This window comes from Melanotaenia boesemani, chromosome 5 (assembly GCF_017639745.1).
Source record: "Melanotaenia boesemani isolate fMelBoe1 chromosome 5, fMelBoe1.pri, whole genome shotgun sequence".
Taxonomy (NCBI): Eukaryota; Metazoa; Chordata; class Actinopteri; order Atheriniformes; family Melanotaeniidae; genus Melanotaenia; species Melanotaenia boesemani.
In genome coordinates, this window is record NC_055686.1 from 22,556,497 (window position 1) to 22,700,675 (window position 144,179).

The following is a 144,179-nucleotide window of genomic DNA, read 5'->3' on the forward strand; positions in this document are numbered from 1 at the left end:
TTAATTATACAGTAAGAAATGTACATAGTAAAAGGTGAAGTGTAAAATGAGTCTGTTTGGGTATTTACATGCCTAACAGGTGCTTTCATAATGATGCCATTAGTTTAATTCAACACTAGTACCTCACTTATATTCATTAAAAATCAATGGGGGAAAAAAGATGCAGGTTTTAGTTGTGACATTGATTCATTTCAAGGACCTGTTTACAGCTAGCTGTGGAGCAGTAGATTTGAAGGACAGTTGTTTGTCAGATCAGCCTTCATGTTTAGCAGTTAAGTTCTGCTGATGCTGTCAGTGTAACAGGAGCAAAAGAATCCACTGACCCACTGTGTGTTTTAATGCATTTTGCTTACTGTGTTGAGTGTGGTATTGATAACTGATATGAATTCAATTACATTTTTATTCAGATTATAAATACATATGATTAGCACAGACAGCTGAAATCATCTAGATTGAATCATTTAACGTTTTAATGTTTAACCAAATTAGTTGATTCAAGTTTCAGAGTATTCCTTCTTTTTTGATAATATTTTACAGCTTTGTTTTACCATTAGCATCACTGATAATGGTTTCAACAACATATAACTTACAGGTGTGTTCTCAAATATCTAAATCTGATATTCCAAGACAAGGGAATGCAGAAGAAACAATCATTTGTAATATTAATCCAGACGCTGATTTGCAGACTGAAATCCAAGCTAAGTCTGATCTTCTACCAGAGCTTCCAGACTGCATCTGCTTCTATTGGCTCCGTCCAGGCACGAAGCCACTGCAGACCGATATATTAAGCTGATGGCTCACAAAGAGTTACAGACCGATTTCTAGGAGATTAGCGGTGACTACAAATGCAAATCACAGATCAAAACAACCTTGACATGGCCCGTTTAAGGCGGTAGCAAAAACCTCTGATTGAGATTTAAATTTAGATGATGACCGACATTCATAATTGATCAAAAACAGAGTATGCTGTGAGAAAAACACTGAATCCAAGTTGTCTTTCTTTTTTTTTTTGCCTCCTTCTCAAATGCAGCCAAGCAAAAAGAGAAGTGGGTGTTTTCTCCTGCAGACAGGCCCCTCAGAGGCTCATGTCCCCGAGGGTTATTCTAAGTAGCGTTTTGAGACGAGATGCATTTGGATTTATCCCCTGGGAAAAAGTAGCTGGCAGCCTAGAGGACCAACCATGTAGCACACTCCCTGGAGCTAAGGGAGAAAATGCAAGAGCTGTGTAAAAGATAGAAATTGATAAACTTAGAATCCACGTGGAGCATATTTACCAGAGCTGCTAAAAATAAGAAAAGACAAGTTGTCATCTTTCACTTGGAAGTGGCACAATTTATGGGGGGAAGATGTGAATGTTGGTCCTGTTAAATTTAATAGGCTTCGGTTTAGAACCTGTTTATTTGTAAGTGTGTTTAAATAACATCTTAAGGCCTACTTTTGTCAGTAGGACCAGGAGAGTCTCATCTTGTCATTAGAGAATCAATCAAATTCACTCTGCAGTTATGACTGACCTACACTACTGGGCATACGTTTTGAGAAACTTTCCCATTTAATCCACTGGGAAATTTTCCCAAAAATATATGACCAGTAGTTGTAACCCTTCCACTCTTGCAGCTACCATGGCTTAAACTTTTCCAGGCATCTGCATTGCACAGATCAGAGGATCCGTTTTTATATATCTGTTGATTTTTGCTGATTAATTGTAAAAAATTAAAAACATTTATGAGTACCTTTAATTATATGAATACTCATGTGAACTTAAAATAAGTAAAATCAAAGTTAAGTTCACAAGCCCTCACTCTGCAGCTCTCACCATTGTTTTTAGCTCTTTTAGACAGTTTTAGCCTTTAAGCTCCAGGGTAAATACTAATTAAAAATATGTTATTATCATATTAAAGACCAGGAGTTACTTTCATGTCGGGGCTCTGTACTCTTTGACCTTATCAGGAGCAACAATAAAGTAAAAGGTCTATGAAGGGCTGCTTTTCATCTCCAAAGCCACCTTTTTAAATTGATAGCTATACTCCTGTATAAGGTGGTACAGAAGCTTCAAATTAACTCTTTATGAGATGAAAAGTGTCCGTTTGGTCCACTGATTCACTTCTAAATGTGCCAACTGTGAATACAGAGTGCAATTTTAGGATTTTCCTTTTAATTTCAGCATTTCTCCACCACCTCATAAATCCAGCGGAGACGTTTCTTTACTTTTAATGACAGTTACATGATTGTCAGTCCCAGTGAGTTTTCCTCGCTGGCATACAGATTTCCTGATGGTCCATCATGAGTGATGAGCTGCTTATTCTCTGTGCTTGACAGCATAACGCCCGGAGCCATTCGGTATGCAAACAAACAGTTGACATGGCCGCTCGACAAGGTGCCACTGGGAATTTCCCTTCAGCAAGCGCAGCAGGAACAGGTATGTCAGCCTTGAATGTGCCTTTAAAAATACAACCAGGCAGATAGACACTACATCTTCCTCCTAAAGATAAAAAAAAATAATGATTTCCCTGCAGGCCTGTCAGAGGGCAACAACACAGAATTTGAAAAATAAAAAAGCAGGCCAAATAGAAGGGAGAAAGAAACTGAGAGACCTGTTGTTTGGTGACAGAGTTAGCGAAGGAGCGCATAATACCAAATGATGCTTGCTTGACGTAACGTTGTCTGTCTGTCATTGATAAAAGTTGGTAGCACAGATATTTAAATATGAAGCTGGGATGTTTTTCTCCTATCAGGATAACTGTCTGATCGGGATTTGCAGGTTGGAATCACATGAAAACAAATCTGAGGGCTTCAGTTGCTCAGCAGCACATTTTTTGCTTTGCCTTTTTTCCTGAGACATAACAGATCATACCCTAATCCCTCTGTGCTGTCTATGCAAATCACATGTCGCCTGGTTGATATCCATTATCCTGCTAGGCTCTGGATGGACATGAAGCTCTCTTGTTGTTTACATCAACTCTGACTCAGAGGACTATCGGGTTTATGCAGCAATGTTGTGTGGGAGTAAAGGAGGCAGTAACAAAGCCTTCTGAGTAAACTGGCCTCAATCAAATATACTGTATCTTTGTCCTCCACTTCTCAGTGATGCTGACATTTCTATTACGCCATACTTTTGGTGTCTACTTGGTTGAACTCCAGCCTCAATCAAAGCTACGAAATTACTTGAGCTATCGTCTGCAAGATGCATAAATACTAACTCTCAACAAGTGGCACTGATGTCTGCATTTTTACAGTCTTTTTGTTTGCAAATCCTCATACTGTCGCCAATTTAGATAGCTCCATCTGAAGGTTCAGCATGTGCATACAAGTTTAGTAGGTTTATAGGATGAAACATGAGACTATATCAACAAATAATATTTGACAAGTTTTGTTCTTAGTCTGGAGGGATATGAAAAGGACCTTTAAAGAGAAATGAAATGGATCAAATACAGATGTTCATTTCCTCTGAGGCACTGAAGCTCAGAACGTTCTTCTCTCAAGTCAAATACAATTTACATCCACTTTGATGTAATTCACTCTAAGGAATGCAAGCTGACTGGCGAAAATGTGCTATTTCAGCCTGTTTTTTTTTTGTTTTTTTTATTATACATGCTATGTCATAATTATGATAGTGTTACATGTACAGTGGAACTTCAAAGTGTCTAAATTCAGGCTGCACGAACCAAAGGACTTGGCTGCTGCATCCAGAAGCACATTTTCACTATGACTGACAGAGAAACGTGGTGTCAGTGGCACAGCAGATGTTTGAGCTACAGTTACTGTAAATATAATTTGCACATTTTAAAAGCAGTAATAAATACTATTAGTGTTATTTGTTTGCTGTAATATGATCTCTATCACCCTGAAACAGATTTTTTTTCTTTTTTTTTTGACTCTTATTGCCAGGCTCCAGCTTTGCAATAACACTGCCACAAACAATCCCTGTGAAAGAAATTATATAAGAAATTATTATTTTTTTCTATCATGGTGATGCAACAAGGAGTGTTTTGCTGTTGTTGTTCTGTTATAAGTTGATGTTGTGCATAGCCATGTGAGAAATAAATAAAGAAATTAAATGAATGAATAAATGAAATATAACCTGATGTTGGCCCGTCAAAGAAATAAAGAGCCTAAATGTGTATGCAGAAATACAAATATTCTATTCTATTCTACAGTCATTTAGCAGACGCTTTTATCCAAAGCGACTTACATTTGAGAGTAAGAACAACACAAGCATGAATTCAAACAAGATGGGACGTCATAATTAAGTGATAGTCAGACCGCTTTGAGTCCAGTTGGACCCAGGTGCTGTCATGTAGTGCTAGTGCAGTGCATATAATTTTTTTTTTTTTTTTTTTAAGTCATTTTATTTAAATACAAGATCACGATTTCATCACACAATATCAACTTGGGCATAAGTGCACACAGCTTCTTCAGTACTTGGTTGAGCCAAAAAGCTGGACAAATCTTTCTAACTCATTTAGTTAAGCTAAAGGTGAAAATGCTCCTTAAACAACTGAGTCTTTAGCTTGCTTTTAAAAGTGGATAAGGACTCTGTGGATCGGACGGAGTTTGGTAGATCGTTCCACCACCGGGGAACAACAGAGGAGAAGAGTCTAGCTATTGATTTTGCTCCATGTTGTGGTGGGAGCACTAGGCGTCTTTCACTGGTAGAGCGTAACTGTTGAGAAGGAGTGTAGCTCTGGATTAAGGAGTGAAGGTAGACCGGAGCCGTTTGGGTTATTGTTTTGTAAGCCAGAAGCAGAGCTTTGAATTTGATGCGTGCTGCAACTGGAAGCCAGTGAAGAGCAATTAGCAGCGGAGTGACATGAGCTCTTTTGGGCTGGTTGAAGACCAGGCGTGCTGCTGCATTCTGGATCATCTGCAGAGGTTTAACTGAGTGTAGTGGGGGCGTGAGGGTGTGGTATAATAGACTCAAACACAGGGTGGATAAGTAACTGAATTTATTTAAGAGTTTGTAGATGGAAGGTTCGACAACGCCACCTGGGGCTTAGGGCCCCGGGAGATAACTGTAGATTCGTTCCTGCTAAGAAGAGACAGAGACGTGAGTTGAAAAGTAACCAATTTATTCTAATACAAGGTGGCTAATGGTATTTAAAATCTATATGAAACAGTCATATACAAATTTGTAAAGGACTAAACCACAAATAAGAGGTCAGCTGGGAGGATTGGTAGAGGGGCAGCCTACAAGGGAAAGTGCCCAGGGGTGCCACCACTTACCTTGTGAGCACACACACACACGACACACTTCACTACAAATCAAGACGTGGAGACCTGTGTACCCAGTGAGTCAAACCAAACACAAAAAGTGAGGGTTCCCAACCACGAGTGCCTAGCCCATCCACTCAATGGCTCCCAGCTGTAAAAAAAAAGAAAGGAAACAAGGTTCAGACAAAAAAACAAAAAGTAACTAGGTCAAACTACAACTTACACTACCAAAAAAAGAAAAAGAAAGAATCAAAACAGGCAGAACAGCAGCAGGTGGACCTACAAAAAAACAGAGCAAGGATTAAATAAAAATCCACCTTTTGCTTTCATAAAAGATTCCTAGCACCCTACTCACCACCCAAGGAGACCTGCAGACAGCCAGGAAAGAGAGAGAGGCAGAAAGGAGGCCACCAGGTGCCTTTTATACATGCCCTTGATTAGAGGGGAGGGGCCAACTTGAGCACACATACCCAAAGTATTGAGTGCTCACTACAATCTACCCCGCCGATTTTAAAATCGACGTCCCGATGATTATTGCCCTGGTCTAAAAAATGAACACAGACATCTTAGAATTAGTAGCCCCCATTGCCCTACTCCCTGCTGTCTATGGCAGGTGATGGAGATTTGGATGTTTTCCGGCCGTTATACGAGTGGTCCTCCTTAGGGAATGCTCTGCATCTGTTGGAGTTTGGACTACCTCCACAAGATCAGCAGAGGGACAGACTGGCCTGGCTTGAGTGGATGTGGGGGGTTGTGGTGGTGTAGAGTGAGGGTCTGTGGTGGTTGAACTGGAACAAGGGACCAACCTAAACCACTCACCCTCAGTCACCGGCTCCTCTAGGGAATGGAGTTCTGTCTGCAGTTCATCACTCCAAGGCTCCTTTTGGAAAGGGAGTTCTGCCTGCACTTCACTCATAGGACGGTCGTTAACCATTTTAGCCTTCAGCAAGGAGCGATGAACATGTTTTACCTTGCTGGGGTCATCCTTAGGTGCAATGGTATACACAGGTCCTCCTGTCGGGGTTCTCAACACCTCATACACCACGGAGCTCCAGACATCTTTGATCTTATGACGACCTCTGACCCCGGTCTCCTTAAGGTAAACCAGCTGGCCTTCCTGAAAAGGGGAATCCCGTACCTTTTTATCATGAAGCTCCTTGCGCAGCTGGGCTTTAGCCACCAGGTGTTGGTTCACACCCTCATATGCATGACGTAGCCGAGTCTGATGCTCCACCATCCAGTCATTAATGGTGCCAGGGGTTGGGTCTGGCACTCTTCCCAAGAGAAAATCCACTGGCAATTGTGGCTCTATGCCAAACATGAGGAAATATGGGGACTCTCCTGTGGACTGATGTGCAGTAGTATTATATGAGAAGGTAAGTGATGCAAGATAACATGACCAGTCCCTCTTTTTGGTGACCGGTAGTGTGCGAAGAAGGTTATGCAGAGTCCTGTTAAACCTTTCACATTGTCCATTACCAGCGGGATGGTAAGGGGTAGTCCGACTCTTTTGTATTCCATACATCTGGCACAGTTGTTGAATAAGGTGACTCTCAAAATTCCGGCCCTGATCCGAATGGACCCGGCCCGGTACACCAAACTTACAAAACCACTCATTTACCAGAACCTTGGCAACAGTAACAGCAGTTTGGTCAGAAGTTGGAACTGCCTGCGTGAATTTGGAAAAAACATCAGTCATTATCAAAACATTTTCCATCCCATTTCTTGCTGGCTCCAAGGTGGTAAAATCAATAGCCAGAATTTGATTTGGCCGGGATGCAAGTAGATGGCCCATGTAGGTACGTGTAGCAGGGTGAATATCTTTAGCCACCTGGCAACGTTCACAGTTCTGGCACCACTGCTTTATGTCATGATGCATTCCAGGCCAGTAGCAGCGCTGACGGACTAAGCCAGTTGTTCGTTCTACACCCTGATGTCCATGTTCATCATGCAACTGCTGCAGTACCTGCTTCTGAAGGGACGCAGGAAGAACCAGCTGCAGATTCTCTTCTCCATCAGGGTTGCACACACGACGATAAAGCACCCCGCCTTTCTCCACAATTCGATCCCACTGTCGAATTAAGATCAAAACCTCCTTGGTTATATGGCGACGTTCTGTTGCATCAGGGCCTTGCTTTCTGGACCAGAATGTCAGGAACTTGTTGATAGAAGGATCAGCTTCCTGCAATGCACACAAATCTGACAGAGTATGACATGGAAATGCAGATATACCAATTTGAGTAGCTTCACTTTTCTGCACCTCAACTGCTTGATGCAAAGCTTCTGGAACTTGCAGACCAGAGCTAACAAGGTCTGATGTACTTGCCGGGGCTGGATGTTGTCGGGAGAGGGCGTCAGCATTTCTGTTATTTCTGCCAGGCCTGTATTTGATGGCAAAGTCAAATGTAGCCAGCTGTGCAGCCCACCGCTGTTCAGTCGCACCAAGCTTTGCTGTTAAAAGGTGACTGAGGGGATTATTGTCAGTAAAAACCACACACTTCTGTCCCAACAAATAATCCCTAAATTTCTCGGTCATGGCCCATTTAAGGGCAAGAAACTCCAGCTTCATTGCACTATAGTTGTTCATATTGCGCTCTGTAGGTCTAAGGCCACGACTTGCATAGGCTACAGGTCGGATCTTACCATCCTGTTCTTGAGAAAGTACCGCACCAAGTCCATCATAGCTGGCATCTACTTCCAGAATAAAAGGCAGAGCAAAGTTAGCATAGGCCAAGACAGGAGCTGACGCCAATTTCGTTTTCAGATCTTCAAAACTGTGTTCACACTCATCTGTCCATACTGCAGCAAGGGGCATCTTTGTGGGCTTGCGAGACTTGCCAACAGTCTGTTCAGCTACCAGGCGGTGCAGCGGAGCTGCAATCTTGGCAAATCCTTTAATGAATCGCCGGTAATAACTGGCAAACCCTAGGAAGGAACGCAGCTCTGGCACAGAGGTTGGCCTTTCCCACTTAGACACCGCCTCAATCTTGCCTGGGTCTGTTGACACACCATCCTGCGAAATGACATGACCCAGGTAGCTCACCTCTGTTTTGAAAAAGGAGCATTTCTCCAACTTGGCCTTGAGACCCTCTTTCTGCAGACGACCCAGAACAGCATCCAACCGGTTCATATGTTCCTCTACAGTAGAAGAGAAAACAACAACATCATCCAGGTACAATAATAGAGACTGGCCATGTTGGTCTCCAAAGATTCTCTCCATCAATCTTTGAAAAGTACTTGGAGCATTGCACAGCCCAAAGGGCATCCTGTTCCATTCAAAAAGTCCAAATGGTGTGCAAAAAGCAGTCTTCGCTTTGTCTTTCTCAGTGACAGGTACTTGATTATACCCAGCAGCTAAATCCAAAGTAGAGAACCACTTGGCTCCAGACAACGCATCAAGTGACTCTTCGATGCGTGGTAAGGGAAATGCATCCTTCCGCGTTTTGCTGTTCAAGAGGCGATAATCCACACATAAGCGGAGGCTGCCATCTTTCTTTTTGACTAACACTATGGGAGAGGCGTAGGGGCTACTACTCTCCCTGATTACCTGTGTTTCAAGAAGCTGGCGAATATGGGCCTTTGCTGCTTCATATTCTGAAGGGGGAATCCGTCTAAACCGCTGGCGTACTGGCACTTCATCCACTAAAGGGATATCATGGGATATAAGGTTAGTACAGCCTATGTCGCCTTCATGTGTTGAAAACACACTCTGGAATTTTTGCAACAAAGATCTAACCTGCTTTTGCTCCTGCCCTCCAAGGGCTGTTAAATCCACTGCATCAATTTGGTCCCTCACAGAGGTATGGGCTGCATGAGAAGCGACAGTGGCAGGAGCATCCCTCTCTACAAGACCATCACCCTCTACAAGGCCAGCTGGGGAGCTCACCAGATAGGCAGTGCTAATGGTACCAAGTACAGTACGAGGGTATAGCACAACATCTTGCGTCCCTACATTAACAATGGGGATATAAGCTGTACCTCGGCTAACCCGTACCAGCGCTGGGGACGCTAAGAGCCCAAGAGGCAAACCTGTGGTCAGGGGTTCAAACAAGACCTCATCCACTGTATAGTGCTTGTGACAGGAAGCACTTACAATTTTTAAAGTGCCTCCAGGTATTCTGCAAACCCTCCCCCCTTTAACCTTTACTCTGCCTGAATAATCTGGTTGGGCATTAACTTTAGCCTGGTGACACTGCTGGAGAGCTTGCCGAATGGGGACTGGAGCCTGTGACACATTAGTTGCCTCAAAAAGAGCTGAGCCATGTTCAACAAAAAGCTCATGGTAACATTTTTTGATGATGTTCATCCCCAATACCCCTGGGACAGCAGGGGCACCATTTTTAGAATCTTTGACCACCAACACCCCTCGCTTGGCTACCGCTTTACCACAGAGCAGCACATCTAGTTCAAAGTAGCCAATATAGGGTATTGCAAGCCCATTAGCAGCAGTCAACCTCAACCAGTTACAGGTACGGAGCTTATCTGAGCCCCAGGGTGCAAAGTTCTTTTCAAAAAAACTTTCAGTTATTGTAGACACCATTGACCCTGTGTCCACCAAACAAGGAACCTGAACCCCACCCATAAGTACGGTCAACCAGGGACATGCTGACACTAACCCGTCAGGAACAGCAGGGAATTCTGAGCCTGGAAAGACCCCACCTGAACTTTGGCTCAGCAGTTCAGGGGGTGACAGTTTTCCTGCTCCTGTGCATCGTGATTCATGCTAGAGGATACAGCTCTTGGCCCTGGCTGCGGTCCTGAAGTCACAGGTCTTTTCCTGCAATCCCTTGCAAAATGGCCTGGTTGCCTACATCTCTTACAGACGATTTTATCAGGGGATTGAAACCGATTGTTGGGGGTAAGATTAAGATTAGCAATGGTATGGCTTAATTGATTCAACTGTTCCTGTTGCTTTTTAAGCATCTCCTTTAACTCATCCAACTCAAGGTTACCATAAGGATTACCTGATGGTTGGTACAGGTGGCTAGGACTAGTCTGATACTTCTGAACCGTGTGCTGGAAGCCTAAAGCAGCAGGAACAGAATTACTTCTACCTCTCCCCCCTCCCGGCATGCCTTCCTGCTCCCACCTTATAGCCTCCGTGCGAACATCTATTAGGGTGGCGTCAGGGTGTGCACGGACATACTGCTTCAATTCTCTGCGGAGAAAGCAATCAAACACATACTCGACAAATTGATCTCTAAGCATCACATCTTTGTTTAAGAGACCAATTGGGGCCTTTTGGGCAACCCTCTCCATTAAACACATTAGAGCATGTGAAAACTCTTGTAGTGTTTCACCATCTAATTGTTTCCTGGAAAAGAAGTCCTCCTGCAGAGACACATAAGACCTGGTACACCCATATAGTTCCTGCAAAATAGAGAGAACCTTTTCAGGGTCCTCTCGCTCCTCACGGGGTCGGTAACGGATCTCATCTCGAGCCTCTCCTTCCAAGTGGTCATACAGGAAGAATGCTTTCTCAATGGAAGACAGATGCCTAGAACGAAAGCATGCTTGGACCTCTTCGACCCACTCGGCCAGCCCAAGACCAGTTCTGCCCCTGAATACAGGGCACCTTCTCTCTCTGGGAAGGTAAATCAGTCTCTCTATCGGTGGAGTTGTGACTGTGGATGGTCCGTACCCTGAAGAACCTGCAGCAGTCGAATCACTCGGCCCCGCCTGGCTTCCATCTTGACCTTGTCGCAGCCGTTGGTTCTCAGCTTGCAGTTGGTCAATGAGCGCCTTTAGCTGGCCAATCTCCTCCGCCATTTAGTGATGCCAGTAGACGAGGCCCTGGGATCCAATGAACCTACTGCTGCTCTGCCCAGAAAAATATACTTGAGAAAATAACAACTCAACCGAATCTGCCACTAAGAAAAAAAGAAACCACAAACACACGTCTCTGCTCTAACAGGAAATCCTGCCGACAACGCCAATTTGTAGTGGGGGCGTGAGGGTGTGGTATAATAGACTCAAACACAGGGTGGATAAGTAACTGAATTTATTTAAGAGTTTGTAGATGGAAGGTTCGACAACGCCACCTGGGGCTTAGGGCCCCGGGAGATAACTGTAGATTCGTTCCTGCTAAGAAGAGACAGAGACGTGAGTTGAAAAGTAACCAATTTATTCTAATACAAGGTGGCTAATGGTATTTAAAATCTATATGAAACAGTCATATACAAATTTGTAAAGGACTAAACCACAAATAAGAGGTCAGCTGGGAGGATTGGTAGAGGGGCAGCCTACAAGGGAAAGTGCCCAGGGGTGCCACCACTTACCTTGTGAGCACACACACACACGACACACTTCACTACAAATCAAGACGTGGAGACCTGTGTACCCAGTGAGTCAAACCAAACACAAAAAGTGAGGGTTCCCAACCACGAGTGCCTAGCCCATCCACTCAATGGCTCCCAGCTGTAAAAAAAAAGAAAGGAAACAAGGTTCAGACAAAAAAACAAAAAGTAACTAGGTCAAACTACAACTTACACTACCAAAAAAAGAAAAAGAAAGAATCAAAACAGGCAGAACAGCAGCAGGTGGACCTACAAAAAAACAGAGCAAGGATTAAATAAAAATCCACCTTTTGCTTTCATAAAAGATTCCTAGCACCCTACTCACCACCCAAGGAGACCTGCAGACAGCCAGGAAAGAGAGAGAGGCAGAAAGGAGGCCACCAGGTGCCTTTTATACATGCCCTTGATTAGAGGGGAGGGGCCAACTTGAGCACACATACCCAAAGTATTGAGTGCTCACTACATGAGCATGCAGGCAGGCCAGCCAGTAAGTAGTTGCAGTAGTCAATGTGTGAAATGACCAGAGCCTGGACCAGGAGCTGGGTCGTGTGTTCAGTCAGGTAGGGTCTGATCCTCTTGATGTTGTAGAGAGCAAATCGGCAAGACCGGGAAACCGAGGCAACATGGTCCTTAAAGGTCAGCTGGTTGTCTACCATGACACCAAGATTCCTGGTAGAAGATGTAGGCACTAGTGTGATTGAGTCAAGCTAGAATAGAAATCGGATGATATTAAAGGCAGTCAAATGTTGTAGTATCGTATATTTATGGACTTTATTTTTCTGAATTTAAGTTCTGAATACAAAATAATTGTGTCTTCAGTTTTTTTTCACTACAGTTTAATAAACTACTATTTATCATTTCCCATGGGATGGACATCACCTCCGTGAAGAATGGAAGTGTTTTAACACACACTGTTGTCCCGTGGGAGGGTTCCACACCCAAACTTGTCCTGCATTATTTTTTTAAACTTGCAACAGCCCAGCTGCGTTTTGCACTAATGTGTCTTCTCTAGTGGATCTCTGATTGTCCCCATTTGTGACAGCTGATCGGTTTTCATTGTGTTTGTTTATGGTTCAGCTGAGAAGGAGGAAACTATGTCATGGTTTACACCATCACATATTTATCCCTAAGTATTGTTTTTGGCAGGACCTTCTCTAACACAGTAGTTGGCTGATGGTAGACAGGATGTATAGTTCAGCTATGCAGGGGTGGATCTAGAAAAGTTCTGATGGGGGTCCAGACAGGGGCACTGATCAGGAAAAGTGGGGCACAGATGAGAGTTTTTCTTTTAGGTTTAGATTTTATGAAATATTAAACTGATTATTACTACTAAAACGATATATATATATATATATATATATGAACTTCTCTCATCATAAGTACCAATACTGTGCTGTGTCTGATCAAAGTATATCTCATTATTGTACTTTTTTATACAAATGTGGTACACCAAAAATAAATTACCAAGGGCAAGGTTGGGTTTCAGGGTGATGCCTGGAGCACAAACCAGCACCAGGGGTCTACGCTGACCAATTTGTTGGTACTCTAATTACACTATCAGCTAGATTCTGCATTATCAAACAGCAATGTGTCTGTTGTATCCTGCTTTATTAGCTTTATTATGTAACTGTTCATCTAAAGTTCACCGCATGTTAATGTTCTATGCTGATTCAAATCATGAAAAATTAACAAAAATCTGAGGAGAGAAATATCAGAGGTTTGTCTCAAACTAATATTATGTTATTGCAGATTAAAATATAATTTGCTAATATATTACTAATTCAAATAAATTAAATTCCATTCAGCTTTATTTATATAGTGCCAGCAGCTATCTACCTCGACTAGTTAGGAGTTGGAAAGGACAGGACAGAGGTGTCAACAGCACCATAACTCTGGGCCTGGTATCCCTGTTGACAAAGAAAAGAAGAGGCATGAGTTAATGACAGTAATAATATTGTATATTTATACAAGGAGAGAAGTACTCAGTGTATCATGGAACATCCCCCAGCAGCCTAAGCTTACAGCAGCAAACTAAAGTCACCCAAGCCAGCCCTGATGAAAAGCTTTAGCAAAAAGGAAGATTTTAAGCCTAATCTGAAAAGTAGACAGGGTGTCTGCTTCCTAAACCCAAACAGGGAACTGGTTCCATAAGAGAGGGGCCCCGATACTAAATCCTCTGTCTCACATTCTTCTATTGGAAACTCTAGGAACCACAAGTAAACCAGCAGTCTGAGAGTGAAGTGATCTGCTGTGAAAATATGGATCTATGAGATCTTGAAGGTGTGGAATTTGCCGATGGAAAGCTTTATTTGTAAGAGGAACAATTTTAAATTACATCCTGGATTTTATAGGGAGCCAATGCAGAGAAGCAAAAATGAGCTATTTATTGAGCTAAACGAACCAGAGTTAAGAAAGACTAAACAGCAATCTACCCCCTCAACAAGCAAATATGGCTGCTGGGAAATGCTAGAATCTTACAGAGTTAAAAGTTTTAAAAACTTTTAACTTTAAACTTTTATTTATGGTTTATAAAGCAAGACAAAAAAACAATCAAACCAAATAAAAGGCATAAGCTGAAGTTTCTCAGAACATAAAAATAAAAAAAGTAATAATAAAAACTGTCATTTTATTACTCAGAAAGGTTTGTTTGAATGGCAGAGGTTCGTAGATCATGTCTAGCTACTGGTATGATTCTATTATCCTATGTTGCAGTATATGCCATGACTCTACCCAAGCATAAACAAAACTGTTGTTGCGTGAGAAAAGGTTTCTCAAAGCCACACAGTAGCCTCTGATACTGGGCCGACACTGAACTGCTTCACTGCACACCAACTAAGATTCTAAGATTGCTGCAAGAGAAACAACCTCAAAATCAGTGAGATCAGCAGAAAGAAAAAGAGGGAAAATCAAGAACAGGAAAAAGTAGGGATCATTTTCCAGAGTTCTTTTCTGATATGATCATGTTCTTATATATATATATATATATATGTGTGTGTGTGTGTGTGTGTGTGTGTGTGTGTGTGTGTGTGTGTGTGTGTTATGGAAATTGAAAAAAAGAATATATTTTTTTATGTGAATATTTAGCATAGTTGGTTTAGCTTAGCATGAAGACTAAAAAACGGAGCAATCTATTTCAGACAAATATTAGTACCGGCACATCTTAAGTTCATAATCTGGAGAAAATAATGACACAATGTTGATGCTAAGCTAACTGGCTATTAACTACAGTGTAACATGCAGTGGACAGACTAAAGTGGTAAACTGAACTACAAGCTTCTTGTAACTTGGAAACTACAACTTGCACAAAGAGCAAATTTGGTCAAACTGGAAGCATTTTTTTGTGAGAAAATAATTTTACATTAGGAGGTGGCTCTATGTTTTTGTGCCACAACAGCAATCTCTGTGTAAGAGTGTATCTCCATCTCACATTTAAGGTCATTCTCAAATTTTTCAACAGACATTCACAAGCATATGTACCACGATTTTTTCCTCTGAGGTCCGATTAGCCTCTGCAACTGTTAACTGTAGCACCCAGAATCTTTAGTAAGATAACCAAAGACCAGTACTTCAGAGATGGCCATCAATCCAAGCATCACCCTCTTACATTTTGACCTCACCAACACAATAATTGCTCACCAAATTTGTCTCTCTGGAACATAAAACTCAAGGTGCATGCTGCTGCTAGAAGAAGACATCCAGTGCGATCTGACCACTGCCAGGAGGATTGCACCTGACATTTAAAATAATCTAAAAATCACAATCAAATATTTGACCTTAACTTATCTATTTTTGTACATCAGACTAATTTTTTTTTTATAGTGCATTTAATACAAAACAGCAATTCAATCTGCTTTACATAATAGAAAAAAGCAAAATACAAACAGTAAAACTGTTAACATAATTTCAAGACCTAATTAAAAGGGTGTACAAAAATAGAATCACATAAAAAAAAAAAAAAAAAAAAAAATAGCAGGATACCAAGCAGGCAGTAGCTAAAAAGCTATGCACACTACTAAGAACATCAATGTACCATTATGTCCGATCGCACCTCATATAAAAGAATTTTATTTTTTTTACTGCTTCTTTAATGGTATGGCAGGCTCATCTATTTAAATATAGTTTTCATGCAGCTTCTGTGGCTCTCCATTGATGTCTTAAAGCTTAAACAAAAAATTATAACTCTAGCAGAAGAGTCTTGCATGAAAAATAAACAGGTATTACAAACCCCATATGCTATTATATTGTCACTTTCTGAAGCTGACAAGTCTGTCACTTTTGTGCATGCAACCCATTATTAATGTTTAACGAATCACCTGTTATACAGTATTCATATGCTCCTACTGAATGACATCCGTACAAAAGAGAAAGAGCAATCAAACTGCCACCCCTTTTTATGTTTCTGATGCAACTGAGCACAGACCATTATGCTAGAAATGCTAGAGAGAAAAAAAAAGTGATTTCATGACTTGATTGTCTTGTGCAGTGTAGGAATTGTCAAGCATTTGTAGATAAAAATGAACATGTTTTTCTGTGCTGTGAACTTCTGGTTTGCTGTGAATGCAACCGATGTTTATTTCTTTGGAGACAAATTATTGGCATATTCTCAAATCCAAGCTTTCCCAATCCCCCTTCCACAGCTCAGCTCTACAGCTCAGCGATCAATCACTGGCAGCTCTCCTCTTTCCTCTCCTGCTCTATCCCCTATAGTGTGTGTGAGTCAGCCCAGATTTTCAAGAAATAGAAACTTATTCTCATCCCCAGCGCTATGGACACAAAAATGTTTACTTTGCTTTTGCTCTTGAAGATGATAGTCGACTCAATTAGTAATTCCTGTGTTTGCACTTTAAGTTTCTGTCTTTAAAAAAAAGTTATGCAGAGAAGCCCACATGCTGGTAGAATAATTATAATTCATGCATTTATTATCTCATATGCATGGCTACAACAATAACAGTGGATGGTTGCTCTAAAGAGTGAAAAGTGATGAAAAATGACGAAAGGATTGAGATGATTTTCCAACTGACCATTTGGGATTTCTCTTCAAAGGCTGATCAGAAGCTCAGTTGAAATCTAATAGAAAAGACTTCAATCTAATACCCTTTTGGTCCAAAATTGCTGAATTGGAGTTGAAATAATTTGTAAAACTGCATCTCCCTCAGCCACTTCTATTCCTTCGGAATGGTCAGCAATTTCCTTCAAGCATATCAAATCTGAATGAAGACATTATTCATTTTTCTAGGCCCTTACATTCATTCCAACAGTAGCTTAAATGCCTCGTTAGGCATCTAAAGTATTCCTCAAAGGATAACAATCACGTCTGCCTATTTGTATCAGAGAATTACTAAGATGTCCAGATACTGATAATGAAGTCAGTGGTGGCACCCAAGGAAAAAAAAAAGGGTAATGCAGCAGCTTATCAAGGAAATAAGAATAAAACATTTCAGCAAGACCGGGCGACCATTTTTCAAGATAATAGTTCTAATTATTTTCATTTTACCAAGTATCCAAGGTTAGATTGTTTGAATAAGAAAAATGCTGTTTTAATATAATCACAGATATCTAATAGCATTTGCAAATGGTAACTTTACAGTTTAGGAAAATGTAAAAAATGTATGAAGCCTTGGTATAACACTAGAGCCACTAATTAGGGGCTGATGTACTTTTTAAAAAACAGAAAAAAAAATATTAAGCCTTAAGAGTATTTTCATTAAGTTTAGAAAATAACTGAATCATGATCACTGTTAATTAATGCCTATATATTTTTCCTTTTTTCCTTTTTTAAAGATATTCAGTGGGGCCACTGTTAGCTTGGATTAAGTTATCTGGCAGCACACAGCAATCAATGTGAAAAAGGTTATAATTTTTTGCTCATGACTTCCATATTTGGCACTGTTTTATTTAAAAGTCACCTATGAGAGAAATAAGCTTATTATGGGTACAAAAAAAGTTAATTAAATCCTAAAACAATTATATTCTGACTGAGGGCTGTGGCCATGTGATGTGACACAGCCACAAACCTCAGATCAAACCATCATCACAGGGCAAGAGTACAGAGTAAATATGTGTTTTCCATTCCTATAGTACCACATGGTACGGTACAGCACAACTCGGTACAGCTTTCCCCTGCTTCATTTTCCATTACAGCCAGAACCATCTAGCTGTGGGTGAGAGCAGCTGTTTATCAGTGCAGCATGCAGGAAGATGCAGAGACAGAGATGTATAACTTTACTGTGTTTTTCTTTATTACATTACAACGGTTCAGTGGTCATCACACTGGATGTGGCTGGGTTTTAGTTCAGGCTGTGATCATAAGGACTGAGTCATTCTTAAGTGACACACCACTCCATAAATACTATGTTTTTATTTATTTATTTTTTTTTAAGTTTGATATTTAAAGGATAATTTAATCAGAAATATGAACTTTATTGAGGAAAAAAAAAATATTTGACTGTTTTCAAAGTCACATTCAACTTACTGCTATATAATTATTTAGGTTGATTTATTTATTTTTTTTTACTTCTTTAAAACATACAATTGATTTTCACTCTCTTTATTTGCTCTGTTGCATTTTAGGAAATGAAAAGGTCACTATTATTAATTTTGGTTTTGCGTGCCATGAAAAATCTCATAACATTTTACATATATCAGTTGCTGGCTATTAATTGCACAGACTTTACTCTAAAGTTTACATTTTCATTAAGAAAAACCTATTTATCATCATTTATAGTAAATAACACTATATGACCTTGGTGTTGCAACAATTAAATATTATATGCAACACACTACAGCAAGTAATTATATTTCTTTCTTCTGACTGCTGACATCTGGGCCTCAGGCACCCCAATGTCATTTTTACTTATGTTACAATGTGATGCCACTTACTGAAAGTTAAACAAAAATACATTCCTACTGATATTAATCTGAATTAGTGGTTAGAGGCTTTTCTTTAAAAAGGAATCCTGAGTGAAAATCTGCCAGTGCATCTTTGAAGGACATGGCAAGGACGGAGAGGCAGGCGCCAGCAGTGAAGGCGATCCTCAAACAAACGCCTTCACCAATGAGGGGATTAAGCCTTGGGCTTTGAGAGTAAGAGTGGGATTGAACTGTGCAGCTCTGCTGAAAATACGGCAGAAACACCTTGTTTTTTTTTTTCCCCCTGAATGTTCCCGATTCCCTCAGATTGGACAGAATGTATGAGGGATGAAAAAATTCTATCCGTTTTTTTGCAAGGAACCTTTTCTACTTCCACTGAAATGCAATATTTCTGTCAGGAGAGAATCTCAATTCTCTGCCACAGCATTGTTTGGAAGATCACTTAACCCTATTATGCTGGATGTATCATATTTGATACATAAAGAAATGTGGGTGTGGATCCGTCTTAACACAAAAAGTGTGGGTGTTAAAACACCATCATCTTCCACAGGGGCAATGTGTTGTTCCATCAATGTTCTTTTTATTCTCAAATTCATCCATAGAGTCAGAAGTCTGATCGTTAGACACATCAATGTCCTGCCATCGTAACGGAGAAACGCCGGATGTATTGAGCTTGTTTTGCCGTGCATGCGCTAATTGCATTAAAAATATTAATGCAATTAATTGCATGAATTAGTTACCGCTATTTTTAATTATTTTTGGCGGCCCTACTCATTATATTACTCCAGTTAAACTCAATAAATTTAACAGTAATATAAACTCAATAAATTTAACAGTAATATACCAGATTTTTGTGTTAAATGTGAAAAGGAAAATGGTACTATGTTTTATTGTCTGTGGCAGTCTTCACAAATAAAAACTTCTGGAAAGAAGTGAAACTGTGTATGGAGGTTATATTAAAAATAAAAATACATTTAGAACCAAAAGCTAATTACAATATGCAAAGAACAGATGGCTAAAAGAGTTAGCAGACCACGGATCGGTAAAACGCCATCAGAACTGACAACAACTTTGTCTTTGGAAAAGATCACATATACGATCAGCGGTAAGCAGCAAACCTTTAATAACATCTGGGGTCCTCTTAGAGACTTTCTAGCCAATAAAGACCTGTCCCTTTATAATAGAGGCAACCAGGGATGATTCATAACTGACCCTCTGCAGTTCGCTTGGACATGATGTTTGTGGTTCAGCATTTGGTGGTATAACTCCAGTTTGACTTAATTTGGTCTATTTAGCTAATAAGTAAAATTAAGTGCAAGAGCACTGTGTCACTGTGTTCCAATGTTTATGTATGTACCTCAAATTTATTAAAAAAAAGAATTTTATCCCCCTTTTTTCTTGGGTCAGGCTTTAAAGGGTTAAGGATTTCCACTTCCATTTCCATATAACTGAAAGCAAGAGCATTAGATCAACAGTACACTGTAAGATCATCAGGTATGAGGCTAAGAGCATGCAGGAAAGCCATTCTGATGCTTTTAAACATGTCATCTGTAAAGATGGTGGATACTGAATCACCTTGTTTTCAAGAAACACTTCAACACAGAGACCAGATTAACACAAACCCCTATTTCTCTTTTCAGCTTCACACCAAAGGACCTTGCTACAGTGTAATGTTGTGGAGAAAATTGAATGAACAACCTTCCCTAGGAGACTAATAATATCACGGATCTTGAGTGCTTGCTCTCTGAGATGAGCCCTAACAGAAGGCTTGACAGGAGAAAATGATGTGTTGTTCTCTGCTGGGATAACGGTCCAGGTTCCCCCTCAGACGATTGCTGCCGAGATATGAAGTGTACATAAACCACAGGTTTTTTAGCTCCTCGAGGGCCCATGAGGGAAGAGAAACTCGTAGAGCAAAGGAAATGAGTGACAGCGAGGAGTGAATGCTACTGTTGAGAGATTCTCAAGTACCACATGTGCATGTGTGTGCTCTGTCACTTTCTCAAAACATGCAAACAGAAAAAAAAACTCACTTCAAAGCATCTACAAATTCAAGACATACTTGAAATGAAGTACAGCAAATTACTTTCCAAGTTGAATCCCTAACATTTCTATGAATATTTCATTTCTGAGATAAGTTTCTCTTGCAGGAAAAAGTGGAGGTGGGCAAAGCTGTGGGCTAAAAAAGTGTGAACCACTTGCTTATTACTGCTATGTATCTGCAATAAATCTAAGCTTTCCTTTTTCCCCCGGTTACCATATTTCTAAAGGGTGAACACCTGAACAAAAAGTACTTGAGGCTCATAAATTAGGTTAAAATTGTGATTTTTTCCCCTTTGTTGGTGCTACCCAAAGTAATGGAACATTATTGATTAGCAGCATAGTCTGCTATCATATTTGGTAATGATGTGGGGCTGACTCCATACAGGACCAGTCAAAAATTTTAAAAACTTAAGACTTACAATGGAGACAAACACTAATTTAATATTAAAAAGTTAGACAATATGGAAGTTGTCTAATAAATCTGGCCTGGTAGGATTTAATAATTTAGAGTGAATAAAGATTAATGCAATTAAAATCAGCTCAGAGTGAATAAAGCTAAAATGTTCCTTACAAGATCAAACCACATAAATTCTAATTCATGATCTTCAAAAAAATGTCAACTACAATTGGTCTTGACAGTCATTGTAAGATGATTTGTCATGAAAGAAACGCTGCAAGACCCTTAGATGTGCAGAAATGATGATATGTCCACCAGGAAGCAATTGATAAAATAAACACTTGAAAACACTTTTGAGAAGAGACATGCTAACATGTTGGATGGGCGTAAACATTGTAGCTGGTCTGTAACACATAAATGTAATGTAGTGTAAGTGTATTACATGTATTATAGATTAAGACCAGTGGTCAGAATGTGGTTTTGCATGTGCACAAATCCTCTCTGCAGGTCTTAGTTTTCAATTTCTATTTATTTTTTTGCTGAGATTTGGGTCACATTTGGATGAAAAAGTGAACATAGCCTTTGACAGGGTACATGAGCTTGATTGGATGTTACAGGGAAATCTGTTTGAGCTGTGTTTTCTACACCTGATTTTAACACTGTCTGGGTAATATATCTTGAATTTTCAAGGTGTGTGAAACCATCTCATCGTCATAAAAACAAATCAGCATAAAAAAAAACAAAGCAGTTCACTTTTTCACAGAGTATTTTTATGAAAATAAAAGAGTTATCACTTCTAATATGCCAACAATGGCCATGTTAAACACTAGGCTAGATTCATTACTGCTAAGTGAAGTAAAAAAAAAAAGATTATAACAGTAATATAGAACGTGCAAAGTACTACTAAATACATCAAAGCACAAAAGAGTCACATATTATTAGTAATGTTTAAAAAGGAAGTCAAATCACAAAGTAGAAAGCTACAAGGGAGACACATCAAATTTAAAGTAAGTGTAAAATTAAGACACTTTACCAAAGAAGAGGCAAACCAAAGGAATCTTTATATTATTGTTGGTAAATGTGTGTCTAGCTAATTACAAGTTTTTCTCCATATCTACTGAGCCATCAGGTGTCAGTGAACTCTAATCTTGATAAATGACATATTAAAGTGTGATAATGTGAGTTTGTACTGGTTTGTCAAAAACCACCTTAAACTTCTAAAGTTCATTTTTGATGGTATCTTGTTTTGCGAAAACCACACCACGAAAAACTTAAGCGATTTAAACTAAAACAGGTGTTTGAATGATGCATTCTAAGATATTTTCTCTAAGCAATTTATTGCATGGTTAAAGGAACTTTATGTTTTACCCGTCTAAAAACAGAAAGTGACACCTGAGCAGGTGATATCTGGTTTACTGAATGTAGGAAAAGTTTGGATCCTCTTAGTTAACCAACTGCAGTTCAAGAACATAGTTTCTACATTTTGCCAAATGGTACAAAATGTAAAGAGCACATTACTTTAAGCTGTATTTTCCATGGAAAACATTGAGTATTCATTTCAGTATATCACCTTTAAAAAAAAATCTAATAATTCCCCCTTAAGCAGTCGCTTGATGACAGATTTGAACTCCCGCAGACGCAGGTTCCATGTGGGCGGCTGCCTGCCTTCACTGAGAGGAGAGCGAGTAGAGAAAAGAAATTGGTGGGTTTCAAAGCAGGGCTTCAGATTTTTACTGTAAATACAGTAAATATGCAAGCAAATAAACAAATAATTAATCTACAGCAAATTAACTAAAATCTGCCCCACAGAAAAATGAAACATGATTAGAAACAGTCTTTGCTTGTAATTTTGTATTTTAAGCACATTTCATCCTGAACAAAGGCAAGAAAATCTAAAGTTGGAGCTTTGCGTCATTGGTGTATACAAATCTCCTAACTTGCAAATTGGGCGACATGGGAAAACCCTTGGCAATACATTAGAAGAATGTTCAAAAGCCAAAGCATCCCATCGATTTGACCTGTGTGGGCCTTGCAAGCATGAGCCATTAGTATATTTTCAGATGCTGTTTTCGGATTTGTTTGTGTAAACGAGCTCCCATGATGATTGTGTGGTAAACAGATATAGGAACTTCCCACTATCAATCTGCTAGACAGCATGAACACAATAACCTGTCTTTGGGCATTAAGACTAGTCTTTATCCTTTTTTTTTTTTACATAGTGCTACTAATGCCCATCATTTTCATTTCTATTCTCTGGATAATATGACCAAACATGCATTGTGCTAGCGCTTAACAATTAAATGAACAGAATTGTTAGAGAGCGTTATAAAAGGCTTCTTGTTCCTTACACAAGAGCTGCTTTACCATCTCAGATCATTATGTTGGAGAGTTTCATGTTTGTTTCACAATAGGACAGTGATGAGTGAAAAAAAGATGGCATTTCTTGAGTTTCTGTTATATTTGATATGCTTGTGTTTCATGTGGGGCTTTAAAGTCTACCTGAACAAAACACTAAATAAGTATTCATTAAAAAATTTTGCAGCATCTAAAGATTTTCAGACAAATTTCCTTTTGACAGCTAAATACTGGGAACAGGTCTAAAGTGGCTTTCACTGTGAAACATCAGAATTTACAGCCACATAGTCAATCATGGATTTGTCAAGATCTTTCAAAGCTTTTATAAAAGCCAGTGACAGAGATATATTCTTGGTAAAATATATTCGGATTGTCAGGGTTTACTTGCAGCTCTGCAGATCCTGTCAAAGAAAATAAGTTTCTTGTTTTTTTTCATGTGGAAGTTCTGAAGTATTTTTAAACTTTCATTGGTGGAATTGCTATCAATATTGCAATTCTACTCCACAGCATTTATTAAAGCTTAGCGTCTTCACCATTCACAACAGTAAAAAGCACAAGTGATACCAGTCTGTTATGGCATGATGTGTGATTGCTACTCCAATGTGCAAACAATTAGGTGCAACTGGCAGAAAATTGGCATGGGCTGTACTAGTTGAAAATTTCTTTATTTGATGGATATTCAGTTTGAAAAATGTGGGGTTTGGTTCAAATTCTTTTTATTTCATTTTGTGTGTGTGTGTGTATGTGTGTGTGTGTGTGTGTGTGTTAATGAAATTGGAAATCCTATCCACAGCATCTCATCCTGGCATCCCTTTCTTTCACAGCAGGGAGTCACGACTCGTTTAACAAATCCACTGCCAATGCAGAAGTTTAGCAACTTTTCAAATCCCTTCAGAGAAAAAAAAAAAAAGAAAAAAAAGAAGAAAGAAAATGCACCAAGTTTAGAAATCTAGTGACTTTTTGGTTGCTTTTCACTTCTGTAGCAGGAGCATCTTGCTCTTTTACGTCTGTGCTCAGTCAGTGGCAGAATGAAGCGAGCACCTGTGAATAAACTGTGTGCGTACGCAGTGTTGTTTTTATGGTTTGTTACTCATACTCAGTGAAGTTTTCCTTCTCGTCCATGGCTGGATGCTCATATGATGCAGTGGAGACTTTGAAGAAATTAAAAAGGATGACACCAAAGATTTGAGTCATCTTTTCAGAATAAGATCATGTTTGAATTACGGTGGCAATCTGCTCTTTTGTTCCTAAGATGTGACATTAATGAATAGTCAGAAAAGTGGTGTTGCAGGGTTTGATGAGTGAAAAGGAAATTTATAAATTTTTGGATATAAAATTTACTTATTTTACATTTTTTTCTTAAATTGCTCTATGGATTTTGATATGATGGCCCAAAACCTTTTTTTCAAATCATGATCATAAAAAATTAGGCGTTTTATATATTTCTTTCATGAGGATGTGCCTCACATGAAGTCCCAGTCAGGCCACATATACTTTTGGGTAAAAAGCAGGTGAGTTAGTTTGTCCCATGGCAACGGTTACTTCCAGTGCTTAGGCAGAATTTAACCAGGTATCGCTCTGTGCTTACAGCCAGGTCTTTTGGCCTGACAAATATCGACAGGGCTACTCTGATGTTAGGTGGTGTCGAAGGCAGGGTTTACCTGTGGGTGGAGACAGGCAACAGTTGCTTAAAGAAAGCTGAGAAGCTCACCAACTAGAAACTGCTTATGGTTGCAAGACATTATACTGTACAGATGTAGATCTACATCTGTAGGTCTTTTTTTTTTTTGGTGTTTTTTTTTCTTTATTTCTTTTTTTTTTTTTACATAAAAACAATAGTAATTAATTAACAGTTATTTTCAGAACTGTCTCTACAAGATTATGTAATAAATAATATTGCATGCAGAGGCCTTTTGCATATGCTGAATGGATATTTTGTGTACCTAATGAAATGATAAAAGAATAATCTTGTTTTTTTCTGATTAAAATATCAGCTAACATTATCTCTATAAAGCAAATGATTACATATTTAGAAGAACATGTAAACAAAAGATATAAAGGAAATGGAAATACTCTGACTACATGCATCAATCATTAAAATTTCATAATTCAATTTAGATTTTTCATAAGTTTTTAATTTAAAGCCATTTAATTTGACAAGTTTTCTGCCATTTCATGTAATATGATACATAAAACTTTCTCAAAGTTGCCTATAAAACTATATGTATAAGGATGTGGTTTCTGAGAAAAGGTTTGCAGTGTTTTCCCACATGCTCCAAATACCGCAAAGCAAGATGAGCATTTGCTTTTACAAGCTCATTTAAATTTTACATCCATTTGCTGTGAAAGAAGAAAAGACTGTTATCAGAACGCTGACAACTACAGCAACACTAAAGACTAAGGACAGATGGAGTTTACTCAGCAAGGCAAAAGGATTTTGGTGAGAGATGTAAAATAAGGCAATCTGGAAATAACCTTCAGACTTCCCCCTATAAGTAGTAACTATTAATGTAAAAACTGTAGAACTAACCCAAGCTGATTGGTTTGTGTTTCAGCAGTTTTATTAAGAAGGTGTATTTTTTTTAAATGTGTCATGAGAGAGTTCAGGAAAACAAACAGAACACCTTTGAGACGTATGTGTCTGAAAACACAAACCTCTCTAGACTCTGCTAGGCTCTGAAACGGAAGGTTGGATAACAAGGTAAAGCAATACAAACTGAATTGTAGGAGTATGCCACAACAAACCTGTGTAAATACAAGTTGTGAGATTACATTTTAAATTTTAATTTCATTCTAATTATACTCAGATGGTGTGTCATAGATATACAAACAGACCTGTTAAAGAAACCATTTCAGATGTTTGCCTTTGCCATTTCCAAGCTAATCTCTAAAGCTGCTGGATTCCATCAACAGTCTAACAATGTTTGTTGGCACCAAAAAGTGCAACTAGAAGAAAAATTCTTTTCTAAAACTGAACTCCTAGAAATCCCTTTAGAGAAGATTAAAAAAATAAATAAGGCTGAAGGTTTCGGTTTCAGAGCCCCCTTATGTTCCATATCCCCCTTTTTTTGCCACTCTGTTTATGACAATTACGCTTTGTGACACACTAATTACAAGCTCTTTTTTTCTACTTCAGTGCAGAATATATTCCAAGAACTCTCTTTCCCAGTTAAAGCTGAGAAATAAGTTTGCCATTCAGTTGTAAATGCATAGGCTTGCAGCATCCTTTTATACCACCTACAAGCAATACTAATTTGACCCCAAGTGATGTCTAAGTGAAAGGTATCAGCTTGAATTATACACCTGTGCTAACATCCACCCACCTGATCCTCAGCAAATTTCTACAAAGGGAGCAGTTATGCAGAAATTTACCCCCTTGAGAGTGGTTGCTAACACAGCGACACCCCTCTGAAACCTGCATGCCTTGATCTTTCAGCAGGATAATCAGTGAGAAGATTGCAATGAAAAGTCAGCAAACTTCATAGCAGAGTTTCTGTAAAGTATAGATCCTTGTTACCACAAAGTTCTACATGAATTAAAGGAAAAAAGAAGAGTCTGCATGGGAAATATGTGCAGAGTTTAATAAAAACAGATGCAAATTCTTGAAAGACAAGGTGCTGATTGCCGTGAGTTGCACCAAAGCTCACGTAACGTGTTAAAATTGGCTTCCCACATTAATCTCTGGAGAGATAACAAAAAAAAAAAAGACATTTCCACTTTTTAATTCTCAACATTACAATTGCTTTTTTTTCTCACTCTGAGTCCCCACTTATCCCTGAAATCCAATCGCAGGGTTGCTCGAGAAAATGGATATAATTTCAAAGTAAGAACATAATACTCCTGCTCAGAACGTAAAATGATGGTTAAGGAAACATCTTGGGAGAGTTCAACATGTTGTGTCTCTCTAACTGTGCTATGCTACATTTCATTGAAAGGAAAGTAGTAATTAGGAACTAGACCTGGACTGACCCAAGGGAGGAGTGTGTGTGTGTGTGTGTGTGTGTGTAGGGGGGTATTTATGAATATGATCAAGTCTGTGTTTTTAAAATTGTTAGGTAAACTTTATATAAAGCCCTTTGTGCTACATTTTGTATGAAAAGTGCTTTTAAAATACAATTTGAATTGATTATATTGGTGCAGCAGGTTGGCCTGCATGGCACTGCCACTGCCCACAGTCTAAACCATGTGTGCTTGTTAGTTGTCATTAAATATGGTGACTGGTCTAAATGACTAAGTTTCTATTTTTTGAATAATCAACATAAGCAACGCTCATTAGAGGCAGAGGAACATGGTGGTGCAAATGGAACAAAACATAAAAGAAAATTGGGAGCCGAGAAAGACCTTTTTTGTTAGGCTGTTTGGCTATACTAGCTTGTCCAGATTAAAGATGGAGAAGCAGCATTTAGCTGATATACTGCAAACAAGTGGATTAATCATCCGGCAGAGATTAAACTTTTTTTGATTAAAATATTGAATCAACTTTAAAAACATTTTTTTCTCATGCAGCTGTGCATGAATGACAAAACCGATCTAGACTGTTGCATGCTTTTTGTTTTATTTAAGTTATTTTATATTATTTTATTATGATTTTTGCACACCATCTTAATTGTCAAAATATGATTTTGTTTCTCTTTATGTTCTTTTATGTACTTTTTTTGCACCTTGCTGTCATGCTTTTATTGTTTTAAGTAAAGCACATAAAAAGTGGTATACAGATTAACCTGCCTTACCGTGCACATAATACTGTGCACATCTGTCCAACTCAGAAGTAGCCCTTAAACTATGTCAATGAGGAACACTGTATTAGTTTAGGTTAAATGCTGATGAGCTTCTGCAATTTATTTAATTTATGAAAAAAAGCAAAAGCAAATAATCAACTTTTAAAAATCATTCCAGAAAATGAACGAAAAGCCAGTGAAGGGATAACAAGAGTAAACTTAGTGTTCACGCTTCTTTTAGGCCAAAATCATTTTGTCCAAAATAAATGTAAGGAGCCTGTAAATGTCTGGACCCTCAAGATCTTTCAATTTTTGTGTGTGTGTGTGTGTGTAATGATAATAAATACAAAACACAAGCACATTAAAAAGAGTTTTTGTTTGACTGCTTGCAAAAGAGCTTTGACTTGAGGCATTTTGTTACACTTGAATGGTCTGTGTTGGTAGTCGTGTCACCAGGGGGACATTATCCCCTTCATTCAAATTACAATTTCAGGCCCATAGCGGTCACATTTTAGACAGCAGTGAAACACTTCTTTGCACAAAGACACATCAGTGTAGCCATGTAATCAATGAAAAGCAGACAAAAACATAAGCGACAGGAGCTGATTTCTCGACTAAGAATTTAATCTTGCAAACTTGAATGGCATTTGGAAAATACATTCTCCACTAGGAACAATGTTCTATTTAAATGTTTTTAAAGAAACAGGACCTATCAGACTCTGTTTTTTTTCCTTTAGGTGTGCTTTACATCTCCACTGAGTTTCTATAGATTTGGCTTGTTACCGCTTAACTAATTTTGAATGCAAAGGCAAGCAGCTACAAATGGCAAGAGTTGAATAAATGTTTTTCCAGGTGGGATTGATGTGCCAAACTATTAGGTGTAATGCAGTATTTTTACATTGCTGTATTAGTAATTTACATATGGAAAGGATCCAAGGAGCTTTTATCTCACGACAGAGACCTATATGTGCCAATATAAATTCAGGATTTAGCTTCTCACACTGGGGAAGTCAAAATCCCTTTGAGCCTTTAACCATTTCTCCAAACATTTCGACCTTATGAATAAGTCACATCCATAGATATATGTATGGAAATGGGTGAACAGAGGGTGACTATGGCTCACTGCCAAGTGAAATAGGCTGTACAGTCCTTAAGCATGATGGATTGGTAGCACTAGCCTGGCATAATGTCTGGTCCCTGAAGTGGACCAGACCCCTGTGCACAGAGCAAGCTTATACATCACAATACTGCAGACAACCACCATACACTCAGCCTCGTCCATGCTACATAGGTACTGGTTTCTGCATCCACAAACTTGATGGATTAAGACAAACAGGTTATTTATGAACCTAGCCAAGCTTCAGGAGCTTTTTTGTGCTTTGCCCACACATCTGTTTGCTGGAGGGGAAAGCGGATGGACAGTGAGCACCTCTGAATCCAACATTACCCAGAAAGCGGCTGGCATGAAACAAATCCAAATCAAACAGCATGCCAGAGTTATGTAAAGTGAGTTGATATGGAACAATAGTTGCTCTGTTCTTTTTTGTAAACTTGAAAAGATCTCTTTCTTTAGAGAGAGTGTGTGGGCTGGATGAGAGCAGTTCTAAGTGAACTTGTTTCAGCTTGAAAAGCTAAAGGGGAAAGACATATTTTTACTCTCCCTTTGCACAAAATGGCTATAACATGTTAAAACTATGAACTATACACCAAATCACTGAACTCCTCCTTTGAGGATGAGACAGTGTCTTTTGTTCTGGCTGTAGCATGATGTGCACTACTAGTACAGGAGCTATTGTTCTCAGCTGTCTTAATTTTTATTCAAATACCCACAGAAGATTCTAGTCATTATGTTCGATTTACACATCGTACCTTGTGTGTATAGATTTGACAATGTTTGTAAAATGATCATTTTATGATGTTTGCTTGATTGAGGAAATTGGTTAACCATCTGTCAAGTTAGAAGCTACACATTGGGCACAATATCCTTCACAGAAATCCAATAATTACTTTTTTATGCTGCTGTCTGTCAGGATTTCTAACACATGAGCCATGTTGAGTCAGGATGGAATTTCAGGCTGAAAGAATATTGTTAGCAACACATATGAAAGGTTTGAAGGTAACAAGGGAGGTTTCTGACTACCATTTAATTGAAAGTCCATTCTTTAATCAATGCAGTAGCTATAAAGAAATGGCAGAATTGGGCTGTTATTAATTTAAATGCAACATGCTTCATAAGTTAGGAATTCCTTTTTAAATCTTTTAAAACTTGCTTCTCTCAGCACTCTGAAAGTAAATCCTACCCAGTTCCAGAACTGCCCAACTAAAAGTTTTTCAGTGTGATTTTAAAGTGTTTCACAGAACAGATATTGCACTTTTAAAGGTTTTTAATGATCTTTTATTTGTTACAGATTATGGGGAGTAATCCATTTTAGTTCTTTTAGATTTCAGTGCTGGAATATTTGATTGAGTTAAAACAAAAGGAACTGTCCTAGAATGGGTTAAATCCTACTCAAAAGACAGAAACTCTTCTTTTGTTGTTGTTGTTGTTAAGATATGATGAGAGAACTCTCCTCTTCAGCTCCTCTCATTCACAAAGGTCCAGTCCAGTCTTTTTGTTATGTATAACAAATCCTCCAAGATTTCTTATATATATTGGTACCCTTCGGTTAATGAAAGAAAAACTCACAATGGTCACAGAAATAATTTGAATCTGACAAAAATCAGACATTTCTTTTCAACCATGCTTCAACAGAATTACAAAAATGATGGTACCCCTAGAAAAGACTGAAAATAATGTGGCCAAAAGGACATGTTAATCCAAGGTGGGTCCACTAATTAGGATCACAGGTGACTACAATCTTTTAATCAGTCAGTGGGCGTATATATAGGGCTACAGGTCACTGTGCTGTTTGGTGACATGGTGTGTACAACACTCACCATGGACCAGAGGAAGCAAAGGAAAGAGTTGTCTCAGAAGATTAGAAAGACAATTATAGACAAGCATGTTAAAAGTAAAGGCTATAAGACCATCTCCAATCAGCTTGATGTTCCTCTTACTACATTTGCACATATTATTCTAGAAATTTAAGATCCACGGGACTGTAACCAACCTCTGTGGATGTGGCTGCAGGAGGAAAATTGATGACAAATGAAATGGACAGATAATACGAATGGTAACAAAAGAGCCCAGAAAAACTTCAAAAGAGATTAAAGGTGAACTTCAAGCTCAAGGAACATCAGTGTCAGATGGCACCATCTGTCATTGTTTGAGCCAAAGTGGACTTAATGGGAGACGACCAAGGAGGACACCACTGTTGAAAACAAATCATAAAAAGCCAAACTACATGTTGACAAGCCACAAAGCTTCTGGGAGAATGTCCTATGGACAGATGAGAAAAAAATTGAACTTTTTGCCAAGGCTCATCAGCTCTATGTTTACAGACGGAAAAATGAAGCATATCAAGAAAAGAACATTGTCCCTACTGTGAAACACGGAGGAGGCTCTGTTATGTTCTGGGGCTGCTTTACTGCATCTGGCACATGTTGTCTTAAATCTGTGCAGGGTTCAATGAAATCTCAAGACTATCAAGGGATTCTAGAGAGAAATGTGCTGGCCAGTGTCAGAAAGCTTGGTCTCAGTCGCAGATCATGGGTCTTGCAACAGGACAGGACAGGAAAACACTGGACTATTCTAAAGTGGCCTTCTATGAACCCTGGCCTAAATCTTATTGAGCATATTTGGAAGGAGCTGAAACATGCCTTCTGGAAAAGGCTCCCTTCAAACCTGAGACAACTGGAGCAGTTTTCTTATGAGGAGTGGGCCAAAGTACCTGCTGAGAGGTGCAAAAGTCTCATTGACAGTTACAGGGATCGTTTGATTGCAGTGATTGCCTCAAAAGGTTGTGCAACAAAATATTAAGTTAATGGTACCATCATTTTTGTCCAGGCCTGTTTCATGAGTTTATTTTTTTTTAAATAATTCTGTTGAAGCATGGTTGAAAAGCAATGTCTGACCTTCACTGGGTAAATTTAATAGAATTTTTATTTATTATTACTTTTGTCAGATTCAAGTTATTTCTGTGACCATTTTGAGCTTTTCCTTCATTAACCGAAGGGTACCAATAATTTTGTCCACATTTGTATATATGTACTATTAAATATATGACACTTGAGATCCGGGAGACTTGATCTGGGAGGGGCTCAGAGTAGAGCCACTGCTCCTCCACATCGAGAGGAGCCAGATGAGGTGGCTCGGGCATCTGGTCAGGATGCCTCCTGGAGGCCTCCCTGGTGAGGTGTTCTGGGTATGTCCCACTAGGATGACATCCCTGGGAAGACCGGGACACACTGAAGGGACTACATCTCTCAGCTGGCCTAGGAACGCCTCGGGATCCCCCCAAACTAGCTGGTGAATGTAGTGGAACTGTTAAGGAAGTCTGGGTTTCCCTGTTTAGGCAGCTGCCTCTGCGACCCAATTCCTTATAAGCGGTAGAAAATGGATGGATGGACGGATGGATGGACATGTGAGATTAGTGCAGAATTGTCAGAATCATGATAGGTGTTACGGGGATGATTAAATTAATCTGGAACACAAAGTAAATTAAGATGGTAATATCCTAAAATGACAACCGCATTACTTTCAATCAAAACCAGAGGATAGCAGCCCAATACATTTAGGAGTTAGTAAAATAATTTCTGAAGAGGAAGTATCCAGAAATAGAAACCAAAAAAGTGAAACTGAGAAGTTTTACATAATGCTTTAATAGAGCTGTTACAAAAGTAAATACCTCAGGAAGCCATTAGCCAATGCTGATGAGATTAAGGGTCAGAGTCAGGAGAATCTAAGGATAGCACCAAAATGCACTTTAGAAACACCATGAAACACCATGAGGATAGATGTTATCCCAGAGATGGTAAATAGGAAGAGTGAATACTTGAATATAAAAACATCTTAATGGAAACAACTAGGACCTTTATGATTTATTTCAAACAAAGGCTTAGTCATAGGAAAACACATTAGCAGAGTTTTTGTGAAAAAGTGATGATACAGAAATCTTTGTAATCAGCAGGGTCTCTGTTTTCACATGACATTCATTTGTTTTGCTTATGATGAGAAATAAGCTGAAGCTTGTTTAGAAGTGGTTAACTTTTACACCATGACCCCTTGTTATTTACATGACAAGTTTGTTGGCCGAAATAAAACGCCTCCATTCATTAAAATGAGATTGCTATGAATACTGGTAAAATATTCAGAAAGGATCCAAATGCAGGGCTATGAAGCAGGAGGCAAGCAGATGTATGAACTGGGATTTATTAACAAAAGAGCAACTTAGGATGATTTTCCAAACCCAACACTAAAACCAAAATGAAGCAAAACCCAGGCAAAGAGAAAGGATGACAGATGGACTGACTAACTGCAATTTACTGACTGGAAGTCAAGACAGAAACAACAAACAATGGTGGCAAACAATGTTCTGGCAAAGAACAAAGGAAACCAGGCAGAAGATATACTGAGGGCCAAATTACATATAAGGAGTAGGTGCAGTAATCAGCAGTTAAGAACCAGTTGTTACAAGGGAGCAGGAAGTACACAGCAGAATATATTAGGGGATAAACATTTTTACAAAAAACAGTAAACAAAATAACACAGACAACTCCACATGAACTCAAAGACACCCTAAACCAAAACCCAAAAGAACAATATTTGAAACAGAAATCTAACAAAAACTACACTCCACAAAACCAAAACCCCATAAAACATGGCCCAGCGAGTATAATTGGATTTCTTGATGAATTAAAGCTATCTAAGATAGAGGACAAAGTTAAATAGCTGTTTGTAGGATCCTTAAGCTCTGATGACAGATGTACCATCTACCAAGACATCTATGACAAAACAAGGCAGAACTGATAATATTGCAGCACAGAGAAAAGTATGTATCTGTTACTGGTTGTGCAATTGTTTTTGCTTTACTACGGACAAATTTAATGTTAACTAGCTTTAGCTGCCTCAGCCAATTAGCTCATCCATATCTTTATGGACCTTGCTGTTTGCACTGGTACACAGTCATGTGGGAACAGGGCCATTCCCAACCTGTTCCCACAAAGTTGGGAGCATGGAATTGTCCAAAATCTCTTGGTATGCTGAAGCATTCAGAGTTCCTTTCACTCGAACTAAGTGGCAAGCCCAGCTCCTGAAAAACAACCCCAAACCATAATCCCCACCTGCGAAACTTTACACTTGGCACAATGCAGTCAGACAAGTACTGTTACCCAAACTCTTCCATCAGATGGCGAGATGGTGAAGCGCGATTCATAACTCCAGAGAACATGTCTCCACTGATCCAGAGTCCAGTGGTGGCGCTCTCTATGCCTCTGCATAAGACGCTTTGCATTGCTTTTGGTGATGTATAGCTTGGATGTAGCTGCTTGGCCGTGGAAACCCAATCCATGAAGCTCTCTTCGCACTCTTCTTGATTTAATCTGAACCTTTACAAATGTTTGTAGAAACAGTCTGTATGCATCAGTGCTTAATTTTTATACACCTGTGGTCATGGAAGTGATTGGAGCACCTGATTTCAATTATTTGGATGGGTGAGTGAATACTTTTGGTAATATAATGCATGTATGTTGTGTACTGACACAAATTAAGATACAGATGTTCACACTCCCGAGGATGAACTCAAATGATTGGCGCTGTTTTCACACTTGACAAAACCCTACTAACATCTTGTTTTGTCCTCAATGAGAAAGGTTGCACTCAGGGTTCCTTAAATTGTGAAGCATCTGATGTCCAGCTGCCAGCTATTTAGCAGCCTGCCTGCCATAAGCTCGTAAAAAAGCCACCACATGCCATCACAGATAAAGTTGCATAGAGGCATAGAGAGACATCCTTGTCGTATTGTTTTGGTATACTGACTTGTGCCTTAAATTAACATCTTTGAGCCTAGTATAACTCTTTGTAGTGCTATTCATAAGGATAACAGCTTTGTATGTGTGCAGTGAGCCAATATTCAGTGCTCATTTTATACATTTGGGTATTAAGTAAGTAATGTATAACTCTTAAAACACACTTTTAATATGTCTGAAAGAAAAGGCTCCTAAGATAGAGATCTGCTTTCTAAAGCACAGCAACCATAATGACATATTGACACATCCAAGAATGTGTTAATATGTCATTAGAAACCAGATTAATAACATTGATCAGTTATGGTTTTAAATCAGGGTTTCAGCTTTGTGAACTGTACACGAGTTAAGATTGTTTATGTAGGTGCAACACTGGGTCATATATCCTGGAGCATTTGTGTCACATTTAGAGCACGTTACATTCCAGTGCTTTATTTGCATGTTAGAGTTAGCAGTAAATATCTTAAACACCCTTTTTATATTATCATTATTGATTGTGTCGAATTATGCCAGGCTCAAAATCGCATACAACCATAACACTAAATGTCTATTTCGAACTAAACAGGAAAATAAACGTGGAATATTTTTGGAAATGCATTCTTATTCCCAGACTCCTACAAATGATTAGAAGTGAGAGTGCGTTACTAATTTGCAGCGCACACATTGAAATGAAATTTCGTTTGAAGTGAGCAGGAAAATCTACGGTTCAGTTTAAATCTCCTCGCATGATAAACCCTTTGTTTTCTAATATTTTCCACACTGGAGAAGGTGGGTTGAATACTTTAATCTCATAAGCAGCTTAATTCAGGTAGTGTGACTTCATTACATTCTCTGCTGTTTGTAAACGATTCTGCTGAAAACTGGAAGTTGCTAGGGTTGACTGGAGGGTAGTGTATGTCAAAACTTGTGAGAAAGCTTTGTGTTTTTCATGTTTTTTTTGTTTTTTTTTTACAAGACATTGTGTAAGAGAGTGTGTGGAGCTCTACAGGCTTGAGGTATATTAAAAGTTTGACCTACGGGATTTAAAAAAATAGAATAAAATAAAATAAAAACCCTTGGGCTTCCAATGTGCAATTAGGCAGAAGCTAAAACTATTGATTTGATCTTTTGTTTTATCCATACACCCACCTGCAACATTACTCACAGGGGAACCTTCACCAACCACAAATACAGATGCCCAGACAGAAAAAGTGGTGCTATGGAATTATTTTTTTCTATATTTTACATAATTTTAACCAGACTCAAGTGACCACTAGTATTCCGTTTTATTTAAAGAACAAAAAAAAAAGGAAACAGGGGCACCTTGTCTCAGCAAAACACAAGTTTATGGGCCAAGTGAATATATAAGGACCAGTCCAAACTCGGTGTTGATAATTAAGACATATACAAAACCAAAAATTAAGCAATATTTAGTTCAGAAGTTATAATAATTTCAGACTAAAACAAAATCAAACGGTCAACGACCGAAAAATTAGAAAAAAAAAAAAACTTATGTTTTTAATAAGATGAGCCATTTACATCTACTTGCTTGAGCTGCCATGTTTGTGCCACCATTTTTACTACGGTGTCTCTGAATGGACAAACAGTGAAGTGAGAAACATTCGACCTTTAAAACTGCAGTATTGGCTTTGTTTGATAGATGCTAGAGCACAGATTGGGATCTATTATGCCTTAAAAAGCACATAGAAGAAGAGAGTACACACTTTTTGACTGTTACTGTACATAATTTTGAAGTAGTTACTTATAGTGCAAGCGTTGCTGCACTTGAGGCCAACGGGTTCACACAGTTAAAAGCATGTTGATGTCTGGAAAAATTTTGGCCACTGACGACCTTGTCAATTCACAGCTGTGCTTGACATTTGAAGTCATAGACTGTCTTGTATTAACAAGAGGTGGTACCTATCATGGTTGTGTGTAGAAAGGATTTAAATACAGACTCAGGCTGAGAAGACAGACAGATAAGGAAAATAAATAATCAATATTTAATAAAAATTAAAAAGGTGCTGCTTGGGCAGGTGTCCAATCCAAAACTCTGAGGTAGAGAAGCCGGAATAAAGCTTGGCACAAATATCGTAAACCCAACGGCAAATAAAAAGGTTGATCTGGCACTGCACAGAAAAAACCTATAACTATACATACCTTGGGAGATAATGAAAAACAAGATGCAGGTTAGATAATTAACAAACTAAAACCTAGTGTGGAACAAGAATGGAAAATAAAATCAGTAAATGCACAAGAGGGGAAGCTCTCTAAACTAAAACAGGAAGTAAACTAAGACGCAGAAGATAGACTGAAAACTTCACCCAAAACAACACCAATAGGTATTTGTACGTATTGTGATCTAGTGATGGTATCTTTACAAGCCTCTGGGGAGGAGAACCGCTGCGACTGTCAAATACCAGGCAGACAAATAACACAAATAACATATCAGCCAGTCAAATTAGAAGGTGAATGCAGAGATTTGTTTTTTGTAGATTAAACAAGCTGACAGCTGAAAGTTGACAAAAAAACTTATTTTTTTCTTCTTCTTTTTCTGTTGTTGTCACACCATGAAAGTCATAAGAATCCAAATACTTTCAACAACTGTTTTCACTGGGCAACTTTGCTTGCTAGTTTTGTGTATTTTTGTTGAAATGTAGCACGCAAGAGCTTATTTTATGGAGACATTACCAGCTCATGTATAAGGTATGTGCCAGCTTGTCCTCTACTCACTGGTAAACTACAGTACTAACAGTCCCATGCATATGACTGTGTAGCTGATAGTCCAAATTACTTAAAGACGACAATAAATTGATTTGAATAGGTTCTTTAAACAAATGTTACACCTTGAAGAATAACTAACAGACCTAATGTATTCTCAGCTTGAAACTGCAATGGTGTTCTGTCAACATTGCCAAGCAGTGAAATCCAGTATTGGATTATTTATTTGTTAAGTCACCTGGGAGCCACCGGAGCATGTCTGTGTTTAAATTCATTCTATAGACACAGATATGAGTAATATCCTCAATGTAATATTTTCTTATATTTGTGGAAGTCAAGAAATATAAGAAACCATCAACATTAAAACCATTTCAAACCCAATGAACTGTGAGTTACAGAGTTCAAGGGGATTAGTATATTGCTATTTATCAGGACATGATAAAGAACTCACTAACAACCATAGTGATTATAACTCTCTAAGCTTTATACCACAAAATGCACCTCTCTGTCTTAAGCTGCTCAATAACATTTTTGATAAGTACATTAAGCAGAATTTCCAAAAACATTTTTGTATTGGAAAAAAACCGAGTGGTCAGACGGTTAAAACAACTTTTGGTAGTTTTGTTGAAAGTTTAAGCTTTTGTAAATAAGAACTTGGAGGTTCATCTTTACAAGGAGCTCAATAATTTTAACTTCCACCTGGTGAAATATAATTTCTTTGTTTATCAAAGCCCACCAGCTCTATCTCACGGAAATTATATCAGCTAAAGAGTTGGCTGTACAGCCAAAAGCATACTCCAGTATAAAATATGAAAGTGTTACAAGTGTCTGCAAAAGCAACCAAACAATCATACGGTAGCAGAGAGCAGCTGTGCCTGATGAGGACAGATGTCTGCGTCAGGTTGTAATCGGCTTCTTTAGTGTTTACAGCATGAGCCTGCTGCCTTCTTGCCTGCCCCAGTCATGCATTTTGATTAACTCAGAATGTGAAGTGAGCCTTGCCAGGACCGCTGTGACAAAACTACTAGCCACCTCATGAAGAAACCACACTGACAGTACTCCGCCAATCACTCCACTTTAATTCCTCTCAATGGCAAAGGTCATCACTAATACACAAATACAGCTCATACCAGAGAGACTCGTCTCTGGCTTGATCTCCCACACACACTGGCCCCACTGAGCCAGCAAAGCTACTAAAACATGATATAAGAAGATTCCAAGATGCATAATTGAACAGTTTGCACCCAGCTTGATAGCTGGAAATCTGCTTCATTAATCAACTCCCACAGAGTTATGAAGACATGAGGAGGAGAGGTTTATGCTGGCGCAGAGCAAACATAATGGGATTGCACTGGGTGTGCTTAAGCCCTCGTGCTATATCCAAAAGGTTAAAAGCACCTTATACATGTTTTATGTATGTGTGGCTAAGTAGGAAATAGCATGCATGACCAAATGTCTTGCAACCTCTGTTTAGATAAGTTTTTGATGGGATTAAAAGAAATAATAATAATAATAATCATGACTTTTACAATATATTTTCTATACTTCATATATTGTTAATTTACATCTTATATTGCTGTTTGATTCATTTACACGTTCACTACAGCAGTGGGAATAGCAAATTTTAACAGTTTTCCTGTTTAATTATATGTGGTATTGAGCAAATGAAAGGAAGTTAATAAAATTAAATGGTAGAAGTAAATAGTAGGTTTTGTTTGGAAGAAATCTAGATGACAGACTTATGGTATAGACTGGTTCAGGTTGTAATTTTGCTTAAATTTTTGGCTTTTAGATTTCAGTTTTCTTTATGAAATGCTTCAAGAGACTGGTCAGGGGGCACATCAGTGCCTCCCTCCCTGGGTCTCTGGACCCACTTCAGTTCGCTTACCGTCCAAACAGATCCACAGACGACGCCATCTCCCAGGTACTACTCCCAGGATGTTGTTCACCGACTTCAGCTTTCAACACTACAGTCCCCGCTCCACTCCAAGCTGCTCAGCCTCGGGCTGCACTCCACACTGTGGATTGTCAAACAGAACTTAGGTGGTGCGGATGAACTTAGGTGATGCAGATGGGCAGGCACATCTCCAGCCCCCAAACCCTCAACACTGGATCTCCACTGTGCTGTGTCCTCAACCCTTTGCTGTTCTCCCTGTACACGCCTGACTGTGTAGCCATGGACAGCTCCAACACCGTAGTGAAGTCCGTAGGTGACACTGTGGTGACTGGTTGCATCAACAACAATGATGAGCGGGTGTATACAGGGAAGAGTGGTGCCATGCTAACAACCTCCTGCTAAATGTAGACAAAACTACTGAGATGATTATTGACTATGGGAGGAGACAGCAGAGGAACTACACCCCTCTGAGTATTAATGGGACTTTGGTGGAGAGGGTGTGCAGTTTCAAGTACCTGCTTGGTACTTGGGTTTACTGGTGATAAATGGGTGTGCACAGCCTCGGATGCATGTGCGACTGCATTTCACTGCCATGTTACAAATAAACAACTTGAAACTTTAGTTTTTGGCTTGACATGCTGTTTTGCTTTTGACATTATTTTTCTTTGTTCATTCTGGTTTGATTTTGTTTTTTACCTAGCCTAGCATCAAATTTTGATTGGTGACCATCTTGGTTTATGATTTTACCCACAATGCCGTCATTTCTTCCCATTAAATGATTTTTAAAGTTAACATTTTACATTTCATCCTGTTTCCACCTATGTGAAACAACCTGATCATATGACTCTACATGTATTCTTTATGTTACACAGATTTCCATAATTTTAATGCCAGTTGTCTGAATGTGTCTTTTTTACTTGTATGTGTCCAAAATTCAATGATCAACTACCATGTGGGTTTTCTTCTGAATGAACTGCAAAATATAACATTATTCAATATATTAATTGCAAAATTATAAGGACAAAAAACCCCTTATGTTAAAGTTTTGCACATCTGAGATTTCATGAGTTGCCATAGCGATGACTTACAAACACACTTTGAGAAAACTGCTTCAATTCACCTTTGCAGAATTCTTTTTTAGGCATTAAAACAAAGCATATTTAATAAATATAACAAGCTGTACTGAAAATAATGAGATTTAGAAATAAAAGTCAGCCTAAAAAAGTCTAGTATGCTGAGCAATTGAAGTCCATAAAGGCTTTAGCTTTTATTTTCAGAAAATATGGTAAATGTGTTTCCATGTTTACTTGGATCAAAATATAAACACTAAATCTGTCATTTTTAAGTATGAAGAAAAATGGAAATTAGAAAAAAAAAAAAAAATCTGTTTTGGTGCCCAACAAAGCCAATTAAGCTAGGTCATCTGCTCCATTACTAATCATCTGCCAAGAGAATACTTTTATAGGAAGTTAAGTTTTGGATCCACTAATGCTCCATAAGGGATTTTGATAGTACTACCATAGCTTTTCGATTTCTCATGGTTCTTGGCACTTATGGATTGATATGAAGTCGGCAAACTGTTTGACCTGGCAGCAGTAGCTGGAGTATATATTTCATTTGGCTGCTTGTAGCCACAGACAGGCATTATGAAAAGTGAAGGTGTTCCTGTTGCCAAGTTTTAATGGAGGTCAGGAAGGAAACAAACAAGCACAGACAGCATTTTGAACAAGAGTAGTGATACTATGTGAAGAATATTAAACAACTGGTATTTGAAGCCAAGGCTGGTGGTGAAAATCAGGTTTTGATTTCGGCTCATTATTTTCAGCAAAGGCTGAAGAAAAGTAACAGCAGTTGGCTCTAATTAGGTTGGATAAACATGATCTAACATGCTGTAATCACACACATAAATGTTTGTGATTCTACAGTATGGTCTTAAGTTAAAATATGAGAGAATCACAAAAACAAAAAAATGCCATAGTGCAGAAGGACATGAAATGTACATTTGTCCATGAAACCCAGCATAACATAATGATGTTATGTAGAATGTTTTCTGTCAGGGAATTTTTTGTTGTCTTCACCTTTGTGTCATTTGCAGCCCAGAAGAACTTGCCCCCCAATGAAAAAGAAAAGATATGTTTCTCATATGCGCTAAACACTACAAGAGGATGTACTTTAATTCAAGATGTTTTTTCAATGTTTATCAAGTAGTTTTTAAGCCACGTGTGTGTTTTTTTAGACTTCTGCTCACAAACTGCATAAACATAATAAAATTGGTATATTTCTGCAACCACAATGTCTCTTTGAACACTTTTGGAGTCATAATAAAGGTAACACTTGTGAGATTTGTTGAGATGTGTAAATACCAGTATATGTGTCATTGGTGAAGGTTGAATTAGGATGCAAAAAATGAAAAAGGTTTCAGGCTTACCTAAAAGAAAAATGCTTGCAGGATTAATATGAATTTCTTGAATGATGCAGCTTTAGCTCTAAACCTCTAACACATCTTAATACAGATAATTTGGGTGAGGCCACAATAACTGGTTAAGTTAGCCCAGTTTGCTTCCATCTAATAATATTTAAACTAATGTTTCTCCACATCATTCATCTACAAATGCAAACGTATGCCTAACAGTTAAGGGAATTCAAACAATCTAATACTTTCTATGATATTTCCTACCATGCCTGGTTGTAGGATTTGTTTCTATCAGTCTACAACTCACACTGCCAAGAAACAGTGAAGGCCTTTGGAAACAATGTGCTTCAGATTACATCTGTGCTGAAGAAAGTCCAGATGGACCTTTACCAAGATCAATCGATGCTGAATAGTTCTTTCACTCTTCTTGAAAAATGATTTTTGAATGATGCACTGTTCATTCCAGTTAATTTAAATGTGGAGCAAACCACCCATGAGAGCAACTATCCAGAGCATAGGGAGGTTCCTGGGTTTGGTTACATTTTTATGAGCTTCAGGTAAGGTTTGCAAAAGATGGAGTCAGACAAGTTTGCACACTTGATGTTTTACTCATCTGTCCTGCTTTTTCTACCTCACCTGGGTTGCAAGTTTGTAAAAATGTTAGAATGAGATAGTAGACTTTTAAATCTAATACCAGGAGTGTCAATTGCTGTAAAGTTCAATGCTGTCTGCAATGTAAAAGGTAAAATTCTTCAACAAACTGTCATTCATTATCACTTTGAAAGGTTGTTTAGCTCACTGTCATAAAAATCCCCAGTAAGCTTGTTAAACAAGTGGACTGTAAGTAATTCAAAGAGATAAACTAGTCATATTTTATAGAAGCAAAATTGCTAGAATACTATTGTACTTGTAAAAAACATGTCAGGTGGGCCTGAACTGATTATGGAAGGCCGGCCAGCTGACCAATTTTGGAGGAATATTCCAGCTATTAACCTTAATCTTGAGAATGATAGAATATTCCTTTCATATTAACACAAATTGCAGATAGAATATTCCACTGTTATTTCTATTTCCATGTTACAGAGCTTACTCATGTTAATGACTAGCATGTTGCATCCACATTACATTGCACTACTCTCCTCCCTGTTTGTGCTCATCCACAGTTTATTAACCTGCAGGTTTCTCTCTCACCCTATAAATGTTTTCTTTGTACCACTGCCTTCCTGTTATGCATTGAACTCCGACAGGGTTGATGCTGCCACATCTTGTGACAACGACAAGCAAATGCAAGCTAAGCCAAACAAACTAAAGTGTTGTTTAAAAAAGAACAAGCACACCCTCTCTTAATAACCTGGCAACTCCGGGGGCTGGAGCACAGGCTGTAAAAGAAGCAGTATGTGCTGCAAGATGCTGGAACACTTCAGTAGAACTTCCTGTTGCAAGTAAGATAGCTAACATAATATATTTCTTGAAATTTACATAGAATCTGATCATATTCACATTAAAGCAATTAAAAAATGTTTACTTTTTTTTTTTTTTTTCAAAGCAAGGGCTTAATCAGTTCAAATTGGAATATCATCATGCCCTGCTAGCTAGCCCTGCTAGCTTAGACTTTTTCTGAATGCTACAAGCTAAGCTGTTAGCATTTGTACTATACTTTGCCGGTATGTAAATGTAAGCATTGTAAGTTAAAAGTCGAGGCAGATTCAGTTTGTGGCCGAATCTGTGTAACAGTAATGTTAAAACCAGAATTGACTTCATGTGAAATTATACTTATGGTCCACAGAATGGTCCACTGAAATTAGAAGGACAGTAAAAGGTCATCTTGGTGCAGTTTTGGGCTTTATGGAAATAAAAAATATTTGCTCATTGTAAAATGGGGGCAGTATTCTCCAAGATGGCGATTCTAATGATATCTTGTGGTGGGGTAAACATATTAAAAAGTAATATATTTGGCTCTAGTGATAATTTGATGGTGGTCAGACTGATGTGCTATTGCTATAAACTGAAGGATATAGAGCAAATTTAGTCAACACATCGCAAATTAGCTGACAATTTTTGGTGTCTTTTTGGGTCACCTGTTGTCAGTTGTAGCAGAAATCATTCCAGTTTAGTAATGGTATAGAAAAATGTGCAGCTTGGAAACACTTTACACTAAATTTGTGGCATTACAGTTGTGTGATTTAGTTTTTTCATTCTGTGTGTGGTTTTTGATAGTTAGATTCAGCTCTGTGTCTTCCTCCATTTGCAACTATAACCACATACTGCTCTCTTCTTTACATAAAAGCTGTTTTCCTGTGGGAACTTTTATCTTTCACCCTCCAGTTGAGATTTATAATTTGGATCACAGAATATGAGATGTTGAGAACTGAGAGAAAGGAGTGTGGGTGTTTAAAGACAGATAATCCATTTCAAGGCTTCCCCATAGGGAGGTTCTGATGTGTTGTGCAGCTTATTTGTTTTCGAGAAAGAAGTTGCTTTGCACCTCTTGTGGTTTCCTGCAATAGGCTTGTAGTGAGAATGACTCTGACACAAGCATCTTTTGATTTGGGAAAGGATTGAAGATCAGTTCTGTAGAGCTTGGGTTTACTAGGTGAATGTCCCTGTGTTCAAATGCTCTGTTGGTTGTGTAAAGTAGGTGATCTATCTTTTAGGATGCTCCTATTGGCAGCTGTCCTCCTTCACTTCCATCTCGATAAATATGACCACATCATCACATCCATGTTGCTCCCTGCACTGCGAGTGTACAAAGTTGCATTCCTGTTTACTGGTGTGTGGTAGTGTTACGTCCCGTTTCAGGGGTATGAGTGGGGCACAACATAATGGACAGATGTAAAGAAAACACAGCATTTTATTGTGAAGAGAATAATGGGTAAAACAAGAAATCAAACCTAGTCAAGTGTTGGGATTAGAGGAACTGCTGAAAGAAATAAACACATATTAAACCTGAAACCATACATAAAGCCCGCCCAGTAAACCATACAAAATTTATACAAACATAAGGGTGCTCCTAACTAGGCGAGAACTAAAGTACAAAAGGTGCAGCAGTCCCAATAAACTAAATAAGCACAATCGCCAACAAAAAGCCTAAACTAGCCAACAACAAAAGTTTAACACCAAAAGAATAACTGAATGGTTAACAAAAATGGCAGAACACACACACTAATAAGGAGCGCTGCTCAAACCTAAACTGTGTGTGACACAAAAGTAAGCCCAACTTAACAGGACTATCACATCCTCAAGGGAAAACACAAACAGCTGGGATTAACCCGGCTGTAAACACTAAATAGTCCATCACACAAAAGGCTACCATTTCTGCACAGCACACACGCAGAACAACAACGCCACCAAAACTCTGCCGAAGTGAGGGGAAGCTGCCTGCGCAGTCCAGCTTCTCCCTTTATTTCCTGGATTCCAGGAAGCTGGAAGGCAATTGGCTGGCCGTTGAGCCAATCAATGGGAAGGAGAGTGAGGTGCGTCTCATCCAGCCACTTCGAACAGACGTCAATGCCAGGCAATTACCTGCAGGATGAGCCACAGCTGCCTGCAATGAGCAGTGGCCGTAACAGGTAGCTTAACAAAAATTGAAATAGTTTTAATTATTTAATTATTTAAAACCTATTACCTTTTATAGCAATACAATAAAGAGGTACTGTATAAACTTTCTCAACAATCAATAGTTGTGCTTTTATTTGACGTTTTATAACTGCTGAAAAGCTTTTTGTTAAATTCCAATTGTTTTTGTTTCTTTTTTTCCTTCAGGCTTTTAACTTTGGAAAGTTTTTTACCATCACTCTGGTTTTTAGTTCAGGATTCAGATCTAAGGCCGGATCCATAAAGTTTATGTTTAATTTATCATTGTGGATTGAGACCACCATCCTAATAAAACCTATTACTGTGTTTAAAGAACATGGAACTTCTAGTGTTCATAACAGCTGCTGCATGTAAACTTTATTAATGTGTCCATGAAGGCATTTTAGCCATTTTCTAAACCTGAGAAAGTAGCGCTGATTTCTAAACGTAGCCTGTTAACCTAAATGTAACTCAGAGGTGAGAAAACCTGTTCTGCATACACTTTTCATGCAGTAGTTTCAGTAGATGGAAATTGCTGCACATAAATCATTATTCCCACCTGAAATAACCCATCACTTCTTATTTTCAGTGTCTTTTAAATGTTGCAAGAAGGAAATGCAACACTAAAATGTGCTAATGGTTTTGACTTCTCAGCTTCATGGGGAGTGTGTTCCAGGCTTAAAATGTCACAGATGAAGTTGGGGCTGTTAATGAACCTGGGTTAATATTGATTGCATTAGCAGTGAATATGAACATAAATTATTTGATAACCCAAATTTCCTTATGTTATAATTACATCAGAAAAAGTGTTTTTAAACATATTTTCTCCCATAAACATACGTTTTAGGGCAGCATTAACAGTCAAAAACTCACTCACCAATGATAATTGCCTTTATATAATAATTGTAGAAAATATGTTTAATTTAAAATTTACATCAGCAAATATGTCTTGGCCGTGTCAGATTTTTAAATAAGTAAAGAACAAACTTGCAGGGCTGTTTTGAACTTTTAAATTATGTCCCCACTATTGTCATTTCAGGTTCAGATGCTAGTTAAAAACATAAGTTAAGTTTTGCTTAACAGTAATACATCAGCAACAAGGACACAGGCATAATGTGACACTAGAAGCCATTCTGATTGTTTAGCTCGACCAAAGCTAACAATTTCATGGACAAATACTTGCACAGTGAAAATTTTTCAGCTTTAGTTTTTGTGTAATTTCTCATGAAAACCCATGGGGTTATAATAACAACCCTCTCCACGGTGAAAGTGCAGTTGTAAACACATCTGTGCAACCTGAACTATGTTTTACGAGTTAAATTCACAAAAGAATCTCACAAGGCTTGAAGGTAACTCTGTAAGACCAATATTCTACAAGATCTGACAATGTTGCTCGCAATGTGTATTTGTAGGATAAATCAAGTGACACTTGCAAGGACAAGGGCTGTGAAAATAAAAGGGATACACAAAACCCTCTTCCAGCAGACCTGAGGTTCTCCTTTTCATAAGTCTTCCTGAGATAAAGTTATTACTTTCTGGGAGAGAATTACGGTAACAAAACAAACACAAAGGCCTCAGGCAGTGAAAAAGTGTTTGTCTCACCTGTGCATTTGTCAAAATTCCTTTCATTTGTATCATCAAAATTTGGCCCTGATCGGGAGGTTTCTGTTATAGTGACTGTGCAGACAGATTTATCTGAAACACTAAAGAGGAGGAAAGGGACTAACTAGAGCAGTAGTGATTTTGGAAATATTTGATATCATCAAGTCAGCCAAGGTACATTTTTTGTCACAAGATAAGCTATAAGCTGGGCAATAATTTTAGCATTTAAATATATTCTCAGAATAAAAAGAATAGCAGTCATCTGTTAGACATGAATAATCATTTTAACAGCTCAGTGATTCTTGCTGCTTGTTTTGACTACCAAATGTGCAGTTTTGCACGCGGTAGCTGCATGGCAGAAATCTCATATGTCAAAAAACTTTACTTTTCAGTTAATGAAAAAGTGTTGGGTTTGAACAGTAGACTGTCAAAACTGACTCAGTCTCACAAAAAAGATTAAACTGCAAAAGCTTGTTTATATTTTCCACTTGAAAATATGTGTAAAGACCCATAGACAGATGTAAAGGGTGACAAAAAGCATTGAAGTATGACCAAAAAGGAAAAATATAGAGATGCAATGTGTTTAAAACAGTAAGAAAAACTTAAAAATTAGGAGGAAAATACAGGTTTGGAAGGGCTGCAACAACAAAATAGCTTCTCTTCCTGTTTTTTCTTCAGCTCAGAGTGAAGCTGCAATGAATATTAATTTTCATAAATGACTTATTTGGATAATTTGCATATTAACTGCAGATTGTCTAAAATCATGTCAGAAGAGTGTGAAAGTGCTGATTACAAAAACATCTGCCATTTGTGCTTTAAAAAAGGGGGGGGAAACAATTCATTTTCATTCAATTAATCACATTTGACCTGTTGAATGCAATAACAACGAGATAAATTGTGTTTGCACTTCCATACAAACAAGTTTGAAACAAACTTTTGAAATTTTACCTCACAGAAAATGTGTGGTAGATGTTGTTACAGCCCTTGGCCTGTCAGCCTGGTGCCGGTATTGGAATCAGCAGTATCTTGTTGCGGCCTGACGACTGCCATCAGGAACCGCTCCTCTTCTCCACTCTCCTCCACCAGGATTGGTCGCCTGGGACTTCCTGAAGGGGCGGCGCCTCGTGGACTCCTCTCCCATAAATGCCCAGCTTCACCATTATTCAGGGCAGCTTTGTACCGTGGGCACACAGTTCGCCAGCTTGGGTTTAAGACTCTTTTGGTGTTGTTCCCTGTGTGGGTTTAGTATTGGCTGAGAATTGTAAGAGCTTCCGTTTGGGTGAAGTTGTGGTTTACAGAAAAGACTCTGTTTCAGTTTATGTTTGGTACTTGTATGCGGACTTTTGGTTTATAGGATATTTTGTGTTTGTTTTCCATTGCAAGAGTTATTCGTACCCTCAATAGGAGGAGGTTTTGTTTAGTAATTTTCAATTGTTTTGTTCATTGTATAGTAAACCTGAAAAAGGACAGTTTTTGTTTTTTGTAGCCGGACATGGTATATTTTTGTTTATAGGAATCTATTCTTTGTTTATTGAATCCGGTTTTGTATTTTTGTTTATAGGAAATTGTATTTATTTTATGGTTCTAATAAATACCTTTTTTATTTATACTATTTTGACTATGTCCAGTCTGGTTTGTTATTGACCTTTTTTCCCCTGGAGAAAAGGTGGTCATAACAGATGTGTTTTCAAAACCTGCTTTGGAGCATATAAACTAGTGTAGTGTTTGGATGCTATAGACACCGTAATAATCACTAACCAGAAGTCATTTTTCAAGATGGATAATGCAACCAAAACTAGTGGCCTGATCCATAATGAGGAAAATAAAAAGGAGAAAGGACTGTGGAGAGTCAACTGTTGTGATTTTCCTTCAGTATCAGGGATTTTTCATCATGTTATGTTTTTTTTACTACAGTTGTGTTCAAAATAATAGCAGTCCAACATGAATAACCTGTTTTTGGTAGAAATTATATTACTGCATGGCAAATAATCTACCAGTTGCTGTAGTGGGGTCTTAGAAAACCAACAGAGCCAACATTCATGATATGCATGCTCCTGAGTTTGTGTAATTGAATAATGAATTGAAGGGGCTTGTTCCAAATAATAGCAGTGTGGATTTCAATTAGTGAAGTCATTCAATCTGTGATTGAAAACAGGTGTCAATCAGGTGGCCCTTATTTAAGGATGAAGCCAGCACATGTTGCTCATGCATTTCTCTCTGAAAACCTGAGAAAAATGGGTCGTTCCAGACATTGTTCAGAAGAAAAGCGTACTTTGATAAAAAAGTTGATTAATGAAGGGAAAACGTATAAAGAAGTGCAGAAAATGATGGGCTGCTCGGCTAAAATGATCTCCAATGCTTTAAAATGGAAAGCAAAACCAGAGACACGTGGAAGAAAACGGAAGACTACCATTCGAATGGATCGAAGAATAGCCAGAATGGTGAAAACTCAGCCAATGATCAGCTCCAGGATGATCAAAGACAGTCTGAAGTTACCTGTGAGTACTGTGACAATTAGAAGACGCCTGTGTGAAGCTAATCTATCGGCAAGAAGCCCCCGCAAAGTCCCCCTGTTACAAAAAAGACATGTGCTGAAGAGGATACAATTTGCCAAAGAACACATTGGCTGGCCAAAAGAGAAATGGAGAAACATTTTGTGGACGGATGAGAGTAAGATTGTTCTCTTTGGGTCTAAGGGCCGCAGACAGTTTGTCAGACAACCCCCAAACACTGAATTCAAGCCACAGTACACTCTGAAGACAGTGAAGCATGGTGGTGCAAGCATCATGATCTGGGGATGTTTCTCTTACTATGGTGTCGGGCCTATTTATCGCATACCAGGGATCATGGATCAGTTTGGATACATCAAAATACTTGAAGAGGTCATGTTGCCTTATGCTGAAGAGGAAATGCCCTTGAAATGGGTGTTTCAACAAGACAACGACCCCAAACACACCAGTAAGCGAGCAGCAGCTTGGTTCCAGAACAACAAAATTAAAGTCATGGAGTGGCCAGCCCAATCCCCGGACCTTAATCCGATAGAAAACTTGTGGGGTGACATTAAAAATGCTGTTTCTGAGGCAAAACCAAGAAATGCAAAGGAATTATGGGACGTTGTCAAATTATCCTGGGTTGGAATCCCTGTTGACAGATGCCAGAAGTTGGTTGACTCCATGCAACACAGATGTGAAGCGGTTCTCAGAAACTGTGGCTATACAACTAAATATTAGTTTAGTGATTCATAGGAATGCTGAATCCTGGATATTTTTCATTTCATACAGTAAATATTTGAGTTTGTAAAGTAAAATGCAGACACTGCTATTTTTTTGAACAGCCCAATGTTCATTTTTCTTCATTTTCTGTAACATAATTAAAGAAATGTCTGCTTTTTCTTCATGTTTTGATTTAGAATATAATGTGCAGTGTTACCAATGCATGGAAATAAAAACTATTATAAGGACCTTGGGCTTAACTCAATTTTTTAACCTGACTGCTATTATTTTGAACACAACTGTGTATATATATATATATATATATATATATATATATATATATATATAGGGGGGGAAGAGAAGTGAGCATTAAATTTGGATTTTTTTATTTTTTTCATTTTTTATTTTTTCAGTTTTAAAAAAGAGACGTGCTTATTTATGGGAATTGGGGGGGGGGGAAGAAAATGGAAACAAAAAAAAAAACATACCAGGCAGCAAAACATTGTTTGACCCAAATGTGGCCCACATCTGCATGTTTTTTCCATATTTGGCCTTGACCAACAGACACAGTGTGAGTGTGGCTACTGAAACTCAGCCACATCACCACCTGATGTGGCTGAGTTTCAGTAGGTCACATCTGTCCACCCAGCACAAGTCCATTTATATTGTTTATAACAATGCAGGATAGTAAAATCCGTAAACAGCCCCATTTCCATCACAGAGAGATAGAGGAATTTCCCAACCCCCAATTTACCCAAAGAAAAACCCACATATAGAATATATGTGTACACACATCCCAGACAAGTCTCAGACCAGCAACTCTCTGCACCAGCAACTGAGACAACAGTGCTAACCACCACACCACCATATAGTCTAGCTAAAATGTGAAAGTGGGGACATGTGTGAAATCAATGATCAGAAGCTAAACAGCTGTAAATATTTTAAAACATTTTATACCACGACTTATCATGACAAGCTTTTTTTAATGACACATTTGTCAAAACCTAAGTCTAGGCTTAGGTCTTGGCTGGCTAATGACATCTAGACCACATGTGGTCTACAACATACTTGCCAGTTCTGAAACTGAGCCAGAAGTGCCAAAAAGGAGCCTGGGTTTGGCCCAAATGTGTCTGCTGATGTTTACACATTGCAACCAAACAAGGAAGGGTTAAAATGATGACTTACACGCTTTTTATGTCCTTTTTCAGCTTTTTCCAGTGTTTTTGACCCGTTTCTTCTCTTAGATGTACCAAAGGATGAAGAAAAGCATTCTTTTTTTTCCTCTTGCAGATGTCAAACACTATTGTGGCAGTTTTGCTTCTACAAAAGGTCCAGCTGTATTACAACTTCTATTAATGCAGCCATGTTGCCACTTTTGGGAATCAATCAATCAAAGTTTATTTCTATAGCACCTTACAACAGCACTTAAGCTGACCAAGGTGCTTAACATCCTTAAAAAAAAAACAAAAAAAAGATACACATTAAAATAAAAGAATATAATAGAAAATGGTAAAAGCACATAACCAAATAAACTAATAGATAACACGGAAAGTTCTAAAAGTATAAAAAAGCTTCTTTTTTTTATATTTCTTTAAAATAAATATTTAAGTTTGGTCTTGAACAGAGGCAGATCAATGTGGGAGCGTAGCTCTTGGGGAATAATCCAAAATGTTGGGCCTGCCACTGAAAAGGGCCGATCCGTCCCATTGCTTGCACCTGGACAAAGGCTCCTCTAACAGATTTAGACCAGCAGAAATTAATGCTCTGCTAGGCTGCTGGATTTTCAACAATTCTGATAAGTAAGGGGGTGTGAGGCTATTCATTGCTTTAAAAACAAACAGCAACAATTTATATTGTACCCTGAACTGAACCCGGAGCCAGAGCAGAGCTAACAAGATGGGAGTGATGTGTTTGTGCTTTCGACTGCTGGCTAGGAGACGAGCAGCAGAATTTTTGTACAAGCTGTAAATGGGAGAAATCAAAGGCTTTACTTTGGACAATAGATGAAGCTGAAAGAAACTTGTTTTCACAACAGCATAAACCTGATTGTCCAATTTCAAGCGACAGTCTAGTTTTACCCCCACATTTTTAACCACCAAGTGGGGGGCTGAAAGACCTAAACTTGGAACAGCAGTATCCGGCTTATTGGAGGCATCAAACAAAATCCATTCTGTTTTGTCATTCCTTGGGTTGAGGAAGTTTTGAGAGAGTCAGTGTTTAATGTCCTTTAAGCTGCCATCAGTGGAGTTTAAACTAAGTGAAGAATTGGAAGTGACTGGCAGATAGATTTCAGGTCATCTGCATAAAGATGAAAAGACAGATTACGGCATTCAATAATCGTTCCTAACAGCAACATGTATAATGAGAAGAGCACAGGCCCCAGAATGGATCCCTGTGGCACAACAGAGGTCAACAGAGTTGAAGAAAAGGAGAAGTCACCTATCATGACAGAAAGACCTGTCCATTAAAAAAGATTTAAACCACTCAAGCACTGTTCCCTGAAGGCCAGCCTGCTGAGCCAGACAAGTGATGAGGACTGGATGGTCTACAGTAAGCTGCCGTAAGGTAATGGTATTTCATAAGAATTAACTGTAACTAATTTCTCTTAAACGGAATATCATGCATGTCTTGTAAATAAATAAAATAATGTAATTGCGGTTTAGTGCTATGAAAACAAGCTGATGGAAACATGTCTAACATTTTCTTCTTTGTGTGTCTTGCATGCATTGCACTCATAACTGTTATCTGCTAAAATAACTTGTTATTACAAATTCATAGCATTTGTTGAAAGCACTTTAAAATTCTCAGAATTCACTGTAAATGCAAGCCACGCTGCAATCATTTAAAGACAAATTTGCACGTAGGATCTTCTGTATTTTTCATGTGATATTTTGATGCTTTTTCAAACTGAGCAGTGGTCTAAAACTTCTCCATCCCTTATCTTCTTAGGAGATATTTGCACTCAGACTCTGAGAAAGCCAGACACAGCCCTGCAGGCTCACACTACCTGGTAGCTAATGAAAATGAAACATTTGTTCTTTGGGGCACCTTACAGGCACACAGCCCAGCCTGCTGTTGGCTCACAATGAAGACTGCGCACCCTTTGATAGATTGGCAGGAGGGGGCGGGGGCGAGAGCTAACTTTAGCACTTAATGGTTTGAAATATGCTTGCACTACAGTTTTTTCGCTGTGAGGCCAAATGATATCCCCTCTCTTGATGATTTATTAAGCCCATTCCGAGCCTTCTCGTCAGGGATAAATTGGCTCCTGCCTCATGTAATGCCCTTGATGGATAATCGTCTCATTTTTCTTGATTATTCTATCTATAAAGCTGTTGCTTAAAATCAAAATGAATATTGCAAACATAATGCCTTGGTCATTCTTGCCTCATACATCTTATAATTATGTGATGAAGTTAATAATGGTCAGTGATTACGACACTTCAGATTTCACATTATGTGACAGCTTGCAGAGGCTACAGCTCTATTTGGCCTTTGACCGCATGAGATTTTTGCTCTGTTGGCCACAGATGTGATCAGAGCTCAGTCTTATTACTTTCAGAACTGGATTCCGTTGCAAAATTAAAAAGTCAGTCCGCCTTCAGAACCCAAACCGGGAGCTAGTTCCAAATGAGAGGAGCCTGATAGCTTAAAGCTCTGTCTCCCCAATCTATTTTTCAAAACTCTACAAACCACAAGTAAACCTTCTGGGGGCTGTGTTGGGTTAATATGGTTATATGAGGTAAGAACCATATTCATTTTATTTTAACTTAATTAGTTTTATAGGTTGCCATTAAATTTCTTCTTTTTTAATTACTTTTCATCTTTAACTTGGGTGTCTTTGCCCTAATTTTGTTTTTGCTCTCAACAGCACTTTGGGCAACACTCTTTAAAAGTTAAAATGAAATCTTTAAATTAAAAATGATATTGGTCATTGCAGGCTTTGCATGTGACCTGGAGCATGTTTTTCTACACAGAAATAGTGCTTGTAAACACATTATAAATTTCAGCCTTTAGCATGTGTGTAAACAGCCGACTTATAAAGTATTCACCTTCACATTCTGCATTTCATTTCAGTGGAAGGAATGCATTTTTTTCACATTAATTTACTCTTAATATCTTACAAAGTTAAAATTTGTATTTGAAAATAGGAACTTTAATGTCTTACTTGCAAAAACATGCAGACTATTGCACAACGGATTTCCGTTAGCTTTAACTTAAATAGTGCCCACTGGTTGCAAACTGTATTATCTTGATAGTGGGGATAAAGTCGCATACCCATTTATTTTTATTCCCACTATTCATACAGCAAGTCAAGGTCAAGATATCTAATTTGAAGAAGTCCCTCTACATCACAATATTAAAAGTTTAGTGAGCCAGCGGCCTGTGCTATAAAACTGTTGTTACTACATCCCCACACACACACACACACACACACACATATATATATATATATATATATATATATATATATATATAATCAGGGCTTATCAAGGGTCAGTTCAGAAGTCCTTGAAGACAACCTCCAGGCAACCAGAAATTAGGTATACTTCTGAGACACAGAGTAGCTCCCATTTTACCCCTTCCCACTAAGCACATCACACACTTTGCACATAACAAGTGCTGGTGGTGCACCAAAAGAAATCAGGCTAATGATCAATCATAATCATTATCATGGCATAGTTAAAAAAAATATAGTGAAGCGTGATCCTTATGCATCTTTATGTAGATTTTTTTGTCCGGAAAATGCAAATGCAAATGGCACAGTCCTTTGAGAGAAAGTCTTTCTTTAGAAATTTTAGAATTCAACTTTGTAAGTAAAATCACAAATTTTACTACTTATCTAGAAAATCAACCCCTATTAGTTATGGAATCTAATACGACTGCCAACCTGAGATGCCACAATATGAAATTAAATAAGTCATTTTACTGCCTTCATAAAATTTGGTTCATATTCAACATTTTTTTTCTTTCTTACAGTTTCCCTTAAAAACTTTAAACTTTCTGGTGCTTAATGGGTTAATAACTCTTCTACGTTTTGGAGCTTTTTTATCCCGTTCAGATGCTTGTATCTGTCATGGTGCTTTGTTTCAAAGTGTCTTCTTACGTTGTATTTTTGTATCACAGCCACACAAGACACACAGCTTTGTTCTTTACATCCTCAAACATACTCTCTGTTTTCAAAGTCCACTTTTCCTTTAGCCATTTTATGGGAGGAGAGGTTGTTGACAAAGTTGAGCAGCTCTGTCAGGCTGATGGACAACAAGTGAAGTCCTCGCTCTTGGCCGTGATTGATTCACTAACACACTAGCAGTGCATTGTGGGACTTGTATTATAGTGGTGCATGCACTCTATCAGCGGGGCAACTCTAATAGTGATTAGATGATCATGCAGGCCAAAAATAATTAATTCACGGGCCAGATTTGGCCTGCAGGCATTGAATTTGACATATTTGTTAAGTAAAAGTGGTCATTTTTGACTGTAGTAAATTAAACTGAAACCTGAGGGTTAATCGTGAGAATTTGCTTTGGAAATGAAGAAAACTGCACTAGCTAATATGGAAATCTTCTGTTTTCAGGGTGGTAGAGAGGTTGTGTGTTTAGTGGGCACCACAAAGCAGTTGTGCTTAAAGCACCCAAATGGCTAGCAGCAGCTCTGTTGAGACTAAACTTACTGTTGCTTTAAGTCTCTTATTTTGCTTAAGGGGCCTTGCTAAAGTACAGACTAAAAACAGCTTATTACATCTACAGAGATGTTTATATTCAATTCTAATAAAAAAAGGTACTTCAAAGCATCCACAGAATTGAAACTGTATGTGCTGTGAAAAGGTTCTATATAAAGTCTAGTGAATGGTCTGGATCCATTTGATAATGAACAGTGATATGCAGATCAATACCAAAATATCGATACTATCGATATCAGCCTTTTTTGTTCTAGAATCATCTAGATCTGGATTTTCATGTTAGAATATCAACAATCTACTGATTTTGGGTAAAAATGCAGTCTGTCACTAATACAGTGGAAAGTAACTGTAATATCAGGATCTTCTCCAAATTATACTTAGTTGGCAGGAACTACTTTTTCTTCTGCCTGCCAAAGTCATATGTAAAATGGCACGTCATTTTCCTGTCTGCAAGGTTCAGGTTTTTGTGTTGATGTTCAAACAACAGGAGTTTTTTTATTTATTTGTTTATTTAATAGGGACAGTTTTCAGGTAGTGACAGATGTAAACATACTGGATTATACCAACAATGCTAATTTGCATTCATAGTTCCTAGGCAGGTAACACAAAAACACAACAAGACAATAGACAGGACAATAAAGAGTTCCTCTCATTCTTAAGATTTTTGCATCCTGTTTTGTTATGTACAGTATTAAATATGGTTATAGAATAAGAAAAGGCTGAAAGAATATCTGTAAGAGCTAAAGCGTGGAGTGATATGTGTCCCTGAGATCAGTTCAATTCAACAGGCCTAGCATCAGTTGAAGGATGCTTGCAGAGGCTGGGTGTCATTAAATATTCAGTAAAACGGACATCATAGGGATTTTAGAAATAAAAATATGGATGAAAAATATTTAAGAGGATAGAAAGACAAAAACAACAACCCCTTTCATTTGTTTAAACTGTTGGTTAACTAAATATTTCAATATGTAGGTGTTGATGAAAAAATGCAATTATTGCAGCATTTACTGCACATTTACTTGCAGGGGATTGTTAGACTGTGTGAGGTCATTCAGGGATCTTCCTCTCAGCCCTGCATCAAACCAAAGTGCTAAACAAGGCTCGTTTAATCGTTGTAGATCAAAGCCACCCATTGGCTCGTGAATTTTTGCTGCTTCCATTGGGATGCAGGTGCACACAAAATGCAGGACTAACAGACACAAATACTCTTTTGTCCCTCCAGCCATTGCCTTTTGAACAAGTAGCACAATTTATTTATTTAATCATTTATTTTTATCATAGTCCTTTTAAATATTTTTTTGTTATTTGTGTGTTTGTGACTGATTATTTTACTGCTGGCTGTACAACCAATTATCCTCATGGGATAATAATGATTCCTTGAACCTTGAACCTTATATATTTATGTATTTTACTGGTAATTTCAGATTGTGTCACAAAGGATTCTTTAGAAATCCAACTACCACTTCCTTTCCCCTCAGCGTAGGCTACTTTGAAAGTGATTTTCCAAACACATTAAGTTTCTGTACAAAGTATTGGTAACAGATCGGTATTGACAATACTGGCTTGTATTTTCTTTGGTATCAGATCGGAAAGAAAATGAGTGGTATCCCACATCTCTACCAATGAAAGGATAAAGAAGTATTTTCAGAAAAAATGAGCATCTTTTATAGGTTGGTCTAGATAAGTATGTATGAATGTAGATGGAAGGCCAAAGTTGGAAATTTTAATCTAGATTTCCTCTAAGGTTACTATAGAATTATGAGACATTGCATATGCAGGTCGAATAAAAAGTCAATATGGCTTGCGCTGGAGACATTACTCTCTTATGAAAAAAATACCCCATCTATACTCTATATAGAAATACTAATAACCATGTCAACTTTGGGGTTTCAAAAGGCCTTCTTTCCACTGAACACCACAGTGACCTTAATGATTGAAGAACATCATTATGCATCTCTGCGGGAGGCACCAAGGATGAAAATATCAAAAACCAAATCCCCTCTATATTAAAAAACTGATGAAACTGACATGAGTTTACTTTATTTGCAAAGTCATAACATATTGTCTTTCAATTTAAAACACATTAATATCTTATTTCATGCTTTCTCTGTCAGTTCCACTGGGCTGCTTTGTCCTTTCATATATTTGTGTTTTCGTCCTGGGCATATTCGTATTCATAATAGGCAATTTTTTTGACAGCTATTTGTATGTAAAGTGTGGTAGGGGGTGCCTTGTCATTGCTTCCACACTTTGCTGTTTGCTGAAACAGCCCTTTTCCTCCACTCCACAACAGTCCAAGACATCCTCTCAGTGGATTAAATGTCATACCTTGCAAAACAATCTCAGCATGGTAAAATCAGAAAGTAGAAAATAGAAAAGGGGCAGAATTTTCTGGCTCAGTTTTGAACTATAATATTATTATTATTCACTTCTTCAGGGTTTTTATATAATGTGTGCACCTGTAAATACAAACCAAATCACAATATACTCTTGCTGATAATGATTTTCGCTTGTGATTTTTATGATGGCATTGCATTGGAAGCAATGCTACTCACCCTGCATAATGTTTCTTAATAATATTTCAATGGCTGGAAGCTTTTACTCCTATTGTAATATGCACCAGTTGTGTGAATCATTTAGTCATGCAGTGCTGTAGCTACTGTAGCTGGTAGTATTTCATATTCTATTAGCAAAGTAGATGGAGACAAAGAAAAAAGGAAAAGACAACTACTGGATGCCAACGCCATAATCTGTTTTATGTTTTTTTGTTTATTTTTCTGTATTTCCCTCCACAAAGAATGATCAAATAAGACTACCGTTAATGTTTTAATGAAAGAATCAATTTTTACCTTTAATCCAACAAACTACTGTAGAGACAGAGAGCTGAAGCAGTTTCTGTATACAATATCTTCTCCAAGCTGGTTAGAGTGATGATCCACTAGCAGGGGCATTTAGCTGTAAGAGGTTACACAAGAGTCAAAGCAGGTACTGAAAGCAAAGGTCAAAATATTTTCTCACCCACATACATTTTTGGGTAATATCCCTGAATTAGTTTATGTCTAAGAGAAATAATTTGTCCCATTAGTTTAACATTTACCAGCTTGAATAATATCCATGGGTTGTTACATATTTTGTGTTACATATTGTGTGTAATGGCTTTATTACTAGTAGAATTTATATCAGTAATAGTTATACAACATTTTGACAACTGTTTGATTAGTAAGCATAATAAATAAATAAAAGAAATGAAAACAATGTTTGTTTAACATATTTGAATCGCTGAAGTATATTTTCTAATAATACAATCCATTATTATAGCATGTCAGCTATGCTGGTGATAGATGTCCTCTGTGGTTACTGAACAGATGGCATCTGTCTTAAGTTGCAAACAACCTTCTACTGAGGACAACAAATCCACAGGAAGGAAAAAAAAGAAATGTTTAATAGGATTATACAATCTCCGGCACACAGTTTGCTTGTGGCTGCTATGTCTCACCACAGTAACTTTTTTATATAGATTTGTTTTTAATTGTTGCAAAGAAACAAACAGTGAGCCTGGCATGGATTAAGCCTGTAAGTTTTATGCTTTGTGTCAGGTTATAAATGTGTGAGGGACAGTTAACCTCATGATGACAACAGTAAAAAACATCATTTTGACTAATTCACCAAGGAGCAAAATGTTGTAGAAAAGCACCAGCAGGGTTAGGTGTATCAGATTTATAAATGATAAGCAGTACATGTCTGGAAAGGGCTATGATGTAAACGTCAATATATGTATCACAGTTTCTAAAATTCAGTCTCCTCCATTATTTGGACTTAAACTAATACAGCTTTAGAAGATAGACTGCAGACACTGCTGAACATAAGTCTATGGACTAAAGAGTTTTGAAACCCCGGGTTTTTCATGTGGCCATCACCAACTTAGGGATGATAAGTCAACCAGACGAAACTCTTAAATATATATATATATATATATATATATATATATATATATATATATATATATATATATATCAGCTGATATGATATGAGTGATCTCAATAACCGTGAAAAAGATGTTGATGCCACAATTTTCTGGGCAGATTTTAGTGTTTTGGTGATTGAATTAAAGAGAATTGGTTTATAGTTAAGCTCTTGCTATAAACAAGCATTTAAAATGCCTTTTTTCAGGGACAAAATGAAAAACAAAAAACGCTTTTTAGAGTTATTTTTTTTAGTTATACTTTAAATCAGAAAACTGCAACTCCTGGTAATTTCCCATTTGCCTCCCCAGCCCCATAGGGTGCTGTTAGCATCAGCACCAAATCCAGACATATCAATATGCTTTAGCTCTGAGAGCTAGATGTAATCAAAGCAAAAGCAAAACTTTGTGTGGACATTGTATAACACACTGCAACCAAGCAAATGAGGATATATTTTAGTCCTACATATTTAACCCTGATATTTCTGATGATCCTTAGAAAAAATGTGCACTTGCAACAGACTTCAAAGTCGGCTTTATCCAGTTACAACCAACAACAAACAACCTCACTTCTTGTCTTTCAGCAGGCAGCATGCACTGTTAAACTCACTCAGTACACTTTCTGCTTTCCCAAAAACCTATCATATACATTTAAATTAATTAAATTTTCATGTTTGCAGTAATATTTAAACAGATTTCTTTCAAATGAATCATCTTTATAGTGAAATACTGAAATTAAATGAGCTGAATAAAAAAAAATGAGCATCTATGAAAAGTCCTTGAAACTTTTTTTTTTTTTACTTCAGCAGCCATATGTACAAATTATCTTTCAGCATTTGCATTTCACAGACTTGACTTTAGCTCTATGCCTTGCATCATAATTCATCAGCACTACAGTGTTTGAATCTCCAACATATGCCTTCAATTGAAGCCTTTTGGTCAAACTCAGTCCACTTTCAACAATGTGAACTGAACTCCAGACTAAAAGTCAAAGAAAAAAAATCTCTTTTTTTTAAGTCGCCATTCGACCAGGCACAGCTAAATTATATCTGTTCATTAATTTTTCATACTGGGCTTTTCTGGGCCACCGTTTTGTTCATTTTCTTGTTTATTTTTAAGGCATGAAAAGGAAGTGCCCAGACACAGCGCTGATGGATTTTTTTTTTTTTTTTTTTCTTTTTTTTGTCTTCAGAAAGTTCACTGCATGGTTTCAATTATGCATGTGCTTCTTATCTGTGAATATATGATGTTTGGCTGTGCAGAAAGCACTCAGAGTATTTGTATGGAGCATGGTTAGCAGTCCTGAAAGCAGGCTGTTGCTAACAGAGCATTAGATGTTTAAAAATGGTCACATTTCAGCTCATACATTAGAAAGTAAAACATTTTAGGATTATTTTTGCACCTCAAACATTTATTAACAATAAAATGCAAAATAATATAAATAAATAAAAAAAATGAACATTTGAGAGGATTACTCAAACATTAAAGCGTAGGACTAATGTGGCAGAATTATCTTTGCTTTCGATCTCAGCTTTGCTTTTGTGTGTGCAGGCATTCATGTTAATGCATGTGTATAAATGACTAAAGCATGTGTGCTGGGTGTTTCATTAGGCTGTGCACACCATCTCTGGAGAGATTACAAGCCAATATTTCAGAATAAGCAAGAATATTCTCAGAGTGAGATGTGGGTGTGTGAATGTGGTGGGCTGAAGATGGGAAACTAGTGAAAACTGTGTGTTGTGTCAAACAGAAACGGTGTCCATAGTGTATTCGGGGAAAGTGTGATGTAGGCAGGAAGGCAGCCCCTTTCTCCTCAAGCACTTCAATGTTTTATTTATCAGGGGTGGCAAAGCAAGCGGTGTGTTTAACTTAACAACAGCAGAACAGCAGCAGAAATCTCAGTGTGCTTATGGTTTCCTTTTCTTTTTTTTTTATGTCTTAGTCCCCTACAAGATGGAAACTTTTGTTTAAAAATATTCTGTTTCTGTCCTGTAATTCATTTACCTCAAAAAGCTGCAAATAGCTAACTGGAAACTGTTCTCATGTCATGTCCACTTCAAGACAAACAAAGAGAAGGAGCAAAAAACAATGTAAAATTCTACAAACAGTTTAGAGTAATTATCAAGATTGCAGAGAATCTTACAAAGTAATTATGTTTTCTTGAGGTAATTCAATTTTCTTTAAGCTTATTGGTGTCTAATGAGAATTATAGCAATGACTGTGATCATTAACCTTATCATTCACTTTATTAACTTTCCTTTTTGATAGCCATCAAAACAGATCACCCAACTTGCATGGCAAAAAGAAGCCATTTACTCTATGATTAAAGGTAATTAGCAAATCAATTATAGCTCTATCAAACCTGATGGAAAAGAAAACAACTGTGACGAGGTATATTTGCAGATAGAAACCATTATAGTTCCATCAAACATAAGCCTCAATAATTGAACCCAGGGTTAAAGACAAGAAAAATCAATTTCTAATCATGGATTGTCATATCTCTAGTGTCCAAGCCTGCACAGCCCTTTTTTTTTTTTTTAAATTTCCTGCTATGGGAGCGTAAGGCACCATTTTAAATTAAACTTGTAAATATTTGTCACTCTTAGGCCTAAACATGATATGACAGTGCGCCAGGAAATATGTATGGCATCCAAAAGATATGACTTAGTTTTTTTCTACATCCATTGCAAATATGTCAAATCATAAAAAAAAAAAAAAAAAAAGAAAAAAGGCGCTTTGGTGTATTATTGGATATTATTTGACAATGCATTAATTGAAAATTATGCCTTTGGTAAACCATACACTATACCAGAGTTCACGAATAAGCAGACCGCGGTCCGGATCTGGACCCAGAATCTGTCCCATTTGGACAGGTTCTTATAAGAGATGACGGGTATTTTAACTGGCGCAACTTTTGCAGTCTTCAGAGTAATGGTCAGGAAACACACTGACCAATTGCACATGAGGAAAGCCATCCCACGTGATGCACTCAGCCAATCAGTGTGTGAGGCCCCCGGTGTGGCAGTTAACTAGATCAAACAAAGCAGCGATAAAGACGACTGCACCGGTTGCTAAATCTGCCTGTTTCAGTGACTTTGGGATCGTTTTTCTGTTAAGTCTCTTGCAAATATGGTCAGTTGCGGGTTTTTGGGCTTGTTTTCCAGAGTGTAGTTGCTTATCTGGGCTTGTCCTGTTATGAAGCCTTCTAATTCTCTCACAGCTGTCCACAATAAAGAAAACAACTCCTTGGATGCGAAACTGGAAAAGTGAACAGTCTTTTTTTCATGAAGTAGTCTTAACAGCTGTTTACTTGGTTACCACGGCCATCCGAACCGGTACGCCCCTACCCACATGCACGTTCAACTGCACGTGACAGAGCAACAGTGACAATGTGACAATGCCCGAAAATATATGCTCTATACCAATTTCTATTGCTCCCATTTGCTCTTTGTGTGTGTGTGTGTGTGTGTGTGTAACTAGAAACAAGAAAAATGCAACCTGAAAATGTGACCACCTCGCAGCTTAATTGGATATCCCCTCAAAAAAACGTGAGTTGTTAGTTTCAAATCTAGGTTTACAGAATTCTGCATCCTGCCTATATGAGTGGTGAAGTCAAAAACAGGAAGACTGAAGATGAAAATGAAATTAATGCTATGTTAATGTGGAAATTTGATGACCAACAATGCCACCTGGAGGATAGAAACATAGGAAAGAATTACACAGGTTTGTTCCTGTTGGACAGAAACATGAGTGCAAGTTAAATATTTAGTTCAAAACAAAATTCTAAATATAAGTAATAAATCAATTGGACTAAAAAAACAAAAGAAAAAAAATAATTACTACTTTATTTTATTTTAGTTTCATTCTAATTTTTAATTCTGATTTTGTTGTTTTTATTATTTTCATCTTTTTTATCGATTTTATTTCTGTTTTAATTTTATTTTGGTTTTTATTGTTTTATTGTGTAGTGCTTTATTTTCAACTGTGGAGTGCTTGTTGTTCTTTTGTTCAGCACTTTGGGCAACAGGTGTTGCAGAAAATGTGCTATATAAATAAACTTGAACTTTAACTTGAACTAGTAAGTTAAATACTATAGCTGGCCTCCACCTGTGCCCTCCACCTGGGGCCAAAGGTGCAAGGCAGCCTACACCTCACAGCTGTCTAAAAGAAAACACAAGTTAAAGCACAACAGGCGGGGATCCAAATTCATCACCATATACAGTAAACTTAAAAGAAAAGCAAACTACTTAAAATTGGCTAAACACAGATACAACTAACACATTTAAAACTTAGACAAACCAACCAAAACCAAAAACTAAAGTTGGCAACAACAGCACAGATTAAAAAACAAACAAACAAACAAATAAAAAGATAAAATAGCAGCAGGTGACGTAGGGCTGGATGATATAGTAAAAGAAGCATACTGATAAAAAAAAAAATCGCAATGATCGATATCAATAATTATCGAAAATTATATAAAAAAATTATTATATTTTAAATACAGCCCTGGCCATTTTATGCTATTGCTTGACCTATTTTTAATAAAGAATACACAAATACTGAATTCATATCTAACCCTTCACTCTGCCTCCTTTTTTTTTTTTTTTTTTTTTTTTACTTTTTACAACGTCAGTAAAGACTGACAACTAACCTAACCTAACAAATAAATAAATAGAATAGTTTTTTTTTTTCATGGGAATAACACACTATCAGTTTTAGGTAGCTCAGAAACTAGTAGGACAAGGCTACGATGGAAACAAACAGCACTCAACAAGAACAAAACAAACTATAGGAACAAAAATCAACTCACCGTTCAGCCTAAGATCTCTATGGGGTATCTTTTCCTCATCCTTGACCTCCTTTGTTCGGGACAATTTCCTCCGCCTCTTCTTGCTGCACCTTCTTTTGCAAATACAAAAGATGGACCTCACTTGGGTCTGCGTCTCTGATTGGTTGGGAGGATGTAATGACTGTAATATTAAGCTACATGATAGCTATAATGAAAAAGGGAAAGGAAACTGTGTTGTTCTTTTAAACTTTTTATCCACCCTTTCTTATTTTCTATCGGATGACACATTTATTAATTGATATATAAAAGTTAATGAATAAAGCCCAAAGGTGACTGAAAATCAGCAAATCAATTAGTCCTCCAGTTTATTTTATACATATTCAATGCCACCCTACTCACCACCCTGAGAGGCCAGGAGTTCAAAAAGACAACAGTTACCACCAAGAACAATCACAGGGAGAAGCAGACAGAGAAAGAGGTCAGCAGGTGCCTTATATACCCCAAATGTTATTAAGGGGAGTTCTTGAGCTACATTCAAGAGCTCATGTGTGTTCACCACTATAATTTCATTCCATGCCTGTGTTCCAATACCTATCTTTACTTGTCTTACCTGTATATAGACTCTTATTTAATTTCTGATCCGATCCTACTTTTACGTCCAGTTTATGCCATTCCATGTTTTGTTTTGTTTGCTTGTTTGCCTTCTGTCTGCACAACCTCCATGTATTTGACCATGCCTCTATGTTAAATTCTGGCCAAAGCAGCATTAAATTTGCATTCAGAGTTTGTTGCAATGAAGGAAAAAAGTTATTTACCACCCAACCAGATGCAGATAATTCAAACAATCAGAAAGTATATAAAATTGGATTTGAAAATCAGACAAAAATGAGCAGTAATCTCTGCTCTGTGACGACGGTGTGCATGTCCGTCGAGGGCTCCGACTGATATCTCTCACACCAGCTAATTGGGTAAACAGAGCTGAGTTTGTTTTAACTGAACCAAACAGTGTAGATGTGAAATCACAAGCGCACACACTATTTATTTGAATTATTTCAGTTGCTCTACAGCTGAGGACTAAGTTACTGACAATGTCAAACTAAGCATTCAGCCTGTGGACTGTTTCAGGTGGGTTATGGGCAAAGATATTGTAGAGACTTTTTTTCTGTTAATCTCTGACCAAGAACTTTACTCATGAATCCATCCTTCACATTTACAAAGCATGTTGTTGTCAATAGACAAGAATTAATAATCCATTTTTTTTATGCAAGACACTGAACCTCAGATTGTTTTGACTCTGGTGAAAAAAGATGTTCCTCTTATCTTAAAGGAGACGTTTCTAATAAGACCACGGGATAGGTAGAACTGAAGAGTGTGAACACCTTCAAGAGGTCCACAGGGGACGAAATCTCCCTTCCTCTTCAACTTCTATACCAATGGCGTCAAATACTGCTTAGAGACCTGCCACCTTCAGAAGTTTTCTGATGACTCTGCAGTAGTTGGATTCATCACAGAGGATGATGAAGAGGAATACAGAACTGTGGAGGGCAACTTTGTCATGTGGTGCAAGAGAACCATCTGCATCCTAATGTGGCCAAAACTAACGACCCGAACCCTGTACATTTTTTTCAAAAGAACTTTGGAACTATGTTTTGAAAAGTGCTGTCATTTTTGGACTCGCTGCAGACATCATATCAAAGCAGCAAAGTAAAGTAGGCTGTTAACAGTAAACATGTTTAAATTTATCTTAAAAAGGTTGTCCTCTCATTTCATAAAAAATATAGATAATACAACTAAACATACCAAAAAGCTAGATTCATCCTTCCATTCTCTGTAGTGTTACAAAACTGAATGCAATTCTACTGCTAAAGCAAAGATGATTTCTTATTAGTCACCCAGAGAGGCTTTTTAGATGCTTTGGGCTAATGCAACTTTATTCAGAGAACTAAAACATACATATCAAGGGACTTTTGATGGTGCTTGTGAAGTGCATAAGCTTAGACCATCAGACGGCCTCATGCCAGGCAACAAGCTGCTCAAAGTTAGCTGGGTGGGAGTTAATGATTATTTGCTTGTATAACAGCTTTTGCTGACATGCCAAAAGCTCTTTGCAGAGAGTTTAAAGTAGCAAATACAAGAGGAAAAAAAAAACCAACCATGGCTACCGGCCACCATATGCTGCTGTAGTGAGTATAATAGTTCAGTTCACCTGCCATCTATGTTGAATGTTTGTGTTTTTGGCCTCAGTCTCTGATGATTCATTCTACTAAGTGTGTGGATATATAAATAATAAAAACTTCTACCATTTGCAATGTTGACTCAGGCAGTGCAGGGGCACACAAACCATCTATACTCTCCACTTTGTACCTGTCTATTCCAGCAGGAGTAATATATTGGATGATTTGGAATGAGGGAATACTAACAGTGCAGTAAGGTCAGAGACAAGCTAGAGACCTCTTCTGTGGGTTTGCTCATTATTATTTTTCACCTTGTTAGCCTTAACACATGGTTGAGGCACTGTTAGCAAGACCCTACTACTCCATGATCAATGCCTGTGGATTGCTGAGGAGGAAGCCAAGCATGGCAGCCAGATCAAGACAGGGAGCAGGACTGCAGAGAGCTGGCGGGGGGGAAGTTTCAAGTATTTTGCCCATCACAGCAATGCAAAATAATTGGGACAGGGGGCGACGATCGTTACACTGTTTCAGCTGCTCATCTCTCCGCCTGGTTAGATCTCTCACACCAAGGGGATGGCGTAAGAATCCTCAATCTGAACCAAGGAAACAAGGATTTGCTTTTATTAGCTCTGTTTAGGGTCACAGCTATGGAAGATTGTATTTAAATAGTCTTTTCTGATTGGGAAAAATAGAGGAGTCAAGATAAATAGTTGTGTAAAATATACAACATATTCTTGTTGCTGCTTTTCTTGGTTATTATATGGAAGTTTCATACAAGGGTACATTCAAAGAATAGTGGTTGTGAGTGTAACTACATATAAAGCGTAAAAATGGCGTCCATCAAGATGGCACTCCTGTTGTATAAATAATGTGTTTTAGCGCTAAACAGAATGCATTTCTAATCTTAAGCAAGTGGGTTTGATTTCTAAGCCTAACCATGTGATGTTCCTTTGTAAACATATACAGTTTTTAGCTCAAATGAGAGAAGCCTTTTAGTGACAAGTTCTTGTGTCACTGACAGACACCAAAATATCATTCAATAAACCCCACTTTCTCCTTTCGTGGGCTTTGTGGCTTGTTAAATAATAGACTTTACAATGTTTACAACAAATACCAACACTATCACCACATTTTCACCTTTATTTGCATGAAAGCCATGGCAACATCATGCATTTTAATCATCTGCATTTTTCTATGAACATAACAAATGCAGAGGAAAAACATTAAACATCAATGAAACAAGGATAGGAAATTATGCATGTTAATAATGTTTCCTGATCTATTGATTTGTTGACTGCTTATTTAATTTGTTTAAATAAACCACTTGTGTCCTTGGGGGTTTGCCAGTGGAGGATGCCTTTTATAAAACAAACCATCTGTACGTGGCGCTGCACCACCACTGTAAGAAAAAAATGTTATTTTGTTAGCTGTGTTGTTAAATGTTGACCATTCTACAAAATATGAAAGAGTTCATAGAGATATGCAAGGGAAAACATTTTTTTGGCAGGCATGGTATTAATGTACCACCACGGTGATTCTCAAAAATCCATTAGATGAAAACATTGAATACCTTGGCATGGTGTTCACTGTGCCCTTAAAATTTTTGAGGCAGGTTCAAGCAGATAATCAAGGATGTGAGAGGCATGTCCCAGAGCGGCAACTATCTGGAGTGTTTAAAGGTAACATTTCCACTTTGAACTTTTGAGGCATTACTACGTCTTGAAGATGCATTTTCTTTAGCTCTATGAACAAATGAAATGAGAATGACACTTGCAGGCCCCTGTAGAATGAAAGAAGGGTACTAGTACCTTTTAGTTTAGATTGAAGCGCCATAACAGCAAGTGGGTGGCATACCATTGTGTTTCAGCTCAATATACTATATGCTGGGCCTGTGCCATTCTGCTACCCTACTACACACCTGGAATAGTTTGGACTAAGCTTTTATTCAACTACTTATTGGTCAGTCTTTTTTTGATTCACCACCCTGTGGAAAAACTAGTTACTAGCTTACTTCTGCTTTGTTGCAGACATGAGCTCCTCATGGCGATCTCAATTTGCTGACTGTGCCTCCAGCTAATGAAACAAGTTTTTTGAACTGTTTCTGTAAATTAATTATTTCGACTATTCATGTTAGTCTCTACATAAGGGTCCTTAGATAAATTATAATATAGAAAATGATCAATGCACAGTTACATGTAGACCATAGTACCCTTATGTTGTAAGCTGTGCTTCTCAAACTAGGAAAACCCCTACTCTGGAAAAAGACATAAAAACACCCTTTAGAAACTCTAAAGATTGGCTGCATTTCCTATGATACAGACACAAAAAAAGATATTCCTCCTGTAATTATGCGAACAATGAAAAATCTTGACTTCCTCTCTTATTTAGCTGAGCGCTAATTCACTCTGGCCACTGTCTACTGCAGGTTAGATACTGACTACTCATGAGGACTATCACTTATTTTTTGTTTTACACCCAAAAATCAAGCTTGAACAAACTCAAAAAGATGCCTGTGCTGCCTCAGCTTGGTGGAAAGCAGACTAGCCGGTGAGTCTGCAGATTTATTGTAGAAGGGGTGTCAAACTCCAGTCCTTGAGGGCCCGTATCCTGAAGGTTTCTGTTGTTTCCCTCACCTGATTTTGTTCAAATTGATCCACAGTTTCTCGTCAACTTCGTTACAATGACCCATTCATTTCAGTCAGAGGTGTTCAAGCAAGGAAATAACAACGACAAAAAAAGATTTTAAGGACAACTTTAATTGCTAGTTTCCTACATTTATGCAGCAGTGCACCAAAGATGAAGTTAGTTTTTCCCTGACATCTTATATGGACTTATATTAGACCAGGCTGATGCGCAAGTGCTTTCTTCTGGGTCATAAGTTACATTTCTGAATTCAAATGGAATGCTGAAGTTCAAAGTTTCCCCCATGTTTCCATGCTTCTACACGTTTGAACTCTAAAAAAAAAAAAAGCAGAAGCCCTATAATTCATAAGAACTTCCCCCCAAGCCTATATATATATATATATATATATATATATATATATATATATATATCCTTCCTTTAATGGAAGGATATTTAAATATAAACCCATCTACATTGTCAGTTATAAGAAAATCTCCATGTCCACATGCAAATACCACATCTTTCAACTCATAAAAGTCCTCTTTGAAAAACATTATGATGTTTGTCATAAGCAAATGCAAGCTACATTAGCATTTCTCATCTTTGAAGTTGGCCTCTACTACGACAGAAGTGTGCCCTTGAGCAGCAACATACACACACTGGACCACAGTGCTCAACACATATGAGGTGCCGATAGTGTCCTTGAGGAAAGACATAAAAGATTGACGACGATCAGATGACCGTTGCAACATTTAACTGTCAGATGGCCTTTAATGCAGAAAAAAAAGTTACATTGAGGCCCTGCCAAACCAGTCATTGTGACTCTTTTTTGATGTTAAAACAGGCACACAGAATGATGAAAATGCAAGAAGAGACCAAGAAACACAGGAAGGTCAAGGTCAAGCAAAGCAATCCCATACAGTCACAAACAGACAGGCATAGAAATTAAGGAGACTTGCTAGCATGTCACAAGCTTGACTGAAGAGCAACGAGCTGCTGTCAAAGAATCATTAAACGGGAGGTGTCGACTTCATGGATTACTCTCCAACATTGCCTTAATAGTTACTGACTGGGCGGCCTGCATGGCTCATAAAACACATCAAATCCATGCAAACCCACCTTTTCCCCTGATGCTCATCTGAAAATGCCATAAATCTGTGGGGTAAAGGCCATGGTTCATCAGATAACCCCACCAGCATCACTGCAAACACTCACCCCCGCATACTCTTTATATCTCTTCCAGCTTTGCCTGCTTGGTGCATCTCATTAAAGTTCACTCTTGATCATCATGTGCACCATCACACACCTAACCTTTAATTTTTTTTTCCTCTATTCATTTCCCATCTTGTTTGGGCTGTGAAACCTCATTAATTGACTACAGTCCCATGAATGTGGCATTTCAGTGTGGTTTAAATTATTGCCACCTCCATTTTCTCCTGTGTGAATCAGGGCCTGAGGTGTGGAGGGAGCGATGCTAATCATGATAAGTGATTTGTGCCCACTCATGCAACTCCTCGAGGTAAGTTTCTTTGATGTCCTTTGCTTAGCTGCCTCACTTCTTATGTTCTGCTAAGCTTGCATTCTCATAAAGACACCATTTACTGCTCTATTAATGCTGCTTTCACTTCCAGGGGATTGGCCCTTTCTTCTCCAGTAATTGGTATTTTACAGTGAATGGACTGTATTAGGGAGATGTCACTTGATCTAAACTCAAGATGTGAAATTGAACTTGAGGTTTTAGTTGTTTTTAGTGTAACTGTAAAAACATGAGGAGACCTTTGGGACAAATAATAGCATCAACCACTAGGTGGCCATCCTAATGGTTTATAGTCTACTGTCCCTCCTTAACTCCTCCTGTTATGTTTTTTTTAAAAGCTCAGCTTGAGTGAAAAAAAAAAAAAAAAGCTGGCGGGCATGCATTTGATGTGTTAAAGGTAGATGGTTGGAGAGTGCTGACTTTGCATAGTACTCTAAAGATAGAGGATATATGGAGGAGGAAGGGGAGGTGGTGAGGAGATGGAGCGGGAAGAGAACACTGCTGAACTATCTACCTCTCTCATCCTGGAAGCAGGCCAAGCTCAGGCCTTCAGCAGGCCGGTTAATGATGCAGTATTGCCAAGTGGCATACTTTTAAAAACTCCCCACTATATATCTCTCCATCTGAGCATTGAGCCGGGGGGGCGGTGCACCTCAGTCCCACATGTCAGCGCAGGCACTGACAGGTGCCATGTGGCGACGAGTTCCATCGTCAAAACCCATCTCCCTCAAATTGGCCTAACTCACTTTAGTATTACACGCTACAGTAGCAAAGTTCTCTGTATATGTATAAAACCTGGAGATCCAGAAAGAACTGTGGCACAGTATATAGTAATTGTCTGCTAGTCTTCTAATGATGGACAGTTTCCGAAGCGTCCCTCACTTGTGGCAGAATTTCTCCTTTGTTCAGGTGTCAGTGATAGGGTGTGTGTTGGAATGCAGTAAGCATGTTTGTCGGCATGGGTACATGAATAATCTATCTAGATTTTGTGTGTGTGTGTGTGTGTGTGTGTGTGTGTGTGTGTGTGGCAAGAGCCTGAGGTACAATGAGCCATTGGGTTTAGAGTACATTGTAAATGTGAGCAGTCAAGTCAGTCAATATTTCAGCTGCTGGCAGGAATGAGTCATAAATTTGCTTTTTGGTACATATTATCAAGTTGCTAGAGCAGTGTTTTTCTTTTCTTTCTTCATCATTATTTTGAAAGTACTGTAATAAAAGATGATTTAATAGAGAATATTTTTTAATTTGTTTCTTTCTTTCTTTTTTTTTTTTTTTTTTTTGCACAACATAGTGTGAGACATTCAGCTTCTTATTGGCCAGCTTTGATTGTTGGCTTAAATTAAAGACAGTGTTCGACTTGGGAAGCAAAAATGTAACAAATAATGAGTAGAATGCACTGACAGAGACCTGAGCACACCTACATGTTGTGCTGCTCCAGTATGAGTCAATAGTACTTATTCTTGAATTATTCCTACACTGCTGTGCATCACTTGTCCATGCTAGTTTTACAGAACTACTGCACTTTATATGAACTGGGCTTTGCTTTTCATCCCTCAAAAACAAGTTTCAAACCTCAAAACACAATAACAAAAAAAGAAAAATCATATTATGTTAGCAAGACTTATAAGCAAATTTAGCCATCAAAACTATGGCTGTGGATTTCTGCTGCATAGCACCACCTCTTTTCCAAGAAAAGTGAGGTCTGACAGATGCTCCATGTACAACAGTGGAAGAAGAAGAAGAAGAATCCTTATTACCTGCTGGTTCAGGCTATACAGATTGTATTTATTTATTGCATTTTTTGAGGAGCTGTAAATAGGAAAATGATCAAAAGTTATTATATTATAAAGAAAGTGAAAAGGACATCATGGTACCTCAACCAGGACACTTCAGGTAAAAACATGCAGCTTGGTTGAGACAGAGCAGTTTATGAGTTCTCATCCAACACTTGTCAAAATAAAAAACAAACAAATAAACAACCTACTGACTTGCAGAGTGTAGTGCACTGAGTTGCTTGTCATTCTTTTGCAAGTATAAGCACGTTGATACTAACTACACCAGTGACGTGTGGTAAGGAGAGGCAGGTCACGCTCAATAAAAAACTAATAATTATTGCATAATTGTATTATTTGTCCACTGATCTGTGTTACAAATGTATTTTCTGCATGAATCAACTACAAGGTAGAAACCTGTGATGAGTCAACACAGAGCCAAGCCTTTAAATGTGCAACACCATACACACTAGGTTGTTAGGTGCATGCCCATTTCTGTTTCTCAGCATGTTGCCAATATAAAGTTTACAGAAATATTCATTATAAACCAGGACTTTCTACACTCTGTGTAATGTCTTTTATGTAAGTGTGTGACATAATTATTCTCACTGATTGGTAGGGATGGAAACTGATAATATTTTAGTCAATCCGGTTCTTTATCGATTCCTTTTAAAATCCTGACCCAACAAGTATCTACATCACAGATTTACGGTGTCAAAAAAATTTCCAACATTTTGACCCTTGGAAAATTTGCATAGAACTTGTCAATAACAAATGCAATCATAATGGCTTGCTGGTCCCTGACTTCTCATGAAACAATAATATATAAATTATAAAACAAGTTTTAATATTTAGTATGATTTTATATGATCAGTTCTACCTATTGCAAAGACAAGCGAGAATTTTGACTGTGCTGTTCTATTTTTAGATTACTGCTCTGGACCAGGTCATGTGGAAGTATTAAGGGTGGTATACAGAGATGGATTCATGGTGGATTTTACATCATACTAGACCGTACAGGAATAAACGTCCACATTATCAAGAAGAACAGTGAAACACACACAACTCAAAGGGGTTTCTGCAGGAATGTCTAGCAGAGTTTATGAAGGTAATTTTGCATTCTCTTGGCCCTTGTCAACCCCATGCATGGTGCCGTAGTGTGCAAAGCAGCATGTGAACGTGGAAAGAGGGCAATAATATTTCAACTATAATGTCATTTTACACTATTTACTCTGAGGCTAAAACAGCTGTTTTGAAGTCCCAGCAAGAGCAGTTCAGATCTAATTTGCTAAGTTCAGAGTTCACTCCAATGAGCCGATGTCAGTTTCAGACTCAAGAAACACAAAGAAAAATTAAGAAAGAACAAGTAAATATTGGTCATCTGTTGCTCAAATGGACCATTCTCAGTGATGTCACACTGTTCGTTTATACCACCACGTTGGGTGGCAAAAAGCTAGCTGGGACCCTGCTTCCACTATAGCGTGACTATTAACTGTTTCTCATCAGGGTTGGCGACAGCGGAATAAACACTTTCCAAACCAGTTCAGCACTAATGTGGTCAGGTCCAACAGCGATATTTTGAAAAAAAAAAGTGTGCACTTGTCGGTGCTCAAAATCTGTATGATTTTACAAATTTCTGGTTAACATACCAACCAATTGACACTGCTACCCACTGTACCTTACCTTGACATTTACAGCTACTTAGTCGATTGACAGTCGCAATTAGGCAGAATTAAAAGCATACAAATCAGATTAGAGGCTTATAAATATTTTGTGGCAGGATGGGTATTAGACCTTCAGCTGTGGAAGGTGCCCCAAACAAAGTATTTCCTCTTGTCAAAGCCGAGTAAGAAAACAGCAGATGCAGATGACTTATGTATAAATTTATTATTTAAATGTCCTCCCGGTTACACATGAATGTTGTTTTTCCTTCCATTTCTTGTTGCATTAAACAAGAATGTGTGTTTAAGAATTAAACAAATAAGACCATTTTTAAAAACTTCAGTGTAATTTGTACCCTGCTTGCTGTTGTCTTTCAAACTTTTCCAGATCGTCCCTTTGCCTTCTTTTCCCAGGAGTGCAGTCGAACACGAAGATGATGGGGACCAAGACTGGGGACAGCAGGTTGTTGCAGTTTTACCTAAGGGAAGACAAAATTAGTCTCAATTACATATCTGTTAACAACAAACCTGAAGTGCAATATCATTAAACACTGCACTTTGCTGCATTTTAGTGACACATTGTCTTTACTTTTTCATAAATAAATATATTCAAAATTAGAGCAGCCCACCATAAATATACTTGGAAAGTGTACAAAACAAAATTTTTGATAAATGAGAAAGTGCTTGCTACACAGCTGAGAGCTGTCTGAGAGTTTCTAGTTATCTCATGTGACAGCAGCAACCTATTTAGCCCATCATTTAGGGTCAGCAGGCAGTCTGTCAAATAAAATCCCATTCTTGGGATGTCGATTGGAACATCCAAAGGCACAGCACAGATCTACCATTATTTATTTATTTATTTTTGACGCGAAAAGCTAGATGTATTGTTTGTAGAGTTTGAGGACTCTCCAAAGGGATTAATAAAGTATTTCTATTCTATTCTATTCTATGTAGCAGCTGAGCCAGTAGCAGCCCACCTGCTTTGTTTATCTTTTTACCACCCACGAACATCGCCAATGTCGCATGTGACAAGTCACGTGATCAGTGACGCAAGCTGAGACAGGTCTATAAACAATTATTTCTTCATACTGGTCTTTAAAGTTTAAATAAAGCATTTTTTAGCCTTTATTTTATCAGGGAAGTCCCATTGAGATCACAAAATCTCTTTTTTAAGGGACCCCTGGCCAAGACAGCAGCAGTCCAAAATCCATTACAGACAGTAACCATTAAAACAACTAATCACAACTAAACAAAGTTATACAGGATTTACCATCAGTGTTGGACAATCATGTCAGCTACTATGTAAAAAGATAAAGACAAAGGACAGTGAGAGATGTTTACCCAGGAAATAAAAATATAGCATCTAAACTTGAACTTATTGACAGTAAAACACTGCCCTGCTGAAAGAAAGTGATGCCAGAAATCCACAGACTCTGAGGAGGCTTGCGGCTGAGAATAAGAAAGATTAAGTGAACCTCTTATTCACAGGTAGCCAACCTTCATTCCAGCCATTAATAGAGAAAGTATCCATAAAGAGTGAAGCCGAGCTGACAAAGAAGAAAAAAGAAGGAAGATATTACATACATTTTGAAGGGCACATTCAGAGAGATTTGTTTTCACACAAATGACGTATGGACGGCTGTACATGACTTCCTCTTAAATGACTTTTTATCATAAGGAAAGTCATAGTAGTTTAAATTATAAGGGGGCCTCTTACACTTTGGGAGTTGCTGTTTTTACATCTACAACAGCACACTCAGTAAATGGAAACAACAAGAACAGAAGAAACAGAACACTCATGTCTCCCTCACTTTTACTCTCAGTAATGCAGAGAAGAGCCCTGCGGCAAAAAGCTGCATTAAGAGGACAGAGAAGAGATTTCTATGGAGCTGATGAGGAACACCTGGACAGGTAAAAAATGTCTCTGATTCACCTCAAGAAAGTGGATATGCTAGCACTGAGTGTTGACTGATGCTGGCTCACCTAATTTTACACAGTTTGAAAAACAGGACCCCAAAAACAGTAGCAAGGAGTAATAGAAGAAACTCTAAAGCTTTCTTTAATTCATTTCTTCAGCTTTTCCAACCAGAAACACAGGTCTAATGATAGTGAAATGTGCCACCAATATGACAATAATAGTTTGGTCCATGAGAAGTTCTTGTCTATGAATGTATGAGCATTTGCGCACATAAGGTAAGCACATAGGCGAATTGGTATTTCTGAGTCTTGCCCTGCCTCGTGTTGTAGAGGGACGCATGGGAGTGATTCACCATTGTGCCTTCCTATCTCTGTTACCAGCTTGGCTGTCCCTTCACTGCTGATCTGTGAGATTTAGAATGGCTCCCAGAGTGCTTTTTTAATCTTTCTCTTTTCAGAAGAAATGTAACCCACAGACAAAATATTTCCCTTTGGTGTCTTCAGTGCATTTACTGGCCATTTCTTTTATCTCAATGCACTTTAAAAGTAACAAATGGAGATGTTTGAATAGAGCAGAATTTCCCACGCAATAAGAAAAATATAAATGAAACAAAAACCAAAAGTTGTCCATTTTCCTTCCTTCTGCTTTGTCTTGACTATTTTTAAGAAATGTATCCCATTGCTGTGTCAGATGTCAGTGCAACAGAGTCTTTCATATGCTTGTTAATTTCATTAAAATGGAGCTTGAAGGGTTTCTGGGAAAAGGTGCTTGACTCCTCACAAACTTCAGAACCCTGGGCATCAGTCTGCTCAGTTAGGGGTCTGTCAGCTCATAAAAAATGCATTTAACAATGGACAGTCTGCTGCTGAGATACACTTTCTTCACTCTGTGTATGCCTGACGTCCAATTAGCATTGAGAAACAAGCTAACCCATGGCTGCCATTTAGCCCAAACCACCAACAGCGCCTCCAAGATATCAGGACATGACATAATGAATGCAATCAACTATAATTAGGGGGAATGATGGGCTCTCACTTTGAGGCGTCATTAAGAAGGAAAAGCTGATGCCGCACTGCCAGTGACCTCCACCCTTTTAAACAGTTTCTGCCATCAGGAAAATGGACCTCCCACTGTGTCATTCATGTTGGGCATTTCAAAAGAATTAAAGGTATCTTTAGGAGACTGTGATTTCAACTCATTTTTTTTCAGTGGTACAGACAGCCCATGAGGGTACTTCTGGTTACTTCTTAGTGTAGTTCATCAATTTATTGGAAGAATACAGATGGTTTCATATATATATATAAGACAGAGAGAATTGGAATCTATGTTAACCATTGCTTCTGATTTGATTGAAATACCTTAATGCTATTGTCAAAGTACATGATGGCATCACAGTGAAATATATTTGCAAAATACCTGCCTAGTGGTTCATTTTGCAGTGCACACCTCTAAGAAGTAACCAGTTAAAGCAGACTGGAGCTCCCTGGTTAGGTTCTTAAAACAACACTACATAACTTTTTGAATTTAAACTCTTTGTGTCTGATTAATTTTTATATGCAGATTCCTGGAGCTGTCATTGCTCTGTAGCTTTCCAGGGGTGAGAAACCATACTTTACAAGCAACTGGACATCAACACAGTCGCCGTTTTGGACATGCACCAAGACTGAACAAAGCAAACCAAGGAGAAAATTGTTGGAGAAAGCAAGGGGAAGAAATAATGTCAACATCAAACTAACCTATGCTCTGCCAAACTAGCCTTTGTTAAGAGAAATCTTGAGTGCCATAATCTTCAGTAGTGTTTTACTGCTTTAAACAGAAAAGTTAGCATTTTGTACAAAAGATGTCAAGTGGTGCAACAGTAATGTACTGTGTGATAAAAGCATGCACACATTTAACATTTGTGTGTTAAAATCTTTTCTGGTAGATCTCCAGAATAAAGTGTGAACTTGTCACTCGTTCTTCCTTTTCATATAGGTTTTTCAATTATGGAAACTACATTCAAAAGGCATCACATATTGAATTATTCTTACCTTTACATTTTCTTCAAGGTCTTGTGCTATGAAAGACCAGGATAGAAGTAAATCTGCAAGTAGGGAGTAAGTTTAAATTTGAGTTATTTTTGTCAGTGCAGACAAGGAATTGGATTTTGTGACCTGAGCATCCTGAGCATGAAGCAGGTTCATTGGCCTAACAGATGGTTTTGTTGCTTTTTGATTACAAGACTTATGCAAAGGTGAACAAGGTTAAAGTCTGTATGTTTTTCACAGACTTTACCTTATTTATTTTAAGTAGTTCTTGCCACTTGCCGCCCTGTGTATGCTCAAGATGGGGGATTGAATGTACATTAAAAATTGATGCCATCTGTTGATTGGGCAAATGTAAATCATATAATCAGTTTGTTCTACTTGGATTTATATTCCACACAGAGTGATTTTGAATATATTAGGTTAAACTGGATTTAACTGTTTAAAAATACCACAAGATGGTTTTGTCATAAATCTGCGCCATACAAATAAATGAATTAAAAGACACCATCACAAGGTCAACCATGTGTCATACAGTTAACATATTCTATTTCTTGGTATTGCCAGCACAGGTTGTTTTGATTTAAATCAAATCAAATCAAATTTTATTTATAAGGCACTTTTTATGCAAAAAGCAACACCCCATTTTACATAATAAAAACAGTTTATGCATATTAATACAATTTTTAAAAGCCTTCACTCACCAAAGTATATAACATAGCAATTTAAAAACACACACCTCATTATTGTGTCTTTCACACACAATCATACACACACACACACACACACACACACAAAGCTGATAGGAAACTGGATCCAGATTACCAAAGAGGTCTGGTTAGTTCATACTGGGTCAAGAAGTCACTGATGTATATGGGTCCTAAACCATTCAGAGCTTTACAGACCAGCAGAATTTTAAAGTCTATCCTCTAATTGTCTAATTGTCTAATTGATTTTTTTTTTTTTTAGGTAGACCTATAAAAACACTGTCACAGTAATCAAGCCGACTAAAGATGAAAAGCATGGACTAGTTTTTCTTCTAGTTAGTCTTGCTCATCTCATCACAGCACTGAAACAGCTCTGGTCAAAGTGTTAAATGACATTAGGTTGAATACCGATTCTGGTCAAGTATCAGTCCTGGTTCTGTTGGATCTCAGTGCTGCGTTTGATACTGTAGATCACAGAATCCTGTTGCATAGGCTGGAAAACTGGGTTGGACTTTCTGGAGCGGTCCTTAACTGGTTCAGGTCCTATTTAGAAGGCCGGAGTTATTTTGTTACGATCAGCAGCTATGAATCCGAGCGAGTGGCCATGACTTGTGGAGTCCCCCAGGGGTCAGTCCTTGGACCTCTTCTGTTCAACTTGTATATGCTCCCTTTGGGTCAAATATTACAGAACTATAGCATTAGTTATCAAAGTTATGCAGATGATACACAACTTTATGTGTCTCTGTCACCAGATGACTGCAGTCCAATAGACTTAATGTGTCAGTGTCTGGAGCAAATAAACACCTGGATGAGGGAGAATTTTCTACAATTAAATGAAGACAAAACTGAGATTATTCTGTTTGGTAGCAAAGAGAAGAGGGACAGCATTGGCAAACACCTGGAGACTCGGACTTTTAAAATCACCAACCAAGTTCGTAACCTGGGAGTGTTGATAGACTCAGATCTGACTTTCAGCAGCCACATCAAAGCTGTCACTAAGACAGCTTTTCACCAGCTCAGAAACATCAACAGAATTAAAAGTTTAGTCTCCCAGAAAGACCAAGAGAAACTCATCCATGCGTTCATCTCCAGTAGACTGGATTACTGTAATGGTCTTTTAACAGGACTTCCTAAAAAGAGCATTAAACATCTGCAGCTCATCCAGAACGCTGCTGCTAGAGTTTTAACCAGGACTAAGAGATCTGAACACATCACACCAGTTCTGAAATCTTTACACTGGCTTCCAGTCAGTCACAGAATAGATTTTAAAACCCTTCTGCTTGTTTACAAATCCCAGAATGGTTTAGGCCCAGAATACATCTGTGATATGTTCAGAGAATATAAACCTAGCAGAGCTCTTAGGTCCAAAGACTCTGGTCAACTAGACCAGACCAGAGTCCAGACTAAACATGGAGAAGCAGCATTTAGCTGTTATGCTGCAAACAAATGGAACAAACTGCCAGTGGAGATTAAACTTTCCCCAAATGTAGACATTTTTAAATCCAGGTTAAAAACATTTCTTTTTTCATGTGCCTATGCATGAAATCTGCACCGTAACTTTTTTTTTTTTTTTTTTTTTTTTTTAACTTATCTTGCTTTTAATCATTTTAATGTAATTTATTATTTTATTGTGATTATGTGTTGATGCCTTTCACTATTCTAAATATCTGTAATATCTTTGTTTTATGTAAAGCACTTTGAATTGTCCTGTACATGAAATGTGCTATATAAATAAACTGCCTTGCCTTGCCTTGCCTTGCCTTGCTGAGACATGGCTAAAACTGGTGATATTAAAAAATACACAGTAGTGGTCTGGCACAGTCATGTCAACAACAGAGGACACACCATGGGACAGGCCATAGGTTATGTGTCTTCTGTTGTGAGTAGGCTGTGGCAGTAGACAATTTAAAAATTTTAAAACTCTTTCTCATAAAGATCACAACTGTTGTCAACATGTATGTTAAAATGACCAGATATTAAGATTTAGTTGTATTTTGAGTGTATATTAGTTAAAAAGTCAGAAAGAGACTTCGATAAAACAGGAGGGAGGCGTGGGCAGTGTGTAAACTCTAACATCAAACAGGCAGCTTGCTAATAACAAAAGGCATGCCGCTCAAATGAAGAATAATTATTAAAAGACATTATTTTTGCTAAAACTGAGCTTCTAGTAATTGATGCAGTTCAACCACCTTTTCTTTTCACCTCCCCTGATGGAAAATAAAAAAACAAAAAGCGGTGTATCAGTGCCAAGCCAGGTTTCAGGTAAAAAGAGACAGCCAGTGTTGTTATTTGAAATCAGATCTTTGATTATAAAAGTTGTGCAGAAAAAAAAAAAAAAAAAAAAGGTCCATATTTCGAGATGTAAATTAGTTCTGTTGCCAGATACACGATTTAGGATTTGCAGGGGCTAAGGGATAGACATGTCGGATGATAGAGGTGATGTAACTGTGGGTGTTTGTAATGCCTGTTGGTGATGTGTACTGAGATACGGTATGCAGGAGTGATGGGTTTGACTTATCTTTCTTATACTGTATCTTGTATTTTTTATGCCTCCTAAAAAATAAAGAAAAAAAACAGGGTGTCAGATACCTTGAGATGTCCTCCCATTGTAGACCAACAAAACATACACATATTCATTTAAACTTTTTCCCCTAGTTCATTCACTTTGGGTAAAGTACTGAGCAGCCTCTCTACAAAGAACTTGAGCTTGATGAAGATCAAGGAAGAAAGTGTGACGGGGATGAGGGGTGTGTGTGTTCACAGTCACGGTACATTGGATGGGACTGTCCTATTGTGTCTGCTGTTATTTTTATGCTTCATCTCAACAATCTAACACAGTATTTTGATTTTTACATTGTTGCTAAGGATCTAAATGGAATCTCTCATAATCTTTCACATGGTGAATGTATTTGATCTTTAGCTCAACCTCAACCAGTGTAGAAGCAAGTGACATTTGGAAAAACACAAGTATGAGTGAAAGATGTGGGGGAAGCGCTCTGATTAAAGAGTTGTGGGTGTATTCTCATGAGTCTTGAATATGAAAGATGTGCGAGACTGCAACCATTGTGAAAAGTTATTACTTGCTGTCTAAAGTAATTGGTATAAAAAGCAGCTTGCATTGGGATGTCTGGGCATATGAATGCAATTAATGCTGGCGGATGTGCTATGAAATGTGATCTGGATGGCTGAAACTATTTCCATTGAGACTCAACTCACAGGGATTTTGCCTAATTTAGAATGAGTTTTAAATCTAAGGGCTGTTAATGTTACACATATTTAAAAAGGGGAGCATGTTCCTGTTAATCTGAAGAGCAAATATCTTTAAAAAAAAGGAATTGTAACACTGCTGAGATCAAATAATGATAAAAAGCTGTAGATGGATACTTCATTTGTATTTTTCTAATCTACCTATAGGACCACCCTCCTTGTACATTTTATGTTGAAGAAAAATTGGTTGGTGTGTGTGTGTGTGTGTGTGTATGCGTGTGTTTTGATCAAAGAAACATTAACATTCAGGAATCTTGTATTATAAAATATTGAGGTGCCACAGTTTGCGTTTTTTTGTTTAATGAGCAACTTAGGCAGCTTAGCTTTTAAGAGTATGAATCCTAATGCAATTACAAAAAGCAAATTAAATGTTTCTTCCAGGCGCTTGCTTAAACTCGGATTAAAAAATTATTGCAAGTATAATGGGAGAGCGTTTTCTTTGTATTCATTGCATATTTTTTTAATTTGGTTCAAACTGTGTCTAATATTAACACATCGGCGAGGGAGGTGCCTTTCTGTAGCTTTAGACTGTGTTTTAATCAGTTTATTATTTCTCCCTCTCATTGCACAGTGTTTGGAAAATTTCCCAGGTGGAAAAAAAAAAGTGTTTCTGCTGTGAATGATGTCACTATTATCATACAAACCGTTAACCACATATGTTCCTGCTGACTTCCCACCATGATGAAAAACTGACTTTCAAATTTTATTTTGAAATATGAAATTAAAATTAGAGATTATGGCTCACATGAGGAATTTTTCCCCTCCTTGACCAGATTTGGTCCTACAACAAATAATATGAAATCATTACAAAAGAGCTGTAACAACCCTGCCTTCCCATATTTTAGTGGAAGACTCATTAATGTCACCAACTTTTTTTTTTTTTTTTCCCCCAGATTTTGAAATGAAAGGTAAATTCATAAAAATGAACCAGCATTGTATTTTAAGTCAATATCTTCTGCTAAAACATGAAAGCTATCATAACTATGAGACTTTGGTCATTTTAATTCAATTTAATTACTTTGTTTGTGACCCCTGGCATATTCTTAGTTTTATTTATGTATTAATTTTCTGTATCTTTTTCTTCAGTTATTGTTAATGTAATGTTTACCCTGTTACTGCACTTCCATGTTTTGGAAATGAGTAAATAATAAAGCTGATTGTGGGTATGTATATATATATATATGTCCAATTTTACTTCTGTCAAGTCTGAGAAAGGCTGAAATTGTGATGTGTGTTAAATTTAACTAATCACTCATTCACACAATTGTACATACACAGCATGACTATAGTAAAGAATCAGCTCCTCCAATTTTCATGGGTTGACCAAAAGAGAAGTTTATTACATTGCTTAACATTAATTTACAATTCACCAAACTCCTGTGTGTAATTTTTAGGTGATTCACTTATGGCTTCACTAACATGCATTTTATTTTTATGCTCAGAACCTGGGATAATTTCCCTAAACTGCATGCAGTGCATCGGATCTTTTTTCTTTTGCTGTATTCTTTTATTATGGGCACCACACACTGCATATTTATTTTCATCATAAGGAAAAAAAAGCAGAGAATTTCCTTTAAGGATTGTGTATTTGAACTTTTTTTCTCTCTTAAACCTCCTGGCAAAACTATTTAACAGTGTTCTGAATGTAAAGAAATACAAATAAATAAAAATTTACTTTAAAAATTCCTTCCTAAAGTGTTGTTCAATATATTCCTGCATGATCATACATTGTTCATGCCTTACCCACTCTATTAAAACATGCTCCATATGAATGCCATCTTTACATATTCCACACCAAGGTTCACGCTTACCATCAAATCAACCACCAGCCAAAGTCGTACATGAACACACCTTTTGTTTAACTTAATAGTCTTCAGAGAAACACCAAAATTCAAGACAGTGTGTAATTGGATGCAAAATGAGACTATGTCCTATCATCTTCTGAGGATTATACTAATATATCATTAAGAATGATGACAAAAATTTTTACACTCTGGAAAAATATTTTGGATGTATGCTTTGGACAATGTTGTATGCATTTGAAAATATATGTGTGTGGATGCGAATAAGAGGGATGGACAACTATAATTTCAAGGTGTCACATACATCACCTTACATCAACTACATCAAATCCAGCATTAAGCTGGTAAAAAAAATAAAAATAATGTTTCCTCAAGCAGAAATGAACTTGTTCTCTGTGAAGGTCATAAATGCTGTGGTGCAACTTTCCAGCTGATAGTTAGCTACCTTACTTTTCCAAAACTTAAGCTGACTAGCAGATATAATTTTGGTCCCTTCCAAACTGAATAAAATCCATTAATCTCTTTTTTATTTGCCTCCTCAGGAATCCTACCACATGTCTCCCTACCATCTGAGTGGTGAGGTAAAATAAGGAGCCTGCATGTAATTGAACACTACAGTCATTAAATAAGATAAAATAATGAATCCCCTAAAAATCTTCAAGATTAATTAGGCAGTGCAAAGCTGTTGATTGGTCTATAAAAAAATGTATTGAAGGCAATGTGCAGACTCAAGCAATCAAAACATGCCCTGCCATTTATGCGCTGAAATTTCAAGCAATAATCAAAAACGTGAGGCTGCCCGGGTGCCAAGAAATCATTTAAATATGCTGAGTTTAACATACACCCTGTGCAGGCAGTCGTTTTTAGATGGCTTGTGTTTTGATGAGTAAGCTGCTGTCTTTTGAACACTGAGTTGTTGAACTAGATCACACGACTGACATCAACCAACATGGCAAACAAAGCAACATGAGCTGTCACCACGCTAGCAAGTTGGCCAGGAACCGTATGCAAAGATGAATGATCAAGGAGAGATTACCTTGTAAAGGTATGTCTGATTAAAACACAACAGACACTGATGCTTCAATCTGAACAACATTTGACTGTCAGGTTAACTTTTTCTAAGACTGTTCTCAATCCCTTATGCCCTGACAAATTCAAATAAAGACCATATTTAATATATAAAATGTGATTTCCTCTCCAAGTTTCAAATCATTTAACTGTGTGTTACTTGTAATTTTTAATTCCATCCATTGTACATTGTTTCTTTCCCAAATAAACCTTCAGTTCTTGAATTTTGTATGCATTTCATATCCCAAGCTTGCAAATCATATGTAGCATTCTGTGTAGCATCATTAAAACATGCATATGTCATAGGGCTGGACAATAATCCAATATCAATATATATCGCAATATACCTTTATTCAGTAACGGTGATATGAGTTTTGAACACATTTCCGATATTTCGATATGCATACAGTATATGATTACAGCATTGTCAATCAAGCCAAACAGAAAAAGCTGCAACACAATGGCCACATAAGTGATGACGTACACCACAGACATGGAGTCCGACCAAGCCCAGCAGCAGCTGGCTGTGCTCAGCGCGAGTTAGAAGGCTAGGCTGAGCTCCAGCACTGCTAGTTTTAACTAAAAAACGATTGTTCATGTCCGTAATGCAAACATGACTGAACAAGCTTCTACAAACGAAGAGAACGCAGAAAAAAAAGTTAAAAAAAGAGAGAAAAGAATAACTCGATGGTCCAGAGGTGGTTTGGCTATGTGTCGCCAACTTAGCAACTTTGTCCTGTTCGTTTTCACTCCACTCTAGTGACTTTTTTTTTTTTTTAAAGCGACTAGCAACTTTTTGTGGTATTATTGGGGACTGTAACGTAGTTTTACTTTTCTCAATGAGGATCCAGTGTTACAGTCCAAAAGCATTCATATGAGACTTGTCCTCACCTCATGCAGCAGCAGCTGCATCGGAGCATGAGATCAGCTGTGTTTCACCAGGGTGGAAATGAAACATACAAAGCTGCTGCTGGCTGACCCCGTGCTGGTTTACTGTCAGATATTAATGTCTATTAATAAAGAGTGTGGACAAAAATATTTAAAAAGTTAAAAAGTGTTGACATGTTCCAGACTAATTAAAATGATAATTAAAATAAAATTTTTAATTAAAATATAATAAAAAATAAAAAATAAATTACACTTAATAAAATTAAACTTAAAAAAAGAAGAAATTGACTGAAGAATTTAGTTTTATTTTATGTTTTGCTGATCAGGCAACGGTGCATCTGAAGCATTTTCCACTCAAATGCTGAGTCAGAAGATGAAGCATCAATTGGTACTCACTCTTTTTTTCTGTTTATTGTAGCAATTCTGAGTACTTTTATTTTTAAGCCTAGTTGAAGCACCTTTGTTAAAATCTTTTAGAATAACATAATAAGCCTATGTTATAGTTTAAAGTTAAATATATTAATAGCAAGATGTTAAAAGTTTTATTTGACCTTTGATGGTGATTTTAAATTTCTTTGTTTGAAGGCTAATTTAGGCTAATAAATAGTGAACATCAATTTATTGGACAGTTTTTATTTCTAAAATGTTTTTTTTTTTTTGGCCATATCGTCCAGCCCTAATAAATCCAACATGAAGCAAAAAGCCTGAGTGAATTGAAGCCTAGAAGCTCATTTTTGCCCCCAGGTATTCTGGCATGTTAGTAGAGTTGCATAAATACATGTGGTGTGAAATTTAAATTCAACATGCCCAGGGACGTAATATATTCAAACAGGTTCTTCAGCTCATCCATGTCTTTTTATGTGTACTGTGTTTCAGCAGCATATGCATACTATATCTATAACTTTACCTGAACACACACACATATACATATGACACCAGAGGCTCCTTTTTCCCTGTTAAGTGAGAACTTTCCTGTAAAGGTGAGCATACAGTAGTTATTCGCACTAACTGTGACTCATATTGACAGCCCTTTTCATTTTCTTACACTATAGTCTTGACAACTTTCAGATGGCAGTAGCTCAGATTTCTCCTGGCCTCCTGACCTATACTCCCTCTACAACACATGCCACAGACACATTTCCAAACCTGCATGTGGCTGGCTGCATGTGTCTGACTGCTGTAAGCTTTTAGCTAGATGAGCCTCCATCCCTTTCCCACAGAAATCAATTAAACCTGTCAATGGCCATCGATCTCACTGGCAAGGATCGACATAGCTGTTGAAGGATTAGAGGTGTCATGGGGGGGGGAGGTTACAGTCTTCACTTTAGTGTCTCAGTGAACCTTGACATAACTGCACATCATCTCCTCCCTACTTCCTGGAATAGACGCTTGTTAGCCTCTGCTGTCTCGAGTAAACTGTGCTGTAATTGAATAACAGTAAGGCTGCTACATCAGCAAGGCTCAAAAGAAGTGTTCCCTTCTCTGTCAGTCCACTTAAATAAATGGTTCTCTCAAAAGGTTTTCAGAGGGTAAAGCTGAAAGGCGCTGCGTGCAGCGGCAAATGAAAAAAACAAAATAATAAGTTTGTAAAATGAGGATTAGTGTTAGTGTTAATGATTAGGAAGCAAGGAGATAAAAGGCCTATGTATTATCTAAAGCTGTGAGCAGAGGCTTGCTTACCATAAATGAGTCTCTTATGTGCTGCCATTCATCTTAAAGAAAATATGACAGTTTAAAGTGTGATTAATTTCAAACTGGAAAACTTTAAAAATATATACAGTTCTGTAGTGGGCCCTGTAATTGCAGACGGTCAGTGCTTGTGAGCAGGTATCACTACAGCTGAATTAATGACTGTGCGCTCATGCGTGTTGAAGTATAATACTTTAGGTTCACTGACTGATGAGATCCATTACTCTTAAAATTAAGTTTAATGTTCCTTCAGCCAGTAGGTGATTCTGACTGTAAGGGTTTGCGCCTCACTGGCTTTGCAACAGTAAGCACTATCACAAAAGTGATGCACAAAAGTGCAGATTACCATGTCCATGTGTGCGCACGTGGGTGTGAGCATGCACGCTGTTGCAAGCATGTGCGCTAACGTGTTTTGATTGTCAGGGTGTGGGTAGTGTTTATGAGAAATAATGCTGAGGTGAAATCCCAGCAGCATTTAGCTGGGGCATTAATGGAAAGAGAGACATTGAACCAAAATGTATTATTCAGCACTTAAAAGCATGGTGCATCTACTCAAAGCAGTTTAAGGCTCCTGTCCAATTCCAGTGCTGCTTAATATTTCACACGCTTGCTGATGGGGAGGTGCATTGCTTCAAAAGCTAATAGAAAAGCTCCACTTATTGTGCACTCGTTGATGAGCTTGAAGAACACAGTAACTATAAGGTCAAAGTAAGCTAAAGCTGTTGTGCTGTACGGTGTCAGTACAAGAACAGCTTATTTTCTTGGATACCTTACTGTCAAGGATATAGCCTTGTTTTTGTCTGGGTTATAAATGGTCCAAGAGAATATTGTACAGTGTTCCTCTGCTTTGTCTTACACACAAATGCTCCTGATTTCTTTGTTTTTGTTCTCATTCTCAGAGCCTACAAATTGACATTGCTTTCATACAGTCCAACCTGCAGTATTTTAGTTGGATGACACCTGGAAACAGATTGCAATGTCGGGATGTATCACATATCACTAGGATTCTTTTTGTTATGCTTTGTTTTTTTTATTATTTTATTTTACCTCAGTTTACATAGAATCCATTCTGCTTTCAGTGTCCTTGCATCAGCCCTGATGCCTGCTGGAAAAGTTTAAAGTTTTAGGAGAAAAAATTAAATAATAAAATAAAACAAACACACACACTCACAAACACACACCAGAAAAAAAAGCAACCTCATTCTACTTCATGGTACTGACCAATTTTATACCCTCAGGCATACTGCAGGAGAAATGTACATTTTCACTTGCATTTTTCTGCCCATTGCCTGAGGCAGATAACTGCATGGCTCCATGGTCTGCAACGTCAGGCCTGCACACAGCCAAAAGAATATGTACAGCTGTTATGTGTTGTCGTGAAATAAGACGAGTCTGTTAAGTTTGATTCATAAGCTTTTAACAGTTAGCAATTAATGCAACATGATTAATTATCACAGCTTGTAAACACATATTTTCCTGGCTCAATTTGAGTTTGTTGTTTTAGTTTTGACTTGCATTGATGCATTAAATAAGTTAATAATAACAAAAAAAACAACTATATATATATATATATATATATATATATGTATAATACAACTTGTCTTTGTTACTATGGTAAAGGCTACCTGTAACTGACTGTACTTTACCTGTAATCTAAATGGAAGTAAGACCATAAAAAAGAAAATGACTGTTGGTCTTATCCACTCTAAACCTTATGTGGATCCATCACCTACAGGAGTCACTGTGAGAATGTGGCAAAGTGTGGACTGGGTGACAGTCTAAGGTGGGGATCTTTTCACTCTAATCCCAAATTGTTAAAATTTAATTCACCTTAATATTTGTTGCATCTTCTAAAAACAAGTTCCAAAATACTTTTCAAAGTGGCCGTATGAAAATGGAGCATCACTTCACTGGTGGAGAAGGAGCTCCTGAAAACTGATGTCTCATATATTGAATTGAACTGAATACATTTTTGAACCAGTTATGACCCAAGAATTCCTGAAGAAGTCCTGAAACTCTGGCTGTTATCCCCCGGAGCTTTAACGCTGTAGTTGGTAAAACTGAGAATTGTACATTGCATAATGATGACTGACTTCGCTGGTAGAAAAAGAGAAAAAGGGAAAAACAGCCTTTCACATTAAATACAGGAAACCTTTTCAGATTATTTCCTGAACTCAGACTGATACCAGGAAAAGCCATTCAGTCATTGTAGGCATTAGTATTAAGGCAGTGTGGATACTGGAGTTATAGAATGTCCTCTTTAACAGTTTTTAGACATTTCACCATCAATTGTGATCAAATATTAACAGCACTATGAGGACTGAGAGTGTTTAATCTACAAGGCCAAGTTTTGGAACAGAAGAACCAAGTCTTATAGTTAAGTCTTATAATGAGTTTTCAATACTAAACTAATCACTCTACACATTGTACCTAATAATGAATTAACTTACAGAAGATGTAGAAAGTAATAAAAGGGAGAGTTGTAAAGCTGGGGTGCCATCTGTAAGACTTCATATAAACACTCCTTATTCTTATAGCATCAGTATGGTCTTGACTAAGTGTTAATTCATTAGCACGCCTGGACAATGTTTTTCTTTTTTCTCTTTATTGTACCATTTACTGCCACCTCCTCTGATCCGATTTAACAAAGAATGTTATTGAGGAAGGAAATAAGCACCTTGTGCTCAGATAAACTTAACTGAACTCGTGCTTTGTTTGCTTGAGACAGAATTTTACATCTAATTCATGTCTAATATGTATTTCAAAAGCAATTACTGTTGTTTAGAGTAATTAAAACTCTAGCAAAGCATTTAAATTAGGTAATTGTTGCATCTTAGCTTGCCTGATACCCTAAAGTAGCCATGCACCTTTCTGACATTCAGTAGTCTAGTACTTAGTTTTATTGTCTACTTTATCCAAATTATGTTGCAGACTCCTCTTTAACAAATTCCTTGTGTTTTTATTACGGTTTTTATCAAGCTCCAAGCTAAAACTTAAATTTACTTCTTTTTTTTTTTTTCTAAATTGCAATCTAAAGTGTATGAGTGCTAATGTTATAAGGAGTAATGAGGCTTTCAAGAATTTATATCTAATTACAGTATTAGCAGTCAAAGATGCTTGTTGAACAGAAAAATAAGTGTCCTTGCTGAAAGTCCACGTCAACACCTCCAGCCAGTAGCTTGGGGAAGGAAGTTAGGAGCATTTCAGCTTTTTCAAGTAATAGCAAAGGCACAAACCAGTCCTAACCTCCAGTTACTGCATCTGATCTCATACAAATACAATCATCCAAGCACCAGTCCCACCCACTGCCACCACATTGCATTCATGTGAATTCTGTCTTACAGTTGTACAGATACCTTGCAACTCTGTTCCTACTTGCAACAATTTTTATGTCCATGTTCATAAAAAATAGGGAACTGTGCCTAAGATTCACAATTAGAGTTATAACATGGGCTTATAAGAAAGAACATCATGGGATAATGGATGCATAGCACAAGAAAAGTGGAAATTTTATAAGCCTCATGCTCAATGTACCAGTTGAAAGCCCTGTAATAACACCTTTTTGGTTAAACCACAAGCCCAATATTCTTGTTTTCATCTTTGTCTACTGAGAAAGAGAATAAAAAGGTGTCCACAGCTGTTCCAACTTTACTTAAATGGTTGGTATTTCACCTTGATTTGTTTTTCTCTTTCTTCAGCTGTGCACCAATAAAACGGCTCTATGGGAAATGAGACAGAGACTTGTGCAGCTTACCCATAGCTTGCTGAAGGTTGAAATAAAACCCTGCAAAACCCCATGTGTTGTGTTTGTCTGCTGATCTTTCTCATGAGTTTTAAAGTAGCTGCCATTACAGTCTCCAAGTGGAATGCCGAGAGAATAAAACCTACTTTACTTAATGTTTTTAAACCACATTTAATAGGCATAACTTGGTGTGTTAAATACTTGTGTGACCAGGCCTTTAGTCACAACCACATCTGAGAGAGAAAAGCTTTAAAGAGATTTGCTTACAAGTTTAAATGTCAAAAGTGATTTGTCTCAATCATCTGGGATTCCACTCATATCAGTCCCATTCAAATCAACATGCAGACAGTCCTCCACAGTTAAATAGGAGAGTTTTTAGTCTCCGTCTTGTAGATTGTTCACATTTTTGTCCTTTGTGGCACATCGATCAGAAAATTCCCTTCTACTCTCAGCTGGAACGCAGTGCCAGTTGTCACTTTCACTGTGCGTTTCATTCCCTCTAATCAACCACACCTGGTGATACACCTGGCACTCTTGTCATTAGCTGAATTCCCTGATTGCGCTGAGCCGCTGGCCTCCCCATGTCTGATCCAGATCTTTTGTTCAGCCAGGAATACGCTGGAGAAGGAGACTATATCTGGCTTGAATCCAGCCGGAGCAATGTTGCAAATCCACTTCAGAACGGTCAAAATTAAAATTTCCTCCCTCGTTTTTTTTTTTTTTTTTTCATTTAAATGTAAGTTATGTGATGTGTGTTGAGTGGGCACAGTAAGGGGCACATTAACTTCTGAGGTAACTCACTTATGGATCTCATTAAAACAGAGCTGCTTGAGAAATCTGGTGCATCCAGCTCTATCCACCTGTTTTTTTTCTCATTTTTACCCTTTTTTTTACCATTTCTTTCCTTCCTCTGCCAGACAAGACTTCTTCACTGCCATCAGACCTGGGAAATTAGGTGACTTCACTTGAGAAAGGCTAGGAGTGAAGTTAGGCTCTAAAGAGGCCTTTGGGAGGAAGAGGGAGGGAATAATAATCATGAGATGGTGCTGTGTCTTAAGAGGGTTTCCCACTGAGAGAAAAGAAAAAGACAGACAAGCTCCCTCTTCTTCAGAGCCTTTGACATTTAGGGGTTAGAGAAGTAGGAAAGTGGGAAGGAAGGCAAAAAAAAGGAGGGAGCCAGAGGCTTTTAAACTATAAGTATGAATGTTTTGGGAGGAGGATTGTGTGCCTTGTGCCCTCATCAACAGCCCTTCACATCCACTGGGGTTCAACAGCTCTGCACTGGCACAATGAATAATTCCCAATGTCCTCTGGCCCTGGCGGTGACCTGGCAAAGAGGATATAATTAATGCATAGGCCTTGCTTCTAGCAGTTATAGATGCAAAGGACAAGATGTAGATTTGGATTACTCAATCATATTGTAGAAAGGACAAAATAAAATAAAACAGATTCGCAGCTGCTTCTTTGTCTCATTTGTCATTTTGTGCGCAGAGTTCTCACAGAAAGAAACCATTGTTTGCCATGCACACCGACTCACATACGCACACTGCGACAGTTGGTTTTACGTGGCCAATGTCATACAGATATCCAGCAATGTCAAGATTTGTGTTCCTCCGTGTTTCCAATTTCATGAGACAGTGATGCATGACAGCACTGACAAAAACTCCAAGGTGCCACACTGGCCAGGTATTCACAGAGCTGTGCTGACATAGCTGTTGAATTTCACTTTTTACCTTCCTATTTCACTTTGTGCAAAAGAAAAGCTCTCACAAATTAGATTCCAGCTGTCATCTAAGTCCGGAGCCAGAAGAAAAAAAGAAACAACCAAAAATCATACAGCTCATTTTATGGTGGACTGGAAGTCTTCGAAGTTGAGGATGAAAACCCAGGGGACTTACATGACAGGTAACAAGCTTATCTTTTTTTTAAATCCATTTGTTACTTCTCACACTTCAGCTCCAAGTGAAAAATATTTATTTATTATGGGGGGAAAAAAAGTACTTCTTAGTTTTCTGTCCAATACAGGACCACATGACTTCTTACCTTCAACAGTTTAAGGGGCCGTCATCATGGTGCCGAACTGCAGTAAAACTGCAAAAGTATTTTAGCGATCTACATGAAATCAGGGATTAGCCTCCATGAAACTGATCATGTCTGAAACCAGGTACCAAGGTGGATAGGTTTGAAACCTCTACCATCTGTGTTCCATCAGGACAGCGTAACCGCACAACTGGAGGATATGACGTCAATGTGACGAACACACGCCAAACACGACAACAATTATTTTGCTTTGTAGTCCAGCTTTACTCAAAGAAGCTGACTTGATCAGCCCAAACAACTGTTTCTCTTTTGCCTTGCACTTAATCCTCAGCCATCTTCTCTTCTATTCTTCTAATGTGAACTTCCTGCAATGCGCATTGAGCATTCATCTGCACATGCGCTACGTTTTGTTCTAGCTTTGGAGTGTTAGTCTTTAATCACTATAGCTCCCTCCACAGGCTTGTAGTGTGTACTACAGCGGTTTCATGGGGATATTGAAGCCTTTTTTCTAGTTTTTGCCACAATTTTTACACCTGAACCAGCTTCGGCACCATGTGAACATAGCCTAAGTAACTTCCTCTTCGTTGTCTTGACACTGCTCACCCTTCATCGCCACCCAGCAGTACAAATCTTTTTTTTTTTTTTACTCTCTCTCTTCATTTCATTGTTATTATGCTAATTAGGTCCCTTACCCTCAAACAAGTCAGCTTTGAATTGGGTTTGTCTACCAGTGATTAGCCTCACATCCCATCCTCTGGATGTGAACTGAATACAGTACTGGAATTCAAACAGGCAATAGGAAGAATGTCCGTAATCCAGCGTCTCCCCCTCCATTGGTTTGCCCTTGCGCAAGTCCTCAAATAAGAAAATCTGATTGATGATTAAAATATAGCCAACTCATATCTGTGAGGAGAGATAAGGGTTATATTCTCATTCAGTGTTTTCCTTTCAACCCTTACACATGCAAATGATGGCCCATCTTGATACACACTGTGAAAGAAAAAAGACTAGCAGTCACTTATCTCTTCATGTAACCACAGAACTATGAGAGCTGGTTGACCCACGAGGGTCTGAGTTATTCAATATTTTTTAATGCTCTCACTCAAATTAAATGCTGTGCTAGTTTAAAAGTTTTTAAGGTAGTAGAAGTAACAAGAAAATTTTTTTAAATGCCGGTGAATGGGAACAGTGCAGGGTGGACAGAAAAGTTGGGCCAGTTGGAGTCAAAAACTGAATGTGATTGCAATACATGATGGTGTAGCATTAACACATTTAATAACAGAATTAAAAATAAGGTCACCACCCTCTATAGAGAGAGACATTATATTGCTTATATCATTAAATAAGTCAGTCTCACATACTTCTCAAGTTCTTGTTAGTGACCTTAGGAGCACAAACAAAGCCATGCTGGGTGTTGTGTTTTCCAGTTGTTACTATAGTTCTTCTACGTTTTTGTGAGATTACGTTTGGTCACGAGATTTCTGGCTTGGAGGACTAGACTGTAGATCAGTTGCGGGACAGCATTGGTAGGTGTGTGTAGTTCTGTGATGAGATTATCTGAGCACACCATACACAGTATGATCAAAACTGTTAAACGCCTGATTTTTTTCTCCTCAAGTGTAAGGTTTTGACTAGATAGAAAATCTTATAAGATTAAAAAAAAACTTTATGTGTGTACCAGGCCTAACCAGTTCAGTATGTCGGATCTGCTGTGGTTCATCCTCTGTTTTTTCTTTCTCACCCAGAGATGCAGCTTCAGGGCTGATGGCGCAAGACGGTGGATAGCAACCAGCAAGTATTTACAAGAATGATTTAAAAATTTAAAACTTGGCTTTAGCAGCAAGAGTCGTAAAAATAAAAATATGTCTTTTGAGTTGTTCTTATTAAAAAAATAGTTGCTAACTATTAATAACTTTAACCGAGTGGTTACTGGAAATTCCAATTTTGTGGAGCACAGGCGTGATACTTGTTGTAAAATAATAAACATGAACCACAGAGGCTAAATTTGGTGAAGAAACTTAATCAATAGACACAGAACAGAAAGACAGAGATGGAGACAAAAAAAAACACTTAACATCACATCTTTCCTTCAATCCATTTATTTCTCCTCCTCTCTCATTCTCGTTGTCTACTCTGAGTTCTCTGTGTGTTTGAACTCGCGGGACCGAGCCTGCAGGGAGGTGTTGTTTACTGTCTTCAGCCAATGGAAGCCGATGGAGTCTAGCAGCTCTGGCAGAAGATCAGGCATGACTTGGCCCTGCATTTTAGGGTTTGGCTTAATGGTACAAATGTTTCTGTTTCTTAATTCCCTTGTATTGGAATATCAGATTTAGACGTTTGTGAGCACATGTGTAAATTATAGGTTGTTGAACACGTCAGTTGTGATGCACATGCAGAAACACTGATCAACTCTTCAAACTGGATGAAATAAGATGAAGAACAAAAATAAGTGATTATGAAGCAAAGTTATAAATCATGACCAAGGCGAAGGAATGCTAAATAAACACATCAACTAAACTGATTAAACATGTAAATCTTGGAACCCTTGGAGATACCTGGTGGCATTGAACACTCCTCAGGTTACTCCATGTTGCAGCCATTATGATGGACAGTAATTAACTGGAGTCATAATGCTAACAACCACCTCTGTAGTGTTTGGTGGTGACAAACTATCAGATGTAAATGTGATTCATCTATATCTAACAGGCTTTTTACTATTGTTTTTGTTAGCATTTATTAAGCAGTAATCATGTTAAAAGAAAAACAGGGACCACTGCTGTGGTAGTTGCTGTATTTCCTACAGTGGACCCTTCTGTTACAAATTCATATTTGATGCAATAACTGTAACATAAAGTGTAATTTCACTGCCCTAAAACAAAACTTACAATCACTCAGTATTGCTTTTGATGCTGCTGCTCTTTATGTTATCTCCTTTTATTGGTTGAGAATTGACTGGTGGTCCTATTCTTTCATTTAGTAGCAAAGAATCTTTTGAGTATCATGAATGCACAAAAATAGTTAACATGAAATTAAAATGTTGTTTTCTTCTGTTATTTGTTAAATAAGTTGTCAAAAATCCTTCCCATTATCTCAACTTAAAGAAAATCAGTTATTGCTTGATAAAAAAAAAAAAAAAAAGAAACAAACTTTTTAAAGTAATTGTGATGTGATGAGCCGTTACCCATAACTTATCCTCTAATGCTGTTAAGACAGTCAGGAGTATAACTACAGATGTTTTTACACTGCCACTTGCAGGCGGCCCAGAGCTGTCGAAATTGGTTTGATCCAGGTCCGGGGTTAATTAAACTTGCAAACCCTGCGGCGTGGATGACTTTCGAAGGCCAAGGCTGAAGAGGACACAAGCTTGAGGTCAGCAGAACCTTGTTAGGTGGAGCACAGGCTTGACATAACAGCGATGGGAAATGGTTTGTAGGGTTCAGAGAAGGGGCACAATGAGTTGGTAGGAGCCACACTCAGGGAAGGTGAAATATGGAACTACTTTAGCAAAGGTGTAGGAGTGCTGCTGATCCAGCTGATGAGTGGGTAGTATTGCGAGACAGATGATAGCCAGCAACCCCCCTCCTTTTATGTCAAATAAGCAGCTGTACGGGAGCTTTCTGGTTCCTGCCAGCTTGTTCACCAAGGTGACCTTAAACTAGTTTGGCGGTGGTCCCAAGACTCAAACTGTGAAGCTCACAGAAGGGTTTAGTGGCAACAGAAATCGCTCTGCCACTCTTGCCAACAATCATGTGAGCCACGTTTGTGAACTCACCAGTTTGACTGACCGCAACTTTTCAGTAAATGAGTGAAACAATAGATATTAAATGACAGTAAAATGACACCTTGAGGTTATTCTTCATTTGGGCTGGTGGGAGGTAACACCAGAATCTGCAACATATTTTATCCCATTACAGGCCACTGTAAGCCTGAAATCAAACAAGTGGTGGAAGTCTCCAATTTCAAGTGCCACATGGAAATGAATCAGCTAATTTTAAAAATCATGTGGTGGCTGAAACTTTGATTGGCATACAGCCTCTGTATGTTGAACTAACATTAGTGTCAGTGCTGTAACTCACCTAGAGTTATCTCATTTGCACCTAAAACAAAGGAAAAGGTGAGATGTGACATATTGTATAGTGGCAGAAATTACCATATGCTAATAAGCCTTTTCTGACATTTCCAAGCAAGTCCAGGAATGGATCCATAACACATGTGAGAGAAAAAACTGAAAAAAGTATGCTGTTTGACGCAGCATCTACCCATGTAGCTGCTTGGAATGTATTAAGAAACTTAAGGGTCAAAGATTTTTTTTAAAAAGAGGAAAATATTTGTACTCCAAGATTTATTTAAACTGCAGATGTTTAATTTCCCAGAAAGATTCTCCACAATTACTGCAGCTAGTATAAGTTGTATATTCTAGGGTTTGTGAACAAATGCTCTGTGGCAGGGAAGCCACAATAAAATAAATGTGTCGGGATGTTATGGACAAAAAATAGAAAAAAGAAATAACTAAATAAATGAGTAAATAAAAACAGGCTATTTTTGATGAGAAACTGACCAGGTGTAATCAAACTTATTATACCACTGTGAGTCTTGTTTCAACTCCATCCTCAAGAAGGCCCAGCAGCGAATGTACTTCCTGTGGCACCTGAGGAAACACAGACTACCCCATGAGCTGCTGCTGCAGTTCTATACAGCATCACCGCGTCTGTCCTGCACTCCTCCATCACTGTGTGGTTACGAGCTGCCACCAAGCAGGACGAAACCAGACTACAGTGCACTGTGAGGACTGCAGAGCACATCACTGGAACCCTCCTGCCCTTTTGCCAGGACATGTACTCCTCCAGGATTCAAAGGAGGGTAGGGAACATCATAAATGACTCCTAGCACCCTTCACACAGTCTTTTTGAACTGCTCCCATCTGGCAGGCGCCTCAGAATCTGGCAGACCAGGACTAACAGCTTTGTCCCCACTGCAGTCATTTTGTTGAACAAACTGCTAACCGGTTGCACAATCCACAATTTCACCTCATCACTTACATGTTTAATTCTCTACTTCATCTACTGTATATACTGTATATTGATTTGATATTTATAGTTGGAATTTATATTTGCATTGCTCTGCTTATAGTAGACACCACTATATACGAGTCTTTTTTAATACTCGTTACTTATTTTATTACTTTTTACTTATCCTAATATTTGCACGCTGTCATCTTGCCTTTACTGCCTTTACAAAACCAAAATTAAACTTGGGGTAACAAGTTGTTTTCTGGTCTTGCATATTAAGGTCAAATCAAATATGGAAAAAAAAACATTTTTGATTTTATTGTGTAAAATCACTGTCCTTCCAGTGATCATTTTACTGATTATCAGAGATGGGTAGAGTAGCCAAAAATTATGCTCAAGTAAAAGTAAATATGACAGAAGTGCAATTAAAAAGTAGTCATCCAAATAATTACCAGAGTAAAAGTAAAAAAAAAGTACTTAATGAAAAAACTACTCAAGTAATTAAAATGTTAATTTAAAAAGGAAAATGTAAATGGATGCATCCACCACATTAGATAAAATACTCAACATTGTCAGGACACATGAGCACAGTGTTTGCTAAACATCTTGCTGAATAACATTCTGTCTGTGTTACTCCTGTCTGCCATATACCACAACATGTTTTCTCAGATTCGAAGTTGAGTTTTTGTAGTCTGAAATGCCGACTTGTTTGGGCAGACACAGATTACAGTGCATGTCATATGCTCACCCAGGCTGCCCCGGCACACATATGCTCACATGCAAGTGCAAACACACACAGACACATACACACAGGCTGAGTAATCACCAAAGCTCAATATTCTATATAGACTAACAACTACAAGCCAGCAGTCCAGAGCTTCTCTCTCCCCTGCTCTCATCAAAAGGTCACAGCAGGCCTCCATTATTCATATCATGATATTATGTTAATCTGAAACATCATTGTGTCATTTTGTCAGCAAATAATTTAGATGCCAGTTTACCATAAATATAATATATGAACAGTAAAATTAGCTGCATCAGTAAAATTGTGTGTTAAAATTTACTCAAATAAATGTAATGGAGAAAATATAACATATTACTACCCACCTCTGCTGTTTATACCTTAGATGTAAAAATGTGTCTGAAACAGCATTCAGGCCTAAATGTCTTCAGTATTGAATCTATGCAAATTTCTGACATTTTACCCAAATTAAAAGTACTTGAATGGCATTAAATAAGTGATAGATTGTCAAATAACTGACAAAAAGTGTTCATTCAACTATTATCTTAACTGCTGTCCAATGCACCACTTCACACATCAGTAAAATGTTAGTATTTAATCATCACACTAAGTTTGAATAGTATTCAAGGACACTTTTTAAGCAAGGCATTGATCCCTATTAGATTATAATCTGACACAAAATTGTCCATTTTGTAAAGGATTTTGTAAACCTGCTGAGCTTTACATTGCCACTAGAAAAAGCTTTGTGTGTGATTCAGGTCATGCAGAATTCAGTTTGTTTTCAAAATTTTTCTTGATTGCTAAAGTCAGCATTCCTCTTTTTTTCACATTAACAGCCACATTGGTGCTACTTTCTATTATGATGTTTATATTATTTACAGCATTCAAACAACTGTCTTTACTGATGAATTACGTTTCAGTGGATCGGTGGATCTTTTTCTTGTATTCAAGACCTCTAACTGGAATTTTAGGTTTTGTTGAGCAGCTAAAAAATTTAGTTATGTTAACCACAAAAATCAATAAAAAAGGCAGCTGGACTTTTATTATTATTTTTATTATTATTATTATTATATTCTTCCTATTAAATTCTGAACAGAAATAAATTTCCCATTAAGGCCAATTACTTTTGAACCTTTTAAAGTGATAAAGTTAGATAAACTTTTTAATTCTACATTTACAGGTAACCTATGCACTTTAATTTATGAGTCATGAGGGGGTTTGAAATGTGACAAAGGGATTATCCTTTTCCACTTTGTTTGGTTTGCCATCCTAATGTGACCTTTAGGAGAATTCCCTGTAAGCCAAAGGTAGGCGCAGAGCATGTGTTGTACAAAGGCCACTGTGAAAGAAAAGTAGCACCTAAAGGGAACAGAGGTGTGACAAAAAAATCTCACAAGACATCATTTAAACAATTGGATTGCTGCTATTGATTCATACAGAAAACACTCTTAGCTTTTGTGCGCCATTTTAGAACTGAATATTAAAAAGTGAATGTTCTATATGTCATATTGATTTAAGAATTTGCTTTTGAAACTTTCAGAAATACATCATGTTTTGGCAAAATTATTACCTGTCATACTGTCATAGTGGAGAATGAGTGGGTACTGGTATGCTTTCAACTCTTCGACATCAACAGGACACAAGCATTAGATAGATAGATAGATAGAAGTACTTTATTTATCCCAAGCTGGGAAATTTAGGTGTTGCAGCAATACAGTCATTTAGCAGTTGTGCTTCTTAAGGTAGCAAAAAATGAAAAACAGTATAAAAATTTCAATATTTACAAGACTTATACAAGGAGATATTTAGCTATACACAGTAAGAGTGAGAATAGCCAGCGGATAATATAGTCCAGTGCAATGATTAGTAGTGAAGATGAGGAGTTTAACTGTGCAAGGTTGATCCAGTCAGTGCAAAAATTCACCAGTTACAACAGTCACTCATATTGTTATCTCTGAGACCATGATGATGAGTTAAACAGTCTTATTGCGTGTGGCAGGAAAGATTTAAGAACTCTGAGGGCTAATCAGATGGCAATATTGCAACAAATGCTTTGAAAGATTGCGAGGAAGTGAACCACAATCACTGAAAAAGATAAATAAAGTCTGATCCACCAAGACTATGACGTGAAAACTTGGCCAAAGGAGGAGATATAAGTCACCTGAAGTTCAGTGCCCTGTCATTGTATACTAAGCAAATGCTCATTAGTTGCTGGGACATTAATGAGTGTCAGAGTTACTTTTCAGTGATAATAAAGATCCAGGAGTGCATGGGAATGGAATGGAAAACGTGGAAATAAGTAAGGAAAAAAAGAGGAGTAACCATAGTGGGAGTGTAAACTCATGGATGTCATGTACCACAAGCAGACTGAAGAAATGGCTGAAACTGAGATGTTCAATCAGTGCCAAGAAAAGGCTGGTGTCGGCTATATTAGGCGCCAAGACGGAGGTTATGTTTTCGGCTGCGTTGGTTTGTCTGTCTTTTTTCCTGTTAGCAACATAACTTAGAAAGTAATGGACGGATTTTAACTACATTTTCTGAACACATGAAAAAGTAAAATAGGGAACAAGTGATTAGATTTTGGGGATGAACCGGATCACCACCTGGATCCAGGAATTCTTTAAATGATTCATTACAGCTGCAGTGCAGTCGCAAACATCTGGGAACATTGAAGTGAAATGGCTGGTTACAGTAACAATAACAAACTTATGTTGGTGTTTTTGTGAAGTTCTCATTGTTTCTTATTAGCAGCTCCTTCACAATGTGACAGCAGAAAGACAAAAGGGCATTTGTTCAGTCCTACTGCCACTGGCTTTGCCACATATCTTTTTCCAGCCTGGACACTGATGGGTATTAACAAAACTGTATGGCATTATGGATAATTTTCTATCAAAAACCAATGGAGAAAACACAGAACTGTGAGAAGAAGTTGCACAATTTAACACAGATGCTGGTACAATGCAGGATTTGTATTCCTGCAATCTGCTCATGGCCTCGTGACCACTGGGTTGTGACACAGGTTTGCGTCTGCCCATGCCATTAGAGCTTCTAACTCAGAAACTAATGCCAAAAAAACTACATTGGCTCAGTAGATGTTTACAATCTCTGAGTGCTTCTAGTTGAGATATAAAACATCACCCCAGCATGATATCATGATATCCTTCAGGCAAGAGTCTGATGGCATCAGATAAAGGACACCTCTGCTTTCAGTAGCTGGGAAAAAGCGAGATGACATTTACTGCTAATCTTAATGCCTAAGACTCCTGTTTTAAACATCCTTTTTATTCTCATTAAGCATAATTAATAGCATATTTGTGCATAGGTTGACGGGAATGCATTTATCTCCAACTTTACTGGGCGTAGCTAAAAATATCTGGCTAGTGAGTTGTATGACGAGCTAAATTATAGTTCCTGCTAACACCAACAATCTGATATTTTTGATATTCTCTGAGGATATTTAAGCTAAAATTGTGAGCGTAATCTACATACCTATTGAAAGGAAACAAACAACGGTGAAGTATATTCCAAAAGGTTTGGCACATCCAGGAAAACCATTGAAAAAAATCTAGTGGCTGTATGCTATTGCTAAAAAGAGTGAAAAGTAGTGATGGGCCATACCAACATCTTTCCAATTGATACGATACCATTCCTTTATGGTACTTTTTGATTGATACCGATATAAATACGTCTTGGCCCTTAAAGAAAAATTCACAAATGTACAGTATTTTAAAGAAAAGTTTTTCTTAAACAATATTAAATCATATGGATAAGTAAATAAAAGAAAAATAAGATACAATAAATATTTTTTTAATTATTAAATAAAATGCAGATTAAAATTAAATTATTCAAATTTATTGAATGGAAAAAAAAACACATGTAATAGTAATATGATAAATATAAAAACAATAATGTGCAATAACCTGCATTAAACCAGGAAAATATCAAAACAAAACCTCATCAGCACTAACAGCAGCAGCATTATAAAGACCTCTGATTGGCTATCATAACCATGTGACACAGAAGGAATACACTGTTGCTGTGCAAGTAAAATCAAATGGAGTCGTTTCTCGATAGTTAAAAAATTGAATTCGATATTTTGACTGGCTGATATTGAAGACTCCAAAGTATCATACCGCCCATCTCTAGTCACCAGCAGCCTTTTCAGAAACATCGATGAGAGTCCCATTTCCGTGTTCAATAACTACAAACATATTACTTATTTGTAGTATTGATTGAACCACAATGTCTGTGTTTGCTTATCTATGACTAGTTAACAAAACATTTTGTTAAATTAACATTTCAGTACAACGAAATCTTGCTGCAATTAACCCTTATAACAATTATACCATCACTAACAATAGAGGCCATATGAAACACTTCATTTCAGTGCGCAATATGCTATCCCAACTATCATAACATTTAAACTATTAGCTTTTGTGCTGTGTATGCTGCAGGCATGGAGTATGAATGCCTATGTACATGCAGGTGGCTGTATGTTCCTCATTTTCACCTTTTTTTTCCAGGTAAAGTTGGTTTTCTCTAAAGCTGAACCACCTTAATCAAACACTATTGTTAGATGCACAATGGCAGTCCCAGACTCTCACACATAAACACGTCCTCACACCTGCTCATTATCATGTAGGCTTCATCTAAAATGGAACTGCTTTCGCTACATCAGGAACACAATGTTAAGCAGCAGCGAGAACACACGCCTGCCCTCACTTTTGTGAGACACTTGCCAAGGGCAGTGTCAGGAATAGCTGTATGATTGGACAGCCTGTTCCAGTCTGAAAAGTTAAATGGGGGAAGTGAGAGAAAAAGTTTGTTGGATGGAGAAACAGACAAAGGTGAAAGATGTAAAGACTGGATGAAAAAGGAATGAGAACTTAATTCCAAACTTGCAAGGGGCTATTAAATAAGAACAGCTAATTTATTCTTGGAAAGCCTGATTAGGATTAATACAGTTAGTAATTAGCAGGCCTGTAACTACCGCTGAGGACTCTGAGGTCATGTCCTCTGTATTTTCTTCTGAGAATGTGGGTGTTTGTAAGACTTGCAAGGAGGCTACTCAGCATCAGTTGTTGTATTTGTTTTTAAAAACAATATTTCTTTTTTTTTAATAAGTGATTTAAAGACCACAAAAAGAAGAGTAAAAGATCAATAAAACTTCTCATGTTATTCCTTTCAGCACAATCCTTGTTCTATGAAACACTGAGAAAGTCTATAGAGAATGTGCATCAACGTCCCCACAAACAGAACTATTAAGATGTTTCCCAGAATATATATATTAATACAATACAATTAAAACAAAAAAACAATAAATATTTAATTAGCATATAAAGGATCAGTATGATGGTGTACAGTAGTAGCGGTTTAAAAGTTCCCATCCAAGCTGAAAGCCAGCCGAATACCTGCCGGCTTCCAGCCCAGTTCCATTCCAGTTCCAGCCAGCTGCCTTCCAACTTCCAGCCGCCAGAGAGGCCCCCTCCTTCTCCTGGGAGTGTCGATGTTTTAATCAAACTCCACCCATTCCTTGTAATATAGGGTAGACCCAGAAGATGGCGCTTCTCTCACAGACTTCTCATCGCCCGTAGTCTGTCAGATTTTATCTGAATTTACACTGACCGGCAGAGGCGCCACTCAAAGCACCTCTGATGGCCAGTCACAATTCATAAAAATGCATAAAACTTAATACATAATCATCGTTTGACGTGGAATGTGAAATTGTAACATGCTTGTGCGCTGCCAATTGTTTTATTCAGAAATGAATGCTAGTAGGTTAATAAAACCTTTCAAATACTGGATCACAGCCCCTAGCTCTATTCTCAATAGGATGTATTTATCATACTGATTAATCTTTTAATATTAGCATTATTAACATAGACAAATCAGATTTGGATCAAGCAACACAGAATCTGTTTGAGGTAGCTAGGAAGGGTTATTTTATTCTCATATTATTTATTTCACATCCATAAGAAGACAGGGCGACAGATAAAAGCCCCACGCAGGATCGGAGATAATTTCTTCCACTTCAATGTGTCTAATCGCGGGGGGACATCCAACACTCGCTGTGCTGCGACTTCCTGCTCGCCGGGAATCCCGATTACGTCACCCCTCCAGGTGGGCTATTCCCCGACACGCTCTGATTACCATTCCAAAAGGTACTGTATGCAGCCCCCAACTTGAACATGCGCCTTCTTCAACATTCGCACTTGCTCCAGAAAATTACCATCTCTTAGGCTCCTCCACCACCACTTTGACTGTGGATTGATACGTAAATGAGCCGCAATGAGGCAGCTGAACAAGTGACCCAGTTTTGTGATTGTTGCACATTGGGTAAGAGTGGTCAAACGAGTCCAGTTTGTGTTGTCATGCTACCAGAAATTCAGTAGGCTAGTCGGTCCTAATGCAGTGAATTTCCATGTTAATGTTGCCAAATTCAATAGCATAGCAAGAGATGAAAAAAGAAACAACGATATTTCTTCAACATGTTAACCAAAATATTTACCTCTTAAAGCATAAACCAAGTATTTACAACAAGCAGTGTGCTTTTTAACGTTAACGTGTGCCATAGCCTACTGCACCGCGGTTCCTCCTTTCGAGTCTTCTTTTTTATTATATTGTTGTTTTATCATCTGAATATACTACAACAACACAGAGAAAATATATGAAAGTTTATTTTACGCTGGTATTTGCGCAGCAGAGTTTTCTGCCGCCGGATTTGTAGTCCAGGAACGGAGAACACAGCTGCTGCCAGGAAAGGTGGATTACATTTTGTTAAAGCACAGCAATCTCCGAGTAGCCTATTATAAATACCCTCTCAGTGGCAAAATAAAACACACTGGTCTGGTTTAGTCTTCACTCTGAAATGGTTCAGTCAGAGGAATATAAAGCTGTTTTAAAAATGTTGAGCAAGCTCAAAATAAACATTCATAGGCTATCTATGTGTTTTAGATTAACACAATGATAAAACAACAATAGGCTATAATAATGGAAAAGAAGCGGTGCAGCATGGCAATGATGCGTTAATGGCTCGGGTCGCGAGTTAAACATCAGTCTGGTTCGGATTTAAATGGAATAAATACATTGGTGACGAGTCGGGTTCGGGAGTCATTCTAACGGGTTAGGGCAGGTATGCGTAGCAAAACGGAACCGTGCAGGACTCTGCTCTAAGCAGTTCGGACTTGGTTGACCTGGAACCATTTGACAATAAAATCTGGAGCCATCCTGCAACGCGCTCGCTTAGGCGTCCAGTTAAACCGTGTTTATTCAACCAGTCCCTACTTCATTGCATTCATTCTTTCCTCATAGCCTACGTGCACATTTTTTTCAAGATTGTTTATGTCAGTTTTGTTTTGGAAAATGAAAAAGGAGTCTTTGCGCAGAACTTATAACATTATTCTAATCTTGCCACTTGCCTATTTTATTATTGTGTATTTTTGTAATAACATGTAAATTCACTGCATAGGAACCAACTAGTCTACTGAATTTTGTGTGACAACACTAACAGAACTGTTTTGACAATGCAACAATTACAAAACTGCGGCTCATTTACTTATCAATCCATAGTCAAAGTGGTGGTGGAGGAGCCTTGGAGATGGTAATTTTATGGAGCAAGTGCGAATGTTGAGGAATTTAGCCTTTGTTCAAAGGTATACCTTTCAGAATGATAATAAACAGAACAAGACACACCAAACCAGGAGCTAAGACCACGAAGTTCAGCATCATGCTTATCTATCTTTGGCGTTTTTACACCAACATTTTTATACACTGGATAATGATAATAATTATCGATTAAAGTCACGGATAAAACTGCTGTTGTTAAAACACACCCATCTCTTACAAAATCTAAAATGTAAAACAAAAAAAACAACAAACAAAAAATCTGGATCACTGTAGAAATATCTTTATTCATTGCTGATCATCTGGCCATGGAAGCGTTTTTATTTGGAATTGGGAACAAATATTTTCCACCCTGTTATATTCTGTTCCACTCTGTTATGTTCCATTCCACCCTGTTAGTAAGGTGTTTTTTAATTTTTTTTTTTTTACTGAAAACATTGAGGACTGTGAACCTTGTTGCACCATATTAGGAAGTGAGGAACATTAAATTGATTTTGCTTTTCTGTTCCCAGGTCAAAAGGAATGTAATTATCTCTCATTTGAAATACTTGATTATGCTTTCCTTCTTGCCTTTGTGGAAACAGAAACGTGATAATCTCTCACTTGAAAGCAAGCTGGGCGTACAATAGTGTGATGACGATGAAAACTCACATGACCAATGCTCAATAAAGGGTACATGAAAATGTGAGAAATGGTCAAAAGCACAAATACCGTTTGTGGTGAGTGAAACTATACAGCACAGTCCCTAGCTCTTTTCAAGCACACTCCTCCCCCCAAGGAGTATGCTTGAAGAGCTAACGGCAGGTAATGGCTGTGTTTACAAATGTAAAGGTGCTAATTGTTGGCCATTGAATTGTTAATTTCAAACCGGGCAGCCTTTTGGTTGTACTCTGGGCATGGTAGAGGGATAAGAAATCTCTGGGTTTTCTAGTGTTAAACACTGGAAGCGTCGCCAGCGGTCTTTTGATGACCGCCAGTCACGCTACCATGCTTATAGTGTATTAAAAACTAAACGGCTGAACCTGGTATTTTAGGACTTTTATTATATAGTTGTTGTCTATAGTTTTACCTGCTTACTTGTTTGGAAAAGTAAACACATCAATATTTACGAGCAGTTTAGCACGTCTAAACTTCCACAGAGCCGCTCAGGGAGACTCTTTCTCAGCCAAACTGTCGTATATCACGGCTATGGAGTTGTAATAAATGGCCGCCCTACTCTGCTTCTGATTGGCTGTAAGATCACAAACCCTGTGTGCTGATAGGCTGCTGGTTCCTGTCATTCCTACCAGCCTTTGCGCATGTGCCTGCTTCAGACAGAGGGCAGGCAGCTGTCCCACCGCTGAGACACAGTTGTATGACGTTTTATCACGTTTTATCACTAGATCGCTATGAATAAAATCCAGGGACACTTCATTTCACAGTATAAACCATTTATTTACTTATCTACTTAGGATAATAGCACTTTGAGGCCTAATTCAGAATATAGGTTGGGCTGGGTCCGGACTTTTGTGATCCCTGCTTTACACATTATCAGTATTATGTTATTTTTACCTGCCGATATTACGTTATGATTTTGTCAATATTCAGTTATGCAGCAGCTGTATCAACCCCCACTGTGAATAACTTACGTTGCAGTCAAATGACCGCTGGCGGCGCTCCTCGGGATGTTTAGAAAGCTCGCTGCTAGTGACATTCACCACTTAGCCGACTTGAGGAGGTTGTGCTTTGCCTCATAACACCATTAGCTACACATGTCGGCTTTTTGATACATTTATTTGACGCCATTTTCAAATCAAATCATTTTTTAAATGTTGTCAAAAATGCAACAAATGAGCGACACAGCTCATTATAAACTGTTTAGAGAGCAGCAAGATCAAATCACTGCTCCTCCCCGTGGACAAAAGAGGGATTGCAGCTGTTTTTTTACTTGGGCTGCTTAGGGGCAGAGCCTCGCTGACGACGTCATTGCGGGGGATTACATTACCCCCACAGACCTGTGAAGGATCGGCCAAGGATCAGTCAAGGACCAGTCAAGAACCAGTCAAGGACCCATCATGGAAACAGGGGAACTTTTAAACCGCTACTACTGTAGTTGTAGCTAACAATTTGTCGACTCGCAGGTTTTCATCCATCTGTTTGTAAAATGACTGCTTGCACATTTAATGATTAGTAGTTTTAAAATTAATGCCAGGTGTAGGAACTTACACCAAACACAAGGTAAGCACTGATGTCTGAGACTGAAACACATGGAAACATCTAAACCTGAACTTTATTAATTGTTTAGCAGATTGTAACAATCTAAGTTAATAATTAGTGTTTCTGCAGCGTAACGACCTTTCTCTTGTGAGCTTATGGTGGTGAGGCCATTTCTTTTCAGTGTCTTTTAGACATGTTTCTCTGAGAGTTAGCTGGTGAGAAACCTGAAAGTGTAGATATGAACAGTAGCCCCCAAACTGGTGGAAAAATGGTGTTGTCATGTGAACATTCTCTATAGAGGTTTTTTCATGGTTCAGCAGCACACATCTGCATGGGGGGTTTTATTTTGAAAAATACCAGAAGCTTTTACACTGCTCCCGTGTTTGATTTGCTGTCTGCCCCTATCTGAACTGCAGAAATTGACGCATTCTGCGTTCAGCAGAGAGCCACAACAAGGCGCTTCCGGGATGCTTCTGATACGTGCTGCGGCGCACCCTGGGGAAACCAAACCACTGACTAAAATGGCAGCGGAGGCTGCAGCTTAGCTGTAGCATGACGTGCACGCACCCGGTGGAAATAGGGGGTCATTAAGCCACATTGTCACTTTACATAGCTGCAACATCCTTATCACACCACGAGCGGAAAGAAGAGAAGAGCATCAAGATGGCCTGTCATATTGTGCCTGTATTTCATGAAAAAAACCATTTAAACTGCATGTAGATGTAATCATAGATTTTCCTGTACTTGTTTATTGTGATCTGGTTTCCATCCATGTCCATGATTTAGTTTATTTCTAAATAATGCCTGATCCTTCTCACAGCTATCTCCTTTGTGGGATGTATGATTGTGAGGAATAATTTCATCTTCTGTTGCAGGTACGGCTCAATGCAAGTGGCAGCATTTATGGAGAAGAAGGAGCAGTTTTTAATCGCTTGTCACTGAAATTTAACCCTTAACTCTGATTTTTTTTCTTTTGACCTTTTTGTTTGTTTAATATAGTTTTTCTCTCCTACGTCTTCTACATCAATAATACAAAGTTCATTGTTCATTTTATGCATTATTTGCTAGATTGAATTTGCCTTAACTTTTCTACATGTTTATTTTTTTTTTTCTTTTATTTACAAGGCTCACCACTGTATATATTTCTGATTTTTCAGCCTCAACAGATTTTTCAGCTTATAACTAGGCTTTTGTTTGAGTGATACATCGACCATGATTCAAGACATGCCCTTAATTTGTGTTAATATTAAAAGGCTGATAAATATGAGATGGGTCTCAGCTGGGATTTAGGCATGATTAATACCATTTTAGCTATGACATTCATATTATATTGTTTCTAAAGTATTGCCTTGCATAGACTAACAGTAGCTGATACACATCACTCTGCTTATTTAGGCTTGTTTTTTATTTTATGTGTTTTTGTTATCCTTTTTTTTTTACATGAGCCACTTGAGCAGGCTATTTGAGGTCATAAGCAGCAATTGGGTCTTTTATGGCAAACAGAAGCACAATGTTTCTATGGCAATCAGGAACTTAACCTCGAGAGCAGCGGGTATAACAGCATCTGTACACAGCTTCTGTTAAAACATCTGGATGAAAAAAGATCCATCTTTCTGTTGTCATTTATCTTTTCTCCTTCTGCAACCCCATCTCTTTTTCTATCTATCCTCTTATATATAGGTCTGCAACCACTACTCAGTAATCGGTATCAGAGGTGATATCTCAGATAAGCCTGAATAGACTTCGCCTGTGGTGGCTCAGGAGGTTGTAATTGTGCCTGTTGTTAAAATGTTCACACATTTTAATTAAACACTTCTACTAGAGGTTTCATCTTCCATTGCTTTAAAAGTAAGATTGTCTGAAAATGGATGTTCTCCTACAGGGGTTAGTTTGGAAAAACTTATTTTTCCTTTTTGTTTAGGGAAAAAAGGAATATTACACAATTAATCTGCATCAGCAGTCAATGACCTGATAAAATGCAGTTTTAAATGTGGATGATGAAATTAGGAAGATGGACCCTCATGTCTTGGTAAGCTACAAAGTCAACTTAGCACATAAAGGAAGGAAATTTGTGTTTGTGACTGATTGCCACCTGATTAGCCACACCGTTGATGAACCTTACTACAGTGGTCAGTTGGTATCTGCTCCATGTTTGCCACATTTGACTGATATGGATAGGGCTCATAGGGACCTACTAAGATAGGGGAATTTGAAGTTGGCGTTCCGCAACACCAAGTTTCAGCATTATTTGGAGTGAGCCCTAGGACCATCTAGGCCATGTTCTATGTAACAGGATGTCAGAGACAAGCTGTGAAGTATGTGTCCCAAAAGACAAGACCATGGGAAGACAGTTTCCTCATCCTGTCAGCACATAGGAAACGTTGAAAGTCTTCTACAGATTTATAGTCAAGGCTTGCAGGACAACATGGCTGACAGCTCTCTACCCAAACAACCCTTCACTATTGGACCCATTGGTGTCATCAATATGTGCACTGGTACTTGGACAGGTTGAGGAATGTTACGTTCAACGATAAGCCTAGGTTTTGGTAATTGGATCATAAGGTTGAAGTGTAGACAAGATGCAGAGAATCCTGATACCAATAGGGTAACAGCTTTTTTGTGGAGGCAGTGTGATGGTATGGGATGACATCTCCCTCCATGGAAAATCAAGACTTGTCATCATTGGAGGCAATCTTAATGCAGAGAGATACTGAGATGAGAAACTGGAGCTAGTGGCAATCAGATATCTCCACAGTCTGGAACCAAATTCTGTTATCCAAGATGACAATGCTCACCCTGACAAAGTGGTCTTTTTTCAGGAGAGAGTGGAGAGTTACACAAGCTGGCCCTTAGATTTGTTGAAAACAGAAAAGAAAAACAAAAGAAGAAAGCTCAATAAGACTTTCTTTCTGATATGAATGAACCACAAAGCAAGCCAAAACTCTGCCTAAGTTTCAGTCATTTGATGTAAGAGCAGAGCGAGGAAAAGATGGGAAATGAGAGGCGACAAACCATAGCAGCTCAGCAAGGTGTTTCTGGCCAGTACAGCAAATCAGAAACATGTTCTCTGGAGCCTGAGATATCTGCAGAAAGGTTCAGGAAGAGAAAAGGCACAAACTAGGGAAAGTTATGACATGTAATAATGGTGTAGGAATGTTTCAGTGCATTGTGGACCCATAGCAGTAAAACTTGCTTCAGGGTCATTGGACCCAACACTTCCATTCTGCTCTTAAAAGTTAGGAACCACTTCATTCCAGCTTCTTTGTCCATGTGCTATGTTATGTTGTTTTATGTTTTTCGCAACTCGTTTTTGTACATTTTTTTTTCTTTTTTATTTTTGCATGAAATAAAGCAAATACAGGTGATTTAATGAACTTTATTTGACTTAGGGTGCAAGTCTCTTCTGCATAACAATTCTCATGGAATGGATTTAGAAACATAAAAAACATGGATTAAGCCTTTAATCTCAGAATGAAGGACTCTGTATGGGTTATACTGAGCGTTCTATCATATATGAATGAGCTATTGTGCTATTAAGATTTAGAATGCTTGAAGAAGAATGCTAACATTTCTGTTTTTTTAAGGAGAGGCTCTACAAGGAAACTAATATGGAAGATATTTGGTTTTGATGGCTAGTTTCTGTAAAAAGTCTAAAATTTCTGTAAAAATGCTTAAACACTTATCTTACTGCATTTTTATATATATATATATATATATATATATTTGTTTGTTTGTTTAATCCCATTAAGTAAACAATTAAAAGGAAATGGTTCATCAGTAGCTGTCAGCACACCTTTGAATAACCTTTTGTTTTTTTAAGGCTGTCAAAAACAACGAGTTAACGGCCCAAATTTATGTAATTAATTTAGTTGAAAATTTCTTGCTCTTGCAATTTGTTTATCATTCAGCTGAGAGGGGGGAAACTAGCTGTCCATGGTTCAGACCAGCACGAATTTACTTAAAAGTACTGTTTTTGGACGTGCTAGCTAAAGTAGGTAACATTTATCAGTCTCATGTCAATCAGACTCATGTCACTGTCACATGAAGCTGAAGAATGACATGTTGATAACAGCAGCCTACTTCAATTAGCGATTGTTTGCTTTCATTTCATATAACTTTTCAGTATTAAGGTTTGCTAGTGACACAGCTTTAAAGTCGGGTCTAGAAAGGTTTTGATGGGGGGGCCAGGCATAATGCCAATGTTGTATTCCACATTACTGTTTATGCTGTCTTATCCCTTCTTTCGTCATTACCATTCTATCTTAGTTCCTTTTTTGTGATTAACCTTGTTCTTTACATCATTCCACTCCTGACACATGTTTTTCCTTCTACACATAACTTTACTTAAATTCCACTCCTCATTCAGCTGCACTTTGTTCAAGCAGTAGCTCATTAATGACCCCACACATGCTAATGGTAGGTGTTCCAGGGTATTGTCATAATAACACTGCCCTGGTTGTGACTAAAAAGTTAGTTAAACTTGAGCAGAACAGAATTCCTGTACTTTTTTATTGTCACTTATAAATTTAACAGGAAATGCAGTAAAACAATAACGATTGTCATGATGCTGATAGAGACGTGACAAAAAGTGAGTCAGAACTTGAAAGTTTAATCTCCTAACTTCATCTGTTTTCAGCAATGGCATTTCACACTATGAACTCTGTCTTTCACTTTGCATTGCCATCCAGCGGTGCTTCACACTGAGACTGTAAAAAAGGCCCAGCCTGTCAGCTACTTCTGCCTAGAGACTGACAACTCCTTTCCAGCAGCCAATCAGAATGCAGGCTCAGCTCCACGTGACCACATCTCACCAGCCTGACTCGTAACAGCGCAGCGAGACAGAGTGAGAGCGGAGAGACCGCAATAAGTTTGATAAAGTGTTCAGTCGTTCCCTATCTCGGACTCTCAGGGTGTTTTTGGTGTTGTGTGCGTGTATATAAAACGTAAGTGACATGTTTAGCTTGTTTTGGTAAAGTAGAAATGGTTTTGTGCATTTTCACCAGCTAACTGAGTTATTGATGTCTGTGTGCCTTGTGTTAGACTAGTGACGCAGCTATTTCTGAAACACGTATCCTCGATATGTCCGAGTGTCTTTTGGTGTGTAATTAGTTTCGTTTATGCCTGCCTTTCAGTTAATCCGTTTAAATCACTATATTAGTGCGAGTTGTGTTATCACCACAGTCATTGCTAGTTCAATGCAAATGCTGGGTAGGCCGCTCTGTAGTAGGGCCGCCATGTTAGAGGCAACGCGCTGGTTAGACAGCGTGGCTCCTGGGCCACGTGACGCAATTGTTACCATGGCCGCATTAAAGGGCCATTACGGCACTTTTATAGCATATTTGATGCTGTCATTGTATAGTAGCGTATGACCATGCTATTCTAGTTTCACTCCTCACTGTATTTGAGTGTACAGCATTAGTTATTCATTTGTTTGTTATAAGTATGTGCCTTATTCGTTGTAAACTGGAATATTTACATGTTCCCTTTTTCTTTCTGTATTTTTCGCAGAACCGCCCACACACACCTCCTCACACACCCATCCACACACAAACCTAAACTTGAGTACAATAAATAAATCTTCAAACTAAGACATCTGGTTCAGTCCCTTTTTGGGAACACCCTGCAGCAGGTCAGATCCATACAGCACCCACTAGTTTCTACATGGTCCTTCGAGCCGGATTCTGGCCTACTGCAGCAGGAGATGTCAACTGAGAGAGAGTCAACGAGGCCGAAGAGGCAGATAGCGATCCCGCTGTACCTCAAAGACTTTGAGCTCACCGGTGCTAGCAACCGGCCCCCTGCCACACCAGCTTTGCTTCAACAAAATGAACCAGATAGGGTGCAACCTGAGCCAACTACGCCCCCTGCTGGGCTACAGAACTTGGAGTCTGAGGACTTGCTGCTGCAGAGCCAGGAGCAGGCACAGACACATGCTGCACTCCTTGCTGCCCTTAAGGATTTAAAGCTGCAAAACAGAGACCTTGAGCTCAAAGCACAGCAGAGCGATCAGAGGCTAGAGCAGTTCAAGCGCCAGACCACCTCTCAAGGTGAGGACCTGAGACACGAGATTAAGCTCTTGGGTGGACTGATAAAGCAGCTGCAGCCCTCTACATATCAGACACGTATGAGACAAAGGCCAAGCTCACCCAGCGCCCGCAGGCGAACAGACCGCAGCTCTTCGCTTAGTCCAGCATCTAGTCCAGCACCCAAACGCAGTGCATCTCTGTGTAGAGTGCCGCAAAGCCCGTGCTAAGCCTGAGGTTCCCCGCATGGCCGATCTTTCCCCCTCCCGGTTGCGGCTCCACAAGCCCGCATTTCATTCAACTGGTGTGGACTGCTTCGGGCCCTACCAAGTCACTGTCGGACGGAGGAGAGAGAAAAGGTGGGGCATAATTTTTAAATGTATGACTACTCGGGCAGTATATTTGGACCTGCTTCCTTCCCTCGACACAGACTCCTTTCTGATGGCCTTCAGGAGGTTTTCCAGCAGAAGAGGAAAGCCTTTTGAGCTAATATCAGATCAGGGCACAAACTTCCGTGGTGGTGAGCGGGAATTACGAGAGACCTTTAACACGCTGTGCCCAGATCTACAAGCACAACTGGCCAAAGCTCAGGTTGAGTTTCTTTTCAACCCCCCTAATGCTCCCCATTTTGGGGGATGTTGGGAGAGAGAAATACGCTCCCTGAAACAAGCTCTCCAGGTCACACTGGGCTCACAATCTGTGACTGAGGAAGTGTTAAGGACTGTCCTAGTTGAAATCGAGGGCATCCTCAACTCAAAGCCCCTCGGTTACGTGTCAACAGACATTGCAGATCTGGACCCAATTACCCCCAACTCCCTGCTTTTAGGCCGCCCAGACTCATCATTACCACAGGTCATCTATCCAGAGTCCGAGCTTCTCAGCCGACGGAGGTGGAGGCATAGTCAGCTTCTGGCAGACCATTTTTGGAAGCACTTTATCAAGTGCTACCTTCCAGGACTACAAACACGCCAGAAGTGGACTCAAGACGGCACAGACTTCCAAATTGGCACTCCTGTGCTGGTCGTTGACCCCCAGCTTCCACGTGCGCTGTGGCCTGTTGGAAGGGTCACTCACATCTTCCCTGGACAGGACGGTCGCATCCGGACTGTGGAGGTGAAGGTTGGAGACAACAGCTACACGCGTCCAGTAGCACGCATTATTCGCCTCCCAGCTTTACCAGACTAAGACATAGGCTGCCTTTTCTGATGATGTTCAGCTTTCCACCGGAAATCTGGGGGCGGCTGTAAAAAAGGCCCAGCCTGTCAGCTACTTCTGCCTAGAGACTGACAACTCCTTTCCAGCAGCCAATCAGAATGCAGGCTCAGCTCCACGTGACCACATCTCACCAGCCTGACTCGTAACAGCGCAGCGAGACAGAGTGAGAGCGGAGAGACCGCAATAAGTTTGATAAAGTGTTCAGTCGTTCCCTATCTCGGACTCTCAGGGTGTTTTTGGTGTTGTGTGCGTGTATATAAAACGTAAGTGACATGTTTAGCTTGTTTTGGTAAAGTAGAAATGGTTTTGTGCATTTTCACCAGCTAACTGAGTTATTGATGTCTGTGTGCCTTGTGTTAGACTAGTGACGCAGCTATTTCTGAAACACGTATCCTCGATATGTCCGAGTGTCTTTTGGTGTGTAATTAGTTTCGTTTATGCCTGCCTTTCAGTTAATCCGTTTAAATCACTATATTAGTGCGAGTTGTGTTATCACCACAGTCATTGCTAGTTCAATGCAAATGCTGGGTAGGCCGCTCTGTAGTAGGGCCGCCATGTTAGAGGCAACGCGCTGGTTAGACAGCGTGGCTCCTGGGCCACGTGACGCAATTGTTACCATGGCCGCATTAAAGGGCCATTACGGCACTTTTATAGCATATTTGATGCTGTCATTGTATAGTAGCGTATGACCATGCTATTCTAGTTTCACTCCTCACTGTATTTGAGTGTACAGCATTAGTTATTCATTTGTTTGTTATAAGTATGTGCCTTATTCGTTGTAAACTGGAATATTTACATGTTCCCTTTTTCTTTCTGTATTTTTCGCAGAACCGCCCACACACACCTCCTCACACACCCATCCACACACAAACCTAAACTTGAGTACAATAAATAAATCTTCAAACTAAGACATCTGGTTCAGTCCCTTTTTGGGAACACCCTGCAGCGGGTCAGATCCATACAGCACCCACTAGTTTCTACAGAGACACTTCACACTCATTTACACCTGAAACAAGGTATGGCATACTTACAAAATCATGGCATCTTTCATTTCCGTTGTGTGATGAATTTTCATCTTCATTTAAATATTGTTAACTGGTATCTATTTTAGACATCCTCACCTCCTGCCTACAATAGCAGCACTTTGAAGAAAATGTTAATGTGCACCATTGATTTGTATCAAGTTTCCATTTTAAGTCCTGTATTTTGCATTGGTCTCCAGCAGCACTTAAAGCACATGAGACCATCGCAATGAGATTGTAAAGGAGGAGATATTAACCTTGGAGTTGTGCCTAATGTATCCCCCAGCTGCGAGGCTGATTCCACCAAGAATATGTTAAACCGCTTGTGGAGCTGCTGAACAAACTGGGATCTCTCCACACTTTAAAATCACAGTTTTAGTAGGGTATAAAATTCAGGTATTGGAAGCTGTTGTTGAAATTGAATGAGATGAGACACAGTGCTTTCTTTGTTTTCTCCATGTGATCAGCAACTGTGTGTCACACAGACATACAAAAGTATGAAAAGGTAAAAAAGGATAATGAGATTAAAAGAGAGGATTGTTTTAGCAATAGACAAAAAAGTCACCTCGACGAGTCACTTTAAAAAATGAATGGCCTTCCTTTGCAGCAATGCCTTAAACCACAAAAGAAATACAGATATTCTCTCTTCCTTGTTGATCATTTTTAATCAAACCCGTTCTCTTGCTCACTAGGATTTAATAAAAGCTTATCAGGAGGCAGACTGGCTGGGACTCCATCTTGCTTGGTAAAGTGTAGAGTCTCAGTAACACAACACCTTTCTGAAGTGACCATTCAAAAGCAACCCCAAGCTCTACTGAGAGTGGTAGATATCATCCTCCATAATCACAAATACATACATTAAGTCCACAACATAAAGGACCTCACTGTTGTGCAGAAGATGATGCTGCCAATTCTGCAAAAAAGCATCACTTGCAGGACAACCAAGGTTATGCAGTTTATTTTTTCCTCAAATTTTCCAAAAGTGTTTCACAATATTTTTAATACTGTGCAGCATGACTGACCAGATGATCAGAGATGCTGTTTTGTTAATGTTGAACTGATATGTCTCACCAAGGATGCTTACATGAACCCACGTCAACAACGAACACTTTTCTGGGACAGTAAGAGTATGTATGTATGTATGTAGAGAGATAAATGACCAAAAACAACCCAATGAACACAGACAAGCAGCTACTGCTGGGCATCACAGACAGTAAAAGGGAGGAGGAGAATTTTGCTGAGATGTTAAAGCAGAGAATGGGACAGGGTGAGTAATTGAAAACATCCCAGACAGGATGTGGACGATAGGGAGATAGATTACACTTTGTTGAAAAGGATGCAAAGGGAAACTAATGAGTCAGTATTTCAGTAATTGTCCATGGCTAAGAATAAGTATCGACTGAGACAGGTCTGAGACAGCAGGCCTGTCTTTAGATGGTGTTTGCATCCCTGTGTCACCAAACCCTAATTGCAAGGTGACCGGTGCATTTGAGAAGCGACAGTGACGCAGATGTCTGTGCAGCTTTTAATGAGCTGTGCTGCTGTAAACACACTTTCATGCTTCCCAATGAGAACTGTGATGAAATAAAGAACCTAAAGCCATATGTTAATCTTTCTCTGCTTTCTCTCTAATAATATTTGTTGTCTGTGTTCCTCTGTGCAACTTAATCAAATGAAGTGAAAGTCTTCAAAGAATATTGCCTTTATTCCAACTTCAGCTTAGTTTTTCATTTGTATTCTGCACACGTTATCAAGTCCATTTATTTGCTTCTTGCTAGTCTAGCATGGATGCTAGGTTGTGCTGATTTTTGGATTAAAAGTAGTAAAATTGTTGCTTTATTTGTGCTGCTCAGGCTTGAATCTTCATGCAATGACACCTGACAAGAAATAAATGGCTGAGTGTTTTGGTGCATGTCATCAGTGCTGGTGAGAAGAGGGTCAAGTGCAGTGATAAACCAATGGAGCTTTATCACCCGTTATTAATAGCCTTATTTCCAGCCTAGTGAGCAACAGTATTCAGTGAAAAAGCTCAGATAAAATCTGCCCAGAACCATGACAGGCACTTAAAGTTAAACTAGTTGAACATTCAGAAGCCACCGATGCCTGATATTCTCTCAGGACTTTGTGGAGACTAAATTAGTTAAATTCCATCTAACATAACTAGTTCTAGCTTCATTTATGCCCAAAAATTGCTGCAACAGGATGCCACTATCACAGCGATTTAATTTTCAAAGGATGGAGCAGTGTAATGGAATTATGAGTGTACATCATAAACCAATCGTCATCCATCCATCCATCCATCCATTTTCTATACCTGCTTATTACCATGCAGGGTCGCCAGAGGGTTGAGTCTATCCCAGCAGCTGCTAGATGAGAAGCAGAGAACACCTTGGACAGGTCGCTAGTCCACCACAGGACCAACACTCCTTCTGAGGGAGGATTAAGATCGAAATTATCCTAACAAATCTTGCTCTGTCTCATTGTAATTCAAGACTCTCATAAATTTCAGAATAAAAATTAATAAAATAATCCTGTTTTGTTTTTTGTTTTTTTGTTTTTTTCTCCTCGTTTCCCACTTTTCAATTTTGATTTTTATTTTCTTATTTATTTTGGTCAATTGTTTATCTCAGTTTAGATTTATGCAGTCCTGCACCCCCTCACTTCTGTGGAAATCCATATTTAGCCATCAGTCAGTCCTGAGTATCTCACCCATCTTGCAACTCAGGTCTAAATTTCCTGCTCATCAGCAAAACCTTCAATGGTCAGTCATCTGGTCAGTTTCCAGAGGATACACCACATCAGCCACGGGCTCCGCCTCCAGACTCTCAAAACTTTAGCAGTTCAGACAAGAGGTGATCAGCTGAGCAGGCTTTGAGAGACTTGAGCACACAGTCGTTGGGCCACATGTGGGTTGATAGTCTCTCAAAAACATACACCTTCGCTCTCAAATACTGTTTGATTTGCAATAAATTATTGCATATGTTTATTTCAATTAATATATATTAATAAGTGATTTATCAGCACCAAAATATCTTACAAAGCAGACGTTATGGATCTAAATAGAATTGGCTTGCTTTCCAGTACACAATGACTTGTTTTTTTTATTTTTTTGTTAGATTAGCAAAAATATGACAATAATGATGGCATCACACCTTCAAGGATCAGTAAATTTAAAGACACCATGGCAAATACTGCGACAAACTTTTTGAGCATTTAATGACAGAAGATGAAACTTTTTAAAAAAGAGTCAACTGGAACCAGATATGTATGAAACATATATGTTTAGAACATGTAATGGACTTAAGTGCACTTGCAGACCTGCCTCACCTTGGAGAGTGGTTGCTACTTTCATCTATCCAGCTTCCATTTTCTACTCACGCTTTATCTTGCACATGGTTATAAGAGGATGGAGATTTTCCTGAGATAGAAGCCATAACAGACATTAAATGTTTTGCTCTTAGGATTATTGTTGTCCAGTTTTTCAGAATACACATAAAAAAGGGCTGTAATAACAACTATGATAAAGTTTCTCCAGCCAGGAAAGATCTTATGACTTTGCACTCATAAGACTTACAACAAAAAAGCCACATATTGTAAGACAAATGTATCATGTAAGTTTTGGTAGCCTCAGTAGGAAGACTTTTAACACAACTTAGCTGCTTCCAGCAGTCTGTTCAATGGTAATCATAAGAAAGCATGTTCAGGAAAAGAAAAAAAAAAGAAAAAGAAGAAGCAGCCTAGTACTTTACAGGCTGAATCAATTGATTTTTATGGTACCGGAGAGATAGATGAAGGGCTGTGTGTGCAGAATGTAGATACTGATGAATTGCACAGCCAAGTGGATTTTCACAACACCTGACAAGATCACAACTCAAGATTCACCACTTTCAATCCCCTGCAGGAGAAGGAAATTGGTGAGGCTGGGGAAAAAATCCAATGGTCAAAATGAAGATATAAATCAGAGAGTGAAACAGTTCTAATAATGGAAGCTGGTTAAACATCAATGGCTGAAAGTGGTGGCCATTAAACTTCTGATATCCTTACATGACAGATGAAATGGTGTGAAATGCAGCCACTAACCCCCTGTCATAACACTGTTAACACAATCTGTCATAAGTTAGTATCAAACAAACCACTGTGATGAGAAGCTGTTGACCCCTTTAAAATCTTTAAGAATTTTTCATCCCGTTTTTCAAGCTATTTGTATAATGTTTCATGATAAAGGAGAATGTCATGGTCAACCAAAAAGGTCAAGGGCAGCTTCAGGATCCAATCATCAGTGATTTCTTCTATGTAGTGTAATCTACCAGGGCTTGCCAGGAAAGCCTCCTGCCATATATAGCATCTGCATGATGTTCAGTAACTCCAAAAACATTCAAAACTCATCAAAGTCACTGTTGGTCGAGGTGAAGCTTTGAAATGTGAACAAATTAGCCATTCAAAGTGTATGCAAAGGTCAACATTGGTCAGGAAGGGGGCGGTCAGCGTATAGCATGATTCATGACCATCATTTGTGTTTGAAAAATTAATGGGGTGATAAATCATCACCAGGGCCATCCTTTGACAAAATCACTGAACTGCCATAATCTTATGTGCTCTTTGAATGGAGACACATGCTGACTGCAAGGTCAAGATGAATGAGAGAAACTTAAGCACTTCTCAGTAAAAAAGAAGCCACAGAGCTGGTGTGAATATCACTCAATAATCACATTTAATATCGACGACTTGTTCCTGATATGAATAGATCTCTTCTGAGCTGGGGTTTGAAGAACAATATTCTCCCTTGGACTTGACCCAGAAGAAATATAAGATCTATGCTAATAACACAATGTGATATATAAGCCAATGTGAGAAATAGAGTGCATCTGACTTTCTTAATTTCACGTATTTCCTACTAACATATTATAACATGCTTGTGATTATTCAAAAACGACACTTTTTTCCCAGCTTGTTAATACTGCTGATATTGCCTTAATAGAGTAGCTGTTTGCTGACATGCTGTGTGCACAATCTCGCAATGTTCAGATTCAGGATATCAGCCTTGTTAGTGATAGCGAGTTTCCCCACAACAAGTAAAATGTGTTTTCACATGAGCATTGCCACAAATTGCTTTGCATGGTTATGGTATGAATAATTATTATACTTGCAAATTAACTGTGATACCATATGAATGTGGGTGCAATGCATTATAGACCTTTACAGCAAGTGATTTTGAATGTTTAAGTAAAATTATTCTGGATACACCAACACCAATACCAGTATTAGGGATCTGTCCAACACCATATGAGTGTTCCAGTACTACAGAACCTGATACCAGTGTGAAAGAACCTTAATTTCCCTGCAGCAGATATGTTTTTGCTAACATAATCCAGGTTTTAGAAAATTTAGGTAATGAAAATAAAAGCAAAATGCAGTCTGTAGCAATCATTTAGACTCCACATTTCAAGTGAAAATAGTAGAAGACAATAAATCAGGTGCTGAAAATGAAAAACGTCAATAGTTGGAAAGTATTTGTTCAGTTTGAATTAGAAAAAATATATCATAAAAACCAGTAGACATGACTTTTTAGCACTTTTGTACACCATGTCAGACACATTGGTCTTCACTGCTTCCACAAATACAAGCTATAAATCTGCAATGCAAAGAAAAAAAATAGAAGAATTTAATAAGATCCAGCACTCGCACCGTCTATGGATCTTACTTCAATTATGACTGGGACTAAGAAGAAGTGGAATCCGGTAAGTGCACTAGTGCACATTGGATAACTTTTCCATCTATGAAGCTACCAGAGATGTAATACGAAAGATGCCTTACAGTAGACGTTTTAAGAGAAATCTTTGCTTATATCAGCAGGATAATTTGAATGCCTCTGGTGAGTGTGAGGCAGGCCTGCCCTCAGGGAGAGTTGAGGGCAGAAGCAAACATTGTATTTTAAGCAATCGCAGGGAAAAAAATTTCACTTTAAAATCTATTTTCCTCAGTTATCTCAGAAGTCAGTTATTGACAGAAGTCAATGGGAAAGGCTCCCTGTCCCAGTATCTAATTTCACAAAAGCAAAAAAAGTATTTTTCAAAAATTTTATTTCTCACTTTCAGCATTTGACATGTCATTTTTACTCTATTTTTTAGTTCCACTCAAAATAATGGCTTAACTTTTTGAAGACTTTAGTGTACTGGGTCTCCTTCAGTTATAAACTTTCTTCAGTTAAACAAAAACAAAACTTTCTTTGGAGCCAAGGAGAAACGATTAAAGGTCACCACAGAGCTTCAGTCTATACACCTAAAAACCACCAACCAGGCCAGAAATCTGGGTGTATAGGCGAATCTTTGTTTACATCTTTTTGCGCATGCGCGTGTGGTTGGGTGGCAAGAAGACCTGTTGAGATGGCGGAACCTGCTAGCATAAACAAGAAAGTAAGCGGGCGAAATCCAAATTATATAAGTACGCTAAGCTCCGAAGACCAGAGGAGGTTTAGAGAGAAACTAAAAATTTGTGTTGCACACAAAATCGAACAAATACAAAGCCCATATGAAGTCTGGGATGACGAAAAATACTGGTCTGACTCACCTGCATCTTGGCCACAGATGTGCTGGGGAGATATTTATTCTTATTTAGTTGAAAGCCCTGGACCCTTCACCCACGAGAGGTTAAAAGCTTTTAAAAGCCTCGAAGCTTATAACTATTTTGTTTCAAGAAAGGTTGGGCCAATCTTTTCGGTGAAACAAAAATCAGTGGTCGTGCTCAAAGCGGAGGTCAGACCCGGCCAAGCAGAGTCACAGCGTGATTCGCATCTTCCGTGGGTGATCGCCCAAGAAAACGGTGAAATAATCACATGTCACTGCAACTGCAAAGCCGGGTAAGGCTTTATTTATCAGTGCCTTTGAATTTTTCATTTTAAATCTAATGACTGTTTTTCAATTTTATTGGTCCTGTTAACTATAATTTAAATGGCGTTTGGTCTATCGTGAAAAACGATAATAACATCTTACAAAATTTTTCTTTCAAATCCAGTCTAGGAGAAACATGCAGTCATGTAGCAGCTTTAATGTTTAAAGTAGAAACAGCGGTCAGGATAGGACTCACAACAGCTGCGTGTACCAGTGAGGCTTGCAGGTATCAAAGCACGTATCATAGCACGTAACCATTTCCTTCTTTTTTCGGGGTCTTTTTCGGTGGGAATGCGGAAAAACTTTTTGTTGGGCCCCCAACGAGCCGTACAGCCAATCACACAACACGAGTGAACCATGTAGTAGATCGCCCTCAAACTCCAAACGCAAAGAAATCCAGCTAACAGATGCAGCTTCTTGCCACCCAATACCGTGATGCAATGCGGCAAAAGGTAAACACTGACGTCACAAAAGATTCGCCTATTGATGGACTCAGACCTTAACTTTGAGAAACACATTAAGGGAATTACAAATTCAGCCTACTATCACCTTAAGAATATATCAAGGGTTAAAGATCTGATGTCTCAGCAGGACCTGGAAAAACTAGTCCATGTTTTCATCTTTAGCCGGCTTGATTACTGTAACAGTGTTTTTACAGGTTCTACCTAAAAATTCAATTAGACACCTGCAGCTTATTCAGAACTCTGCTGCTCGAGTCCTCACTAAGACCAAGAAAGTGGACCACATCAGTCCAGCTCTGAGGTCTTTACACTGGCTGCCTGTTTGTCAGAGAATAAACTTTAAAGTTCTGCTGCTGGTCTATAAAACTCTGAATGGTTTAGGACCAAAATATATCAGTGACCTCTTGATCCAGTATGAACCTGCCAGACCCCTCAGGTCATCTGGTTCCAGTTTCTTATCAGTTCCCACAGTCAGAACCAGACATGGAGAAGCTGCATTCAGCTTCTATGCTCCACATGTCTGGAACAAACTTCCAGAAAGCCTCAGATCAGCTTAAACACTCATTTTATTTAAATCAAGGTTGAAGACCCACCTGTTCTCTGCTGAATTTTACTAGTTTTTATTTAGAAGTCAAAATCTGCATCTGGTTCTTTTAAGCTGGAATCATGTTTTAATATTGTCTTTACCCACACTGGAACTTTATTTCTTGCATTTTATCTATTTTATTTTAGCATCTTCCCTCTGTTTTTATTTAATTAATTGCATTTCTTTTAATCTTTGTTTTTTTTAATCTTTGTTCTTTATTTTTATTGCTTTCTGCACCCCGCTGAAATGTTTTATGTAAAGCACTTTTAATTTTATTGTACATGAAATGTGCTATACAAATAAATTTGCCTTGCCTTGCTTTGCCTTTCCTTGATGTGCAATTCTTATTATGTATTTTAATTACAGACATGATGTTTTGCTGTTACAGGGAGGGCAGATGCAGGAATTTCCAACATGATTTTGTAAAGTGGCTTTTCTGATTTTCATCTTCAACTTTGATCCTCAACAGTTGCATTTACCTAAAACTTAGCTGAACTACTACATGGCATGGTGTGAATTACTGTATCACCCATTTCTGTTAGAATACAAATTAAGGAAATTCAATAGAAAATAAGATATTTAACATTTGACAGATCCTGGTCCTAGATATTTGCAGACACTAGAAAAGATTATTTGCAAATTGTTTTGTTTTTAATATTGCACATATGCTGAAAACTTTGCATTACCTATACTGCAAATCAGATGGTGAAAAAATGTTTTCCAGATAACAAAAGGCATATTATGTCCCATACTACAGAAGTTAAAGGCAACGTCCAACACTTGCGCTCAATATCGGCTGTGTAACATGATTTTCCATCTTCCTAAGAAAAAACCTTGACAGAGGGGCTCTGCCTCCGCAGTAGATTAAATTTCAGCAGTTCATGCAAAACATGGACTCACTGCAGTTTTCTCAATGCCAAATAATGTTTGATTGTAGTTTAAAATATTGAAACAGCTTGAGGACATCTCAGGTTATCTTGCTTAGCCCTGGCAAAGTTGGAGAAATCACTTGCAAGATTATATAAATAAAGCCCCTGTATGTGTCTATTTAAATTATTCTTTGCTGGTGTTTCACCTTACGCCACAGTAACCCCAAAGGGCATCCCAAACAATCATTAATAAGTAAAAATGCATGTACTCTCTAACTAATACTCAACTGCTAACAGTAGCACGCATGCACATGGAAATGTTTATATTTATCTCGTCCCTTTCTATTGTCTCTTCCTCTCTTTCTAAAATGGGAATATCAGTGATGAGCGGTGCAGCTGGAGACAATAAACTGGTAGAAGAACCAATTACCAGCAGGTGACAAGCTGGTGGTTCAGGGCTTTCAACATGTCATTATCTGCACATCGACATTTCCAAGAGCCCTGACAGAGCCATTTCTGAGGCTGCCATGGCGAGCCTCCCTGATAAAGCCAGGGAAGAAAAAAGAGAGGAGAAAAGCCATCACAACATTCATAAGTCCCCTTGTGTTTACACTTCACCCACATCCACACCACAAGAATGCAGAGTGGAGGAATTTCTTACTTCCTGGTTTTTCTTCAACATATGTACACATACAGATAAACATATAAATAGCTCTCAGCCCCACAACCCCACCCTGAGCTGATGAGCTTCTTAAAGAGTGTTCCCTTTATAAGTGCAATGGTAATTGTATTTCTCTAATCTAATCCCATTAGAACCCTGTGCCTCCTCTGCAAACTGCCCCGAGGCAATTACACAAAATGTCAATGAATTAAGTAATAGCTTGGTGCCAAGCCAGGGGTGCTCACGGTTGATCACTGCTGTCAGAGGAAAAACACCTCTGTCAACAGCCACTCACACACACACACAAACACACACATAAACATGCATATTGTCTAGTCACCCATTTAGCTCCTATCCAGAATACAAAAGCACATACATAATAGGGAAGTTTAATGCAGCAGGTAAAGCTGAGTGTGTTGCTCTTTGTGATGGAATGGTGTTCTCTCTGGGCAGTGCTGGCTTCATCTGTGTCACAGATAAGAACCTACAGAGGGCAAAATATTCCCTGGACTTGTGTTGGAGCATGCAGGGAATAGCAATGTAGGTGATCCTTTTGCAACAAGCACTGTACTCACTGAGGACTGACAGCTATTGAAGCTACTCCCCACAAGCATTTGCACATTGATCATGCTTTTCTAAGCACTCTGCTGGATAGATGAGGCTTTGTGCAAATGATAGAAGTGATTGTGTTGAGATGAATAGAGCTTGATTAAAAGCATGTGCACAACAGTGAAGAATGGGACAACTCATGTTGGATGGGCAACTGAAATTAAACCATTCTGTATGTCTTTAAGTGTGTCAAATATAGATGGCTTAGTGCAGATAGAATGCTATGTAAAGCTTTTATGATGTGGTTTGTGACCACTTGAGTATATGGTAACGGTCTCTTTTCTTATAGTACACAAAAACTCCCGTTGTATGAATTATAAATAAATCAACACAAATACATGCATAAATCATTGTCATGCATTTATCCCTATAGCCTTTATATATATATATATACTGTATATTTCTATCCTTTTTCTTTCTGTGTTTATCATTTATTTACAATTTTCTTGATTTACATCATGTCTAAATGCAAACATAACCTTAACCAGCAGAACTGGTTAAAAAGGTGACATCATTTTGCTTTATGTCAAGCACCAGCAACTAGATAATGACACACTTTTTCCAATGGTAAATTAAAAGAAAATAATCAAGTTTGGAAACACTACAGCAACAAGACCAAACACAACATTAACACAGGAAGTGAGGACAAAGATATGAGCTGTATGAGCAAAGTTAAAATATTTAGTCTGTTTTTGCAAATTTCATGCCAAAGTCTTAAGCTAGAGCTTTACTACAGCATTTGCTTTAAATGAGTTACTGGGTCAGCACAGTATGCTCCTTGGAGGTTTGACGTGCACTTCTTCCAGACCTGATGTTCATCCTTGCTTGTAGTAAAGGTTAGGCGTAAGTACTCCCTTGTAATTTGGTCAGTTTGCGATTACGTGTTTCCAGATTTCTGCAGCTTCTTACTGGCTTTGGGAGGTAACACCAAAAGAGAAACTACAACACGAACCTTACGCTCAAGTGTAAGAGCACATTTCACCAGCGTTAGCTGCGGTGACCTACCATACCCAGATACAGCGTAACAACATGCATAACACTGTTATGTATACAATGTGAATTATGTTTTATTGCATTCATTTCACACTTACACTATATTCAAATCCATCAAATTTAAAACACAATACTGTATGTTATGTCCTTTTTTGTGCATCTTTGTGTGCATGTGTTTGTATATCTCATATAATCATACTATATAAAAACATGCAGTGTTTTACCTGTTAAGTCCTAAAATACAATGGTTTTCCAAGTGGGGGTTGCAGCCCCCTGGGGTTTGCCCGAGGGTGCTAGAAGGACCTAAAAAAATTAGAGGAAAGCTAAGGGGAAAAAAAAAAAAAAAAAAAAAGCAGTAAGTTAGCAGGATGATGTCATAATCTGTTTAGACTTGGTCATTTGGCTGCTCTGATCCTCAAGATAGTGTGTGGCTAGCTAGGTATGGCTTTACAGCCATACAGAAAAAGATTGCCTGAAATGTGCCCTCTGTCTGGAGGCTATGGTGTCCCACTAGTGTAATCTACATCTGTTATTCCCAGACAAAGACACACACACACCCACACATGCACAAACACACATGCACACACGAGAGATTTTATTTTTTTGTTTTTGTTCTTATCTGTAAATAAGTGTATTATTCAGGGAGAATATTTTGGTGCTGAAAAGAAGTTCGTTAATAATTTTCTTATGCTAGACAGAGGTAATATAATTGATTAGTGAGAACCCCTGCTATAGCAAATACCTACATTGGCATCTGAGGTTTTAAGTGGCTTTAGGTATCTCTGCCAGCATAACATATTTGGCTGTATGGCTGTGCATGTGCAGGGCTCAAAAGGAGGTGTGTTTTAATGATTGTGCTGTTACATCATAACCACAGTAAGGGGAGCCAAATTGCTCAATTTTCCAGTGTTACTTTATTAACAACAGAAGCAGAAAGTCTAGTGTCTGTACATTATTTAGCTTGAACAAAGTTAACATAAAATCAAACAAATGACTTCTTTAATATTAAAGTTGTTTAGCACTTACTGTAAAAAGGCCATAATGTGTTTTCTCTTAATTAAGTTAACGTTTTAATGTCCTTTAATGTCCTAATTAACTTTTTTTGAGTCTCCGTAAAATTTATATGAAAAAAAAAATCTGATTTCAAACCAAACTGTGGCCAGTTTCCAGATATGAAAAAAAGTTAGTGTCTCTGTACTTGTTAAAGACCCTGTGAAGAAAAAAAAAGAAGAAAATTAACACTAATCTTAGCCAGCAGGAAATCTACTTGTGCAGAGAAGCTGTCACTTTTCATAAAAGACCAATTTAAGCAAAGCGAAATAGAAGGAAAAAGAAAACATCTAACAGCACAGATTAAAATGACAAACATTCACAGACAAACATTTATATTTTATTTTTTAAGAACATTTAAACATTGTTCAAACAATCAAACTTTTGTCTTTCAAAGAGAAATAAATAGCCACTAACCAATTGTTAATCTGTTAAATTGTGCCTTTTTTAATTTTGTTTTTTTTTTTTTTAAATGATTGTCACCTCTTGGAATTCTATGGTTGTATTTGCTGTGAAAAATGAGTTTACATTTAGTCGACATGAAAAGGAAATCTATATAAATCTAAGCCTGAATCCACTCATAATTTCTTTACATGATATGAGCACATGTATGTAACTATAAGGGGCCATTTGAGACATTATTCAGAATTACCCACTGACAGAGACATGCAAAATTTAAGTCATTCACACATTATACTAAAACCTCTCGTATATCATACTGAAATCATTCATACATTATAGTAAAACCTCTCATATACAATACTGAAATCACCTCTTATATACACTATACTAAAATTTCCTCTTATATACTACACCGAAATGCTCTTATACACTATACTGAAATCATTCACACACTATAGTGAAATTTCTGAAAGCACATTTCACTAGTATGTATGAAAGGAACTCTACTAGTGTGTGTGAGAGGGAATGTGAGCAGATATTATTACAGCATAAGTCTACGCAAAACATTCGACACGGTGTTCTCCAACGTTTTCCTATTTAGTTTGTTTTGAAAATGCACTCCTGTTTTTTAGAATAAGAATAAAGTTGACGCCTTTATTAAACAAATCCATTCAAATCCCAACAAAGATTCAACAGTAAAAACAGTAAAAACAAAAAAACATTAAATAGTAGTTTAAATTGGTACTCCGGCTAAATTAACTACAGCTAAAAACATTAGTTATTCCAATGAAAATATAGAAGTAAAACTAAAACTTATATATATATATATATAAAAGTGGGGGGTAAGTTAGAGGTGATGTTGATGATGATATATTTACTGTTGTCATCTGTACGTATCTGACGTATTTATTATCTGGTTGGTTTCTTTTGATAATAATAATAATATTCTGACCACCACCAAACATACCCCAGTGATGATGACACTGGTGGCAAGGAGGGTGAAGTGTATTGACCAAAGATTGACAATAAATGTGCTATTTAAATAAATTTGCTTTGCTTTGCCAAAAGGACTCCAAGGTGCTCTTTATAACTGTTAAAATGTCTTTTACACTATGGTCATTGTGACCTATAAAGTGCTGGCTTGGTTTTGGCTCAGAAATGCATGCTGTACACCCTCCAGTTATCTGTTTTATGTTGTTGTTGTAGTTGTTGTTTTCTATTGGAGAAGTACCTCTGTTAGAAAATTCTGTTACAGATGGAAGGCTCCTATTATGGAGTCTGTTCAACTACACGAGGACGGATTGTTTTCTAAACCACAACAAAGGTTAACAGTGACCATGCAACAAAAATAACAGCATTTAAATTGTTTTCAACAAAGCATCTCTTGGAGGTTTTCAATTCATTTCCATGTTTGTCCCACCCAAAGAGCATTTGGGGTTTTTAATTCATGGAACCAGATGAGAAACAATCTTCAGTCCCCAGGGTGCGAATTTTAATGTTGAATCACCCCCTTCTCCATATTAAACGCAGCCTAAATGTATATTAAAAACCTATGGCACAGCATATTAGCTGACAACAAAATAAGCTTGAACTAAAGTTTTTAAATTTAATTTAAAACTGATAGTCATGTGACATGGATTAATGTTAATAAAAGAGAGGAAAATATCAACATTTAAAGCCTTGATCATGAACCAGTTCTAGCTATTGCACATATTTATATGATGCAAGTTTAAATACAGATAAGGCCAGGTAATATGACAAAGTAACCAAACAATTCACCATGTTTTAATTGATCACCTCACAATAACCTCAGGGCTACTCACCCTGTAACCATGGATTACTGTGCTTGTCATAAAATGTACAATTTGTAGGCCAGAAGACAGGTTCAGCTAAGGATAAATAGCACAACATAACATAGATTATATCAGAAAAGTTTAGTTTCCCTCACAGCTGGATAGCTCGTTCCAGGATGAGCATTTAATTTGACTTTCTGGCTCATTTGTTTCATTTCTTGGTCGTCAGCTAATTTTCAGACCCTCGTCAGCAGAGGATTTGCTGTTAAATGCACATTGTTTATCATGCCTGCATATGCATCTTTGCCTCACTATTTTAATCACAGCAAAAGTGCAGTGGAGCACAGATGACACCATTTCCTGCCCAGCGGCACCATCTGGCTGCAGGGGACTCCCTTAAATTTCATTCCTATCCTCAGTTCTTACTTCCCCTCTCAAAATACTCCCTGCATGGTCATTTCTCTGGCTGGGCTGTACAAACACCCTAAGACAGCACTCACAGCATGTTCCATCTTCATCATCTACGTTCTCCGTCGTCCTCTCTATCTCCCACTTTCTTCACCATACTTTCCCTGCATGCCTCTCCCTCAGTATCCCTTCCCCCTCCTTTCCCAGCCCGTCTCTGTGTTCGTCGCTGACAGCTCCGCTCCTGAGGAGCACTGAGGGGAGCAGAGAAAACAAAGATTTGGTTCAGTGGCTCTGATCTTGATTTTCTGCAGATTGGATGGAAGATTAGGAGGAGCATTTATTCATACACCGCACAATCACTTCCCCTGCAACTGCAAACCATGACTGCAGACCACAGGGGTTGCAGCTATCAGCACAAATGTGCCATCTGTGACAAGGCGTCTCTATGTTTTCTACCTAAAACCATGATTTGTCTGGGAACACAATGTACTGAACAGAGGTCCCAGAGAAGCCAATGTGGAATGTAAGACAGAAAAAAAAGAGCAAAACAAAGGCACAATGCAATGCACATCAATCTAAAGTAGACTATCACCTCACAAGAGGAATGCAGAAATGAATCAATTCTAGTGTAACATCTTTGTTTTGCAGAGTTTAGGTGCCTCAACAGCCGCAGCATTTTATATGTTTAGGAATCCAGGTGTTCATTTTGATTTCTCCAAATGTGTAATTCTGAGATTAGGTAAATGGTAAAAGGAATAGCTAAAGTTTGGAAGCCTGCATTCCCTTATAGAGAAGTCCTCAATGAGAAGACTAACTTGAAAAAATAAAAGGAGCCCAGAGAACGCTGCAGTTATGTGGACTTTTAAGGGAGTAAAGGCTGGAGAAGACTTTGTTGAGACAACAATGTATCACAGGGACAGGAGTGATTTAAAAAACAATATCACTTCATGCATGTTGTCAATATGGATTCTTATTGGATCAAATTACCTAAAGTTAAAGCCGGCATTGGTCTTTTGTCCTGCTGTGAGGTGATGGGTAAAAGCATGAGTGGGCTCAGTGTTTGCACATTAGTGACCCTGATGAGCTTCGCCTCAGCTCGGCACTCTGAACTGCCTGTCATATTTCCAGCCATTGATTTTGTGTTGCTTTACTAACCATATTTGCTGAACAGACGCATGAAAATATATAAAAGTAAAACTTCCCTAAATGGCAAGGAAATCACGTCTTGACAATTTGTTCCTTTTTATTTTCAGGCAAATGCAGTGAAATTGGGAGGAAAGAAAGAGTCAAGGAGAGAAGCAGGCATACTCATCAGCCTCTCTTCTTTCATCTCTTTGACTTTACTTTTGCTTTGATTTTACATTTTGGAGTACCCTTTCACATTCTCAAGAGCTGGAGATCCCAGGGCCTCGGTGTTCAACATAATAAAGTCTTGTCTTTAAACATAGGCCATATAACTGCATGTCCAGTAATGACAAGAAAATAGGAAGCAAGGTTATAAGCCAAAAGATCCATGAAAAAGAAAGTAGAAGGGTTTAAGTCTATTCATACTCCCTTCAGCCATGCTAGAAAGGTCAAAGATCTCTTTATTTGTCTCCCTGATGCAAGATTCGTCTGGGACAGAGAGGCTTACTGCACATCACAAAGAATACAGTCAACACAAAACGAATTCTACAATTACACAAAGTCAATAAATAATCAATAAACGCATACCACTCACTTACCTTCGCATTCCCTTTCCCATTTTATCATTTAAAAGTTTAACCGATAAAGGAATCTTTGTATCTATTACGCTTACACAGAGGAACTCTGAACCTCCACCCTGAATTCATTATTGTATACTCATCATTCAGAATGTGTTCCTTGCCATTCTACACACAACCTGCTCCCCTTTATTGTGAGAATAAACGGGAGCAGGAGAGCCCATAATTTTTCCTGCTGTCTGGAACAGATTAAAAATCGGGTTTTTGACTTTACCGTAAGATTGCCAAACCAGCTTGCAACACCATATCTGAGGACTGACTCAATCATTGTTCTGTAAAAGATTAAAAATGTTATTACTAACTCCAATCAGTATGAGTCTTCACAAATAGTGCAGGCACTGATGGATTTTAGAGTGACCTGGTCAATCTCCCCACCAAGGATGGTCACAGGACAATGACTTCCAACTGATGGGTCGACAAGCACCTCAGTTCCTTTTATTGACTATTAGCTTGTGTGTATCACACACTAGATTATTAATAGCAGATTTATGTTTCTTTAGTTATAGTTTTTTGTTAATGGATGAAGTGGGGCTGTATCATCAGATAATTTAACAATAAACTGATTTGGCTCCAGACTGTCCAGATCATTTGTGAAAAAGATGAACAGAAATGGAGAAGTGACCCACCCCTGGGTAGCTATAGTACTGCACACTGCTGTGTCTGAACAATGACATTGTTTGTGTAAAAGTTATCTATAACTTATATTTATAGATCAACATATTCAGTTTAAATTTAGATATTATTAAATTATTAAATCAAATCAATTTTAAATAAAGTGCTTTCAATGACAAAATCATTTTTTAGAATTTTTGAAACTGTAAAAGTAAGTAAATAAACAAACAAAAAAAAATGAATAAAAAATAATAGTAATCAATAAATCTTAAAAATCATTAACAACATCTAAAACAACAATGTATAAAAAATAGTAATCAGATTACTCACAGCTTACAAAATAATAACTCATGATTAATTATGATTAATCGTGGCTATTATTAGGATTATTGGATTAATAGATTAGTAATAAAAACAGAGTAGAAAAACCTAAATAAATTAAATAAATAAGTAGTAATTAAACTAAGGAAATAACTATGGACAAATTAGTTTGAAAAAAAACATAAAAATTTGCAAATATGATAGAAATGTTAGACAGAAGCTAAGCCAAAATGTATATGTAAATAAGATAAAAAATGTATATTATTTTTGTATATAGATATAGATATAACTTTTTATTTGTTGTACTCAGCAAACATACAACAACTAAAAGTACTTCAACTACAAGTATTCACCTATTTACTGAGCACCCTCTTCATCTCTTTGGAGCCCATGGAAGATGTCCAACTCTTACTTTCAAAAGCATTTGATATAGAGTAAGTTTTAATGATGAATATCAATAATTCCACTGGCTTTTTAATAGTTTTACATCAAAACATGGAAAAGGTTTAAAAGACAGCACATTTCCTGTAAAATTATATTTCTTTTTCCTTATAGGCAGTATGAGTTTAGAGCTAATTAGCAAATAATAGCTTATAAATACAGTGAAAATGGATCATACTAGCATCTTAAACATCTACATGTTGACAGTGTCAACATGAATATGTTAGCATTCTGTTCAAAAAGAGGCTTTGCCTGAGGCATCCTCGCAGATCTGCCACTGGCTGCACTCTTAAGGCCAATTCATGGTTTCTGCATGCCTGCCAATGCATGTGTGACTTTCATTAGTTTATTATTATACCAAACTTAGGAAACAAAAGCACTTATCCATAGGTTATGTGCCAGTGTACTAATACTATAACTGTTGTTACTATGACTGTGCTTGTAGATAACCCCTCATGTCTATCCTCTGCTAACATTGGAGCTTTTACTCTCCATGTTTGCTATTGCTAGTTCACAGCATGTGCTGTAGTTCCCATCGCTAACTTCCTTCACTACTACACATAAAGCTACAACACACTTCTTCCACATGCAAAAGTTATCTTAACCATCAACAAAAGCCTGATGTAAAAGTAACAAGGGCAGTTTATTATTAGAATACGTTATAAAGTGAAGAAAAGGACGGATACTTAAGCCTTGTTAGGCCAGTACTGTGTTTTTAAGAAGCACCTAGCCTTTCCTTAATAGCCAAAATATATCTCTGAGCCATTTGAGGACTTGAACATCTCTGGTTGTAAGGTGAGGTGTACGCCACAGAGTAATCTTAGCAATGTAAAAAAAGACAGGTTTCTGATCCAGAACAAAAAGGCTGGAGGCATTTACAGACAGGCAGAATATAAATTAAATTAAGTCAAAGCAAAACTATAGCAAAGGTTTGCCAACTGCTTTCCTAGTCCTTTGTAAGCAGGAAAATTATATATATGCTGCTGCACTTTTTTCCTCCCTATGGGCTACCTTCTGTATATGGAGATTTCATCATTTCCAAATAACAGCATAAGCTCTCACTTCTAAATTAATTTCCAGGGTTTGCTGACTTCACCACAGCACTTATAAATGCACATAAAAATGCACCCAACTTGTAATCTCCCCTGGGCTGTAAGTAGTGACGCGACCTTAACAGTACAATATATTTCAGTTTGAAAATCAGATTACGCATGCCTTTCACATAACTATACATTCACATCACTGGCAGTTTGGGAGAAAACAAATGGGTCATTTACATTTACTTTATTGATTTCTCCAAAAGCACTCTGGCAGCAAATCAACTTCCAGAGCTTCCCTGCTCTATTTTGCCACTCTAAGGAAGAAAAAAAAAGTTTTTCAATTTGCTTTTATTTAATTTTGGATTCAACATATTTTTCTACAACTGGGAAAAAGAAATTATAATGATCCAGGGGTTTTTCTGGGAAGTCTGTCATCTCCCAGCCCTCCCGCCTTATCCCTTTCTCTGTGTCTCTCCTCCACTGCAGCAGTTGTATCTGGAAATAATTTGTGCTTATATTAATACAATTTATTATTGCATTTTTTTCTGAATGCATTGCACTGGTGGGGCCAACTTGCACAAAGCCTATTTTGAATTTTATTTTTTAGATATATAATTTTAACCAAGATTCACTGTAATAATGACGAAGAGGTGCGCTGGGATTTTTGCATCTGCCTGTTAGATGAATTTTCAGTACTTGTCTTGCAGAGCACAGAATGTAGTGAGGACAAAGAAAATGGGGTTTTATGGGTAGTATGATTGGCTAAGGTTTGGGGGAGAAGTTTAATAGTGATTTTTGTAATATTGACAATAGAAAAACATTTCTCAAATTATGCACCAGATATCACCGGACTACTTGCTGTACCTTGGAGGTGTGTTAGGACTAGATAGCATGCAATGAGTCGGAAAGTAGTTTCTTCCTATCATCATTTATTTTCGGAGGAAATCTTGGGACTTTCAACTATGATAAAACAACAATAATAAATTTTATAAAAGGAGTACAATGAGACAATGCAGATAACATGTTTAAAAGAAGGAGGACTAATTGAACTGCACCAAAACCTTTGTTTTACTGTAATTTAGCTTTTTTTCCTGGATTCTGTTTCTCATGACTGAGAGCTCACAATATTATTCATTCCAGTCTCATGGTAAAATGTGAAATAGCTGTTTAAGAATGATCTTTTGATTTAAAACTATAAGTGCAATTTGTACCATTTCCAGTAATACCTGCAACAATTTTAAGATTGACTTTGGCAAACAGTGAGTTACTGACATATTGTTTCAGTCCTGTTTGTGGTTCCACTTGCTATTTAAGAGGCTAATGTAAATCCAGAGGGGCCTGGTTGTCTGCCTCTCAATTTTAACAGTTTTAACTGCTTTAGAAACACACATCATCCAACCACTAGTTAGCATTCGAGGTAAGGGGGCGGGGGTCTTCTTACACATCCTGGGTCTGGTCCCGGACTCATGCTCGGAGGGGGCTGGGGTCTGTGCTCTGTGACAGTGAGGGCTCTAGCTACTGGCTTCCTTTGCCTACTTCATTGTGGGCATGTGTCCATTTTTGTGGTAGGTTGCCTGGTTCTGTGCTCTGTAGTGGTTGCTGGTTGCCTGGTGCTTGGAGCCATCTCAGTCTGCTTCTGGTCCTTGGAGGGGGCAGGGTTGTTTTGGTATGGTCACTTAACAAAACTCACACCTAATATTTTGTTCAGACACCTGTTGTTTTGCTTAATATGGTTTATGGTTTGTTGCAGTTTTTATTCCCACAGGTGCTCCTGATGATTGTTCGCTGTGTTTTCTTAAAGACCTTAGGATGTTAACTGTTTCATTACAGGTGGAGCAGATGGTTGTCTGGTTTTTCTGCTTGGGGTTGATTGCACAGTTATGGTTGTTTTTTTTACCTCTTGTAGAAAACAGCTACACTCTATAAAGTTTTTCCTTTGTTCTTCTGTTTACCTATTTCCTTACTAAATGTTGTATGTTAAAAAATAACATTTAAAAATAAAGGGGAGCCTCATATCCAAAAGGCTCCCCTTGGAATAGCTAATTTATTCATCACAGCCCAGCAGCCAGACCGTCATTCTGCTGTCATGATGCTGGACAGGACAGATTAAAAAAAAAAATATTAATAATAATAATAATAATATTAACATAAACAAAATGCTAAAATAAATAACTGCGTAAATGTGTCTTTTTCACAGATTGCTGAGGTAAGCTTTCTTCAGTCAGCACATAAAATTTACACAAACCAGATATCCCACTGAAATCTTTCAAAATTATGCAGGTTCCACCAAGAAAAAAACAACAGAAAAATGATTTCAACTTAATTTTCACAAACATAAAGTGTTCCATTTTGTAAGTATTTTACATTTCACAGTGATAAAAAATGTTAGTGATGATCTCCAGATCTTAGATCATGACGTTTCCCAAAGTTCACATCCCTTAATGTCTTAGAAAACTAATCTTTTACAGAAATGTAATCATGAATATCAGTACAGAGATAGCTAGTTATGGGATTGACAAAGAAAAACAAATATTGTAAACAGCTTTTGATGACTTCTATGACTCATTTGTGTGTTTTATATGAATGGTATTATACTGAATATGTAAGAATCTTAGGTAAAAGCAGGAGTTTATCTAACAAAATATAATCAGATTTAATCAGAACAGCCCAGCTCAAGCATTTTCAACAATATAACAGTGGTAGTCATGGTCACCTTCAAGCTTATAGCTTATTATGCTCATGATATTACAAGTGACAAGCTGCACCTGTGTTGTAAGTAAATAAGCTAAACATGATTATCAACAGGACTGCTTTTATTATGACCCCATGCTAATTTGTGCTGCTCTTGATATATTACTTTGTTCATTACTGAAATGAGTTGGCTGCATCTATCTCCTGCTAAGCACACTGTTCGTAGATCAGCAGCAAAACTGGATTGTAGCCAACTTTGAAAATCTGGTTCTTGATGTCCTATTGAATCAATAATAACATATATCTGTAAGATAAACTCCTTTAGACTTAGAGATAATTATGCATTTCTTTAACAAGCAAGACATAAAATATAATTATGTAGAAATTGAATCAATTAGACACACATGTGATCAAAGAAGTCGTTTGTCTAACATTACGGTGCCGACCGGTTTGCTTGGAATAACATGTCTGACCTTACTGTCCTCAGTGCTTGGCACTGAGATCAGAACTCTGTCTAATCACACTGAGCCATGCTGCAGCTCCTGCAGGATTTGGCTTGCCACCACACTGACAATTTTTGACTCTGCATGGCCCGTCTGTGGCCCAACAATTAAATACCAGCACATGCTGCATCAATGGTGTTAAATGCCAATTACATGCCCCCCCCCCCCCCCCCCCCCCCCGACTTTCCTGGCAATTAGTGACACTAGAGAAAAGCTGTCCTGTTACAACTTTAACTGATGCTCTGTCTTCTTGTTGCTGTCAAAGTCGTTTGTAATCTTGTGACAGTAAAGTGGTGATTGAATCACATTCAGTGACTAAGATTCTGGTAATAATTAGGGAATTGTACAAAACTTATTTTTGGGGAATGTTGGACAATCCCCCAAACAGCTGGTCATAACAGATGCAAGTATGAGAAAGCATATCCATTCACACTGCAACAGTTTGACCTTTAAATAAAAAAATATTCTTCTTTAAACTTAAATAAACTATACCAGAAGAATATTGTGAAAAAAAAAAAGAGTAAAACGGAATCCAGAACCAACCCTAAACGATAACATAGGTATGTATTTATGCCGCTGACTAGCTAACTGTTCAGTCTTCATACTAAAAGTGACTCTTCTATGGATGGCAGAATTTGCAGAACTTAATTAAAATAAATTGAAATGGAAAAGAACCACATAGGTTCAGCTCAGCTTGGACGTCTGAAGGCTGCACAATCTCAGGGATTCAAAGTTTTGGAGAAATGCACAGTGAATTGATTCCATGTTAGGACACTGATTACACTGAGCATTGCTACTAATTCCTGCTCATTCCTCACTTGGTAATTTTATAAACTTTACTGGAGATAACTGAGATTAAAGGCTACACAATATGTTGCTGCCATAGTTCGAATTTTGGGAGCACTAAGGGGAGCATCAGCCAAGACTGCCAAGAAGACTGTGGAAATATGTTTTAGAACTACTGGTGGATTCCTACTTAAGTGTTGTCATTACCAAGGAGATGGTGTTCTCATTTCACCGGCTTGGGAATGAAATAGACACTTCCAAAATAGCTAATCTGTGAACATCTACAATTATGCTGTATAAAACAAATTGTACAAATGTTCACCATGAGAACACCAGCCAGTTTTGGTAATAATGATTAATAAACCACACTTATTGACATGACTTTTCACAAAACAACCCCACTGTAACAACATAACTATTGATAACTGCAACTCAGTGCTATTCACACTAGAAAATCAATTGATACAAAACATATTAGAAAGAAATTTATTAAAGATAACAATGGACCAATCGTCTGCCAACCTGAAAGTCAGTGGATCGAATCCAGGCTTCCCTTGGCTACATGCTAAAGTGTCCTTGGGCAAGATACTGAACCCCGTGTTGCCTCCTGATGTGTTTATGAGGGTATAATGAAAGTGGAAATCTTGATAAATTTCAGTCCGGTTTCCAACCTCATCACAGCACTGAAACAGCTCTGCTCAAATTGTTAAATGACATTAGGTTGAATACTGATTCTGGTCAAGTATCAGTCCTGGTTCTGTTGGATCTCAGAGCTGCGTTTGATACTGTAGATCACAGAATCCTCTTACACAAGCTGAAAAACTGGGTTGGACTTTCTGGAGCGGTCCTTAACTTGTTCAGGTCCTATTTAGAAAACCTGAGTTATTTTGTTACGATCAGCAGCTATTAATCAACTTGTATATGCTCCTTCTGGGTCAAATAATACAGAACTATAGCATTAATTATCAAAGTCGTGCAGATGATACACAACTCAGTGTCAGCAAATAAACACCTGGATGAAGGAGAATTTTCTACAATTAAATGAAGACAAAACTGAGATTATTCTGTTTGGTAGCAAAGAGAAGAGGGTCAGCATTGGCAAACACCTGGAGACTCGGGCTCTTAAAATCATCGACCAAGTTCGTAACCTTGGAGTGTTGATAGACAGACCTGACTTTCAGCAGCCACATCAAAGCTGTTACTAAGAAGCTTTTTACCAGCTCAGAAACATCAACATAATTAAAAGTTTAGTCTCCCAGAAAGACCAAGAGAAACTCATCCATGCATTCATCTCCAGTAGACTGGATTACTGTAATGGTCTTTTAACAGGACTTCCTAAAAAGAGCATTAAACATCTGCAGCTCATTCAAAACGCTGCTGCTAGAGTTTTAACCAGGACTAAGAGATCTGAACACATCACACCAGTTTTGAAATCTTTACACTGGTTTCCAGTCAGTCACAGAATAGATTTTAAAACCCTTCTGATTGTTTACAAATCCCAGAATGGTTTAGGCCCAGAATACATCTGTGATATGTTCAGAGAATATAAACCTAGCAGAGCTCTAAGATCCAAAGACTCTGGTCACCTAGTCCAGACCAGAGTCCAGACTAAACATGGAGAAGCAGCATTTAGCTGTTATGCTGCAAACAAGTGGAATAAACTGCCAGTGGAGATTAAACTTTCACCAAATGTAGACATTTTTAAATCCAGGTTAAAAACATTTCTTTTTTTCATGCGCCAATACATGAAATTTGCATGTTAACTTTTTTTTTTAACTTATCTTGCTTTTAATAATTTTAATGTGATTTATTATTTTATTGTGATTATGTGTTTCCTTTTACTATTTCTAAATATCTGTAATGCCATTGTTTTATGTAAAGCACTTTGAATTGTCCTGTACATGAAATGTGCTATACAAATAAACTGCCTTGCCTATAAATGTGTGTGATGGAGCAGAGCACTTATTATGTAACAGTAGAAGTGCTGTATGAGTGTGTGTGTGAATGGGTGAAAGTGACCTGTAGTGTTAAAGCACTTTAATTGGTCAAAATGACTAGAAAAGCTCTATATAAGTACAGTCCGTTTACCACAGGTGGTACTGGGTGCAGCTATCTTTAAATCTAGAATCTCGAGGTTCTCTGCAACTTACGAGTTCTCCGTTTGGAAAGACGAGGTCATTTCATCACTTCTGGCAAAAATTTATTTGAACGAGGTCGTAAAATGACTAGCATGCACAATAAAAAAGACATCTATGATATTACTTCTCCTGGGTATAGGGACAGAACGGTTGACAAGTTTGCTGATGTGTGAAACTGACATAACTCAGAAGTGAACTCTTCGGTGCCCTCTAGTGGATGTATTGCCTAACAACCATGCCAACATAAAGCCGGCATGGAGAATATGAGGGCAGTGACGTTTGAAGACATTTTAAATGGATGTCCCTATTTTTGTATGTAAAGTGAGCATAAATGAGCCCACAGAATGCAAGTTGCACAATGTATCAATGTTGGCAGTTCATTCCAAAGCTGTAGATGACTGAAATTCTGTCTTATTTAATGCTTGCTTCAATTCAAATGAGCTCTATTTGGCCTGTTACCGTGTTTAATTTCAGAGCCATTTATCAAGGTCTTTGGCAGATACACTCCCGGGAACTGAGAAAAGAGAAGATTTCCCATTATTTTATGATTTCAGACCTAAAATTTTTATACTTGGTATTTGTTTTGATCGTTTCTGTTTGGCTGGATAGGTAATGACACGTTATTCTGTGGTGCAACAAACTCAGATTATAGAATTATTTCTACTTCACCCTGTCAGTTCTGAGAATTTGCTATAAAAGTCCATTTATGCACCACTCTTACCCAAAACAAAAAATGACAGTATTCAAATAAACTTTGAACTTATTAAAAAAGGAGTTGCATCCATAGGGGATAAAATGAAATGACTTGCTGTTGTTTCTCTCAAAGCAGCACAATAATTCAAAGATTGATCCAATACTAGAATATCTGCTGGCACGGCAAATGTATGACAGCTTATTTCCTCACTTCATCATTGTTTATGTTTAGTAAACATCCCATTGGAGCAAGAGTGTCCTCCTAATGACACGGTGATGTAATTGGCTGATTGGTTACCTCAATTGTAGTCTATAAAAGACATTTTCATTGGTTAAGATCAGTTTAATGTGAGGGAGGATGGAAGCAGAGAAGGAAAGCTGACACAGCTAGAGCAGCTAAACTAATACAGAGGTGAGAGAAGTGAAGGGAAGACAGTATTATGCCATGCTGCATGAAAAAAATACAGCAGGAGAGCCAGTGTGTTTACTCATGCTTCACTCGTCAATAGAATACAGCATGACGTTAAATTGAACAACACTGAAAGGCACTGACCAATCCTCCTGGAAATGTTTTCTTAGCACTCACAGATTCATAAATTTGTTACAAAATATCTTTCTTCTATGCATTATTTAACAGCGCATTGATTTATCTGCACCTTCTTCTTGGCAGTGCAGTCTGTGAAACTAACCAAAGCTGAGGCGTGCAGTCTGTCATTCAGTCAGAGCTGGCTTGATCCAGATATTCACATAACAATGCCAAACATAGTATGGTGGGGAGGAAACAGGCAGATAGAGTCAGCTTGGAGAAAACCTATGAAAATTATGAAAAGTAATAAGGAACAGTAGAGCATGCTGAAAGGTGAATGGCAGGTCTGAAGACAAAAAGCAAATGCTTAACATGTCCCACAATCTTATGATCTCATTATGGTTTGTTAATGTTTATTAAAAGATAGTACTAGGTAAAGTCCCAAGTTTCAGTAGTGAATAGAATGACAGTTATTTTTGAGGCTGGTCTGAATAATAACACAAGACTGAATAAGTTAAATTTGACAGCAAGTTTGAGAAATCTGATCTTCATCTTGGCCTATTGTTTTCTGCCCTTAAAAAATA